The following is a 144,179-nucleotide window of genomic DNA, read 5'->3' on the forward strand; positions in this document are numbered from 1 at the left end:
TGAGCTGTGCCTCTCTGCCTTAGGATGCAGCCTGTTTTTCTCTCTCTCAGTTTTTGGGTTCGTGTATTATTGTTCTGAATTCTCAGAAGTAAAGTAGTGTTATGTTGCAACCTTCCAGCAAGAGAATTTGTTTTTTTTATTTTACTACTCTGTTTGTATGCCATGAAACATAATGATATGTAAATATTTAGTACCATAAACAGCAATTTTTTGTGTAGGGAGACCTGAGGAAAGTCCTTCACTTGTTTATAAATTGTCTGTTTTATGGTTCTAAAGGAACAAAAAACATTCTAACCATGGCATTGTATTGGTCCCTTACTAGATGGAAATGATAAAATTGTCGATAATAATAGAGAAGAGGCAGAAGTGTTCAATAAATAATTCTATTTTGTATTTGGGAAGAAGACAGAAAATATATTCATATCATAAGATGATAATGAAACACATTCCTTTCCAACAATAACTCAGGAAGATGTTAAACAGCATCTACTAAAGTTAGACATTTTTAAATCACCAGGTCTGGATAATTTGCATCTGAGCATTTTAAAAGCACTGGCAGTGGAGCTAGCTGGACTGTTAATGTTGATTTTTCAATAAGTCTTGGAATTTGACACACATTAGATTAAAAAGACTGGATTAAAATCTGGCTAATTGACAGGTCTCAAAATGTAATTCTAAATGGAGAATCATCAAGTGGTGTGGTTTTAGTGCGGTCCTGCAGGGATTGATTCTTAGCCCTACTCTAGTTAACATTTTTGTCAATGACCTGGAAGAAACCATAAAATTGTTACTGATAATTTTACAGATAAGCTTACAAAGAGAAGGTTAAAGGGTTACTTGATCACAGTCTATGTGGATATCTACACAGCATTTTGAAGCCCATGGGAGTGAAACTTCCAGCCCAGGTTGACAAACTCGGGTTAGCAGGGCTCACACTGGTGCTCTAAAAATAGCTGTGAAGACAGCACTTTGAAGTTGTGGTTTGGGCTGGAGTTGGGCTCTGAAGTCCATCCCACTCCTTAGGCTTTAGAGCCTGAGCTGTAGCCTGAGCCACAACTTTCAAGTGCTGTCTATACAGCTATTTTTAGAGTGCTAATGCGAGCCCCCCTAGCTCAAATCTGTTGATCCAGCCTGGGAGGCTCACTCCCATTGGCTCCAAAATACTGAGTAGGCATATCCTATAAGAGCCTACATGGGGAATAAAACTTTGATTGTGGGCTCTTCAATTTAGCAGACACAGCTATAACAAGATACAATGACTGAAAGGTGAATCTAGACAAATTCAGACTGGAAATAAGATGTACATTTTTAACAGTGAGAGTCTTAGCCACTGGAACAACCTACGCAGGATGGTGGTGGATTCTCCATCACTGTACATTTTCAAATAACTTTGGATGTTTTTCTAAAAGAGACGACTACTTCAAACAGAAGTTGATTCAGAGAAGTCCTATGGCCTCTGTTATGCAGGAGGTCAGACTAGATGATCGCAATTGTCCCTTCTGGCATTTTCTGTGAATCTATGAATGAATAACTCGTTTGCCTGTGCACAGAATGTATTTTTCCTTTTTGAATGGTTTGCTGTCTCACATGCCAGACTTTCTAATATAAGCTCTGATTTAACCTGCAAAAGTGTACACTTTCCTTGTACCATATTTTCTTGTACACATAGGGCATTTGCATATGAAAACACGGTAAAATCCTGGCCCTGATACCAATGGGGATACAGAATATTTACATGGGCAAGTGTTTATATAGTCACATGAAAAATTTGCATATATGTTTGTGTCAAGCATCTGAGATTTGAAATTTTGGCCCTTAAGGATATGGTTTCGGAGTGATCTATACAACTTATTCTTCCCACCTCAGTTTATCAATAATACTAGACATTCTGAAGGAACACATTTCCTCAATAATTTCAAATGAGAGAGATTCAGCTTTGGAAATGGCCAGCCAAGTTGCATCAGATTAATTAAGCTTTTTCTTCTCAGGGTGGTCTGCATTGTGTGGGGAATTGGGGGGGAGGAGGTCTGTGGGAGTTAGAGAAGGGAAGTCAGAGCCCTACCACTATCACTTTAAAGGCCACAGATCTTTTCTAATGCATCAAGTCCTCAGAGAGTAAGAATGCACGTATGTATTTGTCAGAACATATGATGTGACAGTAGCTACATAAATAAAATTATGGCTTATTGTTTTGCACTTACATATGTTCTGTTCATAATACAAATAGTCACTACAAAGTAAACCATCCATGCAATTAAATTTCAAATGACTTTATAATCTCTAGTTGTAAGATGCTAGATTTTATATATATATTTCGGGAAAATTTAGATCCATAAAATAAATACACTGTACCATGTACCATCTCAATAATATAAATAAATTCTTCAGAAACAAACATAAACAAATAAAACTATTCTCCCAAAATAGCGACTAGTACATAAAATGTCAGCTGATATGAAATAAATAGTCTTCTTCAGAGACAGAACTATTGCCGGACTGCTGCCATGTATTCCATAATGAAAACATTGTGTTCTGAAATTTTATGCCATTACACGAGACTGCTGGAAATAATTCAGTTAATTTATGTAGCAATTCACCTTTTGCGTGATAGTTATTTAATTACATGCCCGTTTCCACAAGTTTAAGATTAATGAATAGAACCAAGTCTACTCTTCTAAAGCAAGTCATTGGACATACACCTCTAACGCGATATAACGCTGTCCTTGGAAGCCAAAAAATCTTACCGCGTTATAGGTGAAACCGAGTTATATCGAACTTGCTTTGATCCGCCGGAGTGCGCAGCCCCGCCCTCCTGGAGTGCTGCTTTACCGTGTTATATCCGAATTCATGTTATATCGGGCCGTGTTATATCGGGGTAGTGGTGTATTTACTTGCATTCAGGTTTTGATTTATTTTAAAGTACAAGAAAATGGCAATAATAAGTAATATTGCCATTTTGTTGAGAAATCTAAATTTTGTGAAATTAGGCTATGAATTTTTTTTTTTAGTTTTCTGAAACTTCTGCTTATTGTAAATTTAAAGTAATTGCATTTAGAACCCAATCCAGCTCCTACAGAAGTGAATGGAAAAGCTCCTATTGACTTCAGGGGGAGTTGGATTGTACCTTAGGCCTGGACTACACTACAGATAGGTGAACATAGGTTGCCTTGTGTTGACCTACTTGCCTTTTTGGCTATGCTCAAATTTGTCACCGGCTAACATAATGGCTTAGTTACAGCAAAGTTGTAAAACCACCTCCTGGAATGGTGTGAAGCCATGGCTGAGCTACTGAGGTCAATGCAGTGCAAGTGTAGACACTGTATGACCTATGTGGACCCTAACAGTCCTTCAGCAGTTGTCCCACAATGCCCCATTCCCTGCAACAGTGACTGCTCAGGTCACAATTGGAAACTAAACTGCCTTGGGGTCATGGAGACTGGAAGTCTCTCCCCATGTTAAAACTTCCTGTGTGTTTTTGAAGTTCCTTTTACATATTGCCCACTTGCACATCTAGCAATTCTCCCTTGCTGTGTTGCAACTGCCCAACCAACCATGCCAGCTACATGCATTAGATATGCTCCGGCCTGGAGTAGACATGAATTATTGGATCTCCTGGGACTGTGGGGAGAAGAGGTTGTGCAAGCACAGCTATAGACCAGCTGGAGAAACATGGACATCTATGAAAACATTGAACGGGAAATGCAGGCAAAGGGGTATGATAAGGATCATTTGGCAGCAGACATGCAAAACCCGTGGAAAAAAATGCAGAAATTGAGTTTGGTTTTGGCCTAATTGGCTTGTGAGTTGCTTGTTGGCTAGTTTTTGGCTTGTAGCTTGTTGCTTGTATTTACGGCGTGAAAGTTGGCAACTGTGATCAGCAGTAGTGCCACATCAAACTAAGGAACTTTGTTAGGCATAAGGCAAGGTCAGGGAGGTCAAAAAACTATCTGGTGCTGAGCCACAGACCTGCCGCTTTTACAACTGCCTGCCATACTTGATGGAGACCCCACCAACACCTTGCAGATCACCGTGGATACCTTGGAGGAGCTCAAGACAGACACTCCTGCAGTGAGCAGGGAGGATATTGGGAGGGCGGGGTACACTAGCCATGCCACGAGCCAGGACCTGTTTGAGACTCCACCACAGTGTAGCCAGTTCCACCAGCCGAACATGGACCAGCCCATTGACAGGGAAGGAAACTCGGGTGAGTGTGTGCATGCAATTTTTCTTACAATGTTCAACTTTAAAGATGCCCCAGCCCATCCCCAAGTTAACAAGACACAGGTATTAACTTGTCATTATTTTACTCATGAGAGAAGACGTAGTGGTACAAAAACAGAGGTTGCATGTGCCTTTCGTTCCCCTGTTGGGTTAGGTGGGAATGGGGCATGCTGAGCAGTTTGTTTATGTACATAGGGATATCCCTTGTATCCTCCTAAGGGATCTTAATAAAACTTTAGTGAAGATACTCTGCAGTCTTCTTCCAACAGTTTCTAGGGTTGGCTGCCTTATGTTTTCCTCCATGTAGGACACTTTCCTATGTCACTCCATGATGAGTTCAGCAGGTACCATTGTAGTAAACAGGCTAGCAGCATATGGGCCTGGGCAGCTTCAGGATGCCAATAGCAGCTCTCTTTGCTTTTGTTACCCTCGGGAGTGAGTTATCAGCCAAAAGCACCACTTGGAAAACAGTGCCAATATTCATTGCCCTCTACTGGTATGTGTGAACTAGGGACCGAAATCGTATTGCTTCATGAAACTGAAATTCCTTCCCATGTCTTATTAAACATTTTTATGGGAAGGGAGTTTTGAAACTTGTCTTTCCATTTCCACTGTGACTGGAACGATACAATGATACATCTATCTGTTTTTATCAGCTACTGCTGTTGTGGCCTTAGGGGGTGCCCCTTCCACACCCGCAGAATGTCTAACCCAGAGGAGGAGGAGAAAGAAGATCACTAGGGAGGACATGTTCAGTGAGATTCTACAAGCTACTGCTGCGGCAGAGCATGAACAAAGGGCCTGAAGGCATGGAGAAGGAAAGAGTAGACAGGAGAAAGACCCAAGAGTCCCAGCGGGAAAAGAAGAGGGAGATGCACCAGGACATAATGGGTCTTCTCAAGGAGCAAACCAAATGCTCCAGACGCTGGTTGACCTACAAGTCTAAAAATCCCAGACTTCCTACCTTTGCAGTCTTTGGAGAACTCTATGGTAACAGCTCCCCACATCTCCCAGCATACCACATGACCTCCCTACTCCTACCATTCCATGTTTGTCTATGTGTGAAAAATACAAACTGGGGTGAAAACACAAAAACTGAGAGAGACAGAGGCAAAATGCAAGAAAGCCAAGTGTATGACCCTAGAAAACACCAGAGAGAGAGAGTGTATTTGGGGCCTGGGGTTGACTAAAGAGGATTGGGGCGATAAGCTAAAATAATATTCTTTTGTTTCTGGTTCCTCCTGTGTTCAGAGAAGCAGAGACTTGTACATTCCTTGTAAATAAACAAAATTGCATCAAAGAAAATAGCAGACTCGATCATTAATTTCTACCCCCAACTGGAATATCCCCAGGGCCCCCAAATTTTGACAAGCGACTGACATCGAAAAGGGGCAACTAAATGACAGTCAGGGGTCCCATGTCAAGAAGTGGATTTTCCTTTTAATTTCAGAAGGTTGTACAGGAATCTTATAAAGAAATTACTTGTGGCACTCAGTCAATGGATCCACTGTCATGAAGCTCTTGGCATTTAGAATTATTTTTCAATTACTACTGTGACTGTATTTCAAAGTTGACTGCATAAAATCGATTACAAAGGGAACAGAATATGAAGGGGAGAACAACTGCAATGGGAAATCTAAGTAATATTTGTTAGTTGATTGAAAAATTTTATGTTATATAAAACAGGCAAAACTGTGCTATCCTCCAGCACAACTACACATATTACAGCTCAAAAGATAATTGCAGGAACATTAGTAACCTCATGTAGTTGATGTCTCTTGGTAAAGATTACAGACCTCTCTGGCTTCAAGATTAGGCTAGATAAGTTTATGGAGGGAATGGTTTGATGGGATAACGTGATTTTAGTCAATTAGGCAATAGCGTGCCATCGCTGGTAAAATGAGGGTCCGGCTGGAGAATCTTGCCTGTATGCTCGGGGTTCTACTGATCGCCATATTTGGGGTCGGGAAGGAATTTTCCTCCAGGGTAGATTGGCAGAGGCCCTGGAGGTTTTTCGCCTTCCTCCGCAGCATAGGGCAGGGGTCGCAAGCTGGAGGATTCTCTGCGACTTGAAGTCTTTAAATCACGATCTGGAGACTTCAACAGCTGAGTTAAGGGAAAGTGGGTGGGTCAGCTTTTGTGGCCTGCATCATGCGGGAGGTCAGACTAGATGACCATAATGGTCCCTTCTGACCTTAAAGTCTATGAGTCTATGTAATGTTTCAAAGTAGCAGCCGTGTTAGTCTGCAAAAAGAACAGGAGTACTTGTGGCACCTTAGAGACTAACAAATTTATTTCAGCATAGGCTTTCGTGGGCTACAGCTCACTTCTTCAGATGCATAGAGTGAAACACACAGACAGAAGATATTTATACATACAGAGAACATGAAAAGGTGGAAGTACGCATACCAATTGTAAGAGGCCAATCAATTGAGATGAGCTATCAGTAGCAGCAGAAGAAAAAACTTTGAAGTGATAATCGAGATGACCCATAGAAGGTGTGAGGAGAACTTAACATGGGGGAAAAAAAATTCAATTAGTGTAATGACCCAACCATTCCCAGTCTCTGTTTAGACCTAAGTTAATTGTGTCTAATTTGCATATTAATTCGAGTTCAGCAGTCTCTCTTTGGAGTCTGTTTTTGAAGTTTTTTTGTTGCAAAACTGACACCTTCAAGTCTGTCACTGAGTGATTAGAGAGGTTGAAGTGTTCTCCCACTGGTTTTTGAATGTTATGATTCCTGATGTCAGATTTGTGTCCATTTATTCTTTTGTGTAGAGACTGTCCAGTTTGGCCAGTGTACATGGCAGAGGGGCATTGCTGGCACATGATGGCATATATCACGTTGGTAGATGTGCAGGGAACGAGCCCCTGATGGTGTGGCTGATGTGGTTAGGTCCTATGATGGTGTCACTTGAATAGATATGTGGACAGAGCTGGCATCGTGCTTTGTTGCAAGGATAGGTTCCTGGGTTAGTGTTTTTGTTGTATGGTGTGCGGTTGCTGGTGAGTATTTGCTTAAGGTTGGGAGGCTGTCTGTAAGTGAGGACTGGTCTGTCTCCCAAGATCTGTGAGAGTGAGGGATCATCTTTCAGGATAGGTTGTAGATCTTTGATGATGCGCTGGAGAGGTTTCAGTTGGGGGCTGAAGGTGGCGGCTAGTGGCGTTCTGTTATTCTCTTTGTTGGGCCTGTCCTGTAGTAGGTGGCTTCTGGGTACTCTTCTGGCTCTGTCAATCTGTTTTTTCACTTCAGCAGGTGGGTATTGTAGTTTTAAGAATGCTTGATAGAGATCTTGTAGGTGTCTGAGGGATTGGAGATGTAATGGCAGTGAAGAAAGATTTAACACCTCATTTTGCACTCCCTTTGAAGTCAATGGGAGATCAATGTATGTAAACCTTGCAAGATCCAGGTCCCAGTGCAGAAGAGCATTTAAGCACATACTTAATTTTAAGCATGTGTTGAAATTATTTGCTTAATCTGGAACAGTACTTTATCTCAGAAAAAGAAATTTACGTTAGAATATGTTACAATTGTTACAATCCTAATAGAGCTCTCCTTGTGGATGTTCACCACATTACTATATTAGACCCAAACCTTGGATTCTGCCTGACTTTAGGCTGGCTAAATTGGGACAGAGTCCAGTCACTGTCATAAACTCTGTAGTTCTAGACACACTCTTGGCATGCAGATCCTCTAGCACTCCTTTCTCAGATACGGTACTCTGCAGGCCAACAGCACTGGTCCTGTAATTAATATTGCCTTCCCAAGCCTTCTCAGTAGCGATTGCATGCTCCTCAGAGTTCCACTGAAACCATGGACTCTCTGGATTTCTGTTTCATCCTTCAGAGAGTATGTGACAGTTAAACTAAGAGAGAGACAGCTATCACAAAACAATTCCTAAACACTTTACTCATAGACAAAGCACAAGAGATATACAGATCTGTGGGAAAATAACCAATACCTGCATGGAAATTCCTGCTTCCAGTGTCCTCAAAACTCCAGAACCCTTTGTGTTTTGGTCCTTTTTTTTTTCAGGGTCCCAGGATCCTCCTCTCTTCCTTCTCTTACCCAGTGTTGCCTTCTTGTTTGAGACAGTGAGAGAGAGCCCCTGCTAAAACCAAAACTTGCCCTTTTATAAAATTCTATGCCCCTCTGTGAGGTGACCTTCCAGAGCAGCTTCAAGGCTCTCTTCAGGTGAGATGTTGCTTGTTGACAGCCCACCTGAAATCCAGATTGGGAAAACTTGTTCTAAGGTGCTTCGATTTGAATGGAAGATCATCCAGATTAAGAAATCTTGATGCTCACCATTGTTAACCTACAGCTAGTGGGCACACAGAGTTTCTGTTAAAGAACTCCTGGTTATCTCTTGGGGTCCATTGATTATGTGAGAATGTCAGCTTTCATGTAAATAGAAAGTTGCTGAGAAAATCTTGAAAATGGGAACACTAAAGGCTCAGAAACCAGAAGGCAAATATAAAGTATGCCAACTTTATTATTTTTAAAATTTTATTATTTTAAAGCCAGTCATGTTATTTTGGGGCCTGATTCTTGATTTTTTTAATACTTGAGGTTGACAATACAGTATGTAGCGAAGTCTTTAGACCTACGCCTTGTGAGGCTGCAACATTATCGTTTTACTTAAATAACAATGACTTAAGGAAAAAATGTGATCTTTTCTGTATGTAATTTAAAAGGAATAGTTTGGCTTTAAGACACTGTTTTTAAAAAAATCAGGCCAATCAAAAATGAGTGGTTTGGACCTTGACCACTAAGAGACCAACCCTGCAAAGTGCTGAGTGTCTGCTGTAACATGCTGAATGTCCTCAACTCACAATCAGGGCCGGCTCTGGCTTTTTTGCCGCCCCAGGCAAAAAAGCCTCCGGCCACCTCTCCCCCCCCCCCCTGTGGGGGGGGGGGCGCCCGGAGCCCCCGGGGGAGGGGGGCGAGCCCCCGCGGGGGCTCCTCTCTCCCCCCGGCCGCCGGAGGGAGGGCGCCAGGCGGGAGGGTGGCGAGTCCCGGCCGGGGCTCGCCTCTCCCCCTCGGCGGCCAGAGCGCCGGGGGCAGGGCGGCGAGCCCAGCCGTGGCCCCGCTCTCCCCGGGGGCCGGAGCGCCGCGCCGCCCCCCTCCAGGTGCCGCCCCAAGCACAAGCTTGGTGGGCTGGTGCCTGGAGCCGGCCCTGCTCACAATGAAGTTAGTAAAGTGAAAGGAAGCCACTGTCAGTTAAAATTTTGGGTGCTCCACACCTTACAGAGTTGAACCCTTAGTTGCTAAGGTTGACCCTAAAGACCTACCAGCAGTATGTTGGGGGGTGTCCATTCCCACCTGCAAAAGTCCACAATTGTGTTTGCAAATGCATGCACCTTGTATATTGCAGGGGCTCTGTTAGAGGCCCATTAAAAACCTGGACCTCAATATCATAAAATCTCTCTCTCTTTCTCTCTCTCTCTCTCTCTCTCTCTCTTATATATGTGTGTGTAAAAATATATGAAAATGAGACGGTACATTGAAAAATAACAATGAAAGAAGACAGAGACTGTACCCAGTTTGTAGTCTGGAAGGCAAACTTCTACAAGCTGTAGTCCTTATTTAAAGTTGTCCTGCACTGCAGCTGTTTTGTTCTTTGTTCACCCAGGAATTGAGCATAACAAGCTGCAGTGGTCCTAGGTTGCGAGGGGACACAATTCTTCTCCATGCAAGCACCTTTTGCAGCCAGCTGACATCCGTGGATATAAGCTGGACAGGGGCTACTGATTTAGGGGTCATTGCTCTAGCAGAAGCTTCTTTAAGGTAAAACACTTAAAACTGCTCCCCTTCTCCACCTGCTTGCTTTACAGCAATAGGTATACATTCCTCCTGTGGATCTGTTTATCTGTGCAAAGTAATGAAAAAGATCAATTGTATTCATTGGGCGTGATTCACTTCTGTGCCAAAGCTCTGCTCAGTGTGGAGGAATTGAAGGGGGCCAGGAGTTGGGTTCCAGCTCTGGCTCCCTGGTTCCCGGGTCAAGCCACAACCTTGGTGGAGTTAGTTTCTTCCTAGCAGCTCTAACTTGTGCTACTGATGCAGGTGTAACAAAAACAGAGCTCTGTCATGGACCCCTCCCTGCCTGGCTCCAAAAAGTCCCTGACTGCTCCCTGCATTGGGGGCGAGGGAGGAGACAGTAGGCACAGGGGCTGGAACCAACACACTTGTATAATTTGGGAGTTCCTCTCAGATGGAATTTTTCTGCTGGACAGATGCAGCCAGTTTCCAGCCCCTTTATGTCTCCTAAGCATCAGAAGGGCAACAGGACAAATAAAATCGTGGTGTAACTTCTTTGAAGCTGATGGAGTTAAACTAGGGATGATTTTTTTAAATATAGAGAAATAACTGTTATTTTACATTTCAGCCTCCAGGGCCTTTCTGCTAATGGATGCCAGCTGACAGATGATGCTATAAATGCCTTGGTTGAAAAGCATGGGAAAAGGTAATTCATATTCACACAATGATCCTGCACTGAGATATTAGCATTTTGTGGTGGGTATGCTATTATTCTTTGGTTTGTTAATGTCTAACAGTTGTTTCTCTTCTGGCAACCTACTTTTAATAAAGGTGCAACACACAGGAGTGCTAGTAAAGAGACTGGTCCTAGTCACTTGACATGGGTCAGAGTTAAGAATGGTTATTTCCCTTGTATCCATTCACTACAGTGGCTCACCTACCTTCCTTGCACTTCCTGCTATGCTCATCCTGAAAAACTAAAATGCTACCTTAACTCTGACCATATTTATATGGTATATGTTCAAACCACCTGAACACAATGCACCAACATATAACCAATCACAACATATGTAAAAATACCTGAACATGTAACCAATAATCTTACTTTTAGTTTAGTTAGACTTAAGACTGCTTGGGTATTTTCTTTTTTCAAGATAAGGGTGGAAATTTATGGGCTGTAACGAATGTAAGGGAGGTAACTAGGGTTGAGATGGGGAACTGATGAATGGAGCATGGAAGAGAGACTGAACGACGGAATTGTTTCTTTGTGTGCTTTATAGAATTTGTGTTGGTTTATACAAGGTCTAACAACCTTAACTCAAAGCTAACAAAGTTTTGTTGTGTGAAAATATGTATTGGGCAGCATGCTCAAGCCCTCTGATGGCAGTAGATCAAAAGGAGATAAGAGGAGATTTCATAGTAAGCTTTAAGTAAGCATGGGAGTGAACATGAAGTATGTAGGAGGTAGCATGTTATTTTGTGAAGGAGTGAGATGTAATGGGATACTTCTGTAAATAATTTTCTGAATGCAGACTCTGCTAAAAATTTGTAATTAAAAATAAAGGTTAGGAATAGATAATAAATCTGTTGGGAACCCATTGCAGCTAATGAAAAATCATTTTTTTTATATTGCCTTTTTCAGCAATAGGGTATAATAAGACATGCGCCACTAAGCGATAAAAGCAAATCTTGGCTGTGTAGTAGCGAAGCAATAAATCAAAAAGATCACATGCATGAATTGTGATCTTTTTTCCCTACCCAGACAAAGAGGTTCTTTGAGACAGACTTGCTCGATTGTCAATGGACGTCCTTCTAAAACATGGAATCATAAAACATGAAAATCTAGTTTTATTGTGTTTCTGACATTCTATTTGTTATTGCTAACAAGCATGACTCAGAGGATGAATAAACCCAGCCAGCTGAGACCTATGTTTTTGTTTACAATCTGTGGATAGTTCTAATTCCTCAGATGTTTTGCTCAGGGAAGAAATGAAAATATCATGGTGAATGAAGTCAACAGAGATGTTTATGTAGGTTTCTGCTGAATTGTGTTGGTGCTGATTTTTAGACAGAAACTTGATTTGACTAATCAGGAGGCAGACAACCTAATAACCCAGGCAGCCACTCAGATTTTTTGGGGTAAAGTCTAAGGGCTCAGTCCTCAACTGTGACAAGTGAGTTTACAGTATGTGCAGTTTGATGAAGGGAAGAGGGGAAAGGTAGCCCCCTGGTCACTTTCTTCTCCCCGAACCTGGGCACTCAAATTGCCCTGGCATAACTTAGAGCAGTCTCAGTGCTGCTTTAAGGTATGCCACCTGTAACACTGGTCTACAATTTTTGAGAAGTTGTCTGCTTCAGAGATAAAATGTGCTATTTATTATGTATTTTGATGTGCTGAATTCAAATATGACAATTAAAACAACTGATTGGCTACTGTTTCTAAGATATTTAAGTTTTTACATTTTATGTCTATGTATATTGTGTAGATAGTAGAGTTTTAATCATAAATTGTAAACCTAGGTCTTTTCATGTGTTTATGGTTGCTTTACATGATAATATTTCACCTGTCCTGTTTATGTAACACTTTAAAAATCAGCAAAAGGGTTATATAAATAAAATTTATTATGAAACAAAAGGCAAAAAACTATTATGTACATAGTTTAGTCCTATTCAGTGTCTACTCGGCGCTTCTTGGCTTGTCTCTTGTATTCATTAAATGGAGCATCTCTTGTCACTGTCCAGCAATAGTCTGCAAGCATTGATGGGCTCCATTTGCCCTGATAGCGTTTCTCCATTGTTGCAATGTCCTGGTGAAATCGCTCGCCGTGCTCGTTGCTCACTGCTCCGCAGTTCGGTGGAAAAAAATCTAGATGAGAGTGTAAAAAATGTATCTTTAGTGACATGTTGCAACCAAGGCTTTTGTATGCCTTGAGGAGGTTTTCCACCAACAACCTGTAGTTGTCTGCCTTGTTGTTTCCGAGAAAATTTATTGCCACTAACTGTAAGGCTTTCCATGCCGTCTTTTCCTTGCCACGCAGTGCATGGTCAGATGCATCATCTCGAAGAAGTTCACGAATCTGAGGACCAACAAAGACACCTTCCTTTATCTTAGCTTCACTTAACCTTGGAAATTTTCCACGGAGGTACTTGAAAGCTGCTTGTGTTTTGTCAATGGCCTTGACAAAGTTCTTCATCAGACCCAGCTTGATGTGTAAGGGTGGTAACAAAATCTTCCTTGATTCAACAAGTGGTGGATGCTGAACACTTTTCCTCCCAGGCTCCAATGACTGTCGGAGTGGCCAATCTTTCTTGATGGAGTGGGAATCTCTTGCACGACTATCCCATTCGCAGAGAAAACAGCAGTACTTTGTGTATCCAGTCTGCAGACCAAGCAAGAGAGCAACAACCTTCAAATCGCCACAAAGCTGCCACTGATGTTGGTCATAGTTTATGCACCTCAAAAGTTGTTTCATGTTGTCCTAGGTTTCCTTCATATGGACTGCATGACCAACTGGAATTGATGGCAAAACATTGCAATTATGCAGTAAAACAGCTTTAAGACTCGTCTTCGATGAATCAATGAACAGTCTCCACTCATCTGGATCGTGAACGATGTTGAGGGCTGCCATCACACCATCGATGTTGTTGCAGGCTACAAGATCACCTTCCATGAAGAAGAATGGGACAAGATCCTTTTGACGGTCACGGAACATGGAAACCCTAACATCACCTGCCAGGAGATTCCACTGCTGTAGTCTGGAGCCCAACAGCTCTGCCTTACTCTTGGGTAGTTCCAAATCCCTGACAAGGTCATTCAGTTCACCTTGTGTTATGAGGTGTGGTTCAGAGGAGGAGGATGGGAGAAAATGTGGGTCCTGTGACATTGATGGTTCAGGACAGAAGTTTCCTCCTCTTCCTCTTCCTCGTCTGACTCAAGTGAGAATGATTCTGGTGCATCAGGAACCGGCAGTCCTTCTCCGTGGGGTACTGGGCGTATAGCTGATGGAATGTTTGGATAATGCACAGTCCACTTTTTCTTCTTTGACACACCTTTCCCAACTGGAGGCACCATGCAGAAGTAACAATTGCTGGTATGATCTGTTGGCTCTCTCCAAATCATTGGCACTGCAAAAGGCATAGATTTCCTTTTCCTGTTCAACCACTGGCGAAGATTTGTTGCACAAGTGTTGCAGCATATGTGTGGGGCCCACCTCTTGTCCTGATCTCCAATTTTGCAGCCAAAATAAAGGTGATGGGCTTTCTTAACCATAGTGGTTATACTGCGCTTTTGTGATGCAAAAGTCACTTCACCACAAACATAGCAGAAGTTATCTGCACTGTTCACACAAGTACGAGGCATCTCTGCTCACTTTGGCTAAACAGAAATGTGTCCCTTTGCAAAATCAAACACTGACAAATAAGAGAGCACGACACTGTATGATTTCTAGAGCTGATATAGGGCAATTTGTTCAGCAGAGTGATGTAAGCTTCGTTATGATTGCATCATCCATGACTTCTAGGAATAACATGATGCAATTCATAGCATGTGTGACGCAATACCAGCTTCAGATTGCATCATTCATTGTTTTGCCTAAAAAGCAAGTACTGTCCAAACCCAGTCATAGATTTATTCATAGATCCAGTCAAAGATGTATTTTAGTCATTTCTGGTTTAAATTGAGATCCCTTCCCTTTATAACTCACTTATCCTCCGCCGTTCCCAAGTCAAGGGTCGTATATACTGACCCAATAGCATATCTTGAAAACTAGAGCCAATCAACAATTTTAAGCATCATTTTCGTTCTCAGTAACCCAGAATTAGTAAAGTTTGACTACATTTATTTCAGAAGCATTTTGGCTGTAGAGCAGTGTAATCAGCAACTGCAGTAGCTGAAAATCGGATGGATTGCTTTTTTGCAAAGCTGCTGGATCCAGGGCCTGAGACTGAGTCCTAGCTCTTTAGAGTCTGAATTTGCATAAAAAAATTAAATGGCAAGTCAAGTGGATATTGTTTTTCATCTAAGGGCTAGGTTAAACTTCAGTCCTAAATTTAGGGCATTGGGTAGCAGCACCGTTTCCAGGAGAAACGCCTTGAAGAAATTGTGATTCAGTGGCTCCCTAGACTCCTCTCTTGCACTTGCAGGCAGGGAGTAATTTACTTCACTTCTTTTTGAGGTGCAGCATACTCGCTCCCTCATGCAACAATGACTAGAATGTGGGCATAGAGCCATGGCTCCTCCACTTGCTGCCCACTTGTTTGCAGGGAATTTTGGGTCACAGCCTCTACTATCCCCTCACACTTGAAATGGCAACCTGAGAGAGTACTATGTATGCATGCATGCAGGATGAGGGAGGAGCCTTACTCCACTCTTTAGCTGCATAGGAAAAAGACACAATCAAGCTTTTCTCAGTTATAGAATTGACGCATGTCTGACCAGCAGGAGAGAAGCTGTGGAAATAAAGGCCAAACTTTTCAAATGTAGCTTCCTAAATCTGAGCATGTTGAGGCACCTGAATTATTGACCTGAGTTTCAGAAATATTGAGTGCACAGTCTCATTGAAATTAGTGGGAACTGAGGGTACTCAGTGCCCCTGAAAGTCAGGCCACTTACAGTATTTAGGACTCTAAATGTGAGCTTAGAAGCCTGGTTCTAAGCACCTATGTTTTAATTTTTGACCCAAAGAATTCAGATGGAGTTGAAAATTTTTAGGGAGAAGGTTTGTCATGGACATCTCCCAAAGACATACCCTGTTTACTAGAGAGGAAATAGTCAATGAGCAACATAAAACAGGATAGATTAATTTACTTTACTATTTATGGACATTATAAAGAAACAAAAACAATGTGTAGTAGGATATATGGATAAACCAAAACCAGGTAATCAGCCCTAGTCTTAACCCTAACACCCACTGCAGATAAAGGAGAAGAAATTCCCTTCATTCTCCCAATAATCAAACATAAGTGATTGAGCAGTTTTGGAATGGTTTTAGAGATTAGTCAGCAGCCTCTAAATCAGGGTTTTTTCCAGCCTGCTTTCTTGCATTTAAGTCCATATAGGAGCATGGGAATACACTGAGCTCCAGTCTCCCTTCTTTAGAGTTCATTCTCTCATCTGAAGGTAAATCTCAAGCCCACCTCCAAGTATCCATTTTAGAACTTCTCCACTCATGCTGGTTCACCAAGTCACTATCTTCTCTGCATTCAAGTCCTGCCTAAAGACTCAGATATTCAGTGACACTCACAACACGTGAATATGTTCTTTATGAATAGGTCATAAAGAAGGAGCAAGGCTAGTGTACTTGTGCCTGGTTTGTTGACCCCAGTTAGGCTTAAAAGATGGCACCTGGCCCTGGGGGGGGGGGGGGACCTGGGTGAGTCAGGCCTGAGAGTCAGTCAGAAAAGGGACAGAGTGAGCGCATGAAGACATGGGGCTCTCAATGCCTATTCCCATGGAATAGGGAGATGGGCCAGAAGGCCTGGGTATTGGAAGCAGGACAGCAGGATGTTCTCTGGGAGAGCCTGCCAGAATCCCTTGGGAGGGGAGGCAGTGGAAAACTGCTGGGGAAAAAGAGTCTCCAGGGAGAATCTCAGGGTGGTGGTGCTAAGTGAACAGAGCATGGAAGATTCCTGCAAGAAGCCCTGAAGGAGGAAGGACTGAGAAGTGAAGGGGAGAATCCCCTGGGAGCTGTAGCCCAGGGTGAGCTAATTTTTATTTTGTTTTGTTAATTTTGCCCATGTTGGAAGAATATAACTGCCTGAAAATAGACTCTGGAGTGGCAATGTGTCCTTTGGGAACTGGGGAGAAGATCAGCCTTATTACAGTATAATAAGTCAAAACTGATCCTTCCTCCAAGCACCCCATAATATCCCATCTTTTCTGTGTGTGTCTTTCAAATAGTCAGTTCTTATTGACAAGGACTGTTTTCATTTTGTGTGTGGTTCACTGCTGAGCACACTTCTAGCAGTATTATTACTATGGAACAGTATAAGGGGGGTAACTATAAGGTGGCCTATACGTCAAGCCTTTGGCATGTTCATTAATCAAAAGAAATCAGAATACATGAAGAGAGTATTCTGAAGTTAATTAAGCAAATGCTTAACTTTCAGCATGTATATAGTCCCACTAAAGTCAAGTTTAGCTCTAAAACTACTGTATAGTTTGGCTATAATGAGTGTAGCTCTGCAATTCTTTACCATTGAGCTTGCTTGCAAAAGAAATCACATCATGAAATCGATGTTAGTTTAGATAGCTTCACGTATGCAGGAACCAGTTGACACAGATCTGCTGGTATTGGGGTTTTTTTGTGGATCCTCGTAAATCTCATTAAATTTAAGGTTGCAGAGTGGCAGCCGTGTTAGTCTGTATCCGCAAAAAGAACAGGAGTACTTGTGGGACCTTAGAGACTAACATATTTATTTGAGCATAAGCTTTCGTGGGCTACAACCCATTTCATCAGTAGCCCACGAAAGCTTATGCTCAAATAAATTTGTTAGTCTCTAAGGTGCCACAGGTACTCCTGTTCTTTTTATTAAATTTAAGGAAATTATATAAAAGCATACCAAGAAAAGAGAAATCTAGAGCACTGTGCAGATACAAAATTTGTATCTGCATCCAATCCATGATCCGCAAACATGGTGCGTGGATATAAAGCAGATATCTACAGATTTGCAGGGCTCTAGAGGTATCTTCTATTGCACAAGATCCTTAGCTCACAAAAGATGATTTCTTAAAAGTTTATGGCAATTTGCACTCAGAGTAGAGACTTTTCCTAGGTTAACTAATTGCCAGCAATGGTCACATTGCATCAGTTTTCAGCAATTTGAAGCCCAGTGTTAACTGGGCATGTGAGAATACAGTCTATGTCTTATTAATTAGTAAGGATGACCTAAATGATACTCTGAAGAAATAGCATTGGATGAGAGATAATGCCAGTGCTGCTTCTATTTTCAGTAAATACTGTTTTTTTCATTATTCACAAATTGTATTACATGTTGCATGTCTTCAGAGAGATGACTTCAAAAAGTGCTTTCTTTGAGAACAAAAGATGGTGGTGATTGTCTGCCACGTTGGCAACAGAGGAGATCTTCAACATGCTCTGCAAAGTATATGAGCATGAATTAGAATTATGGAAACACAAAAAACTTTGCCCATCTATTTGATTTCCTTCAATGAATAAATTATGCAGTCTCAACGCTAGCAGGAAGCCTAAATGTTGTCTGTTATTTTAATCTGTCTGACTGCATTCATACTTAGAATGACATATAAAATACCTCTAAGCAATAAATTGTTAAGCCTTCATGTACCCTTTCTTTCTTGGTATCTCACATCCTGTCGATTAGACTAAAACAGCACATATTAAAACACAGGACACAAGCGCAATCAGTGGGAGTTGTGTATAATGGCCATATCCTTAGCGAGTGTGGATTGAAGTCAATGGAACTATGCTGATTTACACTGATGAGGCTCTGGCTCTACAGACTATTTCTGAGGGAAGAACTGAGCTCATGGTGTGTAGAATTTTGGGTTTTTTTAAAGAAATAGGTGTAATCCAGCTGCTAAGGGACACTTTTTTATGTAGTTTCAAAAGCCTCTAGCCCACCTGTTGGTGGAGATGCTAATGGCAAATATTTGTAATAAGAGTAAACATATAATCCCAATAATAGTCTCTTCAGACTTGCAGAGTGACAGCAGTATCTTTAATAACAGTTTTAAGAGGATCCTTGGCCTACAGTTTTGCACCTAAAATCCACATTAGGCACTTACAAAAAGTGGTCTGATCTTTAGAGTTCTGCATGTCTCATTGATTTCACAGGAGAAACTGGATTTCACAGTCATAGCAGGAGTTATCTCACTGAGTTTTTGTCTACAGCATTCTGGGTGCAGTGCCTGTACATCTAAGGCTGGCTGTCTTAGACACTGCGAACAGGTGGTTGCCTAGGGCAACAGAATGTTTAGTTATAAGCCAGCCAGGATCTATATCCTGTAATTAAAGTTTCTTTACAATCCCTCCTACTCACACCCTCTACTGCTTCACCACCCTCTAAAGAACACGCAATAAATCCTCCTCTCAGTGTTAACCCTATCTTATCCAAACCACACACATTTGTATTTTAATACTGATCGGAGACATGTCAGTCTCTTTGGACATTTAGAACTGATGGAACAGGTTGTATAACATACAGTGAGAGGAGGGGGAATTTTCTCTGGTGCAAAGCTGGATGAACCTATAGGGTCAGGATCAGAGGCAGAGAAAGACTAAGAAACCCCTCCCCCTCAAAAAAATCGTGACAGGAAAAAACAAAAATGAGGATTAATGTAGTACAAAAGGAACCTCAAAAATACATTTCAAAAGTACCAGAGAGAAGGAAAGATGCTGAATGAAAATGAAAGTAGGAACAAAAATAAAGTGGAAAAAAAGAATACTGCGGGAAAAAGAATAGTGATCAAGTGAGGAGCTAAATTCCTTAATGACTTGAGAAGCTCAATATCTCACAAGGTGCTCAGCATTTTACACTATCCCAGACCCATACTGAGAGAATCCAGCTATGACTTTATTGTGTGAATGAACCTATACAGTCTGAAACGCCTGATCCAGCCTACATGGCCTCTGTGGGTTTTATAAGAATGACTGCATGCTGCAGTTTCTTTAAGAATGAAATATGCACCATGCTGTCATATTTTTGGAGCCTGCTTTTTAGGGAGGCTGTGCACCCACAGCTCCCATTAATGAAGACCACATATAATTGTTTCCATAAGACCCAAGCCCCATTCAGTATGCAGAGAATGTACCAGGTTGTCTAGTGAATGAAGTAGTTTTCTGTAGGATCTCTGTGCAGTTGCAGAAGTTGGAAGGTGCACACCTTCCGTGGTTGCTGGGAGATGGCAGGCCTAGGCCCGCCTAAAGCTAAAGGCCCACCTACTCACATGAGGGAGAGAAGCGTAGGCCACAAGTAAATACTAAAGAAAATAAATGAAAAAGCAGGGGTGTGAGTGATGGTTAAAGATTAGAAATCAGGAATCCAGAATGGGACACCGAGCAGTGACCCCCCTCCCCCAACAGCGCCCACTACTCAAAGGTGTATAAGGAGTCAGTGGACAACACCCAGAGGAACTCCGTCCAGAGATGTGAGTGGACAAGGGGCTGGAAATAGGCCTCGCAGAGCAACCCCTCCTGTGCAGCCGCCTCCTTTTGGTGTGATGGATGGCCATGTTGGCCAGCACCAGGAGGAGGTGTGCCAACTCTGTGGGGCAGTGAATAGGATGTGCTAGGATAAACAAGTGAGGGGGGAAGTTCAGGTGGAATTTCAGGAAGAGGTTCTGGAAGAGTCAGAAGAAGGGCCGCAACCTGATGCACTCTACACAGATGTGTGGCAGGGTCTCCTCATACCACAAAAAGAAGAGGTGCGGGGGAATTCGTGAACTACGCCAGGTACACACCCGTGCTTAAAGATCCATGGAGGAGCCACCACCTAATATTCCTGGTGAGCTGTGGAACCAGAGTGGAGTACAGACTGGCCCACAAGGGTTCCTCACCTTCCTTATAGAATAATAGAAATATAGGACTGGAAGGGACCTCAGTAGGTCACCTAGTCCAGTCCCTTGCACTGAGACAGGGCTAAGTATTATCTAGACAATCCCTGACAGGTGTTTGTCTAACCTGTTCTTAAAAACTTCCAATGATGGAGATTCCCCAACCTCCTTAGGTAATTTGTTCCAGTGCTTAACTACCTTTACAGTTAGGAAGTTTTTCCTAATGTCTAACCTTAATCTCTCTTGCTGCAATTTAAGCCCATTACTACTTCTCCTGTATCAGTGGTTAAGGAGAACAATTTATCTCCTTCCTCTTTATAACAATTTTTTTATGTACTTGAAGACTGTTATCATGTCCCCCCTTAGTCTTTTCTTCTCCAGACTAAACAAACCCATTTTTTTCAATCTTTCCCTTATAGGTCATGTTTTCTAGACCTTTAATCATTTTTGTTGCTCTCCTTTGGACTTTCTTTAAAACTTTCCTGACGTGTTGTGCCCAGAAATGGACACACTGCTCCAGTTGAGTCCTTATCAGATGGCAACAGGTATCGCCACTTGGTGTCGGGGATGGACATGAGGGTGAGGGAGTGGATAGTGTGACACACAAGGGTGTACCGATGGTCTTTGGGTGCAGTTCGGAGGCAGACTGGCATGGATGTCATGCAGCCGGCTCAAGTGGCATGCTGGGGGTGGCTGGGGAGGCCCATGGGGCAGGGCCCTGATGACAAGTTCCAGAGGGCTCAAGGAAAGCAAGAGAAGCAGAAGGCAAGGCTGCCCTCACCTCCTAGAGCACAGAACAGAGAACATACAGGGTGGGCAACTCCATGCACTGGCTGAGTGCCTCAGGGCCCATCCAGTTTCTCTGAGCATAACCCAGGAGGTCTCTGACTCTGGTGGTACCACCAAGGGGGGGCTCCACCTCCTGCCCACCTCCTGTGAGAAGAGAAAGGATGGTCTTGTGGGTAAAACAGTTGAATGCTGCTCTGGAGAATTGGATTCTATCCCTGCCTCTGCCACAGAGTTCCTATGTGATGCTAGAATATTCACTTGAACCAAACTTTTCACAGTTGGCCACATTTTTGGGTGCTCAATTTGAGACACCCGGAACCTGATTTACAGTGGGAGCTTGGCATCTCTGGCACTAAGGCAACATGGTCTAGGGAGCAAAAGGTTAGGAGTCAGGAGGTGCTGAGGTCTAATGCTTGCCCTGCTCTGCCACTGATTCACTTTGTGGTTTTTGGGAAACCACTATATCTTTGTCTCAGTTTCCCTGTCTGTAAAATGGGGATGATAGTGTTCTCTTGTCTCCCAGGGAGTTGCAGAGATAAATTTATTAACATTTGTGAAGCACTAGAATTCTACAGTGATGAGCAATATAGAAAGCCCTAGGAGAAATCTAATAATTCTGTACTCAATGCAGCATTTGGATAGTGCACAGTGAATAAGGTAAGGGCCACATATTGAGTAATGAGGATAAAAAGAGATATTAAATAGCTGCCTTATTCCCTGAGAGCCATCCATCCTGTACACTGAACTCCTCCACAAGAGCAGAACTCTTGTGGAAGAAATAGTAAAGACTGTACCATAATGCATATACACAAAGGGGCCAAATTAAGATCTCCCGGGCAGCCTGAATACTGGCATCTCCTAACTTTTGAATGTTTGACTTTGCTAAATAAATAATTCTTTTGACATAGATTTTTATATATAATCATTAACATATTACCAAATATATATTATACTGCCACATATATTTTAAATATTTTTCTTGCTCAACTCACCCCAGTAGGCATGCACAATTGCTCACAAGGCCAATTGTGTAATATCTTTTTTCTTTTCTAAACAACTTCCTCCTGCTTGCTAAACAATTTTGTGCCACTACAAGCTGAGGACTGGGACAACAATGTGACTTCCATGGTTCTGAATTGTATTGTCGCAAACACTAGTTTGTGGCCTCAGTTCAATGAATCCAGGAGGAAGGGGTGGAGGTCAAGTATATAAGAAACGATAGGGGACAGATTCAATACTGCATCCACCTTCTGCAAGGTGCAACAGAGCAGGGATCTGTTGGAAACTGCTTACAAGTCCCTGATTCTTTGCCCCCGCCCCAATCCTGATACAGTTTAGAACAGCCATGGGGCTGTTTAAACTTGTGGCACTTGATATGACCTCCAAAGGACCCTGTACCAGTAGTGAGTAGCTGGAGAAGAAATTTTTATGTTCTGGCCATTTGCTGTCCTGGCTCCCAACATGCCCTTGCTGCTCCTGATGTGCATATTGGGAGCCAGGACAGGGAATGGCCAGAACACTCCTTAATAATTGATTAAACAAAGACTGTGAATGGCTATCCAACTACAGAAGCAGTTTCTCCTCCCTTGGTGTTTACACCTCAACTGCTAGCAGAGCACCTCACCCTCCCTGATTGAACTAACCTCGTTATCTCCATACTGATTTATACCTGCCTCTGGAAATTTCCATTACTTGCATCTGAAGAAGTGAGGTTCTTACCCACGAAAGCTTATGCTCCCAATACTTCTGTTAGTCTTAAAGGTGCCACAGGACCCTCTGTTGCTCTCTGCATAATGTCTGTTTTCTCCAGTTGTTCGGAATGATCTCATACCACGTATGTTTGTGTTCTTAGCCATTCAACTCATCTCTGTTCTATTAAGAGGAACATTGATTATCTGTCGCACTGTAGCTACCATAGACAAAGCATTTTGATGAAAGAGGCTCTTCTGTTGTTTATTTCTTTTTATTAGGTAGGACTGAATGTTCAGTGCACTTCATTTTAGTGGCTCCACATATGAATGAAGATAGTACTGTGGGAATTGCTGTAGCACTGCTTGTCTAATTTGTATTGATTAACTCAGTGCTGTCATCCAAATGGGGCTTTAGCATTTTGCTTCTTTGCACTTGAATAATGTGTGCTGGGGTGGAAAAAGATTTTTTTCTTTAAATGAAAGGCCCTATCTAATGCAATTTTCAATGTACTAATTTCTTATATTTAATACTTTAAAAAGAAGAATTTGTTTCCTTAAGATAATTAAAGTGGTTCCTCTCCATCCTTTAAAAAAATGTTTGCCTTGAATGTTGGTACTTATCTTTCATGATACAGTGTTTATTGCAGTTAATGGATGAAAAATAACCCTAGTTTATTTGGTTAACTTTTGTTGAGTTGTACCCTTGATCCAAATTTGCATTGGATTCCAGAAGTCTAGTTCTGATCTCACCTACACTGGTGTACTGGAGTAACTGACTTCAGAGGTGTTTACTTCTGATTTACACTGATTTAAGTGAGAGCAGAAACAGACCCCAGTCTTCTTTCCCTTTTCATTGATCTGAATCTCTTGGTAGCATTTGTCATAGATGCTTTTCTTCAGGTGCCTAATCAGTCTGTAATTAGGGGTTGTTTAGAAGGTTTTTGTAATAATTATAATTTCTTGATAACATTTTTTTCATTTATACATTTTCAGAGTACAGATGAGCAACATGTCCCTCTGGTGCTTCTGTTTACACATAATATGATTTGTAGGCTACTTATTCCCTTTTGTAATCTTTAACTATATGTAATAGAATAACAAAAAAGAGTGAATTTAAATACCAGCATATAGAATAATGATGATTGCAAAATAACCTGTTTATAATATATAAACACACGGTAACATTTATAAACCTGGCAGGAACAATATGTAATATTGATAATAGAAAAAACAGAATGTGAACCTTCTGAAATTTACTACAGCAGAAAATAAATTATTTTTCCACTACTTTCAAAGAGTGAAATGTGTCTCAAGTAATTTGGTCTTCCCAGTAATTAGCCCCTTGTAAGACATTCCCTCTTGAATTTCTCATTGAATGATTTGGCTCTGCAGGAATCTCCACTCCTTCTCTTATCTAGCGACCTCACTGAGCTGCAGACCTCAGCTGTTTCCTGCCTCTACTCGGACAGTTCCTACCTAGTTCTTAGTGAAGAATCAAATACAAAATAGAGGTGGACTGAGGAAATGATGTTCTGGATTAGATTTAGGCTAGGAGTTTGGGTTGAAATTTGCATCAACCAAAATCTTGCCATCTTTATTTCTGAGATTATGGCCGAGAATGATGAAAATCTCATAACATAGTTGTTCTCATGACATTTTCATCATTGTGGGCTCAATAACCAGAGAAGTAGGTTCAGATCAAGGGATTCACATTCAGTTCCTTATCTAGGTTTGGATTTGAGGTTCCTGTTTTGCTTGTCTCTACCGAAATTATACCAGAACTGTATTATGGGGAGTTATCTCAACAGTCCCTCTATGTCATTGGTTGAAATGTCTGAGGGCTGGAGTTCCCTGGTTGATGCCATCATCAACAATAAGAAAGTGAAAGGCACTTGTGTTTAACGGTGCTTGACAAAGTAGGGATCTCTCTTAATTAGCTTTCGCTAATTAGCAGGCTCCTATCCTTGCTGGGATCAGCCACAAGAGGGAGAGATGATCACCTGTGTTATGCCTGTGTATTACACTACTTTGTTGAATGGATGCTATGTGCTCAGATGGAGTTAAAAAAGTCAGAGTGAATGCTATAGGCTTACGTGTTGAAAGTGAGTTACTTTTAGGGTAATATACGATTATCTGAATTATTTTCAATCTGTTGCTAAATTTTATAGGGGAAAATGAACATTGTTATTGTTTGTTTTTAAGTATTTTATCAGTGATTTTATTTATCAATTTATGTGATAGCCATTTCCAATTGTTTCTTAAAGTTATCAAATATAAGGGGACTTGATTCCGATCTCACTTTTACACAGGTCTAATTCCAATTACTTCAATAGCGCTATCCAATATTTACACAGGAATGATATCAGAATCAGGCCCACTATGTTTAGGAGAAGGAAAACTGAAACATCTTACAAGAAAGTTTATGCAAAGCTGTGGTTTTTGTATGTGTTGCACTGTTGATATTGGACGAACTTTTTCAGTAATCTCATCTGTCTTCTCCCAGTCTCAGTAAACTAGAAATATTTGGCTGCCATGCTCTTACTACCAAGTGCCTGGGTTCCATGGCTAGAGAGTGTCCAAATCTGCGGACGCTGAACATTGGCAGAGTCCCCAAGGTTACTGATGTCTGCTTGGTGAAGATAGTGAATTGTCTGAAAAAGCTAACTACACTCAATATAACTGGGCTCAATGTGGTAAGAACACTTTGATTTCTCACTGTTTTCTCATTGGTTTTAAATCGACTAGAAGCAGATTGATTGATGTATATGGTATTTGTATCAATAAATGCACACTGGTATGTCTGAAATTCTCTGTTCTTTTCCAGACAAAGTGAAGTAATTGAAGGAAAACAGCATTTTTATATAAATGTTATGATCATTTCACCTAGTTGTGAGATATGCAAATAGCCAATTACTTTGGTTAAAAAATGTTATCAAATATAATACAAATTCAAAATTAGTTAAACAGTAAGAGAGACAGTAGCCTCTAACACTTGTCCCCTGTACAAAGCCTGAGTAGTTGGGCTTTGCACAGGTTACTTACATGGAGTTTAGAAGGGACAGATGCTCCCTCTAGTAGTGCCCCAGAGGTCTCCCTATGTCCCGGCCTGGAATAAACAATCATAGAAGGGAACACTGCACTTGCTAAAACTCATGTCTGTTTTCAAAATACCCACAGCAACTACTAAAGGCTACAGCAGTGTCTGCACTTACAGTGCCCCTCCTCTCCCATGTTTAGGGGTCATGGCGATTGGCTCTGTGTAGCTGATATTATCCACTGTCCCCAATTTCCTCTCTGTGTTTCTCTGTGGCACACAGTGGGTGCCTGCTGCTGTTTGGCTTTACATGACTACACAAAATTGAGCAGGATTTGACTCAGGTTTTTTCTTAATAACAGAGCTAACTATTGGGAAAGTGTCCAACGTCTCCTACATTCCTATGCTAAGAACCATAACACTTCATTTGTCACAAGGCATGTCAGTAGGATCACACTGGTGCTGAGGAAAGGCACTAAAATGGGCAACTCTTATTGAGAGTCTACAGAACCATTCCAGATCAATACATGTAGAGATTTTTAAACAATGACCAGGATGGTGAAAAGATGGAGGAAGGACAGAGTTCAGTAATCAGCTGTTAAATTCAAGTGCAGTAAAGTGCAGAAAACCAAAATTAGAAAAATCATAAAGAAAATAAAGCAAGCTGAAATTAGAGTTGGAAAAACTTCCATTAAGAAATGTGGTCTCTGGCCATGTAGAACACCCAATTCCTTTATTTGCTACTTGGATCCCCAAGTAAATACAGGATTTAACAACATCCTGCATAAGTGGACCAAAGCTGCTGTAGTGCTGAGATCCAAGACTTTCTGTATCTTCTCATTCAGCATTGGAGGATTTAGGTCATTCACATTGACAGAGCCCTTCAGTCTCACTTGGAACCTTTTGGCTTGGAAAGAAATGCTCTTTGAGCAGAGACTGTAATTTGCTATATGTATATACAGTGCCTAGCTGCCCTAAGGGAACCCGGTCAGACTGAGGCCACTAAGTGCTACCGCAATACAAATGACGAATAAATTACTACTACTACTAAATGAACCTCCCCTAATCTTGTAAAGTTATCACACCACGTGTTTCATAGATGTACGTGGTGAAATGGGTCCAGCTGTGTGATGGAGAACCCATGAGTCTGTACATATTTTCATTATTATTATTCTTTCTGTTGTTTTTCTATTAAATTCCTTTGTGTTCTATGAGGGCCCTGCCCACGGGAGTTTCCAGTCTCCCTTCTTCCATATGGGTGAGAGAGAGCAGTAAGAGCCAGCCAGATTCTAGGGACAGGAGTTGGCTATTGGGTCCTCCAGGCCTAGGGTCCCATTCACCCTTGAAATTTAGACTAAAATGGGCATCTTCTGATTGGCTGTTGTTTATTTGTTGCTCGGCCATGTCTCTGTTCTAAGTAGGTTTGGTGGAAGAAGGGCAGTTTACTGTATTTACTAGGAGCAAGGAAGAGAGTGGGCCAGGTTAGGGCACGAAGAAAATGTGAAAAGTGAAGGAAGCAGTTGGTGATCATGTCAATATATAGGATCACCAGACAGCTGTAACAGACAAAGGTTGTGAGAAGGAGATACATTATACAGGCACATCATCTATATAAACTCAAACCATATATATAATGGAACTAACATGATGTGTGCTTAACATCAGACTCAAACACTGTGCCTGTATTATTGTATCCTCTTTTGACATGCAAGTTCTTCAAGGAGCAGAGACTATGTCTTCCTAAGTGTCTGCAGTGCCTAGCACATTTTGGAGAATAATGTAAATAATAATGTTTGATAACATGACTGAAAGAATGAATTTTATTTCTTTAGCTACCACCGAATATCTCTGTGGGCTTTTGACAGACAATTGCTCATATCTGAAATAATTTTTTGCATTTCTTTTCCCTTTGTGTGATGCGTTCTAGGTAAGAGACCGTGTTGTCCACTTTATTGTGACACAGTGTCCTAAACTGGAGTATCTGGTTCTCAGCTCCTGCTCCCAAGTGACTGATATAAGCCTAGTGGAAGTTAGCACCTACCTACAAACAATCAGGTACAAGTTTGAAAATTAAAAGGAAACTTTTTGCAAATGAATTACCATTCGAAAGTTTAAAGCATTTCTATAATTCAAAAAGGATGATTTTGGGTTTGATATTCCAGCTAACAGCAGCTTTGTTTGGTTTACTCACAGAAAGTATTGCAATGGTGCTGTGTGAGCCACAGTGTAATTGCCCTGGATCCACAGTGCAGCTCCCATTGGATGTTACAGGTGTGGATCAAAGCAAAGATGTGGCCTTTTGAGTGTAGATCGCTTAATAAAAACCTATTATTTCTACATACACACATTATGTGATTTTGATTTACAGAAGGATGTTGTCACTTGCTTTTCAAATGTATAAAACTCATGAGTCAGAGTAAGAGTAACCTCTCATACTAAAAAGAGAGAACACTTTTCTGCGGTAACCAATCATAGTGCTGTAGTACTACTATGGCAAGATATGCAGCATTTGAACCAATACTGTAGAATTCTGGAATACTTTACTATAAGAGAAACAATGTATGCGAATGTGGAAATGCTAGTAAGTTATTCGGTTAATTTGAAATGTATCTTAATTATATCGTATCTCTGAATACTCACCTTGTTCTAATACTTCACTAAAGAATTTAAATAAATGAATACAAGTGCAAACCTAGGTAAGGATTTTACAGAATTGATTTAGGGTCTGATTGAGTGAATGTGATATCAGTAAATGAATTACTGTGGATTGCAGAATTAGACCTTCCATCCCTGGAGTGAAATCTTGACTTCAGTCAGGCCAGGATCTCACTTCTCATCTCTTTAATCTTCTGAGTGGCTCAGGCGTAGGCCAGGTCCATGAAAGAGATGAAACAATGGAAGTGGCTTCTATCCATCTATCTTGGGTATCTCTATTCTGCTCACTGATGAAGTATCTAAGCACTGCTTCTGCAGACCTATTGACCGTGCTGTTCAATAGGTTGGCTGAACACACACAAATCACTGATAAATGTGGACATCAAATATGAAAGGAAATGTTACTTTTATATTGATCCCTTATAACACTAGCATCTTTTGGGCTGTTGGCCAAATGAAATAATAGGAAATGTAGATACTACTTATGTCTGTAGTCTCCAAATGGTTAATGACAGTTGATTGAACTACAAGGAGAATATATTCCTACAATCATTTTACAAATAACAAGATTTCATGGTACTATTTGATATAGTGATTTGGTATTAAATTAATTCTGACATAGCATATATATTCTAATACAAGACACGCCTTGGTAATTATTCCACAGTTTTAGCTCCTAATTGGTCAATTAGTAGCCTAAAATCCCATACAGCTGAGACACAGTTGAAAGCTTCCCCAGTTTTATTATGCATCCTTGGTGAGATATTTCATAAATGAATACGCACCATCAGGTTTTGGTCTTATGGTATAAGATTGACATTCATGAGCCATCTAGGCGTGAGGCTCACACACAAGCCGAGTGGTTCTTGCACTTAGAATGCAAATGCGGCAACACGCTTATAGCTCATTAGATATAACTCTCAGTGACACCTAATTCATTTCATATTCTAGAAATCATTACATTTGTGTTTCTAAAAGTGTTTATATATAAAAAAAGGTTGAGGGTAGGGAGAGGGGATTACATTAGTACGTGATGCTTTTTTGAATCCAGAGGAAAACTGCCATGATGGAATAAAGAAAACCTTTTAGGTAATAACACTTTTATTTTAATTTGAACTTCCTGGGAGTAAAAGAAATGAAATATTAGTGAATTTAGAAAGGGCAGTTTTTTGAATAATCAAGCTGTTTTTTTTGTTATGCTTTCTGGAGTTACCTGTATATTAAAAATAGTATAAATGGGTAAAGCTCTATAAATCATCCCTGAAAATGAAACTCGTTCACCACTTTACACCATTGTGCCAATGTTAGACATTCCTTGGTAGTAATCTGTTCTGAAACCTACAGGTATCTTGATGTTAGTGGCTGTAAAAGGGTGACTGACGTAGGAATTCAAGCTTTGGCAGGGAGCTGCCGCCAGCTTTATTACCTTGATCTGAGCTCTACAGGAACAAGCAAGAGGGGGTAAGATATAACTTCAGCAGTTATCACCTAATACTCGGTATTCTCTCTCTTTTTTTTCCTGTCATTTTCTTCTGTGTAACAACCTCATTTTGCTTCTTTTGTAGGATTTGCAATATTCAGAATGATGATTCATTAATCATCAAAACAAACATGAGTTACTCGTATAGTACTTCTGTAAAGAATATATAACTGGGCATCACTAAAATAGTGACATATGCTAATCACACTTTGTAATTATCACAGTGTTTGTTATATTCTTCACTCTAAGTGCAGGGAATACCACAAATCCATGTGTGAGATAAATACTACATCATGGTGCTGCAAACATTAAGATTGAAATGACATTTGCTGTGCAGAGATGTACAGGCATTCAAATATTTTATGCCCATCATTACTTATGTTGGTAACAAAGTATCCTCACTATTAATTAAGTACTACAGATGAATAGGGAACATTTTAAAATGTATTGGTTAAAGTGATTGCCTTGATTAAATTGATAGCCACATTAAAACCCCAGATGCTTCATAATATCTTGCTGAAATTCTTCATATATCAAATGGTTTTAGGCTGAATCAAAATATTTTTATATTCATTTATGTGTATATATTTATATATGTTTTTATATTCTTTTTATAGGGCAGATAAAGGTCTGTATATACAAATTGCTCACGTGCAAACCCACATCAGAGATTCCTTTCTAGATACATACATTTGGTGGTCACTCTTAGAAATATGTTTTCTCTGTTTGTACATATGTGTCAGATGTATAGGAGGAAGAGTGACATGCTTGTGTGTATGTTTGTGTGTGCTGGTATGTTGTTCCAGAATCTTCTATTTGCAAAGACTTCGGTCAATGTGAGAGATTTTCTCATTGAGTGTGTGGCAGTCTGTGAAAGGGTGAAAATATGCCACTCCAGCAGAGAGGAAAGGGTTAATAAGTTTCCTTGAGAAGGAGAAATACCTGCCACACTTCAGACAAACTGTTACTTTTGGCAAGAGTGGCTGGCAGTGATGTCTTTTTAAGGATCTAGGCTGTTTAAAAGAAAAAGTTTGGGCCCTGGCAGGAGCACTTGCTCCTGGGAAAGAACACACTGCGCCTGGACCCTGTCCTGTAGGATTCACATGAAGGGCAAGCGACTCTGAACATAGGGATGGTAGATTTGGTTTTGGTATGAATTCTGTAGCAGACTTTTCACACAATGCAGCGACACCACTGTAAAAGTCTTGTGGTAGTCAGACACACTGAAGTATAGCCTCTTGAAATACAGATGGCGTAAGTCCCATATTTATTTTCTTATTGCTGGGATCTATCTGGATATTGATAGGAGAATAAACTCCTTAGTGCAGGGGTTCTCAAACTGGGGGTCAGGACCCCTCCGGGGGTTGCGAGATTATTACATAGATTATTATATGTGAGTACGCGATAGTATCCTGTTGAGGAGAGAAAATCAGAACAGAGCTAAATGGTACTACATTATACAGTTGCCTTGTGCATAGAACCCTGACTTAGGCATAACCAACAGTTAATTACAGATGGCTAGAACAAACTAGATATTAATTGTAACCTGTGACCCACTTAGATTTGTATTTGTTTCTTCTAACTTGAAATTTAACCTCTTCTTTGCTGCCTTACCTATGTAGTACATCAGTCAAAAAATATCTCCAGTGTTACTGCATGTGTTGCGTATATCCTCTTTTGAAATACTGATATTCCAGTGGAACTAGGGCACTTCAACATAAGTCTGCTCCTTTTTTACTGCTGTTGATTAAACACCAAAGCAAAACGAGACATTTGATTATTATTGCAGCCATTCATTACAAGTACCCTCCCATTTTAATTTCTTGTGAAGCTTTGAAATTCTTTGCTGCTCCCTTCTCTGGTTTTCAATGTCATCACTTTAGGGACAGTTAAATATTGTTTCAGGGAGTAGTGTGTGAGGAGAAGGAGAGATGTTATTACAGACAGAGGACATATTTTTTTTATAAAGGAGCAAAAAAACACATGCAAACATGTTCTTGCTTCAACATAGCTGTATGTGCAACTGCAAGTGGAACTTGAGTGTGCTTGTTCGCACTCTTTAAACATTTGTCACAGAGTGTCAAGGATTTCATTATTGTGTTAGAGTAGGCGATTTCATTTTCCTAAGCTGTCAATAGCTGAAGAATTTCTCTCTGTACTATAAATTGCTAATGTTAATCTATTTTGACATTGTTAAAAGGCAGAACACATTTTAATAAGAGAGTGTGTCATTCCCAACTGTACAGAACCCTCTCCCCTCCTATTCACAATCACAACTTCCTTGTGGCAACTACAGCAACTGCTTACATGGAAAGTATTAGGAAATTGATTATGTATGTTTAGTTTATTTTAATGTAATGTTGCAGCTAGAAACAAGGAGGGGAGAAAGAATCATATGACCAATCCCTTCTTCACAGACTAGTCTATGAGCCATTGTTTGGGAATCCCCAGGTTAGAGGACCTGGATGCCATAGGGGAGTGGCAACTCTAGGCTCTTTGGGCTCTTAATGAAATGAATTTGGCCATTGGCTGTGTGCCTATCTCACTTCGTGTAACTTATAGTCTAAGAAATTTCCTGATTTGAATCCACCACCTTTGGGTTTTTTCCTTTCTTTTGTTCTTTATTTTAAACTACATTGTTTTAAATTCAGTGAGAAATTTTCAGTATATGGGGAAATCTGCAAAAACTGAATAACCTATGACCTCTAAGCTCCATTTAAAAAAGATAATGTTAAAAATTCAAGTTATACTCTAAGCCCAAATGTCTTAATCTTTATTCTTCTTCCGATTTAATCCAGCTATCTCTGAGGGTACCTCTAGACTTTGAACTGGAGGTGTAAATTCCAACTCAAGGAGGCATACCCATACAAGCTCTGATCGTGCTAGCGGTAAAAATAGAGTGTAGCCCTGACAGCATGAGGGGCTAACGGCCCCAAGTATGTGCTTTGCATCTCATACGTACTTGGGATGTCTAGCTCCTCCTGTTGCTTAGGCTGTGGGGGCTATGAGAGCTAGTGCAGGTGTGTCATCTCAAATTGGAAGTTACACCTCCAGTTCGAAGTCTAGACATATCCTGAGAAAAGAGGGGCATAGAAAAAATGTCACTGAAAAAGTATGAAGCCCCCTAATTCTGGTAGAAAGGAGATGCCCCCAACAGGATGAACAAGTATGTTAAAAAATATCTGTATATATAGTCTATAGGTTTGTCAGGAATTGGATCTCTGATCCATTCCCTCATACACAGTTGCAGAGGGAAGTTTTTCTAATGCTTGTTAAATCTACTGCACAGCCATGCATAGGGTTTTGAAAATGCCAGAGAATTGGGTGTTGTAGGATATGGACCTTTCAGCTCCCCTCTTCAACTTTCTCTGTCTTTGTACTGCCTAAAACAACAGGGCTTTTTTTGATTTTTTTATTAATGGGTTCTGCTATATACAAACCCTTTCGGCTAACTAGTTGTCCCTGCCAAGGCAGCCCATGTTGTAAGATTTTCCAGTTTTGTGTTATGAGGTGGGAAGTCATGGCATATTGATTCTCTTGATTCTAGACCTGAGGGTGCAAATCATCAAATCTATCTTAAATAATAAGGGAGGAGACTGGGCCCAACATCCATTGACAGAATTTCCCTTCCCAGAGCATAACTGGGTTACCAGAGACCAAGGGCAGAGACCAGGCTGTTGGGAGCCATGTAGGGTGACCAGACAGCAAGTGTGAAAAATTGGGACGGGGTGGAGGGTAATAGGAGCCTATATAAGAAAAAGACCCAAAAAATCGGGACTGTCCCTATAAAATCGGGACATCTGGTTACCCTAGAGCCATGAATCAGCAAAGGCACAGAGCCTCAACAGGGGTGATCCACAGGGTTAACTGTGTGGGTCATATGTCTCATTACACAAGGAGGAAGAGGAGGAACAAACCCAGCCTCCCTGATAGAATGATATGGGGGAATCTTCATGAGGGGATCCCTGTGGATTTTTCCTTCCCTCAGCCCATTCCCATATGCTTTACCATAGGAAAAGGATCTGGTCCAATAGTGATACATAACAGTACAGTTTACTTGCATAGCACATTTTAAACAAGACTTTTTTCCCAATCAACTTTTTGTGGTTACATTTATTTTCTCCAGCTAGCTTTCCATGTTTCCATTACACATCTTTGTGTTATTCTGTGACTAGAAAACCCAGGAAAAATAATTTAAATGAAGTGTGTCTATGTGTGTCTGTGTGTGATGGGGGAGTTACATTTTTTTAACAACTGAGAATATATAACTTATACATGAATACTAAGTTTGTATGATTCGATTATAAAAATTCCTGGTTTTGTTTATACATTTACAGTGAAACAAGGAGCCACATGCGACTCATTATGGCCATGTTTTCTGTATTATAGACATAGACTTTCATATGATTGTAACAAATCAGGTCTATTTTTTAATTAGAGAATTATCTACATTTAAAAAGAAGATGGCCTCACTGATGTGCGTCAGAGGCTACAAAGCTCCATGATAACAGAAATGCTGCCAGCAGGTGTAATGTGGGTGCTCTCTTTTCATCACATCTCCATCTTTTCAGAGGTTAAAAGCCTTCTAATTAAAACACAGAGAGGAGAATAGGCTAAAGAATTGAAGAGTGTTTTAAGTACATTTTCAATTTCCAGTCCTGAATCAATGTGCATTAAGATTTTGCATTGTGTTTTCTAGGTATCTATAGTAACATCTCCATTTTGTTGGCTTTTATGTTTCTTTAATACAGTTCAGTTCTACAAGAATATCTAGTTTGTTTCTGTCCATTTATATACGACTCTGGTATTTTAGGTGAAATGTCCAATTGATTCAGATTTTAGTATTCTTTCTTCTGTGATCCAAGAGGATTACAGTGCCTTTGTCCTTGTTGCCGGCCTTTTAGTAATTATATGTAGCTTGCTACTGTGGTATAAATTATAGCAATAATTTTGATGCAACTTCATAGCACTGGGTTCGCTCCACTGTCCGTTGTCCTCCTCTACTGTCCATTGACTCGGAGGAAGAGCTCAACACCTAGTAGGGTCAGACCCAAAGAGTACATGTCAGTTAGTTATACCTCATCAATCAGTTATATGGATGGAACATTCCCAACCCTTTAATTACTAACAGAGTTTGTTTTATCATATTAGTCTGTGCTATTTTAATATTCATAGAATCATAGAAGATTAGGGTTGGAAGGGACCTCAGGAGGTCATTGAATGAGGACGAAAGAAAACATTAGTTATTTATAAATAGGTTTAAGTTGCTGTTCCAATTCCAATATTTTATCATACAGTGAAACCTGTTTTAAGCAACCATTCAAGATTTAAAAAACAAAACACATTTGCTTGATAGTAGTCTCCTAATATAGGTGGCATGGAATTGTACTGTCTGTGGACTAGCTTTTGACATAACAATCTGCCCTGACTGAGTCAGAGGGGGCATGTAGCTGCACTGTCTAGCAGTAGACCAGGGACAATCTTCCCAAGACTTTCTAAGTCACAGTTCATTCCCTGGTTTCCACCTTGTTTCAGAGGGAAGTATTCTGTGCTGTCTTTTTACCAGGCATCATCCTCCACACAAGCTCAGCTGTACTTGCTGGTGCATAAATGAAGAGGCTGAGTCAACACTCCGCTTTTTCCCTATCTATGCCAGCCCACTCATGTAGTGTTAGTAGTGGGCCTGCAGAGGCTGTTCTCTTCCTATGCTGTGACCAGCGCCTTTACTCTTCTGCACAAATGCAAAGGACAGATGATCTTGCCTTTGCTTAGTGATATTTAGAGTGGTCTCTTACGACAGGAAGTTGACTATGAAGAGTGCGATTTTGCATAGAACAAATTGTCAACATCACAAGTCAAAATATACAATGTAAACATCCTTAAATCAAACTCTAATAAGTTATAAAGCAGCATTTTTTTTACTTTGTCTATCACTTGATAGTAATTTTGATTATTGATGGAAATATTTTTCATTGGTTTGTTAGTATAAGGTGAAATCTTACCAATCTTACCAACGTTTACCGATTAAAAAAACTATTTCTTTCAAACCTAAATGTATAGTATGCAAGATTTTAATCTTCTCATGCTTACATTTGGAAAATAATGAACAAATTGATGTCATAAATTAACAAGTTGCTCATAACTCCAGCAGAAATGCCTGCTTTTAGACTAATTAGTGTGGAATCTAATGGACTATTTTTTGTCTCCTAAGAGGAAAATATCCTTTTACTCAAGATCTGGAAATTAGCTGGTTATAGATGGTTCAGCCTACAGCTACTCACCTTGTAATGATGCCTTCAGGAGCAGTTGGTCCAGTGAATCACTGAACACATCCTATTTCTATTAATAAACTGCTTCATATGTGCTATTGTATTTTATTAGCTTAACGTGAAGTTTAGTCTCTGGGGGTGGAATCCTGGCCCCATTGAAGTCAATGGCAAAACTGCCAATGATTTCTCTGGGCTAGGATTTTACCCTGTGCTTCCATTAGTCATACGCACTGGCCAATCTCAGTTACCAAATGCTGCTGAGTGTAGAGATGCTAAGAGCACCCAAAACTTTTATTCTTCTGTGTGCAGAGAGGTTTCAGTCTGTTTTAGTGAGAGTTTTGGAAGGAAGAATGAGTTCTTGATCTTCATCCAGGGATCAGTATATTTATACACCTCTAGAATGCATAACAGCTCTTCACCAGGAATGTGTCATTTAACAATCCTTTTTCAGCATTGCGTGTCTATATAGATCAAATGGCACCCATCTGTATCAGCAAGGATACCTGAAGCCCAATGTGGAGGATGGCAGTGTTTGTGCAGCCAGCCTTCTCCAAGGGCTCATCCAACGGCGGGCAACATTAATTTGCAATTGGAATCTGATGGTGGATACTGCTAAGGGATTTGTTATTTGTATAGCCCTAGCGCCTAGAGGCCACAGTCAGGACCTGGGGACCAGATGTGCTATGCACTGTACAAACACATGCAATGAAAAATGGTATGTGCCCTGAAGATGTTGCAGTGTAAGACCCCATCCTGCATTGAAAACCATGTGGGTGCAGGGAGGTTTGGGGCCCAAATATTAGATGAGACACGGCAGATAGATAGAGCAAACTGACTGGGGGAGCACAAGGTAAAAGTGAGACAATTATGACTAGTATAATACAAAGCAGACTCCATCTGTGTGTATCCCAAGTACCTAGTAAACCCCCTCTTCCTTGATCACTGCAGCCCACTTTTCGGGTTACAGTGGCCAGCTGCAGGTCCCCTGGCAGAGCAGGGTTCAGGACATCTTTCAGAAAATGAGTGAATCATGAGTAAAATTTTAAACTCATAAATGACTGCACTTTACAATTTGAAATGTTCATGTTGGCTGATGCTCACAGAAGTCTCTCTATGCTTTTATTTAAAAAAAAAAAGACGTACAACTAAGTTGTTTAAACTAGGAGTATGGAGTAGTATCCTTTGCTAATACTGAGAGCTATAATCAGAAGTTTGGCTTCAAGGAAGTTAGAACTCTGTCAACTTCCCTGACAGAGCTTTTAAGCTCCACCAGCTTTATAGGTATGGATTTTTTCCCTTTTTCTTCCTTTTATTTTTCTAAACGAGGGAAAATAAAATATAAATCTGAATGTATGTTTTTATATTTCTATATGCAATATATACTTATATTTTTCTAGCAGTGAACCACAATCACTCACATTTTTCTGAGATAATGTATTTATAGGTCTCTGTGTGGAGAACAAAAAGAGGTGTTTTTCAAGAGCCTGCGCAGAACTTGGAGTTAATCTCTTTTTTATTCTTGGGCTTAAGGGTCTGCTTTTTGGCCAGCTTCTGCCATATCAGTTTGGAATGTGTGAAGCTCAGTTTCTGCAAGGATATCACTCTGGAGGCAGTTAAAAAACTCTGCAAAAACTGTAAAAGGTAAGAGCTTCGGCTTTACACAGATAAAAAACTCAGCTATCCTGATATACGAAGCTATTCTATCAGACACAGACTTTGATCCTGATAAATTAATGGGGAATCTATAGCCAACAGTAAATTGTTTATATATGTTTTCCATTCATAATAGGTGCTGTTAAGGTATCTGTATTCAAATGTTTTACATGCCCTTTTAAATAGCTTTTAAAAACTGCAGAGGCTGATGCAACTCTCAATGACTTTTCATACAGTACTTCAGGTGTCTACTTCCACTTACAGTGTTTTTAACACTGATAAGAGAAATCTGATCTGCAGAACATAAGCCTGTATTGTATTTTTTAAATCGATATTGTTACATCTGAAAACACTCAGAATAGGTGCAAGTGACCCAGCTTTCTGACTGTAGATATGAGCTGATAGAATTAACCATGGAAATACAGAATGAAGTGATACCAATCTTTAGTTCACTGGTTAAAGAAAGCTAGCAAGCAAGCTTTGATGTTGTGTTTATAGTGTATAATGAAAATATCACACCTGGAGAGGTGAAACCGAGTCACTTTAGAATTTTACTATATCTTTAAAGTGGCGCTGTAGTTGTAAGTACTTCTGTATTAAACATCTGTACCTTTCTTGAGTTACTAACCATGATCAAAATATGATCCCGATCCTGCAGTGAGATATATGCAGGTAGGCACTTGTGCCTGCAGGGATCTCAGGCTCCACATGGCCTCTGAACTGTGCCAAATCCTGGGAGCTGAGGAATGCTGGCCAATCAGCACACCTCTCTCCCAGCTGGCCAGTGGGTTTCAGAGAGTCCCAGGGAGAGGAGTTACCTATTGTCCCTTGGCAAATGCCTCCCTGCCTTGCTATTAGGACTGTCCCCCTTTCAGCACCTGCCCCATCAATATCCCCCACCTGTTGATGTGGGTGGGTGACACTTTGATTAAGGAATATTTGATGTAAGAGGTATGAGAAGGGACAAGTTGATTTTCAGATGCTGTGGTGAGTTTGCAGAGCTGGCAGTTACAAAACCTGGGCTTGAAAACTCAGTTGCGTTGCTGTGGAAGCCATAGAGAACAGAATAAATGTGTCTCCATGAAGTCATATTTACAGTCACTTTTCTTACTAAAAACAAAGTTTAAAAGAAAAGGTTTATATTAAAAACAAAAAACGAACTCAGCTCTGTGATTGGTTCACAGTGTATTGTTTATTTAACAAATGTAGCTGCTTTTATTTTTGGATCGTCTGCAAAGAACTTTCATAAATTTATTATTATTCAGAATTATTTGCTAAGTCGTCATTGCAAATAATAATTGGTTTGTAGTGTGTATAGAAACGAGACGGTTGTGAGTTTTTGAAATTTGAGCTATCTTAGGTTTGATTGGACATATAAGGTCACCTGTTCTGTTTCAGTTCTGTGACTGGATGAGTAATTACGATGGCCAGTCTATATTACAAAAATAACTGGACAAGCAGAGCTGGCTATAACTTGTTAAATGTCATGTAGTTACAAGACAACAGAGGTTACAATATGAACATATCCAAAAGCCTTAGCCCAGTTTTGCAACCCTGTTAAAACTGTGTTAGGCTCTGCTCCTGTCTGTTAAAATTCTAACTGTATAGTAACCAAGTCAATGGACAACTGTTATATTTGGGTCTTGGAACTCAGTTGTTTTTGTAGAATAGGATCATAGTTCCATTCCAACTACTCCTGTGTACAGAGTCTAAATTTGCTTTCTGTGTATATTCTCCAGTACTCACTTAAAATTCATTGTTTAAACAAACCTCATTATCAGTAAGTTCTTTGCTAGTATATTTGTGGTAACAGGATGTGTGCAAAGTCTAAGCAAATATATGTAAATATTTGAACAAATATGTGTTAAAAATAGTTGTTTTTTAAGTGTTCTCCAGTTCTAGAACATTATGCTCAACAGAGATATCTGCCAGGTTAATGTAAAAACTTTAGAAGGAATATTTACTTCATTCATGAAATGGGGGTCACAAGAACACCAGCTTTATTTCATAGTTAGTATTGGAGGGGAGTATAGGAAAAGCCTAGTAGTAAGAAATCCACTGCATTTTGATGTAAAACCTGTCTGTTAAAAAGAAATGGCACCCCCAACAGAGTTCACATTTTTATTTTTTCTATCCAATCCTTTATCATTGACATACATTCTTTATTCTACCATTTATAAAATGTTTATAGTGTAAAAATATAAAAGGCTTTTATGGGCCTTGATGGGAAAGGAGGATCTCTTAAAATGGTTAGAAATACTGAAGAAAGATTTTCCAGCTCACTTGTTAAAGAACTATGTGAACATCTCACTCCTTAATTTAAGAGCCATGTGTATGAGGTTCTATATTACATTCCAGAAGAATTAGTGTAGTTTTACAGCTTTGTAAATCTTATCTGGTTTGTCTCACTTTGCTGTTCTGAGTCATGTAACCTTTAATCTTCTTTGGTGTAAAAGAACAGATGAACCTCCTTTAACACTTCCTCATTGAGGAGATTCTTGAGAGATACCATAATTGCATTCCTGTTCTTTTTCTTTTCTGCCCATATTGTTGTACCAACATTGTTTCCTTGTAAACACCGGCAAATAATTATTTGGTGTTTTGAAGGGAACTTTTTCTGTCATGAATTGAGAGTGCCAAAGAGTTGTTTAGGCCTAGAGTACTCAAGTTGCTCGTATTCTCCATTTTGCAGCATTTAGATGTAAGCAGGCATATGGCCACAGTAGAAATTATTAAGGTGCATTTTAATATAGAACAAAAGTACTGTGCTTTTTTCAGTATAGAATATGTTCAGTGTAAAAAAAAAAAAAAGAATTTTACCTAGATCCTTATTGTGCTCTTATGTTAAGGTACAATGAGTTTCAAACTCTGTATACAGAAGCAGTTTCAAATGCAGCTCTTAATCATTCTGATTACATAGGTATGTTACGTAGAAATTACATAGGTATGTTAGTTCAGTATAGTAACTCCTCGCTTAACGTTGTAGTTATGTTCCTGAAAAATGAGACTTTAAGCGAAACAATGTTAAGTGAATCCAATTTCCCCAAAAGAATTAATGTAAATCGGGGGGAGTGGGGGTAAGGTTCCAGGGAAATTTTTTTCACCAGACAAAAGACTATAAAATAAATAAATAAATAAATGAATATGTGTGTGTGTGTGTGTATATATATATATATACACACACAGAGTATAAGTTTTAAACAAACAATTTCATACTGTACACAGCAATGATGATTGTGAAGCTTGGTTGAGATGGTGAAGTCAGAGGGTAGGATATTTCCCATTTTACTGCTAAATGATGAACAAGCACTTGGCTGAGCCCTCAAGGGTTAACACGTTGTTAATGTAGCCTCACACTCTACAAGGCAGCACAGATGGAGGGAGTGGAGACAGCATGGCAGAGACACACACTGTGTGTGTGTGTGTGTGTGTGTGTGTGTGTGTGTGTGTGTGTGTGTGTGTGTGTGTGTGTGAGAGAGAGAGAGAGAGAGAGAGAGATGTGCATTGCCCCTTTAAGTACACTGACCGCACTCTAAATACATTGCCCTTTTAAGCAAGTTGAGACAGCAGCTGCTGCTAGCATGCTCTCTTCATCCTGAGCCCTGTCGTGTCCCCCCACTGCTCTATGGAGATGGGGTAAGGGGGTGGCAGGAGCAGTGGGGAGGGGAACACCCTGATATTAGCCCCCCTCTCCCACCCACCCCCCCGCCTCCCCCGCACGGCAAGCATGAGGCTCCTGGGAGCAGCTCCAAGGCAGAGGGCAGGAGCAGCACATGGCAGTGGGGGGAGGGACAGCTGAGCTGCTGGCAGTTGATAGCCTGCTGGACGGCTGCTGCACAGGGAACTTAGGGGAGCGGGGAGCTGATGGGGGGCTGCCGGTCCACCCTGGTTCCAAGCCCCCACCAGCTAGCTCCAACGGGCTGCTCTTTCTGCAAGCAGTGGACAAAGCAGGTGGCTGCCAAACAACGTTATAAGGGAGCATTGCGCAACTTTAAATGAGCATGTTCTCTAATTGATAAGCAACGTAACAACGAAACAACGTTAACCGGGACGACTTTAAGTGAGGAGTTACTGTACAACACAATACAGCTGGTTTTTGTTCCAGTGTGGTTTTGAAGTCATAAGGAAGAAGTGTTTGCTGTGAACGGAGAAGGAAGTGCACTAAAGGACAAACTTAAGTTATTTTCCCATGTACTTTATGCAGTCATTCTGTTGTAGTTCTTTTGCTGAGTTTGGAGGAGATTCATGCTTCAGATTGGAGAGGAGAATTTTGGTTTAATTTAGGTTTCATTTTTGCCTGTGGAGGAGGAAATAGTAGGTGATAAGTCAATGGGCAATGTCCTCCTATTTTCAGTTTTCTCTCCACACATCAGAACTCTCTCTTGAGAGGCAATCCAATGACAGCCACAGTATGGAGAGGTCTTGGCAGAATGAATTCTAGATCTGTGTTTTCCAGGAGCCAGTGAGGCCAGATGACAGTAGAAAGACAAAGGATCTCTCTGCAAAAGCCTCTGTTTCCTGCAGATCTTTCTGAATACTGCAAGTTTGAGGGTGAAAGCTACAGCTATACCCAAATAAAAAAAAAAACATAGTAAGAGGGCCAAAAAAGTGCCACCAGGGCTAAACAACAAGGTAAGAGAAGTAGTTAGAGGCATAAAACCATCCTTTAAAAAGTGGAAGTTAAATCGTATTGAGGAAAATAGAAAGGACCATAAACACTGGCAAGTGAAGTGTAAAAATATATTTAGAAAGGCCAGAAAAGAATTTGAAGAACTGCTAGCCAAAGACTCAAAAAGTAACAGCAAAATTTTTTTAAGTACATCAGAAGCAGGAAGCCTACTAAACAACCAGTGGGGCCACTGATCAAGATGCTAAAGGAGCACTCAAGGAAGATAAGGCCATTGTGGAGAAACTAAATGAATTCTTTGCATCAGTCTTTACGGCTGAGGATATTAGGGGGATTCCCAAACCTGAGCCATTCTTTTTAGGTGACAAATCTGAGGAACTGTCCCAGATTGAGGTGTCATTACAGGAGGTTTTGGAACAAAATGATAAATTAAACAGCAATAAGTCACCAGGACCAGATGATATTCACCCAAGAGTTCCGAAGGAATTCAAATGTGAAATTGCGGAACTACTAACTGTGGTATGTAACCTATCATTTAAATCAGCTACTGTACTAGATGATGACTGGGGGATAGCTAAGGTGATGCCAATTTTTAAAAAAGCTCCAGAGGTGATCCCGGTAATTACAAGCCAGTAAGCCTGACTTCAGTACCGGGCAAATTGGTTTTAACTAAAGAACAGAATGATCAGAAATATAGATGAACACGATTTGTTGGGGAAGAGTCAGTGGTTTTTGTAAAGGGAAATCATGCTTTACCAATCTACTAGAATTCCTTGAGGAGGTCAAAAAGCATGTGGACAAGGGTGATCCAGTGGATATAGCATACTTCGATTTTCAGAAAGGCTTTGACAAGGTCCCTCACCGAAGGCTCTTAAGCGAAGTGAGCTGTTTTGGGATAAGAAGGAAGGTCCTCTCATGGATCCGTAACTGGTTAAAAGATAGGAAACAGAGGGTAGGAATAAATATTCAGTTTTCAGAATGGAGAGAGGTAAATAGTGGTGTTGCCCAGGGGTCTGAACTCGGACCACTGCTGTTCAACGTATTCATAAATGATCTGGAAAAAGAGGTCGAGTGAGGTGGCAAAATTTGCAGATGATACAAAACTACTCAAGATAGTTAAGTCCAAAGCAGACTGCAAAAAGTTACAACGGGATCTCACTAGACTGGGTGACTGGTTAACAAATTGGCAGATTAAATTAAATGTTGATAAATACAAAGTAATGTACATTGGAAAACATAATCTCAATTATACATATATATAATGATGGGGAGTCTAAATTAGCTGTTACAACTCAAGAAAGAGATCTTGGAGTCATTGTGGATAGTTCTCTGAAAATATCTAGTCAATATGCAGCAGCAGTCAAAAAAGCTAACAATGTTGGGAATCATTAGGAAAGGGAATGATAATAAGACAGAAAATATCATATTGCCTCTATATAAGTCTATGGTACACCCAGATCTTGAATACTGCATGCAGATCTGGTCACCTCATCTCAAAAAGATATATTGGCACTGGAAAAGGTACAGAAAAGTGCAACAAAAATGATTAAGGGCATGGAACAGCTTCCATATAAGGAGATATTAATAAGACTGGGACTTTTCAGCTTGGAAAAGAGACGACTAAGGTGGGATATGATAGAGGTCTATAAAATCATGACTGGTGTGGAGAAAGTAAATAAGGAAGTGTTATTTACTCCTCATAATACAAGAACTAGGGGTCACAAAATGAAATTAATAGGCAGCAGGTTTAAAACAAACAAAAGGAAGTATTTCTTCACACAATGCACAATCAACCTGTGAAACTCTTCGCCAGAGGATGTTGTGAAGGCCAAGACTATAACAGGGTTCAAAAAGAGCTAGATAAGTTCATGGAGGATAGGTCCATCAATAGCTATTAGCCAGGATAGGCAGGGATGCAAAACCATTCTCTGAAGTATCCCTAGCTTCTGTTTGCTAGAAGCTGGGAAGGGTGGCAGGGGATGGATCACTTGATGATTACCTCTTCTGTTCATTCCTTCTGAAGCATCTGGCATTGGCCACTGTCGGAAGACAGGATACTGAGCTAGATGGACCATTTGTCTGACCCAGTATAGCCGTTCTTATGTTCTTCAATGGGGTAAGGGCACACACTTGTTACTGATGGAAGAATTAAAAGGAAATGCCCCATGTGGAAGCTCAGAATTTCCAAACCCCTTCACAGGGTATTTCTTTTAACTGAGAATCTTTGTCATTCTGGGACAAATTCTTCTCTCACACCATTGTAAATGCAGAAAAGTGAGTATAATTTGTATCCTTTATATCTAAAAAGCATTTAATAAAATAACTCTCAGTACTTTCCTGTTCTTTTTTATTAATTCTCTCTAAATTTTGGAGGGTTATTTAACTGGTCAGTTATCTGGGGTAAAATTTTCAAAAGCACTGAGTGTCTAAGGATCATAAACGCTATTGAAAAGAAGTCAGATTTAGGCTCCTCGGTTACTTAGGCACTTTTGAAAATTTTACTCTTTTCTTTGGTTAAAGGAGCACTGTGATATATATGGTACCCAGTATGTTAATACACAAAACATTTGCTTTTTTCATATTCATAGATTATAAAGACGGATGGGACTGCTGTGATCATCTAGTCAGACCTCATGTATAACACAGGCCATAGGACATCCTGGAATTAATTCCTGTGGGAACTAGAGCATGTCTTTTAGAAAACATTCAATCTTGATTTTTTTTGCCAATAATAACTCCTTACATTATTAAAAATGAAAATAATTACACCTAATTTACTTTGATCATTATAGGTCCCACTCTGCCCTCAGTTACCTAGGGAGATGCACTTGTGTAACTGAAGGCAGAATTGGGGCCTTGATGTTTACTTTTTGCATTTTATATAGCTTGGAAGATAAACCCAGACTGGTCAATTTCTTTTTCTGATTCTCATATACTGCAAATTGTGTTTGTTTAGGTTTCTAATAGTGCATGGGAGAGGGAGAATTATTCTGTTTAAAACGTTGTTTAAAATATAAAAATGTTACTGAATAAATATATTAAAATAAAATTCTGAAAATTTTATTGAGAGCCTTTTAATATCAGGGCTTGCAACCCTGTCCTCTCACCCACTTTTTACATTAACAAAAAGTCATGTAAATGTTGGGAATAAACTACTTGACAGCATCCCCTTAATATATCCTTCTCCAGTCACCTCCTGACAGTGGAATATTTTTGGTAGAGTGGCATGAGGAAGACTACACGGGCCTCCCTAATTAGGACCACGAACTTCTATTGGTTATTCCAGAGGCTCACAAACTACCTGATTGATCAGATAGTCAAGGGGCTTTAAAAGGGATCAGCACAGTGTCAGGGACTCATTCTGCTTTTGCTGCCAAGTACTCTTTTACCATCTGTGTTTAATTCTGTTCTTAATGGTCTGCTTTCTCTCTTTCAGGTTGAAGTTGCTTCATCTCTATGGCTGCCGCATCACTCCTGATCTGGAGTCCATTAAAGAAATCAATAAAACCGTGCAAGTGTATCACGACCTCTGTTTCCCACCTGCTAACATTTAGTTGAATGAGGAACTCTGCCTATTGCTACGGACCGTGGCTTGTAAATATGACAGTGCATCAGCAAAGAGATGCTATATCAGTTAGTCTTGTACATATTTTTAATTGTAATCTCAGCACAGGATTGGGAACCATGAATTCCTGAACTGTAATCCTGACACTGACTCCGTTTCTAGTTTTGCCCAAGTCACTTGCCTTCCTCGCAGGGGTGTCGTGAAGATAATGGATGTGATACATTTTTAAGATGAGAAATACAATTCACATGCTAAATATTACTAAATGTATTATCCTTGCTATTTGATTGGAAAGAATAAAAATGTGGGTCAAAATCAGCAATGATGTCAATGGTGGTCAGCAGGTGTAAGCTCCGGTGTAAGAAAATGTTTGCAGTTGGCAAAGGAGTGTAACTTGCAGTGGCTGTGCACACTGAATGATATACACCACTTGGTATTCTGTGGGGAACAACTTTCAAATCTTCTGTAAGCAGCTGCAAATCCCATTGAAGTCACTAGAAAAAAGAAGGGAAAAGGGAAGAAGGCCACCAAAATGGGGACAACAGCATAGGCTGAAGACCTCCCTCCAAAACTACTGTATACCACAAATCACACACCTCCATCTTAACTTTGCATTCCTAAGGATGCCAAGCTTTCATCATCTCCTTTACCAAACACATCTCTCCCAGCACACCAAACTTCCGTACTAATAGTAGTGAGAGGGGGTAGTGTGGTAAAGAGATATGTATGTCGAAGAGAATTGTGAGGAGGGGCAGAGTTAAGGTTGTGGTATTTTTTCTGTGTGCCTGTGCATGGGGGAGTACAGGGTATGTACTGCTGCTCAACTTTTAACTTCTTTGTTTTTCTGGAGTTGTGATGGCTATGTTATGTGTGCACAAACATTTAGTTGTTTCACAACAATATTTTTTGTGCACGTATTACTGTTTCCAATCTGCTTGGTGCTTTGCAAACAAATGGCACAGCTCTGGCCCAAAGAGCTTAAACTGTCAGAAGACAAAACAAACAGGGAACAACAAACAGGTAATATGGCCATTTAGTGACTGGTCACATGCTGATAATACAAAGTTTTAATGGCAGAATATATATTTACACACACAAAACTACATTAAAAGAACATTATTAAGATTGCAAAGCTAAGTACTCAAAAGTTAGGAAATGCCAGAATTAAGGTTGCCTGTGCAATTAATAATTATCACAGTTCCTGGCTGCTCTGAGCCATGCTGGGTCCAGCACCTGAAAGGAGATCAGGGAGATTATCTCTCCTGTGCTGTAAATGACCCTGCTGCTGTGGCCAGGCAGTGGGGAGGAGAAAGCTGCCTGATTCGAAGGTAGAGAGCACAAAAGTTGGATCAGTGGTGGGGGAAAGGAACAAGGGGCCTGGAACAGAGCTGGCAGTGAGGTGGAGAGGGAAACGGACTGGATGCTGGGGTAGTGGGGGAGGCTAAGACTTCAATCTGGGAGACTGGAACTGGCTAGGCAAAGAGACTGGGTCTGGGAGCTGGGGGAAGACTGGGACTGGCAACCTTAATGCATGCCACTGAGAAGAGAATTTAGCCCCAGGAACTCTGTTTAAATAAGTCTCTTCTCCTCTTTCCCATTCCTGTTAGGCAATGTAATATGACACCAGATAATATCACAACTGTCGCCAAAATTAGTGGGATCCTCGTTTCTCCTTATAATGTAAATGATTAACTTATTTGATATGTAGTGGCAAAACGCACAATTTAACATTTCAGAATGATACTGTTTTATACTGTGTCCAATATAGCACCAGTAAAACTGATTTTATGTCATATACACTTCAGGTTCTATTCAAACAGAATATTTTAGGTTGTGATATTATGTTAGGTACTCTGTATTCACACACAGGCTCACACAGCATGATTTCATACCCTGCTACTGTCTTATTCAACCATAAATTTTCTGGTGCTGAAACTGGTTTTGAAGTGTGGTTGGAGTTATCTTTTGTAGTCGGGTGAAAGTAAGCCAGTATGAGCTGGTACAGAGTACCGGTAAAAAGTGGCCGCCGGTACTGGCCTGTACGCAGCCGATGTTAAAGCGCTGCCACAGCAACGGACCCTGCTTTAATGTCACTGCCCCTTTTGCCCCCCCCCCCCCCAGGCCGCTGACAGAGGCAAAAGGAGCAGCTGCCTCGGGGCCGGTGATTTAAAGGGCCCCGGGCTCCTGATGATGATGCTACCGCAGCAGCGACCAGAGCCCTGGGTGGTGCAGGCCAGTGAGGCCTACAGCCCCACCCCTTCTGCCTGAGGCCCCGCCCCTTCTGGGGGTCAGAGCCAGCCCCCATACTGCTAAGTGTTGAATGTTACTTTCACCTGTTTGTAGTGAGACAGAAAGGGATTGAAAATTATATCTCTGCTATTTCTAAGATGGTTGTAACCTTGGTATCTACCTATTGAATTGATATGACTGCTTCTTTCTGTCTCCTGGGTAAAAACTACAATTAGAGGGCCATAGAAGTGATATTTTGTTTTTGAATATTAAATTAGGCTAGAGCTGGACTTAAGCAGCACATCCTTCTAACAATAGGTGCATAATTTCAGAACAAAGCTTTGTTTTGCCATTTCCTGCTGGGAATCCTGCCCTCAACACCCACTGTTAGGGCTCATAAAATGAATCATCTTTTGTTTTGTTGTATCTGTGTCAGTTTGTCTGAATGGCATGTTTGAACCCTCTCATTAGAAACATGGGTGCCAAGCAGGATAGGTTGAAATTGGCTGATTGTATAATACTGTAGGTACCATCTGTTTTGGAGGATATACCTCTTCCATGACAGTGCTAAATGACAGCATACTTCATCTTGTTGCTTGAGCTTAATCGGCCAAATTAAAACTTCTGTAGCAGTGGAGGAAAGAAAGGCACAGAAGACCATATTCTGCCCTCAAGTAATAACCACTGACTACAGAGTGGGTTGCATTCATATAAGTAAAGGCAGAATTTGGAGAAAATGTAACAGTTACATATGGCTCTTACAAATACTGCTTTTATAGGGCCTGCTCCAAAGCCTCCTGAAGCCAGTAGAAAGACTTCCATTGACTTCACAGGGCTTTGGATCAGACACACTGCGGAGCGAGGTGGGAATGTCTTGTATTGCTCTTTATTACTTGTATCATCTTAGATGTTCAGGGTGCTTTACAAAACAAAGAAAGTTGGAAGCCCTAGACTAAAAGGTTTAAAACCTAAGGAAGATGAGAACAGGAAAAGGCAACATATGGAAGGGTTGAGAAGAACAAGGTGTAAAATCAGGACTAATAAAGGACCAAAGTAATGTCCAGCTATACTCTATGTGATGGCATATCCATGGTAGACCATGCCTCCAGAGACATGCAACCAAGAAAGAGTGAATCTGACCATGCCTGAGATACAAGATTACCAAGAAGTATAATCTAGTGAACAGCATGTGGCAACAAAGGCAAACAAGATAGGGTATACATGTTGATTATGATTTTGAGATATCACTGCCTGGTGAGGCACAACCCACAAATAAAAGTACTTCAGCTCAATAGGTTGTGAACATCAAAAGCCAATGCCTAGAAACTCCTGTTATCAAAGGGCTGGCACGCATAAGCAAGATAAATTTGTTTCATTTTGATGAGGGAACAACTGAAGTCTGCCTTAAAGCTCTCCTCTGTTAGTATGAGTGCTCTTTCTTTATATGGTCTGTTTATTCATCAGGTCAATACTTAGTGGGCCACCTTTCATATAAGAGCATGGAGGAAGCAGGATTTCTTTTTTTCTAGTTAGGAAGATTTTGCTGGAGTACAAAGGGTTACATTTTAGGCCATATCTATACTACGTGGACTACAGCAGCATAGCTATGCTGGCTTGACCCTGTGTAGACACAGAGAGAGAAAAAACACATAACTTGTTCCTTCAACCCACTTTTGAGGTCATGTCAGCTGCTTCTGGAGAGACTGAAGTTGGTATTGTGAATCCTTTATAGAGCATAATACTACAGCATAATCAGTCAACCTAAATAGTGTTTTGGATCACTCTAGAGTGGCTTCCTAAATGAGATTTATGGTAGAGCACAAATTCTGACAGACCCCATAGTTACAGATAATTCCAAGAACATAGCACTTCCTGTGCTACAGAGTGAACGTTTTAGTTAAGAACTGTAGCAACACCACCTCCCTAAGGGATGGCAGCTAGGTTGACAGAAGCATTCATCTGTTGACCTAACTGCATCTACACCAGGGGTTAGGATTTTTCACACCACTGAGCACTATGTCGATCCAAGTTTTAAGTGTAGACTGGGCCTTAGCCTCAGTGAAGTTAATGGAGTTTACACTTCAGTGAGATTGGCCAGTTCTGGTCTACATTAAACAAGATGATTGGGGAAAAAAATTTGGTTCCTGGATCTGTTAGTCTCTTCAGAAGCCAGGCTGTGGAACAACAATATTTTATATTACAACAGGGTCCCCATAAACTTTCACTTATGTCATTTTCTGTTGATTTGACATTTTAATAGGATCCTCTTACATTCGTATCATTTGCCATTGTATCTGGATCACAATACACTGGACTAGGACATTCTTAATTAACATATTCTAAAGGCAACTATTTATTAATACAGGAAGCACTTTTAATAAGAAACAGACTCCCATTGACTTCAATGGGCTTTGGACCAGTCCTTAATGCCCTTTTTCCTTCTTCAAATACAGAATCTTAAAAACGGATGGGGAAATTTCAGTTACCTGGAAAGTTTCTGCTGGAGCAGAGAAGAGGAATGTGGTAGGGGGACTAATCAGAGAATGAATAACCAACTTCTAAATGGTGTCATCTTACTAACAGCCTAAAGAGAATCCCAGATTCAATTGAACCACTGGACATAAAATAGGCAATTCCTGTGGCCTGAACACTTAGCAAGGAAACATTTCTAACAGACCGTTTAATGTTTTCTCCAAAGCAAATATAATGCAAACATATGCAAAAAGGGTCCACTCTTAAAAGCTTCCTAGATAGCTTCCATAACTAACTGAGTATCTTTACCCCACTCTTTGCATTACTTCCTGCGGGGATTTCCTCCAGCAAATAGAAGGGAGCGCCGCAGTTACGCAGGTAACCGCATCATTTGCCTAAGGTGAACCTGGCAAGTTTGTCAGGGGGAGCGCTGCTGACAGCGATGCCCACGGGCAGCCAAACGCTACGCCTTGCATAACAGCACGTTCCTGGGCTCCGCCCGCCGACTTCCAGGGCTCCTGCCTCGCTGGAGAGGTGCGCGGGCTCCTCCGCCCAGTGAGCGCCTGGGGCGGCCAGGCGCGTCTCAGGCCGGGGGCGGCTCTGGTGGCAGGGAAAGTTGTGCGGCCGGTCGGTTCGCTGAGCTCAGCGCCGGACAGGAGCGGAGCCCGCAGCCCGGCCCGGAGTGGGCGGCAGGAGGGCGCTTTCCGGGCCGCTGGCGATGGAGCTCGAGGAGGGGGACGAGCTGGCCCGGCTCCGCTCCCTCTTCGTGGCCTGCGACGTGCGGGGCTCCGGGCGCATCGAGCGGGCGGAGTTCGGCTCGCTGTGCGCCGAGCTGCGGGTGCGGCCGGCCGAGGCCGAGGCGATCTTCCGGCGGCTGGACACGGACCGCGACGGGGCCATCACCTTCCAGGAGTTCGCCCGGGGCTTCCGCGGGGCCGGCCAGCGGCCGCTGGAGCAGGACGAGGAGGAGGCGTGGGGCGCGGCGGGGCCGAACCAGCCCTGGCGGGATTTCGAGCTGCGGCTCGGGAGCGAGGCCAGATACATCCCCAGGTAAGAGCCGCGCTGGCGGCGGGGCTGCTTCCCCCGGCGGCCGCAGGCACCTGCGGAGAGAGCGGCCCGGGTGTGTGGCAGCAGTTAACCCACCCCTGTCTCAGCGCCTGCCCGCCCCACCCGGCACCAGCACGGGGAGGGGAGACACTGCCTGCTTTAGGGGGACCCTCCGTGCGCACAAGGCAGCCTTAACGCTGGTTGCATCGCGGTAGGGTCAGCTGTGCCAGGCGCTGCACAAAGTGATGGCCCTTGGCTCAAGGACCGCACGACAAGAGACAGGGAGTGGGGGTGTCACAAGGGAACAGTAGGGCTCAGGATGAAAAGCCGCAGTCACAGTACAGCTGGTAACTTCTGGCCTGGAAAGCACAGCAGTGCCTGTTGGAGAGTGTGGTCCCAGCTGCAAAATCAGGGTAATAATAGTTTGTGTGAAATAGGGGAAAGTCGCTTTTCATTTCATTCCCTCTCAATCTGCTTCTTTCCCCCACCCCCTTTTATGCTAGTTTTATATGAGAATTCGTTCTTTGGGTTTTCCATGCTGGTGAAACCATCCCAAAGTCCATCCTGGTTAGCCAGAGTAGGCACCTGTGCATGTTGTGAGCTCAAGAGACATCACCTAATTGATGGGTCCCTGAGAATTAATGGAAGCATAGCTTAAAGAGGATGTAGGTTTAATGCTTGCGCGAAAGGGTGAGGAGTTCTGCATTGTTTTGGTGGGGCAGGACATGATCTTGTACACACTCTTCTGTAGGTAAGGTAAAATTTGCCTGTGGTGTAGAGGACTGCAAGGACTTATGACCACTTAGGCTATCCAGAGGGCACGGCACCTGCTTGGACTCAGAGGGAGATGAGCCTCCCATGGGCCACACAGAGGGAGGGATCCCAGTTGGTTACGAAGAGGCTGTGCATAGTGTGTTCTGGACAGAGGCCAGTTACATAGGTGCTTTGTCTCCAAACCTATGTGTGGGAGAGGCTTGGCATACCAGCACTCCCTTTTCCAATCTACGGGCTTGATCCAAAGCTCATTGAAGTCAATAGCAGCTTTAGATCAGGCCCTGTATTCTGGAGGTGCAGATGCTTATGGACTGCATTTCATCTCTCCACTCCTGCATAGTTCGAGTTGTGAATATCCTCTCCCTCAGCTGCTGAGTACCCACACATTATTTGAACAAGAGACAAATGATTCAGTACCAAACAAAGCAACAGATGTAAAAGAAAATCACATTAATGGGACAGTACCCACTTGAAATCTTGACATTTATGAGTTAAAAGTAGGTTCAGGTGCTACTTTGCCCCTGGGTCTCCCTGCCAGTTTTTGTGGTCCTTACTATCACATTTTTGAGTTTTTAAAATGCTTTCCCTCTCCTCCGCTACTGTGAAAGACCCAAACAGGGAAAGGACTGACTGTGCAAGTGAAACAGACTATATGCAAAGTATTGTGAAATGCACAACTTAAACAAATGAGGGGGAAAATTCCCCTCTAATCTCTTTCAGGTATAGTAATCTGATGTTACCTGTCATTAGAGTAGAAGATAAAAAAATATCTCTTCTGTCTGAAAGTTTAAATTGACTGAGTCCCCTTGAATAAGCCCGGAGGCTGTAATTAACTCATTCTGGACCATACTTCCTGTGCTGCGGTCTCAACTCAGACTTCACTACATCGCAAGAATTCTCCCACTTCTCTCTTTATGCTCTGAGCCTTCTGCGATGGCCCCGATTCTGCTCCCACTGAAGTCAATGAGAATATGTTCAGTCCCATAATGGGGAAAGTTGGCTGGCCGCAGCCTGCTTCGCAATGAAAACTGTTAAAAAATACTTCCATAATTGTAAAGTTGTTTCCGTTTTGAAGGGTTCAAAATGGATCCATTGTCTATTTTTTATGATTTTTTTTATTATTTTTAGCAGAAATTTTAATTAAAATTGATACATTCTATAAAATCAGAAAATTTTGACGTTGACAGTTTTGGGTTGTGTTTTTTTGTTTGTTTGTTTGTTTTTTTAAGATTTGTTAAAAGAACATTTTTTGGTTAAATACTTTTTATGCAAAACATTTTGACCAGCCATCCTCAGAGTAAAGCTTCATGTTAGACAGGAAAGGTAACAACCTGGCTTGCTTGTTAAGGTCACAGTCCTGCAAACGCATATGCACAGGCTTAACTTTACTCACAAGCAATCTAATTTAAATCAGACAAATTTTATGTAAAAAGCTAAGCACTGTATAAGCATTCCTAGACCAGGGCTGTAGTTGGAAACGTTGAGAAAGAAACAAGGAAGAGATTTTGCAGAAGAACAAATAGGCAAAACCTCTGGTGCAAGTGAACCTATTCAAAATAGTTGAAAATGTCAGCATGTTTCCAGACCATCAAGTTTTTCATTGTTAAAAGTTTAGTCCAGATCATACCTTAATCTATTTTCTTGAAACAATTGTAAATGGCTCAGGACTTAATATTAAAGAAATGAAAAAAAAATCAAGTCAGACATGATGAATCTCAACTCACTGGGCTATAATTTTAAATCAAGATGGCCAACTATTTAACTTGATTTAAAGGTCTGTATATTAATAAAATAGAATAATCTATAGTGTTTTGATAAACATCTAAATGTTATCCCTTAATTAAAGTTTAACTGCTACTATTTAAGGCTCTGATTCTGCAAAAACCTATGCAAGTGCTTTGAAATATTTGAAATATGTGACTCGTCCAATGTAATTCAGTGGGATTACTTGTGTATAAAATTAAATACGTATGTAAGTCTTTGTAGGAATGAGGCCAAAAAGTGTTTTTTTAAATCTATACTATCCCCCCCAAAAGCATTCAAGAGATGTAGTCCTAATATTTTGGATAATTAAGAGTAAAAGCTGTTTTTTACCTGCCAAAACCTTTGTTCAAAGTCTTTGTCTTGTAGCCACACTTTCAGAAGTGTTCATTTAGGCGTCAGTGTTGCATGCCAGTGTGCTTTGATGGACCCTTGTGTTCATGCAGAGACCCTGACTTCAATAGGGCTCTGTGCGTTCACAAGGGTCCATCCATGTGGCTCATCTTGTAGGCTTGGAGCCTAATTTTGTGTGTCAGTTTTGGGCATCCTGTTTAAGAAAACTTATGCATATTGTGGACAAAGAGGACAACGACATCACTGCTAGCTCAGCGGAATTTTTCATAAGCAATGGACAACATTGCAGCAGAAGATGAATGGGCCGACTGCCAGAAAGCAAATCAGTAATTTAATAATTTTCATTTGGACACTGGTGCACAAGCTAGTGAGTTGTCAGAAACAGTGGTGTTAGCACTAAAAGAAAAGCCGGGGGGCGGGGGGGGTTTGAAGGTAAATGCTAAAACAGTAATGAGTTTATCCCACTAAAGGAGAATATTAACTAGATATATGGGTAAATAACAAACTGGAAAGATAAAATTTGTAGTAGTGCCAGGGAAAAGAACATCTGCCATTGGGTTAAAAGTGTCAAACTCTTAGTCTCATCAAGAGGTGCACTCTTTGGTGGGGCAGAGAACCAAAACAAATGATGAGAGTTTGAGGACATCTTCCAGGGGATAGGGAGGCTCTCAAATGAGTACAGAGTATAGCTGAAAGAGCCTAATTGCCCCACTATTCACACACCTAGGAAAGTTCCCTTTGGCCTAAAGCAGAGAGACACAGGCTTATTGCTCTGGTAATCAGCATGAGAAGAACCAAAAGAGTGGGTGCACTTGTTAATCACTGACGGGGGAAAAAAAGATGGACTCCTTCACTTATTTATAGACCTAAAAAATGATAGAAATATGTAAAAAGAGAATATTTTCCACTACCTGTCAGGGGAGAAATTTTGAGGGATATGGCTGATGCCAGATATTTTTCTATGCTGGATGTGTCGTAGAGTGGTACCTATCTCTAGAAAACATTGTACACATCTGTGCACATTCAAAACACCTTTGGGAGACACTGTTTCCACAGACTGCCATTTGGATTGTGTTTTGTTCCCGAGGTGTTACACTGGATAATATAACAAATGTTTCAGGATATTAGAGGATACTAAGATTTACAAAGGTAAAGTTCTGATCTGGAGAAAAACAGTAGAAGAGTATGACTAGAGGCTCTGGGCAGCTCAAGAACGAGCAAGTGCAGCTGGGCTAAAGTTAAATAAACAAAAATTCTTTGTAACAGAAATAACATACCTAGAAGAGCAGCTAACGCAGCAACGTGTCCTGGTTGAGGTCATCACCAACATGCCCGTCTCAACAGACGAGAGGGGTACAAAGATTCCTTGAAATGGTGGACTACGTAGGGAAACTTGTGCCAAATCTAGCTGCTCAAACCAGCAACCTGAGAGCACTATTGTGCAAAGATGTCCAGTGTACATAGGCTGCCAGTCTTAATAAAGGGTTTGAAAAACTGAAGAAGATAGTTAAAGAGGCCCTAGTCTGGAGGTACTATCACAGTAAGTGTAAAACTGAGATGTCCATAGATCCCTCTAAGGAGGGTATTGGCAACAGTATGGTCAAAACTGGAGACGAGTGGTTTATGCGCCACGGGCGCTAACAAAAAACTGAGTATCAGTATCCTCCGATAAAGGAGGCGGCTATGGCCAGTCCATCCGTGTAAAAAGATTCATATTTTTATTTATGGGAGACCAATGTTAGCTGAAATGACCATAAACCAATTATTACCATTGCCATAAATTGCTTGGTAAATATTCCCCAAAAATATAAAGGTTATTTTTTCAGTTGCAAATCGAATAGAAACCTGGGAGTGATTTGGTAGTTGCAGACATGCTTTCTAGAATATTTGTCTAGGGGAGCAAATTCCAGAGCTAGATTTTGTGCATGTCAGTTTGGTAAAATAACCTTTCTGGTCTCAGACAAAATGTGGACTGTGATTGCCAGAGCAACAGATCAGGATGAGAAGCTGCAGAAAGTGAATAAGGCTATTTCTATTGGGTAGTCAGAACAGCATGTTCCCAGCTTCTATGACCAATTAAGAGGGAAGCTCTCAGTCCTAGATGGCATTTTCTTTGAAGATATCAGGATGAAGATCCCTAAATTGTAATAGAAAAATATGTTAAAAAGGATAAAAGATGCTCATGTGGGGATCGAAAACTCTAAGAGGAGAGCTAGAAACATTTTATATTGGCCTCGAAAGAACAGCGACATTAAGGAAGCTGCCATGGCTTGTTTCATGTGCCAGAAGTACAAGCTAAGTCAAGCAAAAGAGCCCATTTTGGTGACATAGGAAAGATTTTCTGCTTGGAGCAGAGTAGGCATAGATTTGTTTACGATGATGGAGGGGGGAACTATGCATTTATTATAGACTGTTATTCTCACATCCCTGAGATAGCTTTACTAGAAGATACTACAACTAAACAGGTGATTGTGCATATCAAATCTGTTTTTGCTAGCCATGGTATACCTGATGTGGGTATACCCACATGTGGTTACATCTGACACTGGGCTGCAGTTCAGTGGATATGAGTTTAAGAAGTTTGCAGTGAAGTTTGGGTTTAGGAATGTAACCTCTAGTCCCCATTACCCCAATCAAATGGGTTGGTTGAAAATGATGTTAAAATAAGGAAGTGTCTGTTGAAAAATGCTGCAGTCATTGGTAGTGGTCTGTAATTTAACAATACCTAAGTACAGATCTTTACCTTTACATTATAGAATGCACCAATGAAACATAGTTTATTACCTGTAGGCATTTTATTTAATAGAAAACCGAGAACTAGAATGCCTGTAATGAAAAAGCTGATCTCAGAGGAACTGGAGATTTGCAGAAATATAAAGAGACAGATAAAGCTATACAAAAAACTCAATATGTTCTGGGAGCTATCACTACTTCATGAATACGGCACAGTGAATGTCTCTGATGGAAATGAATGGTTGCAAACAGCAATGTTTTAGGAGGGTGTCACTCCAAATGGACATATACTGAGGAGGAAACAGACATTTTCCCCAGCTTTGAGAAAAGAAAGGGATGAGGGGCACTGTGTTTGCTGTCTTGCCTGAGAAGGTCTCAGTTTGGTAACAGCCACAACCGATCCAGACAACTGAGCCCCAGGATATAATACTGCCAGAAAAAATAGACTCACTGCCTCCTGACAACAGTAGTACTTATGTTCAAAGGAAACCTGCAAGTCCAAGTGACAGTTGAAGTCTCCTCAGAGATTGATAGAACACTGTTAGTAAATTTAATTAGGTTGGTTATAAGTGTTTGGAATTGTGTGTTATGTAAACATTTAAATTATGGTATTCTTAAGTTTTGGCTGGCAGAGGAAGGAAGATTGATATTGGTAACTGTACCTTTAAGTGGTTTAACTTCCCAGACAGGTAGTCTGAGGGGAGGGAACTGCAGAAGCCCACAGTATGTAATGCAGAGGCAGCTGGGAACTGGCATCACTCAATAAAAAGGATCTCTTTGATGCACTTTGGGCCTACCATGATTACTGATGTAGGAGTCGTTCAGTAGGAGATCAAAAAATATGACTTGTGCGCCATGGTGCTTTGTGAAAGCATTCATCTTCTTTCACTAACAAACCTATCCCAGTGTCTTGGTTACTGTGTTTGCAGCAGCAATTTGAATGCTGTCCCATTGTTTGTCTAAGAGGGTAGTAGGAGGGAATGGGAATAGCTTTATTTGGTATAAGTGATGTGGTCTGATTATGAGAGTTGGAATTCTCAGACATCAAATTACCAACTGAAAGACATTCAAAATGAAATGGTGGTGATTTAAGTGCATGTGTACTCGTATCAAATGAATAATTCTGTATTATTTCTTCATGCAAACCAGTCCGCTTCCTTTTTAGGTTTCTAAATAACTTTGAACCTCTATAATGTATAATCCTTGGCTTCATTTGTTAGGCATGTATCAATTCAAGTTCAGGGCATCCTTTGTTTTATTTTATTTTTCCTTTCTGTTTGCAGTCTTCAAGCACTGGAAGCCGAGCTATGCTGTTAAATTTCTCCATGCTGGTCCCAGATCTGGCACATGTTTTAGCATGTTTATCTTTGCTCCTCTGGGTAGTCCCATTGAAATCAATAGGATTACTTATATGAGCAAAGTTATGCAGATACTTAAGTGTTTGAAGGATATGGGCCTTGGACAAAAAAATGTAAAGCTTGAGATGACTTTATATTATTATATTGTTTTACATTTAACTGTTTATAAATCCACATTTCCTAAACTTTTCCTAAAGGAAAAGTTAAACAGGATGGCTGAAATGCTTCTGAATTCAAAACTGGAAAAAAATCTTAAAATGGCAAACTTCTCACCATACTAATTACAGAACTGTTTTTAAGGTATGCAGTTTACTAGTATCCGAAATTTTACATAATAGTCTGTTGTTCTCAAAATGGCATTTTGTGTCCCAGCACATGCATTTTTCTTTATTTCTCTGATATAGTATTTCCCTGAGATATATTTGTACTGAGAACCACAAGTAAAATAATTTAAAACAAGCAAACAAACAAACCCTGGCCAGCTCAGATGTGTAATTAGTTAAAATATGAACCATCAATAGAGACGCTAACTTGACTATGCCCAGATTCTGACCTCAGTTATACAGGTAAGCTGGAATAATTCAGCATTTGGTCCTTCAAGGTGTTGAGTACGTGGTAGTGGGCCCCAATCCAGAAAAGCATTTGAGCATGTGCTTATTAAGTGCCTTGCTGGATTGCTCATAAAAATGGAGGAGTAAGCCTTAGAAGATCAGAGTAACAGGACAGAAATGGGACCAGTTTCCCTGTAAGATAGAAAGGACAACCTTTCTCTACTTCCTCGTATTGCCATTGGGAGTTGCACTTGCATCAAAGGGGACAATTGGCCTTTATTCTACAAACAAGAAAATTTCACCATATGATACAAATAGAATAAAACTATTAAAAAAATCTGAATCTTGGATTAGAAATTTCTCTTGTGCTTCAATAATAATGAATGCCTGGGTCTTAGGCAGTGCTTTTCATCCATAGATCGCAGAGTACTTTACAAAGGAGATCAGTATCATTATCTCCATTTTACAGATGAGGACACTTAGGCACAGAAAGGGACATGACTGGCCCAAGAACACCCAGCAAAATAATGGCAGAGCCGGGGATTGAGCCCAGTTCTCCTGTCCCAGTCCAGCGTCCTATCCACTAGGCCATGCTGCTTAGCTATTAACATTTAAATTATACTAAGGTTTGTAATGCATCGGTATGGCTAAGGCCCTTCATTTTCAGTTTTTATTTTGTTTAAAATGTTCCAGGAATTTATCAGTGTTCATTACAAAAATTAATAAAATGGTAAAAATCGTGCAAAAATTAACTCAGTAGTTTTCTGGGTAAATATCAGGGTTAATATTGTGGGAACAGGAGGACAGAAAAAAGCAACAAATAGAGAAAAGTAAGAGTATTGAAACTAAAAGCAGTTTAATGCTGTGGCTTTTTTTATGAACTGTACATTAACAGTATGTACACATGTTTGTGTATCTTCCACTATTTGCCTCACTTTAACAGACAGGTAGACTAATTTATTATTAACATAAACATAGAATCATAGAATATCAGGGTTGGAAGGGACCTCAGGAGATCATCTAATCCAACCCCCTGCTCAAAGCAGGACCAATCCCCAGACAGATTTTCGGCCCAGATCCCTAAATGGCCCCCTCAGAGGATTGAACTCACAACCCTAGGTTTAGAAGGCCAATGCTCAAAACACTGAGCTATCCCTCCCTCCTCAGGAACAGTCAACATGAATTCACCAAGGGCAAGTCATGCCTGACCAACCTGGTTGCCTTCTATGATGAGATAACTGGCTCTGTGGATATGGGTAAAGTGGTGGACATGAGATATCTTGACGGTATCAAAAACTTTGCTAAAGTCTCCCACAGTATTCTTGCCAGCAAGTTAAAAAGTATGGATTGGATTAATGGACTATAAGGTGGATAGAAAGATGGCTAGATTGTTGGGCTCAATGGGTAGTGATCAATGGCTCGATGTCTAGTTGGCATCAAGCGTAGTGTCCCAGGGGTCGGTCCTGAGGCTGGTTTTGTTCAACATCTTTATTAATGATCTGGATGATGGGATTAATTGCATCCTCAGCAAGTTCGCAGAGGACACTAAACTGGGGGGGGGGGAGGTAGACAAATTGGAGGATTGAGCCAAAAGAAATCCGATGAAGTTCAACAAGGACCAGTGCAGAGTCCTGTACTTAGGATGGAAGAATCCCATGAACCGCTACATGTCTACCTAATGTAATTTTATTGGATTTTCTTAACATAATCAGTATTTTCATGTACATGAGTGGTCCAAAATTCGGGTGAAAACCAGTAAAAAACTGAATAATAGCTTTTGTAAAACCCAGGAATTTTTCAGTAAAAAGTAGTAAGAACTGAAAATGAAGGGCCTTAACTATGGCATATTCACTTTCTTTAATCAAAACTAGTGTTTTTAACAGAGTTCCAGTCATGCTGTCTTTATGTAGGGTTAATGCAAAAGATACCAAAATCAATCAATTTTGCAGAAAGCCATAATGCAGGAGCAAAAGTATTATATAGGTTTTTAAAATAATTTTCGAGAGTTGAATACTGACTTTAGTAGAGACAATACACAATTCCTGTGGTATCAGAAATTCCAGCTAGTTAACATTATCTGTGTACTTACTTCTGACTTTCTAATAGTGCCTTATGGGTTTTGTCTTGATTAGAATAAAAGGTGTGTTGTTAGAAGGTTAGCTAGCATACTCATACTAGCACATTCTAACACTCTAGCATAGACAAGCCCATGTAGACTATTAACACATGCCAGCTGGCCAAGATGAAGCCTACTTAGAAAATCTGTCTAATGATACACCTTTAAATCTTTGTCATGAGAAACCGTATCACACCAGCTAAAGGAGAAATCCTTGCTGAACAGCTGTGGTCTCCACCAGTTTAAAATGATAAGTTATGTTGTTAACTGCTGCCTTATCAAACTGTTGATAAGGTGTAAGGAAAGTTTCTGGTATCTCCAATATTATATAGGAGTTCAGCAGGGCTGATCACATGTAAAATTACATGTGTAAGTAATTTCAAGATTGGGGTTTAAGACCTGCTTCAAACAGCTTAAGGTTAATTACCATGTGGTATTAATATTTTCCAGATTGTATCATATTTTGCGGTGTTCTCAGGATGATTATGGCTCAGATTCAGTGCCCGCAAATCAAAGAGATTTCAATAAGCAAGGCTCAGGAATTATTTCAGTAAACGTAACACTAAAAGGCATAAAATAAGCCTTAATTCATTTCAGTATTAATGATCCATCTCCCAATCAAATCGGCATTCAGTATAGTAGTAGATGTTAGATATACAGTATCTGTGGGCAGGTACTCTGTTTCTATGTACTGTATAGTGCATATTTTGAAACTAGCTTAATTTTTTAGACAACTGTTATGGGATGTGTCTTGCCTGTCTGCAGTTTGATTTATTGATTGTCCAATTAATTTAATTTAGCTTGCTGTCAGGATGCCTTCAAAGCATGTGTTATAGTTGCCTCTATTATCTTTTGAAGTTAGATGGGAGAAGTAAATTTATCTTTTTTTCCTCCAAAGAAAGATTTTCTTTCCACAAATTTCCGGGGGTGAGTTTAGTCAGTTTCCTACGTGAGGCATTCACTGTGAGCCGAAGTGTTGTTTGCCAGTTAGCCTTTATACTCAGTGAGCAATTGTGCTAGTAGCACAAAAAGTAGAAAGTGTTTCCAGACTAGTAACCTAGTATAATGCAACACATCTGATTTTAACTGAATCTTTTTTTGTTGTTGCTTTCTTTTCATTCAAGACATAACCATTCTTCCTTTATATTAAATCAAATGCAATGAGTAATTAAGCACAAAAAGACAGTGATTTCGTTTTATATGCAGTGAGCTATCTATTGAAGCATATTTGCATGAGCCTTAGAAGTTCTCCTTTATTGAGAACTGAGGCACACATCAGATTATACAACTAAAAGCTATTTGACTTTATCTGAGTATTCAGTTACCCTCACACTTATTGAAATTTCAATTGCCAACATTAAAAGACAACAGCAGGGTATTTTTAAGTCTGTATAAAAAGGACAGCAGCTTTTTCCTCCCTGAAATTAGAATAAGGAATGATCCAACGCCCACTGACACCTCAAGAGAAAACTCGTGCTTGCAAATCATGTAACCATCAAATGTGCCAGCAGTTATTGATGTCTGCAAATGGTGGACTATGGATAGTGACTTCTTTTGGATTTTGTCTCCTTTTATGCCCCAGACAGGGATTTCATGCCCCAGCAAGAAGTTGGTGGGGTGAGGGGAGGAGAGGAATAGGGGTAGGGAAGAGAGAGCTTTTCAGGGCCAGCTCCTGAATCCCACTACCTGGAAAAATTTGATTTCTTTCCCCACCCATCTTACAGGACTCTGAGCTTCAGTCTGAAATATACCCAAGTAAATATAAACTAAAAATGATGTGAGGAAGTGTATGCAGGGCCGGCACAACCCATTAGGGGACCTAGGCGGTTGCCTAGGGCGCTGCAATTTGGGGGGCGGCGACCGTGGCGGTATTTCCACGGCGGGACTTTCCGCCGCCCTAGGCGGCGGAAAACCTGGCGGTGCTCCTCAGTGTATGCTACATAAGTAGAAAGGTCATTAAATGTAAGGTTATAAATATTCTCTCTCTGAAAATCCCACCATTTTCCCATGCTTTTCACTACAAAGCTCCACTTCTGTTATTTATTCCTTTCTTTGTGCCTTACTTCATTTTACTTCCTATGTGTGATTGTAGGCTCCCATCTCTTCAGGACAAGAATTTAATTTTATTTCATTTCTATAAAGTTGGAGCTATGTGAATGTTAATTTTGTTCATAATAGCTCTTCTGTGGAACTATGCAAGTAACTGATTTTCCATAAAATATCAGTAGATCTTTAAAATTTAATAAACTCAGCATAACATTGGCATGGACAAAGCTACCAAATCTGCAAAATAATGTACAAAATAATCATGACTGAAAAATGTGTATCAGTGTCTACTGCATAAAAAGCTGCATTTCAGGATGATAACACTCAAGAAAGGAGCGATGGCTAAAAGAGGGCAAAACCTTCCACAGTGCACTCATTCAAAGCACTTGAGACAGATAAACAGGTACTGTCTAGACCTTCCAATTTGTTCCCAAAGCTTCAATCACTAGCGCTATTATGAGACAACTGTGTTCCTGAAAAACATTCTGGTCCTGATTCTGACTGCACTAATACCAATGTAAATCAGGAATAACTCCACTGAAATAAATTGTTACACAGATGTAAAACTGAAAGATAAAGTTAGGAGGCATGAGATCAGAATCAGGCCTGTAGCATATTAATATGAAAACGAGTACTCCAAGCATCCTAACTGGCTTCAGAATTCCAAAGTCCATAAGGATTAAAAGTTTCTAGGCCCTTTTTATACAGGTTTTGCAAATGCACTTGACAATTGTGCATAAACACAATTTAAACTTGTTTGTGGCTGAACTGGGTTCCAAGATGCCTTGATTTGTCAGTGTGCATGGAGGCATGCCGCAGAGTCATGTTTAAAAAAAAAAAAAAAAAAGAGCTCTACCTTAGGTCATCTCTACCTGGCCTCGCTCTAATGCGCTTTAGCTCCATTCATGGTGGCTAGCCAAACTACGGTAGAGCCTGCTTTCCCTACAACTGCATAAAATGGAGATGGGTTTGAGCTGATACGGATCTGAAATTTGGAGTGTTTGGATCTGGAGTTTTCAGGCCAATCTCTGTCTTAAACACTGTTGTAAATACCTGTCCAGTCATGATCTTAAGATGAAGCAAGGTATATTCAGGGCAGGTATACATCAATACCCAGAATGCTTTTCTATTCTACATTTATTGCAAAGCTCTACTTTGGGAACATACCTTTTGGGAATAGCTGGCAGATTGCACAACAGGGATTCAGTCCCTAGTGACAATGAATACCAATAATTTCTTTCACATTATTTTTAAAACATCTATCCCATGCAATAATATTTATGTACATCTCCGGGTGTACACATTTTTAAGAGTTAAAAGCTTGGCACTTGGAAGTGAAGGAGGCCAAAAAAACCATTGAACAGTCTTAAAGAATTCAAACTGGGTTAATTTTTAAATTGAAAGTTCTGAATTTTCTAACATTGAAATACAAACTTTTTAGTCTCCCTCTGTATCCCATCAAAACAATCTGAGATTCAAATATTAGATATTCACAATGCACTGCTCAGGAATAAGCTGCAGACCACAACTTATTTTCATAGTTTATTCAGCAAACAATTTTGAATAACTAGTACATTTTTGAAAAGTAATCTCTCCATAAAGAGTTGGAAAAAATGGACAGCATGAATCAGTTAAATTATTCAGTACAATGACTCTGTCCTGCTGTAATTATGCCAGTAAAGTGTCCCAAACTATGTGAAAGCAGAACAGTGGTTGAAAAAATATGCAAATAAGCAATTCAGAAAAATTATTTTTATAACCATCAAACACTCACTGCACAAGGCCACATCCTTCTAAAATTCTGTGAATTTATAAAGTATTACAGTGAGCTTGCAAGTTAATGTTACAAAATTCAGATACTTGAGGTGATTAAGTCAATGGCACTACTGATAATTTGTGAAAATGTATTCCATCTTGCTCAAGATGCCAGTGGTCAAATGGAATTATAGCAAATTTGTTACAAAGTTTTAATTTCTTCTGTGTTTTTCTGTTGCTGCTGTGGGCTGTTGAGTCATGTTTTTAATTAAGATTTTATGCAAAGCTGTCACTGACGTGCTCAGGTAAGTGCCATCAACATCCCCTAGCTGTCAGTTTCAGTTTTAAAAAATAAAACTCCCAGTGGCTATTGCAGCTTCTGTTGGGTGTTGCACTACTGTGGTTGTGTGGGTTTTGCTTTACCTCTTAGACCTAACTGGCTCTGCATAAAAATATGCCACTAGGGTGTTCTGAATCTAGCTCTGACTGCTGTAATTGGGCCAGTGAGGAACAATGAACATAAAGAGGTTTTTGGATCACATAGCTAGCCTAAAGTACTATAACAGCTACTTATGTTTCTGACATCAACATCTTAATACAAAGCTTACCCACATCTGTGCGCAGTCAGACACGGTACTGAAGCATTGCTTTCAACCTTCGTTCTTTGTGTTTGTTCATTTGTTTAATCTTTGATGTCAGAAAATAGAACACTGAGAGAGGAGTGGCAGTGACACTCTTGGAACAGGAACAAAAATGTAAAATTGTAAAAATACAGAACAAAGCTTCACCACTGGCGCAAGGAGTTTGTTGTAGGGAGAGACCAGTGTACTTGATTAATTTTCAGTTTGTCAGCATGAGGCATTGTAGCTGCATATGTTGTACTGTAAGCAAGAACCTATTGGTCAGTGCACTAAAGATGCTTTAGTAGTAATATTTTACGAGTACAGTGCTTTCTGCCCCAAAGGATCTTTCCAACCACAAAGCACACTTTAGATTTACACATATAGCTCCACTAGGATGGTGGGAATCAGTCAAGCAGTACTGTACAACACTGGAGTGAGGAGGGCCTGAGCATTGTTTTGCCAAGGACTTTTTTTTTTTTTTCTTGCGAAGAACACAACACAACCCCCCTACTCTTGTGAAAGGGTTGATGATACGGTCTCTTCTGTCCAAACAGAGCTGACAGAACCTGTATGTGCAATACAGATGTGTGAGCATACAGATGTATGTGCAATACCTCAAAAAAAACTCCACAAACATTTTCTCAAATAAAAAAATTTAATAAATTTTGGCTATGTTTGTGTTTGCTTTCTGTGAATACTATAACAAAGAGTTTTATTGGCAGGAACGTTCATGGAAGCAGCAAATTTAGAACAGATATAAAATATTTGCGAAATGCAAATTTTGAACTCAGATGTATGTGCACACCAAAAACCTGATTCTAAAAAGTTGTGCTCATCAATCTGAGGAGGCAGAAACATGCTGTGATATATGTACAGGGCCAACACCAACTCAGCAAGCAGGTGCTTGGGGCGGCCAACGGAGGGGGGCGGCACGTCCGGCTCTTTGGCGGCAATTCGGCAGCAGGTCCCTCTCGGAGCGAAGGACCTGCTGCTGAATTGCCGCCAAAGAATGAAGCGGCAGTGGTAGAGCTGCTGCCGAAGTGCCGCAGATCACTATCGTGGCTTTTTTTTTTTTTTTGCTGCTTGGGGCGGCAAAAACCCTGAAGCCGGCCCTGTCTATGTATCCTGTCAAAACTAACCAATGCAATTAGTTTTGAATATCAAATGCTCTCAATAAACTGATCACAAATCATCTATGGACCAAGAATTTTTCATTTTTTGGGGGGTGAATAATACCTACTAATGAATAAGAGCAGCCATACTGAGTCAGACCAAGGGTTCATCTAGCCCAGTATCCTATCTTCCATCAGTGGCCAATGCCAGGTGCCCCAGAGGGAATGAACAGAACATGTCATTATCAAGTGATCCATCCCCTGTCGCCCATTCCCATGTGTCTTATTGATATGTGTCGTCTTGACAATTAACAAAAAGAAAAACTCATTGAATAATGTAGTCACTACAAATTTTTTGCTCAGCTTTAGATTTTACATTCACATCCCAAAGACCCAAGAGTGCTGATCCAAATAATGTTGAATGTATCTACCTTAGAGGGATGAAGGATTCATTTGACTATGGTGGATTTTGATATACAAAGAACACATTTTCTTTTATTTAGGGCCCAATCCTGACTTAAATAAGTAGTCCTTATTCATCTGAGTAGTATTGTTGAGTTAAAAGTGACCGCTAATAATACTACAATAATTAATTAATACCTACTTTGTAAATGTTGGCAGGATCTGGCCCTCAATTTGTTTTTGCCGGGCAAAATCTAAACCATTCTAAACTCTTTGTTTTGCCTAAGGAAATCTTTAGTAAAAGGCGAAAGATTTATACGATCTGAAGAGAAACCAGAGTATATACTACACGATATGAACCGTAGCATCTCAACTTTGTCTTGCCCTTGTAATACTGAGAACAAAGTAATGAGGATGGAATTTCAGCCTTTGAATTTCTTTGTTTTCCCTCATTTAAAAATTAATTAAGCATGGTGATAGTTTGTATTTAATGTCAGTGGTGTTTTAACTTTTATATTAGTGTCAAATGAAAATGCCCTTATCTGTATTTTAAATGTGGGTTATTGACCAAACTGTGTAAATATGCGTTAAGGGAGTTTTTTAATTACTGGTTATTCATGCATAGTCATGACTGGATAAACCTGGTTAGTACCATGATCATTATGAATCATGATATTACTTTAAAAATATGTTATGAAACATGCAACTGTGCATATATGGCAGAGAATCGTCAAAGATTATTACAAGTGTTGAAATTTTAACTTACAGAAATACCTAATATACCTAAAGTACTAGCCTGTATAAAAGAAATGATTTCTGAGAACGATAGTTTAGGTGCGCAAAAATGCCATGAGCATCAGTAAATCTGCATTTCGTTGTGCTCTTGGTACATTGCCATATATTCAACTTGTACATCAAAGTTTCAGCCTATAGATTTTTACAGTCTCCTGGAAGTTCTGCAGTTGTTTAAAATGGTATGTGAGCTGTAGCAGCAGTTATGGTACAGTTGTAATAGCATAATGCATACTGCTGGTGGGAAATCATATGGAGACACTGTGAGAAGGTATGTTGATAACCTACACCATGGATTTACAGTATGAGGTGCTTAAAGTAGATAAAGTACTAGCTACAGAAAACATGAATCCTCATTCTATAAAAAAAGTGTCCAAGGAGATGCAAACCTTTTAAGTTATATTTTAAATAATGCTGCATTTGTAAGAGATTCTTCATGACTGGATAACTGCAAGTATAATTTCATTATTGGAAAAGAGTCAAGTGTATAATCTTGGGGAAAATCTTAGAAACTTTTCATTTAAAAATTTCAAACTTTTCTGTAAAAAGGAAAAGAGAAAATTTACACATGGTATATTAGATATGGTGCTGGAGTAGGACTCAGAAAACTTTGGTTTCATTCTATTTTCTGCCACTGACCCACTGGATGACCTTGGGCAAAACACATCACCTTCCCATACCTCAGTTTCCCTTCCCATTTTCTCTGTCTGTTTAGGTTGTAAACTCTTCAGGGCAGGATCCATCTCTGTGTGTACAGTGCCTCACATCATCTGGCTCTGATCTTCGTTGGGGCCTCTAGGTCCTACCATAATAATATTTCCAGTACGGTAATCAGATTTATAATCCAAGTAACAGAAGTATCTAGCATGTAATAAAATACATTACACAACTATAGTTCCTGATGATAAGGTCAGAGAGTTCAATGAGTTCATTGTATTCTTCAGTAGTAACCTCTGTAATATTGTCCTCTTTTCTTAAGCTGTTGCGTGTTTTGTTGCTATTTTGCCAAGAGCAAACACAAAAATTGTTTGATTAGACAGTCAGGAATTTTTGTATTATAATTTATGAAGGGAGTCTGCATTAAAAAAATGAGCATGTTGTTCTGCACAATGGCAGAGTTTTTATAAGTGGTGTTTTTTCTTGTAAAAGTTTTCAGCGACTGTATATATACACACACACACACAATTTTTTGCTTTCCTTAAACATCTACTATTTTTCACATGAGAATGGTATATAGGAATGGCATCTTAGAAAGATTACCTTTTTATTTTTTGTCAAATAGAGCAGACAAAGTTCCAAGAATAAAATGATTGGAATTAAAATAATTTTGTTTTATACCAGTGATTTTTTTACTCAGTGTTCCTTGACAATTTACTTCCTGGTTAAATAAAAAATGTTGGTCACTATCTATAAAGCTGTAAATGGTCTGGGCCCCAGATATCTCAGAATTCACCTTATGCATCACTATGACAAATGAAATTACTGATTCTGATTTACTAATGTGTTATTCATTGAGTCATCTCTGTCTTGTTTTCTCCAAGAAAATATACCCAACTCCTTAATCTTCCATTATAACTTAGGTGCTTGAGATGGTGTCTCTTTTACACTATGCAGCAGCCTCCAACAGGAATAATCTCCTTATATAGTATGATTAGCAGTAGTGCACTCAGTGGGCCTGATTTACCACTCTGATACTCCAGTTTTACCCTGCACTTTACACAACTAACATAAGTAATATGAAATGATTTAAGTAATACTTCGAAAAGGTTTTTCTGGGAGAAGTATAGTGCAGTAAAGAGACTGGAAGGGGCAGATGCTGTGCGGAATGTTTCAAATCTGTATTTGCCTTGTTAAATTTTAAAATCTGAGACACGGGTTGTTTTCATTTTGAATAAATTTTGGAAGCCTAATGTAGTGTTTTTGTGTAAGGAAATATGCTTCATTGTTTTTGTTTGTTTGTTTGTTTGTTTGTTTCCAGGCAAGAGCAGGCCAGTGTTCTGTATGCGAACATCAGCTTAGTGGAACCAAGATTAATTCAGCCTTATGAACATGTTATTAAGAACTTCATCCAAGAGATCAAACTTCAAAGCATAGAGATGGAAAGCTTGGCCATATCTGTAAAAAGGTACAGGGGATAGTTCTGAATGTCAAACGTGTGCAGTTATGCAGTTGTGAACTTCACCACTTATGCCTGTAGTACAGTGTTGGTTAAAGTTACCTGGTATTAATGGCAAAACATGTTGAACAGAATATTTTCATTTTTAGGCTATTAAACTGACAAGTTGAAAGAATCACAGGGTTTTGGGGTTTTTTATACAAACCAGATAATTTGCAAATTGCAAATGATTCTGTATGTAATTACTTACACTTTGGATAAATTCTGGGACCAGTCTTGGATCCAAAGGCAGGCTAAGATCCCAGATTTTAATAACTAAAAAAAATTTGGTGTTTCTTTTTTTGGTTGTAACTGTAACTTTGAATAGACATGACTGTCATTTGCTTTTACAAATATTATTTTTGTATCTCCAGCTTCAAAGAGAGTATTTAGGTAGTATGTTTGGGTACTGTACAGGCAGTCCTCGACTTTATGACATTCGATTTAGGATGAACAACACTTACGTTTCTGAATTGACACCCTGATTCGACTTACGACAATTGGTTTTGACGTTACGACACTCGGTCCCGCAATGGAGCGGATTGCGGTTCAGAGTTATGATGTTTTGACTTACGATACACTTTTCAGGAACCAATTGTTTCGTAAGTCCGAGGACTGCCTGTATCTTAATGTTTGTAACTATATCGTATTGGCATATTTTTATACTACATATTAAAATTCCTGTATGTCAGGGAAGCTAAAAATGATTCTGTTCTAAAAAGTGACTGTGCAAATGTTATCATGATGTTCCCAGTTCATTGTGTCTCAGTGAATCCAGACTAAATTTGCTCAGTTTACAAGTCAGAAACTTTTAATTTCCAGTCCTGCAAACTCAGCCTTGGCTTTGAGAGTCAAGCTGATTTTTTTCCTTCTTGTACATCATCTCCAGTAATCTCATAGAAACTTAGGACTGGAAGGGACCTTGAGAGATCATCTAGTCCACTTCCCTGCACTCATGGCAGGGCTAAATATTATCTAGCCCATACCTGACAGGCGTTTCTCTAACCTGCTCTTAAAAATCTCCAGGGATGGGGATTCTAAAACCTCCCTGGGCAATTTATTCCAGTCAGAGCCGTCTCTTGGTAGGGCGAATCAGGGTGACCGCTCTGGGCCCCACACTTTGGGGGGCCCTGCAGGCCAGTGCTATTGGCTGACGCTGTCAGTCCCGGAAGACATAGGCATGGGAACTAGTAGTGGGTGCTGCACACCCCTGGCTGCTGCCCCCACCCCACGCCTGGGGTTCTCCCCCCACACCCGGAGTCCCGGCTGCCCAGCTGCCGATGCAGAGCGGGGCCCCCAAGCCGATAGGGGCTGCTTTGTTCCAGGCCCCGCACCCCCTAGGGATGGCCCGATTCCAATGCTTATGTAACATCGACAGACCCCGGTCATCAGCAGGCAGGATCGAACCTGGGACATCTGAAGTTTAGTGCATGAGCCTCTACTGCATGAGCTAAAAGCCACATGGCTGTTAGCTAAGGCTGTAGCAAATTCATTAATCTCTAAGTGGTCTTGGTGCCACTACATGGGATAGAACACTACACCCAGGAGGTGTGTGGGTTACAATTATCCACCCTGACAGGAATTTTTCCTAATGTCCAACTTAAACCACCCTTGCTGCAATTTAAGCCCCTTGCTTCTTGTCCTAGCCTCAAAGGTTAAGGAGAACAATTTTTCTCCCTCTTCCTTGTAACAATCTTTTATGTACTTGGAAAACTGTGATCATGTTCCTTCTCAGTCGTCTCTTCTCCAGACTAAAACAAACCCATTTTTTTCAATCTTCCCTCATACGTTATGTTTTCTAGACCTTTAATCATTTTTGTTGCTCTTCTCTGGACTTGCTCCGGTAAAGGCTCCAATAAAGGTGCTACATCAAGTTTACATATCAGTCCAAATGTGTGTATGAATGGTGATCATCTTCAAATGACTTCCTTGGCTAGGTAATCTCAGATTGTCAGTGGGATGGCACAGCAGTAAATGAAGGCAGAATTTTGTCCCGCCACTGAACCTTAAACTTTAAATTAAATTTATGTATTTTGGACAATGTGTGAGAAGGAATTGAATAAGCCATATCAGGACTGGAATGATAATAGTAGTTAAACAAGTAAAAATATAGCTTTTCCAGTAAAGTAAGTCAATATGACTAAATGTATATAGGGCCTAGATCTATTGAGAAGATGGTGTATTTCTTACATAGTCATTTTTCAGAGGAGAATTTCACTTTAAAGGTTTATTTTAAAGGGAAAAATATGAAACCAACTTTCTCTAAACAGAGCATAAACATCATAGCCTTTTGTCAGTACTGCAGTATCTATCTTTCAGCCACTAATAAAACTGTGACATAATTGCCTCTCATGCTTGGCCCATGTTTCAACATTTGCATGTGTATGTTTGAACTGGATAGGATGTATTTTTTCTCAAATTTTCTTTGAAGTCAATGGAGGACTCATTAGAGTATATTCATGTTTAAATCTTAGAGCTCAGGATAAAGCAGCAATACAGCTCAGTGAAATGGAGGAGGAGATGGATCAGCGGATCCAGGCTGCAGAACACAAAGTCAAGAAGGAAGTGAGTATTAGATATTCCCAGCATTTCATAATTATCAGGTTACTCCTGCCCCTATTGAAGTCAATATTGACTTTAAAGGTGCAGGCTTCAGGCCCCAATTACAGAATATTTCTCATGTTGATTTACAAATGTCTAAAAGTTTATGGTATCACATTTTCCAAATCATCTTATAGGGAAGTACTATCGTTTGTTTTTGATGCCTGTGGTCAAGGTCTACAGGTGTAACTGAGCAATATTTCCACTGAAGTCATTTGCTTGAATGTGGGCTGTAGAGAATTTAGCACAGACTTAAGGTTACCAAATGCCTGAGTATCATAGAAATGTAGCTCTGCAAGGGACCCCAAAATGTCATCTCGTCCAGCCCCCTGTGCTGAATTAAATTATCCTTCCTTATCCTTTTCTTTTAAAAGCATACATTTGATGCTAATGAGGAATGTAATTCTTAAGGAATGATTTGCACCGTGAATGTTCTAAAAGCCATCCATTTCCCCTGCAGAAGTAGGGGGGTTGTATCTCCATTTAACAAAAATACTTGGACAAAACTCCCATTGAGTTTAAGGAAGGATTGAAGGCTAAATGATTCTCTGGACTTCCATAGGCCTCAGGGCCGGTGCTACCATTAAGGCGAACTAGGCGGTTGCCTAGGGTGCCAAGATTTGGGGGCGCCAAAAAGCGGTGCCCCCAATTTCCCCCCCACAGCAGCTCCCCACCCCCCCAGCTCGGGGAGCCGTGTGGCAGCTCCCCACCCCAGCTCACCTCTGCTCCAACTCCTCCCTGAGCATGCCGCCCCCGCTCTAATTCTCCTCCCCTCCCAGGCCTGTGGTGCCAAACAGCTGATTGGCTGGGAGGCGGAAGAAGTGGAGCAGCAATGGCATGCTTGGGGAGGGGGTGTAGCAGAGGTGAGCTGGGGTAGGGAGCTGCTGCACGGCTCCCCGGGCCCGGGGGGTGGGGAGCCGCCACTGGTGGGGGTGCCTCAGGGCGGGGGGGGGGGGGGTGCTGCCGGGGGGGGGGGGGGGGGGGGGGCGCGCAAGGTAAAGTTTCGCCTAGGGTGCGAAACTTCCTTGCACCAGCCCTGATAGGCCTGATCCAAAGCGCACTGAAGTCAATGGAAAGACTCCCATTGACTTCAGTGGGCTTTGAATTTGGCCCAGGAAGAGGATAAAACCTCCCAAAGGACATTTTTCCATTTTCCTCACAGAACAGATTGGCTGCTTATGTGTAAGTAACAAATTGCAAGACACAGTGCTCCTATGTTGTTGGGTGGGGAGTGGAAGGGATTGACCACTGAAGGGGACATAGAATGGAAGGATGACATCACCCCGGGGAAAGGGTCTAATCAGTAGTACCGGTGCCCTAAATTTTTCTGTCTTTACAGAGTTATGTACTGATTATTGTTTGAACTGTTTAATCTGCTTAGACTTTCCTTCCCCAGTTCATGCACAATTATTTTTTGAGAGATTCCCAGAAGAGGGAGAGAAATCCTGTCCCTATTGTAGTTAATGGGAATTTTGCCATTGTCTTCAGATATTTTAGGTTTCACCCATTATCTTAATCCAGTTGCAACCTTGATGGACTGTTGGAAGAATCCTTTTCTCTTTATTATTTATGAGAATATATATTAGAACCCTAAATGAACTATGTAATAAAAGGTAGAAAATACAATAAACTACATACTCCTCTTTGTCTATATAACATAATGTTATGTTAAACCACTATTACATTCAAATGTAAACCTACTTCAGTATATAATATGCCTAAGAACAAAAATAAAGTTAAGATGGTCTAACACCTGCACAATAAATACATCAAATAGTTTTTATTGTTTATTATTTATTTATTTATTGTTTAATTTTTGTAGCCTACACAATATACTAGGACCAGTCTGCATACTGGAAGACACTGCCCCTTTCACCAAAAGGGAGCACATTATTATAATAAACTGCCAAACACTCATTACCACTTATATCATTAATGGTTATTTGATTGGTTAGTAGGTGAGACGGTAAATGGTATTCGGATAAATATGCTTATGTCATTGTCCTGTAGTATGTTTACAGTAAATACTCATTTTGTAATATAATAATCAGTGATTTATCTATCAGTTTCCTAGAGGCGATAGAACACACATGATGACATCAAGGTCTCAGGTGTGAATTCAGTAAAATGGTGTGTTATAATATGTTTGGCAAATGACAATGTAAATCACAGGAAAATAAGTGGAGGATGGGCACAACTATATATCCTGCTGGGAAATTATGGAACATTTACATGTAGGAAACAAATACATTACTTCTGGAAGAATTTCCTCTCTGCACACACAAATAAATCGCAATAATAAATAAATAAAATGTAACACTCTCAACAACCATTATGTGATCAACAGATGAACAGGAAACATGTATCAAAGGTCAGGCACAACAAGCCATTGCAATTGTGCACTTGTCCTGTCTGCTATATATTTCCGAATGTAGATTGTAATCTTTATCCTAATACAAATCAGTCTGTACCACGGGCTAAAGAGTTCTAACAAATATGAATGGATGGACTAAAAATCGGATAAATGACAGTTTTTTAGGACCACTGGGGTGAAATCCTGGCAACATCAAAGTTAATTGCAAAGCTCCTCAATGGATATGTCTACACTGCAATTAAAAACTTGCAGCTGGCCCAAACTGTTAAACAGCTAAGGAGCTGTTTAACAGTGGTGCAGACATTTGGACTTAGGGATCCTGCAAGGGGGGAGGGTCCAAGAGCTTGGGCTCCTGCCTGAGCCCAAATGTCTACACTGCAATTAAAGAACCCCTTAGCCTGAGTCCCACAAGCCTGAGTCAGCTGACACAGGCCAGTTGTGGCTGTTTAATTGCAGTGTAGGCATACACAATGGAGCCAGGATTTTACCCTTGATACCTAAGTACCAATATCAAGGATGGGCTGTAACTTATTTCTCCTATCATTCTTTAAATTACGTTTCTTTTACATGTTTCTTTCAGTTCAAAGCTTGACATATTTTTCAAAAAGTAAAACGCCCCGAGAGCAAATGTAACTTGCCGAGATATTTATTTTATGGGATTGTTCTAAGCCATAAATCTTAATGGCTGCAGTGAGCACACTATTGTTTCAGACAGTGTGCTGACTCACACCAGTGTGACACCTTCCTCCATATGATATCTGTATTTTGAGTGTTCCCTGCCTTCATGTTTTCACCAGGCAGGCAAACAATTACTGTGCAAGTCATACTTTAGGAATCTGTACAGGTGTCAACAGAAGGAAAATCCTGCACTAGCTGGACAAGTGATTACCTATGTTGCTATAATTAAAACACACGCATACCAAAGGCTCTTTTATGAAAAGAATTGCACCCTGAGTAAAGTTTCGGTCTTTTTCTTTCCACAAATAAAATCTGGCAGCTCTCCCAAAATCTTCATTTGCCAATGCTGATTGTTGTGACACCTTCTGGTTTGTAGTGCTCAAGTCAGAGAGGAGGCCTGCAGTGAGTTTAACACTCCCATCTACAGCTCTAGAAGCCTGTGTAAACCTTATTGATTTAAACAAACAAAACCCCAGTAATCCACTTGGACCAATGTTCAAACTAAAAACCTTCCTGAGTCCCCTACAAATTAAGATACTGTCACCATCCTTTCTCATACTCATACCTCCCCTTTCCTCCTCTCCAAAATGGGATAATAACAGTATTGCTTTAGTTGTATCTAGAGACACTTGGGATAGATGCATTTTTATAACTATATAAAAATTATATCCGAATATAATACAACAATGCTATACTACTACATTATGTACTGAAGTGTGCATTTGTAGTAGAAGGCTGATTTGAAAAGCATAATCTCTTCCCAGAATATATGATAGTAAAAAAAAAACAAAAAAAAAACCAGGTGAACTCTCCTTTTCAGTTTCATTGTGGACACTGGCAACATTGAAACAAGGAAGTATGACATGAATTACAAAGAACTGTCACACAAATTTATCTTGGGAACCAGCGTGTGATATTTTCTGAGGGGAGAAGGGGGGAGAAAGATTATTTACTCTGGGACCATATGTGTCTTCTGTGCAAATCACACACTTGTCTAAAATCCAGCTGAGTCCACAAAACTGGGTTACGTTTGAATTAAGTAACATTGGTGAACTGACCTGAAGTTTTACTCCAATCTGCTAAACATTTCTCTTCTACAATTCAATGCCCATTTTAGTCAATTGAAAGACACCTATTGACTTTGAGTGTTGGATAAGACCTGTAATGGAAAGCCAAAGATATGTACTTCAAGTTAAAAGGAAATTGTTTGGCTTTACAATAATGAAATGTTTAATACCTTGGTAATACCTTGGTGACCGAGATTTTAAAGAAAATGTTTAAACCTGTGTTTTGACTGTTAATAAAATACCAAATGTTACAGGAGAAGCGGAAAGCTGAAGAGGCACTAAATGTTCTCAAGCGTCAGTATGAGAATGAAGTTGGTGAACTTCAGGTGACAATAAAAAAACTTAAAAAGGTGGGTAGCTTGGACTTGTGCCCAGAATTCTGTGAATGATATAAGAGGGCCTGACCTGGGGAGATGCTAAGTGTTTCTTCCGAGGTAGCTAATGGGAGCTAAGGGTGCTCTGCCTTTTGCTGTAAAATTTTTCCAGATAATGTGCATCATTAAATGGCAATTTAAAAATAGTTTTTAAAATTGTGTTGACTAAAATACCCATTGCCGTTGTCCTTGAATCCATTCAGTATAGTTTACTGAAATACTTTGCCAAAGGACCTAACTGCTAACCAAATGATTGCTTATGATTATCAAGAAACTGGCATTTTGATTACTCAGTAGCAGTCTGGAATTTTATACATTGGAAAGAATCCAAGTTATCATTTATAATTATTTGTAATTGACAGAATCATAAAGGGGTGAAAAGGATCTATTATCATATGTCGTCATATCCATCCTCTTGGCAATGCAGGACTGTTCTTTGCACTATTAGGTTTATCTCTACTATTAATATTCCTATCTCTACGATTAACATTCGTAATACTGTAGAGAACCCCAAATCTGAACTCCCAGTGCAGGGACCAGAATCTGAATTTTGCAGTTGATACGTACATCTGTGATGGGATAAACCAGAACCCCAGAACTGAATGCTCGCCTTGAATATTTGAAATTCAGATTTAGGTTTTTGTGGCTGGCCCTTGCTATAGCTATTAGTAATATTGTATGTGTCTTTCAGCAATATGAATCCTGGATGTGAATTGCACTCCATTTTCCTCTTTATTATCATTAAATCACACTTACAATTCCACTGATACTAATAGAAGTTTCCTATGAAAATGCTGTAGTTCTCTTATTTTTTACTCTGGAGAGAATTGGGGCTAAATGGGCTGGGTAGATATGCACAGCTCCGCTGAAATCAGGGGAACTACCAGTCTTATTACCAGCAGAGGATCAGACCCTTGGTTGGTTTCTTATGTTGCAAAATGACTGTTAACATTTCTAGCAATACTAAATTCTGTAGAACATACTTTGAGAAATTTTCAAAATATTTTTTCTAAAAATGAAATGATATAAACTAGATAATTTGGAGGTGGAAATTTCTTATGTGTACACCTGGAGAACTCATATATTGTTAAAGACCTTTCATAGCTTGAAAATGCACATAGGTGTCTTTCAATATAGCCCTTGATCCAAATGACTTTCATTGACTTAAGTGGGCTTTGGATCAGTCAAGAATGTGTTTTTAAAATTTGCACATTTTATTTGCTCTTTCAGCTGGAAGAACAGTCAAAGAACATAAATCACAGAGAAGATTTGGCTGAATTAAAAAAAAGAATACACGAATTGTCATTGGTAAGAGCTGATTATAATTTACATACAGAAGATGTAGATTCAACCTACGCTTTGTACTTTCTTCAATACCGATTTGTTTTCCCACTTCAGAACTGGAATTAGAATTATGAGGCTAAGAGATGGCTCTCTTTTTGTGTGTGTGTGTAAAACTATTTAAGGTGGTGCGATTGCTTATTCTTGGATAAAGAAGAAATAATTCTGTTTAAGTAGATATGAATTCTATATATACCATTTATGGTGTCATTTTTGTGTATGAGAAACTGCAAAATCTGAACTTAAATTGAGTTTTTGAGTGTTAGAACTATGGCTCCATTATGGCTCATGGTATGGAGAGCATCTTCACTCAGATATCATTTATATCTATGGAATGTGCTTAACTTTAAGCATGTGAGTAGTCCCATTGGGTTAGTTAATTAACATTTCTAAAGTTAAGTGTGTATTTAAGTGCTTTTGCCTACATCAGAGATTTTGAGTGTCAGTCTTAAAGGTTTACCTTTGTAAATTAGCTTTTCATAACTGGTACTTTTAACAGTTATATTCTTAACTCTATTGAGATTTTTATATTACTGTTTTTGATTTGATTTTGATGTTCTTTTATATTTTAGTATTACAGCACTTCATTATTTTGTGACGGCAGCTCTGTTGCATAAACTTCATTTTCTGTTTTTCTTTAGGAAAATCAGAAACTTAAAAAAGATCTTTTAGAAGCACAGACAAGTATAGCTTTTCTTCAGAGTGAATTAGATACTTTGAAAAGTGATTATGCAGATCAAAGTTTGAGCTCAGAAAGGTAAGATACTTCACATGATAAAATTTTTATTTGGGGGGAAAATAAGTTGGTTTGTGTATATATTATATATCTAGTCATTAACAATTATTTTAATAGATCATAATTGGCAAGTATGTAGGTTAAAACTGGTATATTGCCACATATCTACTGTTTACTTAGTTGGCTATAATGGCTCTGATAAAGCAAATTTTGGGCCTGATCTGGAATCCCTTATTCATGCAAGTAGGTTCACTGACTTCACTGGGACTTCAGTAGCGAGTAAGAACTACAGGGTTGGGCCCTTTCTTTATAACTCCATTTCAGTGAAATACCCTTGTCTGTCATGGTAAATAAGGCCATGGAAGTCTTCCAAATCCAGGGTGAACCTGTGAAAACAAAAGTTACTCTGACTATTTTGAGACCTTTCACAAGAAATAAAAGTTAGGGCTAAATTATGCCTCTCATGAGGCTGAGCAGCATTGGAGATGGAAGGAGTCATAATTGCCCCAGTGATGGTGCTAGAGGCGTTATGCCTTTGAAAGGCACAGTGGCTAGTGGGTGATGAGCATGTCTTGCTACACCTATCCAGTAGGTTTAGCCAGGATAGGTACAGAAAAGAAAGATCCATAAACCCATTAGCACGTCACTCAGAGATTTACCTATTGGACCATCAACACCAGTTCCTGTATTCCTAAACACCTGCAGCTAAATTATGGCTGGCTGCTGGTGGGAGACTAGGGACTCCCTTCTGTCCCTCACCTGCTACAGCATGTTTAAAATGGAGCAGTAGTAATTTAAGCCCCAATCATTCCAATGGCTGTGCTGTGGCACACTCTTATATGTGATCAAAGCCCCATCGAAGGCAGTGCGGCTCTTCCTGGGAGCATGAATGTACCCACATGCTGTCAATTGTAGGATTGGTCCTTTAACCTTTAGAGTACATCGGAGTCAAATTGGCATTAATTTCTTGTGCTAAATCCCCCTATAAAATATTTGTTGAATTCAAAGTATTTTGTACACACAGCAGGAATAGAGACAATTTTTAATCTTTGGGGAAGCTAGAGTTACAAAATTATAAAATAATAGCTGTTGGCTATTGCTTAAATGAGCAGTTTGGTATCATGACTAAATTTGTCCACTTTTAATAAACTGAGATAAATGAACTTCTGTTCCAAACACAGTGTTTCCATTATTAATGAAATCCCTGGGTTGTGAGGGGAATCAGGAGGGGGCTGGCAAAAGCCATCCAAGTCCCCGGCTGTCTATGTCCAGGCACGCTGGCCAGTTTTGAAACTTCTGTACCTCCTGGAATTTCCTCGTGGATGGAACCCTGACTGTTCACAAGGTGCTGGCTTCTTGTTTCCACCTACTGAATTACATTTAGAACAAGCTAATGATACATTAAAAACTTTAGTAATACTGGTTTTTTCACATCAGTAATTATCACAGTTGTCAAAGTTGACCACCATTGGGATAGGAGGCAGTCCATGTGATTGTGAATTGGATGGGAAGCATTTGCAAAACAATCTCTTTTTTAAGACATGATGAATGTTTGAGAACTCCTGGGCTGTTATCAAATTGCTAAAATATTTTAAAAACAAATTTCTTTTTTAATATAAACAAACAAAACAATCAAAACCTGGTGTAACTTAAACATTCAAACCAATTTCTCCCCCCCCTTCCCCCCGTATAAATTTGCAGCCCTCTAAAAATATTTATTTTAGGTTTCTAATTAACTCATTCAAAATCTGTTACAGTTGAATTTTGTTTTCTGCAAGAGTTAACACTCTAGACAATGGAGCAGTGTATGTAGAGAAGTATAACTTTATATTTTGCAGAGACCTGGAAATGGTCCGAGAATACACTGAAGACAGAGAGAGCCTGGAAAGACAAATTGAAATACTTCAGTAAGTTTTTAATAATTCACTGTTCTTTATTTACAAACTTTATTCTGAAGTGTGCACAGCTAAACATGTTTCTCTAGTTGTAGGGATATCTTGATAGAATTGGAGAAGAAAATATTATTAAGGGGAAATGGTTTTTTTAGCTGCAATTTAAACTGTTTCTGTTGTAGTAGACTTCACTTTACTACCTGGACTATTTAAGAATAGCTTTAGTGTCACATGCAGCAACCTGGGAACACAATGTAAAAATACTATCTGAATTTTGTATCCCTATATAATCTTGTCCTTTCACAAAAGATGAAAGTATATTCTGTCTCAACTCTTCAAAAATTAAGTTGTAATGGCTCAGATATGTTTGGACTGGTACTGATTGACTACTTCATTCTTATTTTACCACAAAATAACTGCACACATTATTACCTTTATATATAGTACTAGAATGATTTCTGACAGCCTATCCCTGATGTCTCTATTTATGCATGCTACAGTTCTGTCTGCATTTTTTTCTTTAATGCTGTTGAGCAGAGGGATACTGGACCATATCATGCCACTGATTTATAAGCGGAGCTCCCTATTGACTTAAGGGAGCCAAAAATATTAAAGATTTATCCACCACAACTGCCAGCTTCTTCAGTTCAATATTTGGTAGTGTGTGAGACTGCTGAGTCTTGAATACTTTGTGGGATTTTTGTTCTTAGCTTAATTGCCTTTCATTTCTTTATAATAAGCTGAATAAGATCCTTGTATATCCGTGTTATTCTAAATATTATCACTTGGCTCCTTTTTTATTGACTTTGCCTCTCCAGTAACTCCCTCTTTTATCATTATCTTTAAACCATCAACAATGTGTCCAGTGCTGTATGGCGCACACATACCACTGCCTTAAAGGATCACCCAATCTAAATAGTTTTATATCCTCAGCAAGTTTCCTCATCATACTCATGAGTTTTCTTCCAAGTAATTGAACCAAATCTCTCCTTAAAGTTATCCCAGTGGCACTCAGGCACTTTCACCTGTTCATCCCAAATCATTATCATTCACAAGCAGTTTCTGGCTTTGAGATCCAAATAACTCGGCTGAAGTCGCTCATCTCCTGTGTTCTACTTATTGACCTTGCAGAATTCTTTTAAGGATTACATAGATTATGTCCACTCCTCCTACCACCAAATATTTTCAGTTACTCAATTTTTTGAAAAGTATAACATTTATGATCTTCCTTTTGTGAATTCAAGATAACATTCTTTATATGTCACTTTCTAACTTTCAGGTATGCCCCTATTTAATGATCTTGACTTTGCAACCTTAGGCCCTGATTCCAGAAACATACATGTGCTCAACTTTACTACCACGAGTAGTCACATTATTTTAATGTAGGTTTTTTTAGAATGTAATATATACAATATATAATATTTTAATGATTCCATAGTGGACCAAATCATTGGGCTTCTCCTGAATTCCTCCCACGATAAGACTTTGTACATCAAAGGCAAGCTATATGTTTGCATACAAAGATAAACAAAATAGTCAAAAGAGAAAAAATACAATGAAGTGTGCTGTAAAGATTGCTAAGCAGTCAAACTCCCAGCTGGAGGACTAAAATAACCTATTCTGTTTTGTACATTGTCCAGCCATGTTGGAAGAAAGACGCGAGGCAATGGATATGGTATAATTCGGCCACAAATTTATTCATCTAAAATAATTGGGAGTTCCTAACATTAAATTCTACAGTGCAGGTCATAATTCTTTCCTTAATCATTTCCACATAATCCCCAACCTAGTCCCAGCCATCTTCTTGCTGAGACCCTGCACTCTACCCTTGTATGAGGGTTAAGGAGGCTAGGAAAAGGAGAGGGTTGTTTCCCCTCTGTACCAGATGTAGGAGCCCCAAACCCTCCTTTCTCAGCTCCCTTAAGGGATGCTTCCTTCTAAATCCCCTTCCAGTTCATTTGATCTGATAACTGTATCCCTTTCATAATGAGTACCTACAGTGGACATCCGCCACACAGAGGTGCCAGCAGTTAGCTTGGCTGCCTCCCTCTACCCCCTCTCGGTTCTCAGATATTTACCAATTCCTTCCTTAATATTGGACAAAAATATATCCACTCCCCAGTGTACCGCTAAGTCCTTTCCCTCTAAAGAAAGAGAGGCACCTACACTAAACAAATCTGTACTGCTTTGATTGGGCAAATTCCGTTCTTTCCACACTCTTGTAGAAGTATGACTCTCCTTGCTGTTCCTTAATTGGTTTGTTGACACATTGTGAGTCAGGGTGTCAAGTCCTTCCCCCCCATTGCAGATCAACGGGAAGGGCAGTGCCCCTCTTGACCTGGTCCAGTGACCTCCTGCTCTTTCATACTCTGTCCAGGTAAACTTTCCCCTCTTCCTCCACTTCCACTACATATTACAGTGAGAGCCCTTAAAGTGGTAATAACTCCTTGTCTTCTGGCCAGCTGACTAAGGACCCCGTCTACAGTTGCAGTGAGCCCAGTCGTAGTTCACAGTTTACTTGAGAGTAAACATCCGCAGTTGTTCATCGGAAAATGCTCACAACATTACACTTTGAGTACAATAACAGCTCTGGGCCACACTTCTCAGTAGAGTTCATTTAAGAAAAAAAGAACCTTTCTAATTCCATCACAACTGCTGGATTTGACAAGATGTAACCTGTAATGTAAAAATCTAATAATCCTTTTTTTACTTAACCTATTATAGAAGTTTTGCAAGAAAACTTTAATTTTGTGACCTGTTTCATCTTAGATCAGCTAACAGAAAACTACATGACAGCAATGATGGTTTAAGGAGTGCACTAGAAAACAGTTTAAGCAAATGCAACAGATCACTGGTATGTAATATAAAATTATAAGTTATATTAATATATTTTATATAATGGGCCATATTCTGCTGTCTCTTACACCAGGGTAAGCTGAGAAAACTCCATTGACTTCAGTAGAGTCATTCTGGGTTTACACTCATGTAACTGAGAGCAGATTTTGGTGCAGTGTTACTACATTCTGAAGTTGTCTGTTGTCTCTATGTGTGTACATAATTCCTAGTAAATATTGGGGTTATACACATGCATATCAAGAGATGAAAAGATCCTTTCCTTCATCCTGAAATGAATATATTTACATTGGAACCCTCAAATACTGAAGACACACTTTTGCACAAAACAATTTAAGTCTCAGCAGAGATTCACTGTAATCTGAATTGCAATCTGCCATTTAAATACATTGACAGAGTTCAGGACTTTCATTATATTTAACGGACACACGAGTTTCACTGTAACTTGGTTCACTTTCAATGGGTTCCACTGCCCCACCTCTAAGAGGCCACTCACTTCCTGTGCTCTGGATTCTCCCTGTTCGCTGTAATTTGAAGGAAGGTATGTCTACACTTCAAGCTGCAAGGTGTAAATTCCAGCTTAAGGAGACATAGCCATGTGAGCTCTGATTGAACCAGTGTGCTAAAAATAGAGTGTAGCTGTGGCAGTGTGAGGAGTTAGCTTCCTCAATTATGTACCTGTCCAAGATGCTAGGGATGTGCTTGAGGTGGCTAGCCTCTCACGCTGCTTGTGCCACTGCAGCTACTCTATTTTTAACATGCTAGCTCTGATCAAGCTACTGTGGGCATGTCTCCTCGAGCTGGGAATTGCACCTCCAGCTCAAAGTGTAAACAAACCCTGAGAGAAGCCTGGTTTGATAAGGACACGGAAACAGCAAGACATAGTACGGTTAAATGTAGTGGCTACAATTTTATTCATTTAAAACTCTTACATAGCTGGAGTAGCTCCCGCCAAACTACCCTGCGGGGGTTTTCTCATGGAAATGTCAACTGGCCCCAATAGTCCCAATGGACTACAAACTTGAGGATGATTGTGAAGGCCAGGCCCCCTCTATACCCTCAGGCCTGCCAAGAGACCTTGATCAGAAGCTAGAGTCCCAAAGATCTCCCCATCTCCACGTTGGAGGCAGGCGAGATAAGTTGAGAGGAGGTACATGATGAAATATAGAGGCAACTCCCTCACCATGCGCTGAGGAGATATGCCTAAGCAGTCCACTGAGCTACAGGGACCTCCTCTGGACTCCTAACCCACCAACTGCACTGGTACCATCCAATATTGCAACAGTTGTAACGTAACCCTCTCCCTCCCCTCAATCAAACATTCTGATGCTGGGTGAAAAAACCATCCAGCAGTTGGCCAGTTTTGCCATATAGGAAAAATCCCTTCCAGACCCTAAAACTGGTTGTCAGCCAAGCCCCTGGCATTACCAGAGATCCAGCAACTAGATGGGTTGGGAAGGGTGAGGCTGAAACAGGAAGCCCACAATGGCTACCCTGCCTAGGCAGCAAACTGTATTAACCCTCCTCCCCCACGAAATGGGATCCAGCATCATTCCCACCACCCAGGAAGAGCAGTGGTGGGTGGGCCAGGCTCCCTGAGTCCAGGCTCAAATGTACCATGTGACCCTCCTCCCTCTCCCCCATACACCCTGCAGCACAAGGAAGAGAAAAGCAACCCTTACATGCTGAAAGCAAAGGGGAAAGGGTGAGAGAGGAAAAGAGAGGGGGTATGTGGAACAGTCTCAGCTGCTCCCACCTGGGAACTCCACTCTCTCCCTCCAGCCCACTGCTTATAGCCCCATCACAGCTGCACCCTGGCTGGAAAGGTGAGCACATTTTAGTAAAATAGATATTGAGACTTTAAAATTTGGTATGATGTCTTCCAGCAGCCTGAATATCTATGACCTGAGGGTATTTGAATCACACTGGTGATTTCACTCTCTCCATCTTGACCACCTACATAATTCTAACTGGTGGCTATTCCAAAGTGAGAAACAAATCTTAGGTCATTCCCCAAAATACCTCATTTCCAAAAAACTGTATTATAGTTCATGGAATGAGGTCACTTACTCAAATGACACTGTTATACCACTTCACTCTCTCAGAAATCCCATTGCTGCTTGGTGGTTGATAACTCCAGAAGTTGGGGTCCATAATGTCATCCTAACATTACATATTTGAATGTAACATGTTGGACATGTATACATGTTGACATCCAGTCCTGTTTTAAAGGATAAGGAAAAGAAAAAGTTGGATTTACATCATAACATACAGCAGCGTTAGCTGTGATGGTTGTAATCCCACGTGTACGATAAGATACTTATAGACCTTTCTACACATGTCTATTACAGCGTCTAACAAACATCTCCCCGGGGAATACAATTACTAGAAGCAGCCCCAAATGTAATGGTGGCCAGTCTCCTCAAAATCCACGATATGACAGGTAGGCCTGGTACATTTTTACTTAAATTATAGCATAACGATGGACCATTATACATGTCTTAAGACAGCCAAATACTTAGTACAAAATGACAGAGTTAAACAGCCTGTTCTATTTTTTTCTCAATTCCAACTCAAGAAATTCAAGCAGAATTCAATTTGTGTCCTCTCAGCAGGACCAAGCCTTACAAAACATGATTCTAATACAGACCATTCTTAAATGGTCCCTTCAGTACTTAAAAGAGAAAGCTCTGGTTTTTCAAGATCTTTAACCTGTATAGCTGGTGTCCCCTGTGTAATACCTTCTATCAGTGTATGAGGGCCTGATTCTTCAAGGGGTTAAACATCCTCATCTCTCAATGAAATCCCAGTTAAATGAGTATGCGCAGTATTTTTTCTCAGCACTTTGCAGAATAGAGTGTATAGAGAGCATAAGACCATTTAATTAATTTTCAGCTTCAGAAATTCTTGGGGTAACTATTAAATGGTCAAAGCAACTAACTGACTGCTTTGTTTTATTGGATATAAGTTCTAGATCCCAAACCCATTGAAGTCAATGGAAAAATGGGCTTTGGATCAGGCTCTAAGTGCAATAGGTCATACCATTTTACTGGCTTGACACATTCTCTTTAGAGTTAGCTACAACTGCAGTGAAAAATGTGTTTTCTGTCTTAAATGACAGATTTTTGTCTTTTTTTTTTTTTTTTTTTGGTATTACTTCAGACTGCATATAGATCTATATTAGGGCCTTTATATGGTTAACATATATATTTTGGCAGTGGGTTGACAATCCTTTGTAAACATTAAATTGGCTTTCACTTTACACTAATGATATCCAAATATATCATTAATTGAATACTATTATTGAATCTGCTGTCTCCATGTTGGAGACTTGTTTGCAGGCTATAAAATTCTGATTGCAACAAACTATCTTTCTGCTGAATGCAGATAAAATAGATTCCCTCTTGTTAGATCCTCTGTATATTTTGAAAGGAGATTTCCCTTACTAAGTTGCACATTAAAAGAAGTAATTTTCTGAAGTTAAGGAAGGAAGGAAGAAGTCTATTTAGCAGGCCTTAGGGCTATCCTTCTGTGAGAGCGTTTAAAAAACACCAACCTGCTATTCTGTGCAATCTAGTGTATTCCAATCTGAAGTTAAAAAATTGACTTCTTCAGAAGTACATGTGCCAGAGGTAAAACTCATTCCTGGCAGGTATGGCTTACCAATATTTAGAGAGAGATGAAGTTCTGCTCCCAAAATGTCTGTCCATTTTCAACACTTTGTATCAGACAAGAAACATCAAATCAGTGTTCAGAAATCTGGGTGCTGGTTTGGATTCTAACCTTGCCTTTAAGACATTTTTAGTAGTAAATATATTTTTATTTTCTCTGGTCATATAACCTCTCTTATATTAAGTTGCCTTAAGCACGTATGGAATTCCCAACACTGATTATGTGCTTTAGTGATTTTGAAAATTGACTAATGTAGTCCTTTGTTTGAGGTTATGCTTAATGCTCTTAACTTTGCTACAATATGCACCCTTTGTTCTCATATATCAGTGACTTTCTATAGGCTATATGCATGAATACAAATAGTATTACAGTACTACTGTGGTATTCCAAAACCAAGATCATGAGTATTTGAATGAGAACTCATTACCTTGGGAGCATGGAAATAGACAGTTCTGAAGTTGTTGCAACAGAAAATGGTCCCTGTAATGCTGACCAGTAATTGATAGAAATTATATGGGAGTAGGCAACCCTATGAATCCCAAAGAATAGAAACTACAGCCCCACAGAAGGCTGTACCTCCATGCTGCACACTCGTGCTCAGATCACTTGGCAACAAAACTCTACAAGAAACAATGCTGCCATTGGCTATATTAGCTGCAACTGTGATCTCCACTCCTATAAGATAAAGTTCACTCCACTACTTGCAGGCATTTTCCACCCCACTTTACTTTTATTTGCTCCTGTCCCTGCTTGCTGCAGGTAGGGGCTGGAGACCATAATACCTTTTTTTGAAGGCTTCCCTCCCTCCATTTCTCTTTCTTTTCCTTTCCCCTTTTTATACAAATTAACTTAAAAAGGAAAGACCGTGAGTTACTTTTACTTCAAGCATTACTGCCATTTGAGTATCCTACTGTATGTCATGGCACCCAAAGCAAAACAAAGATAGCCTTGGAAAAGAAAAGGAGAATCAAAGGGGAACATTGTCTTGGAAAGGAGGGGAGAGTCAAGCCCATGCTTACGAGAAACCAATTGTTTCTGGCTGTTATGCCAAAGATTATTTATAGGACATCTAAAACTGGAACTAACACATTTCTGCGCTGCTTCTTCAACTGTTGCTGCGCTTGTGATTTCTGCTGCCTCCTTTTTCATATTCACAGATATTTGCAGGACAATAAATTATGAGTAAAACCTGGCTACATCCATTTATATTCAGAGACCATTTTCCAGGTCCTGGGATGGACTAATATCTCTACTGCCCTGTTTTTAATATGTTCATGGTACAATGTTCTATTTTTTTAACAACCATTTCCTTTTGGATTAAGAATAAGAATGCCAGACTGTGAATAAATACATCATCCTCACCATGGCATGTTAGATGAACTGTTTGGGTGCTCACTGCTAAGGATCTAAATTAAGGAATTCATTTATTGGAGATTAAAAAAATAGAGATTCTTCTTTCAGTAAAGGGCAATAACATGTGTACCTGAAATGTCTTATTTTGTTGGGGAATCAGATCCTGTAAAAAGCATATTTCCCCCCTAACCCCTGCTTTTGTCACCAGATCATCTCGTTCTTCCTATGTGGATGAAGATGAGTGTTTAGCCCTTTGTGACCCTCTGCAAAGGATAAACTGTGATGCTGATAGCTTGTCTGAAAGCTGCTTTGACAGTGGTTTGTCTACCTTGAGAGACTCAAATGAATATGATTCAGAAGTGGAATGGAGACATCCAAGAAGTTTTCAAAGGCCACACTGTATGCAGGACAGTTCTGGTGGTGATGCTTCTGATACAGATGTAAGCTCCAGTCTTATTGCATTGCTAAGAGACACCTTTGTTGGGAGGCAAAATTAGCTCCCTGTTTGTGAAGTGAAGTCTATCTTTTTCACATAAGTCAGGGAACCTAAATTGTCTTTACCTGGGTCATAAGCATTAAAACAGAATTAATAGGATACTTTTGTGGGATGCTTAAGGGAACACTCTGTGGTTTAAAAACCGTCCCATTTTAACTGATTTTATAGACCCATTAATGAAGCTATAACTTTTCATAAGTTTGTAAAAGTGAATTTAATATTTGTGAAAGTTGATAAATTGTTAGCTCTGAAGATTAAAGTCCTTCTCTTATCAACTGAAGAGATATAATCGAGGTAGTACATCACCCACAGCCTGCCAATGTGCCTTGGCAGTGATGTGAAAAGAGAATAATAATAATAATTAATAGTATTTATTAACACTTACAACATTTTACATGCAGAGATCTCAAAAAACTTCACAATGTAGGAAAGCATTGTTGTCTTCTTTTGACTAAAGAGGAAGCTGCAATGGAGATAGATGTAGGACTTACTGTGAGGCAGTGACAGAGCTGGGTATAGAATACTGGCCTCCTGACTCCTAAGTTGCTCAGTCTCCCTGACTCTTCAGTCCCTGATCTTTGTGTTGAGAATGCTACTAAGGGTACCAATTAATGTCAACTGCGGTGACTTTGTTTAATTAAGGAGCTGGTGGTTCAAACTTATTGAAGTATTTCTTTCATAACTTTTGAAGTAATTTTTCTCACTGTTTATTGTAATCCTTTTGAATCTGAAAATTTCCTTGCTGAAATCTTTTATTCCTATTACATCCGGAAACCAGCTTGATGTTGTAGGGTTGTTTATGAGTACTAGGCATTTGGCACTGATTGTTCTTGAGAACACTAGAGTAGAGAAGGATATTTGTTTTGGGGAGGAAATCCAAGATACGTAACACTTCAAAGCACTATTTTTTTCTGAATTGAGATATTACAAAAATAGTAACATTTACTGGCAATTGCAGGTTCCAGAGATCAGGGATGAAGAGGCTTATAGCCCTGACAACAGCAGTACAGCAGAAGACTGGAAATCCTCCCAACCAGTCAGTCGAAGCAGCTCTAGTGCTTCAACAAGGAGGTGTCTCCCTGCCCTCTCTCCACAGGTAACCAGTCCAGAGCACTTTTAGAATCATAGAATATCAGGGTTGGAAGGGACCTCAGGAGGTCATCTAGTTCAACCCTAGGACCAATCCCCAGTCAGATTTTTACTCCAGTTCCCTAAATGGCCTCCTCAAGGATTGAACTCACAACCCTGGGTTTAGCAGGCCAATGCTCAAACCACTGAGCTATCCCTCCCCCGCTTAACTGTACATACTTAACTATACTGCAATTTTTTTCTCATTTTTAATATGGATTTGGTGGGCTCTTTTTGCTTTTAGACAGACACAGTAGACAGTAACCTGAAATACCCTAATTCAGAGAAGGCTTACAAGATCGTTCTTGCTGGAGATGCAGCAGTAGGGAAATCCAGTTTCCTTATGAGACTTTGCAAGAATGAATTTCGAGGAAACACCAGCGCAACTCTGGGTAAGGATTTGAGATCTAAAGCATATGGGTGCCTAAATGTGTATTAGGTTGGGGAAACTAAATGGTCATGTTTATCTTTATAAAACATGGAGCATGTTCCTGAACATCCTCTGCACAAAGACACCCATTAAAATCAGTGTGGAGGGGCTGCAGTATCAGGATCCTTGAACCTACATTAAAAAAATATCCTCTTTCAGTTGTCCATTATCTTCTCTTTCCTGCTATGATTGCCACCCCCCAGCACACCCCTTGTGGCCCCTCATGGCCCTGCAGTTGCAGTGCACTCAGGGCCCCTGGGATTCTTTCAGCAAATTAGGTTGGTTCAAAACCATGTATCCTCTTCCTGGGGTCTGATTTATTAAGACTTTCTACAAAGTGTAACTCACTTTGTTAATTTCCCCAGTTTATGCCCACTCTGGATCCATATAAGAGTCTCTTGCTCCTCTTCAGGTGGTCTCCCAGCTCCCTTTCTGGAACTGGGGTTGAACTTTAAATTGTCACTTCCTGTCCCTCAAGTCAGGAGTCTCCAGCTTCCCACCTATAGTGGGGTTGTAATTTAGGCAATTACAGGTCTCTCTGCTCAAGACAGGAACCCCCAGCTCTCCTCCCATAGCAGGGTGTACTTCAAGAAGTCATTCTGTCTCTCCTTAAAGTAGGATCCCCAGCCTTCTAGATAATTCAGAAGTTATTAACTCTCTCGTTAAGCCAGGAGTCCCTCATCTGGACTCATTTAGGTCACCAGTGGAGCCTCAGCCAGATTCTCCTCCAACTGACCCTTTTCCTCTAATTAGTCCTTTAATCCTCATGCTAGGAGGGTTCAGCAGGCAAACTTTCTCCTTCTGGTGTCATCCTTGCTATTGGGGAGGCAGCGCATACGCTAGTCCCCTTCTCCCAGCTCATCTCCAATTGGTCAGGTCAGAATGGAGCCTTGCCACACCCACTCTGCAGTAACTTACTTTCTCCAAACAATACTTATACTCGGAACTGCTTCCTCTCTACCAGTACCTCTTATTATCTAGGTCTTTACATATATCAAACCCTCCCAGAATCCTCAACGGGCTTGCGAGTGGACAGGCAGAAGGGGGACACTTAAGGATCCCAACCCTTATCTCTGTCCTTTTTCATATCATTTTCTCTTCATCCTTTCTTCTTCAAAGTGTTCTTGAAGCCTGGAATAGCTCTAATTCAAATGCAATTGGAAGGATTTTAAAAGCTTGGAGGTCTCAACATTCCAATCTATATTATCACATCCATGAACTACTGTAGTTATATTAAGTTCAAAGCTTGACTTTTTTATCTGCCCATCAAATCACTTGTGTGTTTATTTGTTGTGATTTGAGGGGTTTTTTTTGTTTGTTTGCTCCTTGTTTGGAATAAGATCTACTATACAAAATATTTTCTGTCCTTCTGTAAAAGGCTTTTATAATATAACATATGTGGAGCTTTTTGTTTGTTATGATGTGAAATTTGCATCAGTAAATGCATGAGAGGATGTTTTAATTTCCCCCCCCCCAAAACCAATTGATTATGCACCATAATACACTGGGGGATTACTGCGTTTTTTTGGGGTGCTTTAACTCTTGAGCTCTTTCTCACAATGTACTAAATGACTTGTAATTTGAAATGGCTGTTACAGCCTATTATTTGAAATATATCACACTGTTATTCATTTGTAATTATGTTGATAATAGTATTAATGTAGTTCTTAAATCAAAGCCAATATTATGTTCACTGACTAGTTTTGTACACTTTATATTTCTTTTTAAGGAGTTGATTTTCAAATGAAAAGGCTTGTTGTTGATGGAGAACCTACAGTGCTCCAGCTATGGGACACAGCAGGACAGGAGAGGTTAGTAATGCTCAACAGATTACTAGGATGTAGATGTGAATTGACTTGTTTCTTAGTGAAGAATTTGTATCCGCATCTGACTTTTTTCCTAGTTGTAAGAAAAATAGTAACAGTTTCTTGTCCACATTATTTCTCCTATTTTTACTTTTCAGTCCCTTCCTTACTTTTGCTATTACAGACCTTTACCTCTGTAAGGGCTCAGTCTTAGGAGGTGTTCAATGACCTAAATTCCTATTCGGGTTCTTGACCTTGATTCCCATTGAGCACAGCCAATTGTCTCTTCTGTGGTATCCAAAGTCTTTTTAAGAGAAACATGATAAACTTGCATAAATTGCTGAATTCTCATAAATGGATCTGTAAACTATCTGTGTAGTTTTATAAACTCCATAAAATCCCATGAGATCCTGGACTGCAGAGAGCCAATACACTTTAGCTAACACAATTGTGTGTATATTAAGGTGCCTGATCTAATTCCACTGAAGTCAGTTATAATCTTTCCATTCACTTCGGTAGAATTTGTATTGGGCATGCTGTCTGTTTTTGCATTGAGTGAAGTCGGTGTATTAGGTGGAATAGGAAGTTAAAAGGTATATTTGGCCCACTCGTTTTTCATCATTATGTGAAGAATCTCAAATGTGCAATGTAATGCCTTGTCAGTAATCTTAGTTTTGGAGCAGGCCACAGTACGTTTACAGAAAAGAAAGCCCTCTATAATTGAGGGACTCATCTCTGTTGTAAATCCATTGGTTTCATATTCCACACTCATTTTATTGACTTCAGAAATGTTATACTAGAAATGAATTTGGCCCACTGTGTTTATGAACTTTGCCTCTCAGACAGGAACCTAAACATGCTACCATATCATCGAAAGTGTGAAGAAGGTGTCCTACATGTACATTGCTGTTTCCTGCAAAGTGTTGTCTGACTGCGGTATAGGATACTGCAGGTTTTAATGGAGTGTTTATAGAAGTGCATAAATAATTTGGAGAAATCTTTATATGAATTCAGTAATACATGCAAGTTTGTCACATTTTTCTTAAGAAGGCTGTGGGGGAGACAAATGTATTTAACAGACTAAGCTAATACAATAATGATTCATTATTAATGATAGTAATATTAAATCTGTGTTTAAAATGTTTCAAACATCATTTTTTTCTAAAAGATTTCGAAGTATTGCCAAGTCATATTTCAGAAGAGCAGATGGCGTGTTACTGTTGTATGATGTGACATGTGAAAAGAGTTTTCTTAATGTACGAGAATGGGTGGATATGATTGAGGTAAGAACTTAACTGTGTGAAATTTGCAAAGTACACTTACTATGTAGTCATTTTAATATTTTTTTTATTAGGAAATGGGCATTTCCTTTGGGAGAACTGTGGTATGGGTCAGAACCATGGAGTTCTTTTAGGGATACTTGTTTTATTTGTTTTTAAATCTACATTAAGGTGGTTATGTTGCAGAATTGGCCAACATGCAGTTTCCACTAGTAGTGCAAGTTAAATGCACTGCTGTCAGGATACAAGAGATTAAACTAAATCCTGACACAAGCTTCTAGGCTCTCATTAAAGTTGATGAAATGTGGTGTTTGGTATCACAAAATACCATGTAATCAACCATTTCATATTGTTCCCCCCCATCTTGTCTGAATATCTCACTTCCCTTTGATCTGAAAATGCAATACTCACCCATTTCAAATACTTTATGGGAACAAGCTCAATTTTCTTTGTGGCCTCTGCCACAGTACAGTGTTTCTTCCTGTACAAGCACCATCTTTCCTATAATCCATAGCAGCGTTTTCCCCTCTAGCTTTATCTTATTATTACCCTTTTGTGTTACCTGAATACTAATTTGCACTTAATAAAAAGGGCTTCCCTCCTTTGCCCAAAGGTGTTTAATAGAAAGGAAGGTGATTAGAATAAAATTTCATTTGCCTCTTAGAAAGAATGCTTTTTTTACCATGGAAATTGAATTAGCCCCTGTTTCTAGGAGTAATTGTGTCATATAAAATAACATAAGAATGGACATAATGTGTCAGACCAATTGCCTATGTAGCCCAGAGTCCTGTCTTCTGACAATTGCCAGTACCTGATGCTTCAGAGGCAATGAACAGAACAGGGCAATTTCTAGTGATCCATCCCATCGTGCAGTCCCAGCTTCTGGAAGTTGGAGATTTAGAGACACTTGGAGCATGGGGTTACATTCCTGACCATCTTGGCTAATAGCCATTGATGAACCTGTCCTCTATGTACTTATCTATTTTTTGAACCCAGTAAAACGTTTGGCCTTCACAACATCCCATAGCAATGAGTTCCACAGGTAGATGCTGAACTATGTGAAGAAATATTTCCTTATTTCTTTCTATGTTTGTTTTAAATCCACTGCCAATTAATTTTATCAGGTGACCCCTAGTTCTGATGTTATGTGAAGGGGTAAATAACACTTCCTTATTTATTTTTTCCACACCATCCATAATTTTATAGACCTCTATCATATCCCCCACTTAGTCTTATCTTTTCTAAACTGAACAGTCCCAGTCTTTTTAATCTCTCCTCGGATGGAAGCTGTTTTATATTCCTAATCATTTTTGTTGCCCTTATCTATACCTTTTCCAGTTCTAATGTGTCTGTGTTGAGCCATAATGTGCAGAGTGTTAATTTCCATAAGAGTTATCTAGCAAACACAATTCTTGTTGGAAATGCATTCACTCCTGGCAGGTTCACTATTAAGATGGCTATTTTATATGTTGTTTTATCTGCAAAGTGTTCAACATGACTGGTGTTCAACATATTTTAACTATCATTTCTTGCATTAATATTGCATTGTTTTTAGATGTTTTGGTGGTGAAGTAATTAATATGATGTGTGCTCCAATAACCTGCTGATATATTTGACCTTTTTTGTATTCAGAATTTTCCAAAGGTAAATAAACAATATATTTATTACAGGATGCAACTCACGAGAATATTCCAATCATGATGGTGGGTAACAAGGCAGATCTTCGCCAAACAGTTTCAGAACAAGGACAAAAATGTGTACCAATCAACTATGGAGAAAAATTGGCTATGGTAAGACCTATATCTAATTGTTTCAAATTTAACTCCTCTTAAAAACTTTAAGATGAGGTCTGGATAATTCACAAAAATAATTGTGAGGCAAAGAGTCTTTTACCTTATAGTCACCAAGATGGAATTTGGCCTTGGATGGGTAATGCATACTTGATGAGGTTGAACAATGTCACCAAATAATGGTTATTTTCTAGTCTCTATGAATGAGTTAACTGTCTCAGTCCAGAGTTGTCATCACAAATTGGCACATTGTTGACGTTCTCAGAAAAGTGGTCAAGAAATTCATGAGTCTGAATAGGGTGACCAGATAGCAAGTGTGAAAAATCAGGATGGGGGTGGGGGGCAATAGGTGCCTACATAAGACAAAGCCTTGAATATCGGGACTGACCCTGTAAAAATCAGGACATCTAGTTACCTTAAGTATGAGACTGATCCTGCCCACTCAGCATGAGTTCATGTCTACTACAGGTGTGAGGCGCATTACTGAGAGGATGTGAGGAAACTAGCTTCTGCTTCTCTTGTACCCATAGATGTTCTGAAGTTGAAGTATTTTGGTTTCTAAAGCCCAGATTCTCAAAGGTTTTAGCTGCCTACCTCCCCTTAAAATAAGTAGAATGTGGGCATCTAAATACCTTTAAGGATCTGGGCCTAAGTAATTCTGCACAGCTCTCTAGCCATGACTGCACCAGTTTTGGCATGATTTGTTGCATAGGAAAACATAAGCAAGATTCCGGGAACTTGTACAGTGGATCTGCACATCCTGGTTGCTGTGGAGCTGTGCTTTATCGGATTCCTCACACCACTGGGGGCAGGGTTTTTTGGCTAGCCAGCAGTGGAGCAAGAGTTTGCTCCGTTGGTAGATCTGTGACAGTGCAGAAGCAGTGGCCATTCTCTGTGCAAAGGTGTGTGGGCCGAGAGCTGTGGATGCTAATGTAGCTAGTACTAGTTAAATACCAAGGTGTCAGGGGTTCTGGAAATATGATAGGTAGAATGTAAGCTCCAGTAACAGCTTCAAAGCTTCTGTTGCTGGTTTGCAGCCTCGCAGACAAGATTATTAAGGCCGGACCTTGGGACCAGCCCAGGATTTGTTCCTGAATCAGTTACATATCTTAAAAGCTCTTAAGTTTAAAAAGGTATAAAACTGAAAATAACTGACTGGTACTTATTTCTGTAGTATTAAAACTAACATCTACAAAGAATTAAAAGGACCAAAAAATCCTGTTCACTTTAATTTGTTAAATCTGCTCTTCAGTAGTTCTTAAATTTTCCGAGGAAATCATTTGGAGTAAACATTTAGACCTAATTGTACAATCGACAGTGTAGCTGATCCTTTTCTTTTCTTCTCGCAGACTTATAATGCACTATTTTGTGAAACAAGTGCTAAAGATGGAGCTAATATTGTAGAAGCAGTTCTTCATCTTGCTCGGTATGTAGTCATGTTTCTAATATCAAATATTAACTTTGTTGGTTAATATCTATTATATTTACTTTATAAATAAATGTAAAACAGGATTCATTCTTAAGGTTTTACATGGCATATATTTTATTTTATTTATAGAGTTCATTTTGATCTTAGTTGATCCTAGTACAACAATTTTCAGTGTTAAATATCTATATTCTAAACACATTTCAATTATGTGTATATGTGTATAAATATATCTCTGTAGAATATAGATATTTAACATTGAAAATTGTTGTACTAGGATCAACTAAGATCAAAACAGGACTCTATAAATAAAATATATGTGCCTTGTAAATGCTTTAAAAATAAACATAAAACAGGATTCATAATTGAATAAGTGAATCAAATAAACGACTTTAAAGAATCTACACCACAAACACTGAAACAATATTAACATATTTACAGACAAAATTATGTTAAAGTAGAACTCAAATATGGATCCCATTCTTTTAAAAATGTCTCTGGTTGATAAATTATACTTTCTAATGAGATACATACATGCATTTATTCTTTTAATCTTTTCATACACTGAAGACACATTTGGTTTTGTATCATTATATATGATTTTGCTACAGACAATTTTAATCACGTACATTTTCCTTGATGTCTACTAAATGTAACTTTTTTCTAAACTATTTAAAATGCAGACATCTGGATTAAATAAAACAATCCCATCTAGCAAAGCTTAAACGTACTTGATAAATTCTGACCAAAACATTGCAATTTTCCTACAGTTTCCAAACTAGTATTAATTATGATTACCGGTGTGTATATATAATTTTTAAAGGATCAGCAATATGCATTACATTTAATACATGGAGCTCTAAACTGGAGTCAATTGCTCATCATATTTATTTGTTTTTACTCTGTAGCTTGATATGAGAATCAAATCTTTTGACTTGAAAGGTCAATATTTGGCTATTCCATGCTACAGTATTTTTAACAGTAATAGCTTGAATAAAAAATTGGATTATTGGAAAGAAGTAATGCTGTCTGTTCAGTCTGAAAATGGAAAAATACCTATACTTCCAGTGAGAACAGGTGTAGCAGAAGTATAGTCATTCATTTATATTCAAATGTCAATACAAAGTTAATTGTTAACTTGTATGACTCATTTCCAGGCACCTGACTATGAATGCAACAGAGCATTGTGCTGTTAGAAATTTCTACAGCACAGTTACATAATGTTAAATCACAGGTGAAAAAACATGTTAAAGGCAACATTTGATTACAATAGTTCAATGATTATAATAGTTCAATTTTGTGAAGGGACAAACTGCTCTTCCCATCTTGCCTATCCCCTTTTCAATACCTTGAATATATGATTTGAACCAGTCTGTTCACTGGCTAAGTGAAAGTTCCTTTCTGAGGGATCTGTTAATATTTGGTATATTTGAGAGCAATGACAGATGCACCAGACGCTGTCCAACAGTTTGGTCTGAGATGGATGGTTATACTCAGGGATTAATATTTCTCATTTCCTGGAAGTAACAACTCTAACTTAACATTTCAATGGGAAAGTTAGACCTCCAGACCCATGTTACTTGTATTTAGGGTTTGATTCTGCCACTGTTACTCATTTTAAGTAGTACCATATTAATGTCAGTAACTGATTTCAGTGGAACTGCTCGGTCTGAGAATTGAGACTTTACAAGACACGTTAATAATACTGGTACAAAATTGAAAATCACGTACAGATAAACCAATTACAAGCATCTTTGTAACGAAGTGGCTAATGATATGCACTATTTCTCAGAATAGATTTATAATTGTATAATAGTTTCTTACTTTAGTATATAAATATCTAGGGCCCTTTGCTTTCCTCTTCTGTGATATGAGGAGGGGAACAAATAAAAGAAAAATGGGCTAAAAAGGAATGGAAAACATAACTAATTGTCTAGACCTCAAATTGAAGTTATATAATTAATAGTTTTCACATAACAACTATACTTATTTCCTTCTGCTAATTTTGCACTTTGGCAGAGCACTTTGTATAGAATTATTGCTGCCATTCCAAAGCAGAAACTATATAGAATTTCACTCAGTCCCAATCCTTTCATTGATTTCATAAACTAAAAATATTTATCCTATTAGACAGTTTGTGAATTTACGTTATAAAGCAGTGGCTGACAGTGGGCAGTGCATTCCTTTTTATTGCTCTGTGTAACATATTTTGAGTAGTATCAGAGGGGTAGCCGTGTTAGTCTGGATCTGTAAAAAGCAACAAAGAGTCCTGTGGCACCTTATAGACTAACAGATGTATTGGAGCATAAGCTTTCGTGGGTGAATACCCACTTCGTCAGACGCATGTAATGGAAATTTCCAGAGGCAGGTATAAATATGCAGGCAAGAATCAGTCTAGAGATAACGAGGTTAGTTCAATCAGGGAGGATGAGGCCCTCTTGTAGCAGTTGAGGTGTGAACACCAAGGGAGGAGAAACTGCTTTTAGCCAACTACAAAAGCAGTTTGTAAATTTCCATTACATGCGTCTGACGAAGTGGGTATTCACCCACGAAAGCTTATGCTCCAATACATCTGTTAGTCTATAAGGTGCCACAGGACTCTTTGTTGATATTTTGAGTAGAAATACCAAGATACAGCTTGGTGAATGTAATTTATTTCATTGCTGTCTTACAGTGAAGTGCGAAAAAGAAGTGACAATGAAGACACAAGGTCCGTAACCAACCTGGCTGAGCCAACTGTCAAAAAATCAATGCTAATGAAGAACTGCTGTAATATATAAATAACAAATTCCCTTTCTGCCCTAAATAATTTTACTTTTGTATTTTTATCACTTTTAAAAATGAAGGATTTACATAATGTTTTCTCCTTACTATGGATTTATATGTATATAGTAGTTGCAAAACTTGAGAAATTCAGTTCCTACTGTCTGCTGCTCTGCACTGGTGCACTTGCCTTGCCTCACAGGCTGTGGTTTGATCTCACTTATATCAGTGTATGTCAATAAAATCAAAGAAATTACATTGGTTTTAAAATGGTCTGAGATCAGAATCAAGGCTTCTACTTTTGCCGGGAATTTATGAAAGTCAGTACATACAGTACTGTATTTTCATTTCATTCATCTAGATATTTCCTTATAAAGTGAAAGAGGTTTCACAAACTGAAGACACTATAATAATTTATTTTAAACCCAGGATATTCAGAGCCCAGGGGAAATTCCATCGTTACTTCATCTAATTTTGCCTAGGACAGCAAATGCAGTTCAAGTGATGGACTCTAATAGTACAGAAGAGTCTGTAGTAATCTGTTTTCTTAGTGAATCTTTAGGCCTTAAATCACCTGTTAGCAGCTGTACATGCACAAGACTCCATATTAAATTTTTATTAAAGGAATCAGTCCGCATGACCATGAGCCACTTTCCAAAAATTGGGCAATACTGTTCTCATTAAGGTAAGGCCGAGGACTCTCAACTCCACGTGAAGTCAGTGGGAGCTGCAGATGCTCAATCTCTCTGAAAATTAAAGACATTGGTTTTATTGAGTTTTCTAAAAATCCCATAGTTTAGTACATATTTTAAACTCAAAGCCTAAAATCATTAATGTAAAAATGACACTATTATAGTATAATTATTAAAATAGGAGTACAAAAAAGCATCACACCCTAGTGACTTTGTTTAGTCTTTTGTTCCCTTACTTAGGGCCAGTCCTGCAAATATTGAAGCATGTGAGTGACATGTTGCCTGCAGGTAGTCCCATTAAAACCTATTCATGTTTATAGGTATTTGCAGGATCAGGAGCTTGGGGCCCAGTCCTCCTCCTGTTAAAGTAAATGGCACAGCTCCCACTGACTCCAATGGGAATATTATTAGGACCCTTAATAGCTGAGCAAACTATTTCAGCCTTTTTTTGTGTATATTAAAAACAGGTCTCAAGCTGCAACCAGTCTGCCTAGTGTCAGACTTAGGTGAAGTTTTAGGGTCTGACCTCAAACCCGTGAAAAAGTGGATACTAGCTGTAGCAACATTAGATATTTTCTGAGCCACTGCATTTTAACAGAGTTTAGCCTGTGACTGATATTATTAATTTTTATAAAATATGGACTTCCCTAGAGTAGGGTAGTTTATCACCTGGGTTTTTTTAAAAAATGCCTTTTCAGGTAAACAGATCTGTATTTTTAGGTATCCTTTTAAAGCTATGTTTTCTCAGAGATTTTGTCCTCAAGTGACTAATCCTGAGCATTTTCCAGCAAGGCAGAGACTATAATGCCAAATAAAATTGGCACCTCCATTATTTCCATATATTTTGGCCTCATAAAAGAAAATGTATTTGGGACCGGATCATGCCCCACAATATCCATGAGCTGAGGGGAACCTTTGCACACAGATCTACCTTATCCCACATGGGAGGGGTAAGGAGTATCCTACTTCTGCAACACCATCCTACCCCACCTGGCAGAAACCTCTCTGTGGGTCTTGGGTCTGTGCTGGGGGAGGTGACAGATGCTGGGAGAAGAGTGAGGAAGCTAGGCATATGGCCATGGAATATAAGCAGAAAAGATAATGCAGCCATTTTTCTACAGGGGCAGCCATGGCCAGGGGGAGCTTGGCTTTGCTGTCAAGGAGAAGAGATCAATGCGGATCACTGGGAATCCAGGATTTCTTCAGTGAGGGATGAGGGTTAATCCTCCCCCCTTCCAAAGTAGTGAGTTGAGCGGAGCTCCACAAGGGTATCCTGGAGATTTCCTCCTCCAGAGCCCAATCCTGTGGGTTTTATCAAGAGGGAACATAATCCAACTTTTGGCTTCTAAAAGCCTACGCTGACAATATATAGGCTTTCAAATCATTAATCTGTTTGAAATTGACCTTCCCAGTAAGAAAGCTAGATTCATATTAACTCTTTATTTCAATTCAAGTTATTGCTCATTCAGTGTTGATAACTTCTGCTCACTCTTACTGCCACTCCAGAAATTTTCCCAATAATAGCTGTCTTTCCTGTTTAAAAAAATAGGCAAGAGAGAAGTCAGAACAATCACAGGTTACCTTTCATTTCATGGACAATGAAGGAGAAATAGAAGCTATCCTTGAAAATTCTGCAGGAACATTTTAAAGTAATGAAACTGTGTCATGCTAGTATTCAAAAGAGAAGTCCCATCAGCAGTGAAGCTGTCTTTATCTATATTAAATAGTTACAATTTACTATTAAGGGCCCAATCCTGTGAAGCCTTTTCCACACATCATCTGTGGGAAATAATATGGATCCACATGATTGTAACTCAACCTGAGCTGAGGCTCCTTTCTGTATGTTGGGCCCGATTTTGGAAGATGCTGAGCTTGAAAGCTGAAGGTGTTCAGCACAACCCTGGATGGGACACTTTGTGTGCACCCAAGAATGCTATTGACCTCAGTGAGAGATTTAGATGTACAGAAATATAAGACAGGACCTCAGAGCTAGGAATCTAAGGCTGGCAGATGGTTAATATTTTCTCCCCAAAGATAGCAGGAACAGACCAAGTCACATCGAACTTTTGAATTTATTAGCTTTTCTTATTAGTATGACTCACCATCTTAATATTATTTAAATGTAGTTTCTATATTTTATTGATTCTTTATTGAGACATCTAAAATTCCAATGTGTTACTGATTTAATAACCTGGGGTTGTACAATTAAGTACAGAATATACAGTATTTTGGTAGTTTTAAAGTAGGACATTACATACCCAATAGATGGACATTTTCTTCTTGGCGTTTGTAGATCTGGGTCCTGTAAACAGGCATTTGTGGGATGTACTCTTTTTAAAAAAACAGGTTCGAACTCCATATGGAAAGTAGTTTGTGTGCATGTGCAGTAAATGCTTTCCCAAATTTATTTAATATGATATGCCCTAATCCTGGAAAGAAAACCATGCGAGTGGAGTCCTGTGCCTGTACAGAGTACAGCTAAAGTCAGTAATGTCAGTAGCCTGACCACCTAGTTCTCTCTGTGGGACTGGTGTCTTGGGCAATTCTTGTTGATTTTAATGACCAGATGTGTGTGTCTAGGGATTTTGCCAAAATTTATAAATTGAATCTATTTTTTTTAAACAATGTGACTTTTGTTTTGCATTTGTGTGAGCTATAGCTAAGCAAACCCACCTTGAAACAATTGTTTTAAAAATAAAAAAAGTGTAATGGTCAAAATAGTATCAGCCAGGTTTCATCCTGGAATGTGTTTTATGGTCAACTTTTATAAATTCTTAGAAAAAGGGCTTTGAAATGAAAATCCGGTGTCACTGGGCCAAATTCTGTTCTCATTATAGGCAATGGAGTTGCAGAGAGTGTAGCTCTGGACAGAATTTTGCTCACTAGCCATAGCAGTGTGAAGAGCTCTTGTCATAGTTACATTTTATAAGCCCCTTTTGCAATTAGATTCACAAGAGCAGTTTTTTTAAGCCCTGATGGGATCCTGCTGACTCAGTGAGTGTCCACACAGGCATAAGGATCTGTGCTACTGTAACCAATTGTAGGATTTGGGCCTAAATATATATATACTGATTATAATATCTGCACAATTTATTAGAAACACATGCATTCAGGCTCTGCCCCGCGATATGATGCATACTCAGAGACTGCTCCTATACAGAGCTCCATTGACTTCAGTGGGGGCTGTGCACAGGCGTAGAAGTCTGCTCCCATGAATCACTTTGCAGGATCAAGGCCTTATTTAGAAATCCTGCAATGATCGCCCCTACCAAGTCTGACGATTGGCATAATATGAGATGGCATTCATGGTAAAATAAGAGGGCTTGGAATGAAATTATTAATTTTAGAAGCTAAAATATCTACCTTTAAAAAAAAAATAACAAAGCTAGTGTTTATATAAAGTCCTTCTTTTGTTTTGCTTTGAAAAGTTGTCTTGCCTACTGCCTAAAACATATGGCAGCAAACAGCAGATTTATGTTCTGGCATGTCTGCACTATTGTGTATTTGTGTTCCTCTATGATTTTGTTCAGTACTTAAAGCTGTTCATTTATTGCACAAAAGTTGTTTTGTTAGTTAGTGGTGATGTTATCTTAATAACTATTTATTTTTAAAGGAACGTCTTTTCATGTTTTTTTCCAACAGAATCTGTAAATAAGATTTTTTTATGCACTTGACACACAAGTATTATTTTCGTCCTTCATTGTCTTTGCCTTTTTAATGGTCACACGTTAAACATATTTTGAGGCAATAATTTTTGTGGGATGCTTTTAAACATCCAGGTGATCAAATGATTTTTTCTAGGGGTCTCTCATCTATTTAGCACTATTTAATTGCTTATTAAAATTTGCTGTATTATTTCCCTTACTCAAGAGTGTAGTTATGATCTAACTGCTTGAAACCATATTTAAAACATATCTTCTCTCATATTCACTGAACAATTCTTTCTTATTTTAGCAAATACTGTTGATCATAGAGCACACTTTATCCCAAAAGATCCCAAAGCACATTAGAAAACTAATGTGGCAATCCTGCAAGGAGCATCATGTGGACAGGCCCCTGAACCTATGCAGAGAACTCCATCAGTGGAGTTCTGTGCCAGCATAGAGGTCTGTTCACAAGGAGATCCTTTTACAAAGCTTTTTGAGAGGCTGGGGCTATGCAGCCTATATATTCTGAAGTTTATCTACCTCTGGGGTTAAACTTGGTTCCTGTTTAACACTCGTAACAATACTATACATTGTAGTACAGGAAGTGAAGAATACCAACGCTGACAGATATCAGATGGATGTTGTGGTAGGCACAATGTATTTATCCCCATTGGAATTTGATGAGGACAACAGGGTTAATTATTCTGACAAAAAAACAACTCATGGTATTTGTGATCATCACTAGTGATTAAGATCTCATTTTACATTTCTCCTGCAATTTCAATGTCCCCTACCACCATGTCCCAAGGTGTTGATACAATAGATGATAGTTTCCTCTAACTACTAATCTATCAACATTACTTCCTGCAGCACGAGGTATTTGAGTAAAGATATCCCATTCAAGCACGGACAGGCATAATGCTGCTTGGCTTAGATCTGACATCGTAGCCTGAAGGTTTTTTTGTTTTGTTTCATTATTACCTGGCATTTCTTTTCTTTTCTTTTTTTTAAACCTAAACCACTTGTATTTTAGGTTCAGTTTGTGCCACAGAAAGTGGTAAAGAGTGCTCTGTTACTCACATTTTCAGCCCTTAGAGAGAGAGAGAGCATTAACTTCCCACTAGTTGCATATATGTGAAGTTAGTAGTTAAATGATCGGCTAACAAATAACATTTGCATAAACCCATGCTGTGCAAACTTCTAAGTGAATATAAAGTTAAGTATTTAAAATAGAGATTTATTTTCATACTTGTATAGTGAGCAGATTCAGTGAATTTTAGTTTTATGTGCCAAGTTTAATTACAGACTATATGTTAAAGTGTGCAATAAAATAAACAGGCCCTATAGAGTGAAACAATTGTCTTGAAACTTTGATTTATTCTGTTTACAAATATGGCAGCAAGAACTGTGGTGTTTGTGCTAGTTGTTTCTCCTCAAAACTACAGATCATTCCAACCATGGAATGTAATTTTCTACATATGTTTAAAAAGAACCATGTGTTGTCTATTGCATATTGCTGTACAATAAAGTGTGCTTTAATCGCTATTCAATAGGGTTTATTTTTTCCCAATTTGCCACTAAACTGCACCCATAAATATTTTGTTCAATGAAATACAACACAAGTGAGTAACTATTTCCCCAAAGCTAACTGAATGGCAGACTTTGGACAGCCGTGAACTAACAGTTAGTATACCAACTAGAGCTGGATGAAATTTTTCAGATTAATATTTTATTCACCTAAAAATGCAATTTGGTTGACCCCAAACTATTCCTGAATTTGCTGAATACTTTCAGCTACAACATTTCTTCCAGGCTAGATCCACGAGGGGACTTAAGCACCATTTACAAAATAGAAGAGCTCCTGTCACCTCCTTATGTCCAGTAACATTTAAGGCACTTACCTAGGATGTGGGAGAAACAGATTTAAATCCCTGCTCTGCAGCAGAAACTTGAACTTGGATCTTCCACAACCAAGGAGAGTACCCTAACCACCAGGCCATTGGGTACTCTGAGGAGGGCTCTCAATCTCGCCTGTTGAAGCTGTTCCACTTTTTATGACCTACTTTAATATTCACTGGGCCAGAATGAGATTGTTGGGGCTAGAGCACTCACCTAGGTTCTAGATCCTTCTCCAATAAATATTTTATAGAGTGGAACAGCTTCAACAGGAGAGAAGGAGGGACTAGTGCACCAGCATTTTGAATAGCCCAGTAGATAGGGTACATACCTAAACTGTAGAAGATTGAAGTTCCACTCCTTGCTCTGAATCAGGCAGAGTTCCTGCTCTACCACAGACTTCCTTGGGCTGACCAGTCTCTCTCTCTCCTTCAGTTCCCATCTGTGACATGGGCTTAACAACGCTTCCCTGCTAATGGGGTGATGTGATAATGAGGGTCAGGGCATGTAAGTACATCAGAGGGATAGAATAGTCTGCTAATTTTGCCTTGGAAGTTGTGATCAATGGAGCTTGTAGGAAGTTTTCATCACAATGATCTTCTGATGGAAAATTCTTTTTCTACAAAATCAGTTTTCTGTGGAAAAATTTCCGTTGTCCATCAGGAAACTGCTGTGGTGTCCCTGTTCCTTGGCAGACTGCCTGGCAGGTCTCAGGGGGATATATTTACACTGCAGTTAAACACTCCCCAGCTGGCCCATGCAGTTGACCTGGGCTGGTGGGCACAGGCTAAGGGGCTGTTGAACTGAACTGTAGGCTTTCAGGCTTAGCTCTAGCTCCCTGTGAGGTGGGAGGGTGCCAGCACTTGGGCTGCAGCCTGAACCCGAACAGCTACACCACAATTATACAGCCCCTCAGTCCAAGCTCCATAAGCCTGAGTTAGCTGCCCGGGCCAGTTGTGGGAGTCTAATTGCGGTGTAGACATACCTTAGGAGCCCAAACTTCCAGGCTTCGTGGCTCCCGGCCTTGTGGTCTCCCAGGTTTCTGGGTCACTCAGGGAGCCCGGAACCATTTCAAAAAGATTTAAATGAAACATTTGAAATTCCACTTCAGTTGCAAATGTTTAAATTTTGTTGCAGAACACTTTAAAAAAAAATAAATGTAGGACTTTCCCCCAGAATGGGAATGCCAGTTTCTGTCCTGCTCGAGTGGGCACAAAAGACCTCTCCTGATTGGCTTCCTGCTATAGTTTTAAAGAAAAAAAAATACACATCCTCACGGTGTGACTCTGCCACTTTCCTTAGATGACTTGACCTCAGTATTTATAGTAATGTAGGCATTGCACATCGTAAACCTAGGTAATTATTATTTATAGCTCCACACATGCACACTTTTCAGAACAAAGACAGATGGAGTACTACCTAGGCTAGTTGACACTCTAAGCCTTGATCCTGCAGCTGTGTGTCAGTAGCATTACACCCGTGTTTAGTCCTGCTGAGTTCAATGCAGTGCACACATACCTAAAGTAAAGTTATCACATGCTTAAATGTTTGCAAGATTGGGGTCTAAATTAAGAGAACTGTAAGATTAGGCAATGCCGCAGGGAGGTGGTAGGAAATAGCATAAGAGGAAGACAGTGATTGTGTGTGACCAGGTTCTATTGTTATACTTTGTATAATAACTTGGAATATTAACATGGATTGATTATTCACTAGCTGCTAAGTGTTGGATTTTCAGGATGTATTCTCCTTAAAGCAAAACTTATGGCAGCCTACTACAAATCTTTTCGGTTTTTAAATTTTCACTCACTTTCACTTGGTGAACTACCTTCAGCTTGCTCTGAATTGTGTTTATATGCTTGAGAACACCTACAGCTATGCTGAGCACTACCTATGCTTACCCCTTGTAGGCTGGTGTTACAAACTGTCTTCAGCTTTGCTCTGCTATTCCCTGACTCAGTTGGGATGGGCGAGAGAGCGGAGTAACATTGACTGGCAATACACAGCCGCCTTTTTTCCTAGGCTTAGAGCCAAATTCTGCCCCAGGATACAATGTACAATGCAATGACTGGGAATTTAAGCAAGAGAGGCTTAAATTGGTTCTCTCACTTACACTAACATTCATCCACATTCTGTTCTCATGTAAACAATGGGAACAATATGCTTAGGCTTATAACTGAAGGAGGCAATTGGGCGACAGGGAGCAGAGGCAGAGGAATAACTATTTAATCAAGGAGTAAATTAATCTTATTCTCCCTACTTCCAGAACACAAGGTGAAAAGTTAAAACATCAGATTTAATATTTCCTTTAATATCCATCTTTACTTTTAGACAGCTTTCTCTCCCATTCCTACAATCCATTCCGCCTGGGGCTTTAAAACTGTAAGAACTATAGAATGGAAAATTGTTTTGCAACCCTTTGCAACATAAATGTTTAGTTTCTGTTCCTCTTAGGATAATTTAAAGTGGCTTAAACACCATTTTGGGGATGATACTTTTTAACCCAGTTAATATTTAATAGCCAATACATTCATTGTGCAGTAGGAGCAAGTGTTACTGTCCTAAATAAGGGACTATATCATGTTATTGATTTTATGGGGTATGCTGGTTCATAATCTATTAGTTATATGAAAAAAGCCCCCGAGAGAGTATGGGATGTAATTATCCTTATCCCACAAACTGCTAAATTGTGCTGGAAACATGAGATGCAAGGCTCAAAAACAAACAACAGAAACCCCAAAATGAAATAGTGTTACAGTCTATAGACTCTTTGAACATCTGCACAAATACAGACCTCCCAGCTTCATTCACCTGAAAGGCTCTCAATGTAGCATTTTTGTATATTTTATATTGGTCTAATTGCCCCTTATGATAATCCTGCAGGTCTCCTGAAGGGTCCCTTTTAGCTGGCTTACATTTTAAACAAAGGCAGAAGTCACTATTGTAAAGAAAAAAGAAGCAAGCAGATCTATTCCTGACACCATCACTGGATGAACGTGGACAAATCAATAAACCTTTGAGTCTCACTTTTCCCTTCTGTAAAACAGAGATAGCAATAGCTATTGCCTTTAAGAAAGTGCTTTGAGATTCTAAGATGAAAATCCCTCTATAGGTGGAAAGTTTTACTATGTATCTGCCTATAGCCCTTTAGAAACAATAGCAGACCCAACTGGGCATGTGCAGCAGGAAATGTTAACTTGCCCTTTAAAAATAGGAATACCCAATCAGCCTCTCTCCTTTTACACTTGGCTGCCTCTGGGTGCAGTTACCCACCAGCTTTGCTATTTTTTCCTCAAAAGGTAATGGCTTCCTTGTAAATGAGGGTCTCTCTCTTAAAAATAATAATAATAAAAAAGAAAGTATTATTTTGGTAAAGAGGAGCAAGGTAGACTGTTTGCTTCCCCTCCCCCCCCAACATATTCTAATAAGGAAGAGCAGCAGGAATATTTCAGTTAAAAGAAAAATCAAAGCTGCTAAGTTGTATGGTTGTAACAATGCCTATGGCATCCCCTCTGCTGCTAGCAGCCCTGCTCCCCAGTTGACTTCCCAACAGACCAACATCTGCTACCTTTTGGTAAGTAGATTCTATTTCCTTGTGTAGCCTTTGTGGGACCTTTTGATTCTGTCACACAGGTGTATCTCCCTAGGGATCCTTATTGGAGTTGCCAGATAGAAAGTTAAGAGCTGTTTGGGAGGAACTGGCCATCTAATCTAAAACTCTTTAAATTGAGCAGCTGGTAGAGGCTGGGATTGGGTTTGACATCTATTTTAATTAAAGACATGCACTCAGTTTCAATATACTGTCCAGCCCAATCTAAAACAAACTACAATATACTGATAAATGAAACAAATTAAAATTCCAGATTTTGAACATGGTCCCCATCAATGTCAGATTTCAAAAAATGTATTTGACAATTTTTCTTTCTTAAAAATAGAATAATTACAATATACAGTACAACATAAAAATGTGTACTTAGCCTTCTACCCACCACTATCTAGATTTGATACCACTCGTGCATGTATGTTCTCTGTCCATATTATAGAGCTGAAACTCACAATTTTATCATTATTTTTGTGATCAAGATGTTCCTGCAAGGCACTATCATCCATCTCCACAAATCAATTTCTTATGAATCTCAGAGACTTCCCTCTTCTCAGAATTAGGCTTTTGGTCTAAGCAAGAGCAATAGTGATCCCATGTTTTAAAACATACCTGCATGGCTTTCGCATTCTGTGATGGTGCATTAGCATGACATACTAATGCCTCTCATTTTTACAAGAAATGTTACATCAGTGTTTATAAATTAACAAACATCCACATTATCCAGTCTCATAGCTGGGTGGGAGACATACTTTCATGAAGAATCTCTGGACTCGTGATGTCAAGGCTGCCTGCGGCAGATCAGGCCTGCCATGGAAAGGATGGTTACAAATCACTTTAACTGTACTGTATGGTGCCTTCTCAAAACCAAATCTCTCAAAGCAGAGGGTCCCATGTTTACAACTGCTTGCATAGGGGATGCATAATAAATAAATTAAATAATGGCGAACTTGAAACATTTGTATTTGAAGTAGTAGATGCTTTCAGAAATGTTACTGCTCATGCTTATTTTCAATTTTAGCCAAAAACAAAGCCTGTGTTCTGACCCTAATAAGATCATTAATGGTAAAGTCATCCCTAGTCAGAGTCCTATACTGGAGAGGGCCTAAATTTAAATTAACTGAAGCCTAAATGTAATCCTTGCCAGATGTGTAACCCTTTTCACTCTCATCCTAATCCATTGTGGAACCAAAAAGAGTACTGAGAAATCTGTCCAAGACAGCTCTTGTTAGGCAACCTCTAGTTCTGAGAGGCTGCAGTAAAGATACTCAGTAGGCTGTTGCTCCTCCTTTATTAGCAAGCCCTCTCTGTTAAGCAACCATTGCCAAGTCTCTTGAGTGCTTGTTTAAGAGATGTCAGTTTAACGGAGGGGAGTGTGTTCCTCCCAGCACCAGGAAACCATTCAGAGACATCCCGAGGCCAGAGGACTAGATCGGTGGGGGGGGGGATAATAAACACTAATTGATTTCTTTTAAAAAATACAGGGAGATAGTAACTTTTCCATAGCAGTTTTCAGAAAGAGTAGGAGTATTCTTGTCAACTTTTTCTCTCAGTAATAACCAGTTCTGAGTCCAAAGCCGTAGGAAAGATCTTGCTGAACACATGATGGCTACCACATTTGCCCACAGAGCATTAGTAGGATTTTACTGTAAAATGCTTTGGGCTACCTTGAATATAAAAGCCGCTATAAAAAAATTCTCATTCTATTCCATAATTACTTGGGAATGTGAATCACCATTTGAGTACAGAAATGCCTCAAGATGATCCTCTTCAAAGGTTGGCATAGCTGATTTAAGCTGCAAGGTGGTCCTAAGGAATAAATAGTGTCTTCCTAAAGACTTCATGGATCATTTGAGCACTACAGTTCTTTCAGAATAAATGTGCTCCTTAAAGAGGAACATGAATAATTTGAACAGTGAAGTGCTTTGATGGGCATGAAATCTGTACCCCTTAAAGGGGGAATGCACATGGATCATTTGGTGTGTGTGTGTGTGTAACAGTGAGAGTGACATTTTTCTGCCTCTTAAAAATGATACAAGTCTTTCTTTAGTGTATTTACAAGTGACTATTGGGGTGGACTATTGGGGTTTCTGCAGCATGTCTATACTGGCTCCCCAGAGAGCATGTTGACAAATACAGCTTTGAAATAGTTCTGTATGAAGTATTACATTTTCAGTGTACGGAACGAATAGATGGTGTTGAGTGTAAAACATTTTTGGAGATTAGCTTTGGAGAGTATTTTGCTGAAAGTAATGTGGTTCAATTATTTTATTTTTCCAAAACATATCTCTGAAGGTGGGGATGCTCTAAGACCCCCAATCCAGCAAAGCAGTTAAGCATGTGTGTAATTCTAAAAATGTATTTCCACTGACTTCAGTGGAACTATTCATATGCACAGTTACACATGGATTTAAGCAGTTTGCTATCCTGGGGCTGTCTCTTAAATGACAACAGTAATTATTCTGCTAAGGTATACCAATTTTATTAAATAAGGAACTGCTCTTCCTCACTATTAAAAAAAAAAAAATAGGTGAGGCCCTCCAAAATGCCAGGCTTGTCTTAAAAATTAACAGATTTAAATGAATACATGTCTATTATTTTAAATTTGCCTTCTGTTTGTTTGCTTGTTTTTTGAGCCTGTAAGGGGAAGCTGCCTTTCTCCAAACAGTGAGAATTTCAGGATCAAAATTCAATCTAAAATGCACATGCAAAAGTGCAGGCCTCCCTGCTGGCTGCTTAAAGGGGACCTTCCCTTACCTAATCTTAACCTCTCCTCCCCGTTACTGTGGAATTGAGGGGTATGTTACCCCAGAGTTTGATCAAGCTAATTGTGTGCATTCAGCCACCACAAATTAATAAAATAGAACACCACATAGTTAAGGGTTAATTTGGACAAGCAGGGCTTTTGGAGGCAAGGTCAAATACTAGCTGCAGGCTTGCACTTTCAGTTAATCAGAATGAGAGGAGGGGAGAAAAGACTCAACAAATTATGAGATTGAAAGAAAATAAATGGATGGAGACCTTGAGTTTGGGCACCTTTGATATAGAAGCTTATTATGGCCAAGATTGTTAGGATTGTTTTGTTGATAAGTAGTTGATTGAAGTTAGAGGTGATGACCCAGTAGGAATCACTATGAGCTATGTGTTTTGTAAATAATAGTTATAAAAAGGCTAGCTAATAGAGCAGTTCTCTGAAGCTATCCTGAGAGACTTTTTCCTGACACCATAATCCCCAGTGGGGAAGCAACTGGCCATTGCTGATCTGCTGCTAATTACGCAATACTATCTCAGATTTTAGATAATTATTTGGGATGTTCTAAATCTATTGCTTATGTTCATGTGTGCTTAAATCTAATAAATAGTATTTTTAGATAAGAGCATGCTTCCTTATATCACTCTTTCATCAGTCAGACATGCGGTGATCCCATGTATTTATTTCTGACACCATCTGGAGTGATCATTGCTAGCCTGTCTCCTCTACTGCCCATCTCTCTCCTCCTTCACTCACATTTTTCCATAGTTTCCTATCCCCAGCCCACCTGCCCTCACATTTTTCCTGTTTTCCCCTTCACAGTAATGTTCCCTTTGCTGCCACCTATTCCCTTGCGCCTCTCAATTTTCTCTCATTCCTCTTCAGTGTGCTCCCTGCACCTCCATCAGCCATATCTCCTTTTCTTCTTCAAGGGGAAATCACTTCCCACATACTCCTGTCTCCTCATGGTTTTCTCTCCAACCCATTAAACATAGCGTCCAGGAGGTGGCCATTTTGCCTGCCTGAGTTGGCTGTCTGGCTTCAGTCTAATTGAAAATAGTGGGAGGTGGTAGCCATCATTACTACTTTTTCTCTTTAGATAGGAGTGAGCAGAAAAGAGAAATACACACACCCCTATCAGTTCCTGTATGTGCCTTAGGGCTGAAGCACGTTGATAGTATTTGAGTGATTACAGTAGAGCCTAGTGTCCCTGATCAAGGCCCCATTGTGCCAAATGCAGCACAGACATGAAAAGTCACTAAAGGCAGAGGAAGAAAGAAGCTCTTTATCTTCACTTTTGTAAAAGCATTGACACAAAGGGTCCTTGCACATCCTGACTCTTTGGTTTTAGCTATGCCCCTGGATGCACCATACTGCCCAGGCTGCACCTGGGTCCACCTATTGCTGGAGACACAAGATATGAAAGGTTGCCTATGGGCAGAAGATTGTTTTTCCTTTGGACAGGTCTCGGCACTATGCTCACGTGTAAAAACTGTAAGGTGTGTTTTTTTTTTTTTAGAGAGAGTGATTGTACCTAAGAAGTTTATCCTAGCAGAGAACACTATGATAACTTGGTACTTTGCTTAAATGATCATGCATTGGAGACATCTCCAGTTCAATGAAATAAAGATTGAAGAATTAGCAGTAATTTAAAGGGGAAAACCCTCTAACCCTTGAAGAATATTTGTTAAACACCTTAAAAAAACTAGAAAGCTAGTATCTATCTACATTAGCAGTGCTTGTACTGTTGTTGTCATGGTATTGCAAATTCCTAATATAGATGCCCCATACTGATGTAAAGCAGGGCTCACACTGGTGTGGTTTCCTATGGTAATTAACCAGATTAAATTACAATCTAAACTAGATTTGATGCAGCAGTGTGTCTGCATTAGGGTTTTTCATCAAAGTAAGTACATTAATGTAGTAAATTTGTAAACTTTTTTCCATTATTAACAGATCCTAAGTAAAATGTTAAATTTAAGTAAATAAATGAATCTTAAAAACACCCCTCTTTTCCCCTCAGAAACAGTGGAAAGTATGGAAAGGTAGAGGGTAAGATCACTCAAACAGCTTAATATATAGACTGTGGGAACTTTTTTTATATGTAGTTTTTTTTTTTTTTTTTAAGAAACCCTGTGGCTGGATCATGGTTTTTCATTAAAAATTCTGCATATATTTTTTTAAATCTTTTAGTCTCTGTATCAGGTACATCATTAGGTATTAAATGTCACTACATGTTCAGCACTTATTTATCTTTTATCATCCAAAATATCAGGCCCAATTGGACTCCCATTGAAACCAGTGGGAATGCTGCAGATAGAGAATTTTCAGGTTTAAGGCAATAGTCTTGCATTTAACAAATATATAGAAACCTTTTATTAACATATTTGATACTGAGGGCCTTATCAATGCCTCCCATGCTGCAAACACACGCACATAACTGGATTTGCATGATCAGAGTGTAACCATTATTTCCTCTTCTTTGTAAATTATGGCCATTAATTGTCTTATAATTTCCATTAATACAAATATAGTAGTTACCAATTTATCCTGTCATTTTTTTGCCCTTTGTAAAATTCTATAAATTACATATTTTAATGATTTGATTTTTTTCTCACTTGAGTTTCACAAATCTATACATATCTAACCAGTACTATAGCACTTGTGAATTTTTTTTATTTTTACAATCAAATCAAACCTCAGACCATATGGAGTTGTTCAGCCTTATGTAGCAATCAATTCCAAATGATTTTCTATCACTGCAATTCAGGCTGCAAATCAAATCTAACCTTGCAGCCTTTGTAATGGAAATAACGCTGCAGAGAGAATGATAGTTAGATATCTCTGAGGAGCTGCTGGTTTTTTTTGTTTTTTTTTTTAAATCTATAGACTATATTACAGGTTCGCTGGAATAGAGTCAATATATAGTCACAACATAAAGTAGTGATAATTTCTGTTAAGTTTGCATACTGAAGCATTCATCCTTTATTTATTCAAACCCATCATTTAAGAAACTTCATTCAGATTTTAGGCTTAGAAATTTTTGCAGTAGTCTAACCATACACAATTGGTCATTGGAATCTGGGTGAAAAACCTTTAAGAGCAAATACGGGATATAATTACTGTACTAATTCTCTGTAGCCACTAGAGGACAGCAACGTCCTAGATAACACATTTTTTTTCTAACTATTTTAGTACCTCAGGTTAGATTGGCATGCAGAAAAAATAATCATTAAAAATATATGCAATCAAAAAAAGTAGGTTATTATAGCGGCACGTTCATGCTGCGCTAGTTAAAATTCTGTCAGCATTTCCACTGTAAACCCTCTTTTTTTGAAGGGTTTATCACTCAGCTGTGAAAATTTGCTCTAGGCAAAACCTGACATACAAGATCTCAACCCTGGAGCAGATTTCTTTTTGCCATATTTTATTTCAGTTGGTTTGGCTCCTTTTAAGTTACAGTGTGGGAAGTAGTAGATATTTTTGTGGTTGCAGATGCTTAGCTGTTGTCCTAAAATGCAAAAATGTCTGGGTTGGGTTTTTTGATGCTTATGAAAATGAATTACTACAGGTCAGTTGCCCCTAATGAGACACAGTTCAATGTGGTATTTGGAGGAAAGGTTAGAAAAATGGTCTCTAACTCTTCTTTGACTGAATTATACTATACATATATATTGGATAGCATTGTGATTACACTCCACATTTTTGTATTTTGGAGTGGCTTATGGTAAAGAGAGATTACTCCTTTAAAGGGTCCTTTTACAAGCAGATAATAATAGGTTGAATTTGTTAAGGTCAAGTGAATAAATAAAGTCTGGAAGGAAAAAAAAAGTCCTTAAACAACACTGGTTCTTGTCTAAATTAGATTTTGGTTGTGTTATGACTTGAGTTCTTTGACTGACAATTAATTTAAGCTAATTAACACAATTGTAAATGCCAGTCTTATCACATCCCCAGATGTTTGTTGGTACTTTTGCCCATTTGATCCATGCTGCAAATGTTTGTTCTTTGTCCCACTGATCAGCCTAGCGTAATGGAAAAAAACAAAAACCACTTGCAGCGGGGAACAAATGTGCTCCACAATAGCTTTTATAAACCGGTTAAGTATCTCTAGTAAACTTCCAATCCATTAACTCTAGGTAAAAAAAGTCTAATATAGATATAGCACTGGGCTTGTTAACTTCGCTCATACTCAAGTGTTGCCCCTAAGCCAGCTCCTATTCACACCTACAGTCATCTTGCCTGATTGTGGTGGTGCTTTACACCAGACTAGCTAGCCCATTCTGAGATATAGGCTAAAGCCTGAGTAAGACTTTCACTTGGGCTGGTAACCCTCTTCCCCCTCCCCCATGTATTGTGGATGTAGGCTAAGCCACCTGAGTGCTGATAGTCCTCCACTGCCTTCCCACAATTCCCCCATAGGCCCAGGAGGGACAAGTTTTACCACGATTGGGAAAGAATCATACAGCAGCTCAGCTTTACTGCAGTGCTATGGCTCATGGGATATGACCCCAGAAGCCCTAGTGACGTGGACAGGTGAGTGCAGCACCAGTGTGGGTCTGGGCCCAGGCCCAGCTTTGTAGGCATTGTTGTGCTCAGCGTTGCAAGGTCCAGGTGACTTGGATGACTAAGTCCTATTTTCTAAAGTAACTTAGTCTCCTAAGGGTGGGATCCATGAAGGTACTTTAGTCCCATTTTTAGGCACCACTGTGATCCACAAAATTTCTGCTTGGCTACTACCTACTTCTGTAGGTGCCTAAACTCACATGATGCCTAAGTTACTTCCTCTGGGTATGTGCACTGCAGCCTCACTTATCTCCACCCTAAGCCCCAGAGCGATTCATAAACTGGGAAAGATAGGCATGTGGGGACCCGATCCAGTAGGCATTCTCTAAAGTTGCCTATTGGATTGGGCCCATCATGTGAGTTCACACAAAACAATGGGAAGCCTGGGGGGGGGGGCAGTGGAGGGGGGAAAGCTTCCTTATAAGCTTTAGCCTAAATCAGGGGTTCTCAAACTTTTTTGCTGGCAGTGGCATTGTCTTCAGAGCTGGGCACCCAGATAGCAGTAACCACTCTCATGACCTCCCTACAATAGTCTTGCGACCCCTCTTTTGGGTCAGGACCTCCCGTGTGAGAAACACTGGCCTAGATACTCATCTGGGATGTGGGAGAGCCCCAGTTTAAGTCCCCACTGCTCTTGAGAGGAAGTAGGAATTTGAACTGGGATTGGCTACACCTCAGGTAAGAGCCCTAACTACTAGAGTATGATGTGGGGCTTCCTCAGTCTCTCCTATTGAAGGTATTGCACTTTAATTAAATAATTGAAAAATTAAATATTAATTGGATCAGTGAAAGAGTTATAATCAATCTACAGCCTAGTGGTTGGGTGGCTCACCTGAGAGGTGGCCATTTCCGGTTTAGATCCCCCCCCTCCTTCAGGAGGAGGGGTAACTTGAACTGGGACTCTCCCACATCGTGGGTGAGTGCCCTGCCCACTAGGCCAAAGGTTATAAGGGAAGTCCTTCTCCTCAGTGGCCCCCCGGCCCTTTAGTTTCAGGCCCTACATGCTACTTAGGTGTTTAACCACCTATCTTCCCCCAGTTTGTGGATTGTAAGCAGAGCAAGGCACCTCCCTGCAGCCTGGACTTATGTGCCTGTTTCCATGAGAGGGGCAGGGTTTACAACACACCTTCTGGTTGGCCGCTCCCTGCCTAGTGTGTTGGCTTTGTGGATTGCAGTGTAAGGCACCTATCCCTCCAGGTACCTAATTCAGAATTTGTGAATTACAGTATTGCTTCCTGTGATTTTCTAGGCACCTAAAAATTGGGTGCTCTGACTCTGAGACACACCACCTAAGTCCATTTGAGGATCTGGGCCTACGTGTCTAAGTTACTTTGGAAAATGGGACTTAGCTGTCTAAGTTACTTAGGCCTTGCAATGCTGAGTGAATTAATGCCTAAAAAACTTTAAAAACCTGGGCTCCAGTAACTCAAGTGTGGCTTTGCAACATAGCTGCTCACACCTGAGCTAGGCTAACCTGGTGTTCAGATCTGGATGCTGATCACCTGGGTTAACTCTTCAGGTGAGCTGGGCAGTGAAGAGTAGTTATATGTTGCAGAGTATCTTTGAGATCTTAAAATTTGGTTTAGTTCCATTTTGGAACAAAACTGAAACATCTCAAAGTTTTCCACAAAATTGAATTACTGTTCTGTCCAGGTTGACTGGGAGTCCCGGCTCTGATACAGTCACCTGGCAGGATGCTGAGGAACTAGGAACCCAGGGGTATGTTCACACTGAAGCTGGAAGCAAGTCTCCCAGGTGGGGTAGACAGACTTGTTTTAGTGGGGTTCATGCTAACATGCTAAAATTATGTGTGTGGATGTTTGTGGTACTGGCAGACAGGGCCGGTGCTACCATTAAGGCAAACTAGGCGGTTGCCTAGGGCGCCAAGATTTGGGGGTGCCAAAAAGCAGTGCCCCCAATTTTTTTTTATAGCATTCCTGGGCTGGGCTGCCGGCAGCACGCTGACACGTGTGGCTCAGACTCCCTCTCCCAGCGCAGCAGCCGCTCCACTTCTCCCGCCTCCCAGGCTTGCGGCACCAAACAGCTGATTGGCGCCGCAAGCCTGGGAGGGGAGGAGAATTAGAGCAGAGGTGGCGTCCTCGGGGAGGAGGCGGAGCAGAGGTGAGCTGGGGTGGGGAGCTGCCACACGGCTCCCGGTGGGGGAGCTGCCACGGGGATCTGCCGCAGGGCTGTGAGGGGGCGCAAGGTGGAAGTTTCGCCTAGGACGTGAAACTTCCTTGCACAGGCCCTGCTGGCAGAGGAGCGGGCTGACCACCTGAGCTGGACCCAAGGGGTGGGTGGGAGCTTGGGTGGCAAGCTCAAACCTCTACTGGTACTGCAGTGTCTGCACTACTGTTTGAATGTGCTAGCATGAGTCTGTCTACCCAGGCTGGCTGGTTCACTCCCAGCTGCAGTGTAGATGTACTCTGGGAAGTCTGGCTGCTGAGGAGTTGTGAACTCAGAAGCCAGGGCTACTGAAGTGTGGGCTTGGGAAAACCAGCAAATCTGCCTGGTTTCTGGTGGAATTTCATCAGAAGTGATATTGTCCCATGGAAGGTTTAGAATTCTATAAGTTGAAAAATTCTAAGGAAAAACTATTTTGAAAAGCTTTTTCTGACAAGCTCTACTGGGCAGAGAAGATATTTCCAGTGTGTCCTGGAATAAAAGTTTGTGGAGTGGTTAGACCAGCAGTTACAGGCATATTAGCTAATTTGAGTTAATTGGCAATCAATTGTGTTGTAACTTGAGTCAATCAAAAACTCCAGCTTAGGCAGACCAACATCCTGTAACTGTCTGACAGATTGATAGTCCATACATGTAAAATATATACAACAGTGACCTACTGTACCAGGCTATGTGGTGCATACTAATACCCTGAAATAAAAAAAGCAACTGTTAATTGCTTTGGATAAAATGCAGGTGCTGGAAACTCCAGTTTATCGACTAGCGAAGCTGAACCGAAAATACTTGGTTATATAATGTCCAGTAATTATTCATTTTCCAGATTGCTTTGTAGGCCATTGGATATGTAATTCACCTTCAGGTAACAGTGATTTTATTGGTAGAATGAGTCAGGAACTATTATTTCCCCTTTGTTTGACCAGATAAAAAACACTGTTTTCTACAAGCATTCAGGTGCACCTACACAATAGTTAACTATCTTTAACTCTTGGGTTGCTTGTGATTGTCTCAGACATCAGAACAGCAGAATTGGTTTTAATCAAATAGCCAATAAACTGGAATTTCCAGCACCTGCATTTTATCAAAAGCAATTAACCATTGCTTTTAATATTTCAGGGTATTAGTATGCACTGCATAGCCTGGTATGTATTAAGAGCTCTTTTCTGGCAAATGGCTTCTTCCTATTTATAGTTTTTCACCAAAATGAGTTGCTTAGCAGGCTTCAGAAAGCCATGTTCCTATGATTGTTTTTGTGTTGCTTCAGTAACTCTAGAGCATTTATCCATGTAATAGCATGGTCTTCTGCTTCACTGCTTATATAGTCCTTATGCTTCAATAACTTTGTGTGATAAGATTCAGATGAAATGCTGCTTAGTATATTTTATGTATTTAAATGAATATTTATAGCAAACAAGGAAAGCAAACATTTTTAAAAAACAATCCATTTGACTTAAAAGGTTAATTAGGCTTTAACATATATATTATTATATGACTATGAACAACTTGTTTACAATACATGTAAATGCTGTAATTTATTGTGCTGTATTTGAAATGTGAATTATTGGCAAAATTGGTACAAATGCAGAGATTTTTATCTTCTAGTGTGCCTAAAAACATCCTAAGTAGGACAGTTCCAGGACCTGATCCTGCAAGCCAAGCCAGGAAGGCAGATCTCTGTGTCACTGCAACAGAGCTTCCTCATGTGAGGACCATGGGGGCAAGGATTAGAGGATGCTGGAGGTACAGAGGTCTATCTGTGCCTGGATAAGCTCATGGGATCAGGACCACAGTATTCTCTAATCATTGCCCCCTCCAAAATTATTCAGGCTCAACTGAATTGGCTTATAGAAGAGGCTCTGCTGGCAAGCGAATAAAATGCCATTAGGTAAAAGTTTAATTCACTAGCTGAATATAATTTAAGATTGTGTTTCTCAGTTAACCCAATACTTACGCAACACTGAATTAATTCAAATTACGTTAGTGACTGCCTTACTTTTACTTCCCATTTGCGTACAGCAAATTAGACCAATAAATTAGGGACATTTTGGACCAAGGAGGGAGCAAATTTCAAGGCTGAGAGGTATCCCAGAGAAAGTTGTCTCCACAGTCATCTCTGTATTCTGTCACCTGGTTGAATGCCTCAAAAAATTGTAGCATAAGCATTAAGCCATTTGGGCCACCAGAATAGTGATCTTGGTATTGTACCTAGTAGAATGGCTTAGCTAGTTGTCAGACCATCTGATGTATGCTTTCCCCTCTTTATTGCTCTCACCTTGAGAGGCCAGGAAGATTAAAAAGGGACTAAATCAGTGTATTCCTCATGGGTCATTGCTGACATCACAAATCCTGGCTTCTAGTCTTGACTTTGGGAGAGCAGTGTGGTCTTGTGTTTACAGAAAGAATAGCTAAGCACATAGATTTGTCAACTTTTTTTCTGAAAGGCAACATGGTTGTGTATAAGATTTGGGTCTACCATATTAGAGACCTGTGTTCTATTTCTGCTGTGCCAGCACTGACATTGTGAAGTGTATACAATTCTCACCAGTCAGTGGAGGAAGACAAGTCTCTAGTCTCCAACCCAGTGTACCTTCCACTAGGCCAAAGGGTATTTTGGCAGGCAAGGTGGCTGGCTAGTTGAGACCTCTCAGTGAGGTTTGGGAACATTCTAAGGCTGGATTATTCAGAGAATTAAGGGACCAGTCTTGAACTTGTGTAAATGATGATTTTCAGAAGCTGAGCCAAAACCTACCTTACTGACCTAGAGACTATTTGGCAGCCAAATGCCAAATCATATAGGTGGTAGAACTCGTTAAAAATATTCTGAGTTTAAAATATATATAGTCCCCTGACCTCTCTGGGAGCAGGCTGAACTGTTTGTGCTGAAAGATTTAAAATTGTACAGGCAGAGATCAAGCATGAAACTTGTAGTCTTAACTATTAAAATTTGGCAAAGTTATAAGCATCAGAAAGCAGGATTATAATGAGAAGTGTTAGGTAATCTTAATTATCAGTGAAGCACATACTGAGGCAACCTTAAATAAGGTTCTGTGTGGGTATGTTGTTGGGTGTGTGTGTGTGTGTGTGTGTGTGTGTGTGTGTATATATATATACAAATATATTTTTATTAAATCCATACCTTATATACATTTAAAAAATCAGTTATGTAATCATTTATGTTTAGTCATACTGTATGTTAATATTCAATAGACACTATAAAATATAAATCTAAAGGAAGCATTTGATAGTGTTGCATGACATTTTATACAGTACTCAATTAATTCAAATTTATCTTGGATGTAGGGACTGTTAATGGGACTGACTGATTAATCAAAGGGGGATTATGATGATCAACAATGTATTGAATTGGGGGAGAGGTCTAGTCAATGCAACAGGGACTGGTGTAAAGTCTCAGCATATCATTAATGACCTGGTTGGAATAGATCGTTCATACTAAAATAGGGGGAGTTGTGACTATCAGGGACGATCGAATCTTTTTTTTTTCTGCCCATACTTCTCATCTCCCCAGATTTGTATAGTATTTCTCAAAGTCCAAAATGTGACACACAAAAAATCCAAGGTAGAGAAAAATATGGGCATTCCATGAGAGGGATGTATATATTAGTAAGCACTAATACTGAAAGAGACCTCGAGTAAATAGTGGAGGGAAAATTAAGCATCAGCTAACAAGTTTGGACTGACTGCACAGATGTATCATCAGAGCATGGAGCGAGAATGCAATGGTCCCTCTCTGTACTCCCCTGTACTGACTTATGTGAGGGAAGATTGAAACTACTAAATATATATAGCTTGGTTGGATATTGCTGAAAAGTATAGTTATGGGTGGAGATATGTTACTCTACAAATATTTGAAGGGTAAGAATGAGGAGGAGATGGAATAAAAGAGCTAACAGGGCTAACAAGGTACAGTATTTCAGTTGCTACTTACATAAAAGGCTCCCATTCTTTCCCACCCCGACAACCAAGTATATACAGAAGATCCTTTAGGCTATAATGATCAGACCTTGAAACAAAACATTTGTCTTTTGCTGAAAAAATATGGTTACATGAGTTAATCTGAATGACTCTTTCATAGCCTCACTTTACACAATATTTTAAAAAATTATATTTAGGTAGATATGTAACTCCTTTGCTGGACCCACGATCAAATCTTGTTTGGTCATCAAGATATCAGTGTTCAAAAACATAGTGCAGTATTTTTGTGAAATGTGTAGAACATCTCACTTGTTTTGACTGACGGATCTCTCAAATTGCAAAGCCTAATGTGCATCTGTTTTTTTTTGTTTTGGTTTGGTTTTTCCCCCCCCACCATGGGGTGGAAGACTTTTGTATCTGAGCTGGCTCTTATTTCAGCCAATATTAGGAAAGGAGGATGAAAACTGAAAGTGTCCTTAGATTGCCATGTCCCTTTTGAGGAGCTGTTTGCCTTGGCACGTCTCTGTTGGGGCAGCTGGAAGAACAATTATGTATTGCAGCTGAGAGAATCCTTTATTTCCACTGCTTATCTCAGATCTGGTGGCTGAGCTCAGAGGATTTAGCACTCTGGCTCCAATTTAAGCATTGTTCTTTCTGAACATTAAGGTATGATAACTTTCATCAGAAGTATCATACCTTAAACTCATAGGAATGTCGTTTTCAACATTCAGCAGTTCTGGGTCTGTCTTAAATGACAAAAAGCAAAAAATAAAGAAAAAATATTTAGACTTGCTGAAGAAAAGGATTTACTTTATTCTTTTCATGGTCTAGCAACATTCAATAGTTTTACGATCATCAACAGAATCCATGCTGAGTCAGCTCATTGGAGCAGAAACTCCATGCTCATGGAGAACCTACCTCAAACCTGCAAGATAGGAGAATAAAAGGAAAAGATGCCCCCAAGTTGCTGTTTTGCCTGTTTTTGGCAGATTGTCATATTACACATCAAGTATAGATTAACTGCAGCCATATCCTATATCTTTATCATTAAAAATGATACCCAGTGTGATGGGTTGGGTCACAGAAACCCCTTTGGGACTGCCACCTGATGAGCTGGGACTACCTCTGAGCCCATTTTCCCTGCCAGCTTGGGACTTCAGTACCTTGCCTTGTTTGAGTCAGACATGCTCGCCTGCTGCAACACAGATCCAAGTCTGAACCACGTCCCCCACAAGCTGCAGGCTAAACTGAAAACAGCTTAAGAAGTGATCCTTTCTCTAGCACTCAGATACCCACTTCCCAATGGGGTCCAAACCCCAAATAAATCTATTTTACCCTGTATTAAGCTTATACAGTGTAAACTCATAAATTGTTCGCCCTCTACAGGGCCGGTGCAAGGAAGTTTCGCGCCCTAGGCGAAACTTCCACCTTGTGCGCCCCCCCCAGCCCTGCAGCAGCTCCCCGCCCCCCTCCCGCCCTGAGGCCCCCCCCCGTGGCAGCTCCCTCCCGGGAGCTGTGCGGCAGCTCCCCACCCCAGCTCACCTCTGCTCTGCCTCCTCCCCGAGCACGCCACCCCCGCTCTAATTCTCCTCCCCTCCCAGGCTTGCGGCGCCAAACAGCTGATTGGCGCCGCAAGCCTGGGAGGCGGGAGAAGTGGAGCGGCTGCTGCACTGGGAGAGGGAGTCTGAGCCGCACGTGTCAACGCGTTGCCGGCAGCCCAGCCCAGGAACGCTGTAAAAAAAAATTGGGGGCACCGCTTTTTGGCACCCCCAAATCTTGGCGCCCTAGGCAACCGCCTAGTTTGCCTTAATGGTAGCACTGGCCCTGGCCCTCTATAACACTGATAGAAAGATACTTACTCTGGGTTAATTAATAAGTAAAAAGTGATTTTATTAAATACAAAAAGTAGGATTTAAGTGGTTCCAAGTAATAACAGAACAAAGTAAATTACCAAGCAAAATAAAACAAAAACACGCAAGTCTAAGCCTAATACAGTAGGAAGCTAAATGCAGGTAAATCTCACCCTCAGAGATGTTCCAATAAGCTTCTTTGACAGACTAGCCTCCTTCTAATCTGGGTCCAGCAATCACTCACAGCCCTGCAGTTACTGTCCTTTGTTCCAGTTTCTTTCAGGCGTCTCTTTGGGGTGGAGAGACTATCTCTTGAGCCAGCTGAAGACAAAATGGAGGGATTTTCCCAGGCATATATAGTCTCTCTCTTGTGGGTGGAAACCCCTTTCTCCCCCTGTGTAGAATCCAGCTACAAAATGGAGTTTTGGAGTCTCATGGGGAAGTCACATGTCCATGCATGATTCAGTTTTTTACAGGATGTTCCCAGGAAAGCTCAGATGTGAATTGGCGTCTATCAAGGTTCATTGTTAGCAAAGTACTCCCAATTACTTGAATACCTCCTTCATACTATGTTGCCCAAATCTGCCTTAGGTGCGTTCTACAGTAAACACTTTAAATACAAGCATCAAGCCAACACTCATAACTTCAGATATAAAAATGATACTTGCATACAAATGGGATGAATACATGCAGAAGAACATAACCTTTGCAAAAATATGTTACGTGGCATATCTAGCATACAACATGAGTATAAATATGACATAACTGGAATAAGCCTATTTCTATAAAGCACTATGGGGTGCAACGTCACACCCAGATCTCAACATAATAAAAACAAGAACAGTATTTTAGCCATCATTGCACAAATGCACATATTAATGGAGTTATGGTCCTGTGGATCAACTCAGCTCTCAAACAAGTGATCATGAGCTAATTCAGTTCAAACTAAATGGAAGGATAAACAAAAATAGATCTGGGACTAGGGTTTTTGATTTTAAAAGGGCTAACTTTAAAAAGTTAAGGAAATTAGTTAGGGAAATGGATTGGACTGAAGAACTTATGGATCTAAAGGCAGAGGAGGCCTGGAATTACTTCAAGTCAAAGTTGCAGAAACTATCAGAAGCCTGCATCCCAAGAAAGGGGAAAAAATTCATAGGCAGGAGTTGTAGACCAAGCTGGATGAGCAAACATCTCAGAGAGGTGATTAAGAAAAAGCAGAGAGCCTACCAGGAGTGGAAGATGGGAGGGATTAACAAGGAAAGCTACCTTATTGGGGTCAGAACATGTAGGGATAAAGTGAGAAAGGCCAAAAGCCATGTAGAGTTGGAACCTGCAAAGGTCTTAAAACCAATAGTAAAAGGTTCTATAGCCATATAAATAAGAAGAAAACAAAGAAAGAAGAAGTGGGACTGCTAAACACTGAGGATGGAGTGGAGGTTAAGGATAATTTAGGCATGGCCCAATATCTAAACAAATACTTTGCCTCAGTCTTTAATGAGGAGTTTAGGGATAATGGTAGGATGACAAATGGGAATGAGGATATGGAGGTAGATATTACCATGTCCGAGGTAGAAGCCAAACTCTAACAGCTTAATGGGACTAAATTGGGGGGCCCAGGTAATCTTTATCCAAGAATATTAAAGGAACTGGCACACAAAATTGCAAGCCCATTAGCAAGAATTTTAAATGAATCTGTAAACTCAGGGGTTATGCCGTATGACTGGAGAATTGCTAACATAGTTCCTATTTTTAAGAAAGGGGAAAAAAGTGATCCGGGTAACTACAGGCCTGTTAGTTTGACATCTGTAGTATGCAAGGTCTTGGAAAAAATTTTGAAGGAGAAAGAAGTTAAGGACATTGAGGTCAATGGTAATTGGAACAAAATACAACATGGTTTTACAAAACGTAGATCGTGCCAAACCAACCTGATCTCCTTCTTTGAGAAGGTAACAGATTTTTTTAGATAAAGGAAACGCAGTGGATCTAATTTACCTCGATTTCAGTAAGGCATTTGATATGGTTCCACATGGGGAATTATTAGCTAAATTAGAAAAGATGGGGATCAACATGAAAATGGAAAGGTGGATAAGAAACTGGATAAAGGGGAGACTACAATGGGTCACACTGAGAGGTGAACTGTCAGGCTGGAAGGAGGTTACTAGTGGAGTTCCTCAAGGATTGTTTCGGGACCAATCTTATTTAATCTTTTTATTACTGACCTTGGCACAAAAAGTGGGAATGTGCCACTAAAGTTTGTGGATGACACAAAGCTGGGAGGTATTGCCAATACAGAGAAGGACCGGGATATCCTACAGGAAGATCTGGATGACCTTGTAAACTGGAGTAATAGTAATAGGATGAAATTTGATAGTGAAAAGTGCAAGGTCATGCATTTAGGGATTAATAACAAGAATTTTGGTTATAAGCTGGGGACGCATCACTTGGGAGTAACAGAGGAGGAGAAGGATCTCGGAGTATTGGTTGATCACAGGATGACTGTGAGCCACCAATGTGATATGGCTGTGAAAAAAGCTAATGCGGTCTCGGGATGCATCAGGCAAGGTATTTCCAGAAGAGATAAGGAGGTGTTAGTACCGTTATACAAGGCACTGGTGAGACCTCATCTGGAATACTGTGTGCAGTTCTGGTCTCCCATGTTTCAGAAGGATGAATTCAAACTGGAACAGGTACAGAGAAGGGCTACTAAATGATCCGAGGAATGGAAAACCTGTCTTATGAAAGGAGACTCAAAGAGCTTGGCTTGTTTAGCCTAACCAAAAGAAGGCTGAGGGGAGATATGATTGCCCTCTATAAATATATCAGAGGGATAAATACCCAGGAGGGAGAGGAATTATTTAAGCTCAGTACCAATGTGGACACAAGAACAAATGGATATAAACCTGCCATCAGGAAGTTTAGACTTGAAATTAGGCGAAGGTTTATAACCATCAGAGGAGCGAAGTTCTGGAACAGCCTTCCAAGGGGAGCAGCAGTGGCAAAAGACATATCTGGCTTCAAGACTAAGCTTGATAAGTTTATGGAGGGATTGGTATGATGGGATAGCCTAATTCTGGCAATTAATTGATCTTTGACTATTAGCGGTAAATATACCCAATGGCCTGTGATGGGATGTTAGATGGGGTGGGATCTGAGTTACTACAGAGAATTCTTTCCTGGGTGTCTGACTGGTGAGTCTTGCCCACATGCTCAGGGTGTAGCTGATCGCCATATTTGGGGTTTGGAAAGAATTTTCCTCCAGGGCAGATTGGCAGAGGCCCTGGGGTTTTTTGGCCTTCCTCTGCAGCGTGGGGCACTGGTCACTTGCTGGAGGATTCTCTGCACCTTGAAGTCTTTAAAACACGATTTGAGGACTTCAATAGCTCAGACATAGGTTAGGGGTTTGTTACAGGAGTGGGTGGGTGAGATTCTGTGGCCTGCATTGTGCAGGAGGTCAGACTAGACGATCATAATGGTCCCTTCTGACCTTAAAGTCTATGATTCTAAGATTCCATTTCCACTTGTGCAACATCCCCCTTCCAGCTGCAGCAATTAGCTCTGCACTGATTATCTGGTTCCTTCTTATTCCAGCTGCTTCTCTGAGGGCTTGTCTACACTACCGCGGTAGTTCGACGGCTGGCAATCGAACTTCCGGGTTCGATTTATCGCGTCTGGTGTGGACGCGATAATTCGAACCAGGAAGTGCTCGCCGTCGACTGCGGTACTCCACCTCAGCGAGAGGAGTACCGCGGAGTCGACGGGGGAGCCTGCCTGCCGTGTGTGGACCGCGTCTGAACCGCGGTAAATTCGAACTAAGGTATGTCGACTTCAGCTACGTTATTCACGTAGCTGAAGTTGCGTACCTTAGATCGAATTGGGGTGTTAGTGTAGACCTGGCCTGAGAGTCTAGACTCCTTTTTTTTTTTTTAAAGACACTTGTTAAAGCAGCTGACAACAAGGAGCAGGAATTAGCAATAGGTAACTTGCCAGCTATTTGCAGCCTTCCAGCAAATGCTCTGCTAATTGGTCAATAGGCCACAATTTGGGAAACACGTTATTATTATAATGTGTAAAACTACAACACTGAGAACCAATAACCCCCAAATCTTAAAATATGTATATGCAAACCACTTACCCAATTAAAACCTGGGCAATTACTCTATGACAAAAATGTTTGACTCTGTAGTAACTATTGCCCAGTTGTGTAACACAACAGCACAGATGTGAATAACAGCTGTCTTTTCTGACTGATCTGGCTTCTTTGTTTCTTGCAAATTGCTCTTGTACCTGTCTGCACAGAGACATCTCTACCCGACGGTCACTTTGCAAAGATTTTGAAATAACCTCTAGCTCTCTGCGGACTGTCTTATCTTTCTTAATGGCTCAGTTGCTAGCATTATTGTCTGAGTTCTTTTATTTTCAAAGAATCTTTGCAGTACCTTCGGTTCTCTAGTGATACTCTACATTTCGACTTCGTCTTGCATAGCAGTCAAGAAGCTGATGACATGTCCAACTCTGAGTGGTCTTAAAGGCATGGCTGCTGATATGGGTGTGGGGGGGAAACTGCTCAATGCAGTGTAATAAGGAAAATAGATTGCCAACTTGAAATTGATTAATAATAGTAGTTAGCCCTTATAAAGCATTTTTCATGTTCAACGCACTTTACAATCATTAATTAATTAATCCTCAAGACACCCCGCTTTCCTCCCCCAATCTCATTATCTGCTCCCACCATCCACCTTTCCACCCATTATCATCAGCTCCCACCATCCTCTAATTTTCCACTCCGACAATCTATCCTCACTGCTCATTCCGTAAGCTTCATTTAGTGATTATTTATGAGCAGCATGTGACCCTCTCTCCCCCCCAAAATCTAACCATTTTAAACACACACTTATCACAGAGTGAGTCATAAACCTATATAACATGTAATTTACTGCATTTGACTATGCATCAGATTCAAGCAAATTGACCATAAATTTATATGAAACATTTTATATTTGTACAGGGGTTAGCACTACTGATCAATTGAGAGCTTACCAGATATAAATATTCTTATTAAATAAACAAAATACATAAATAGAGAATACTAGCTTCAGCCCTATAAAAAAAAGAAATTAAAAGAACCTCAGAAATTTAAAACTAGCGAGTGTGAAGTCAAGTATTAATAAACCATTGTCAAGTTTACCATTTGCACGTAAATGTAACTTTTAATTATTTGGGACATTACAGCCGAGTAGAATTAACTCAGTTTAAGACGCAATAAAACATGAGTTTCATATGAACATCAGAGGTCCAAATGTTGGGTCATGGGGTTGTGTTATCTTATGTGAAGATGTCCACAGGGACTTTGTGGCAGCTGTGTCCAGGGGAGTCCCTGGTAGCATAGCTCAAATGGACCTGAGGTACAGGATGGCCCTGTAGACCCACTAGGTTTGGAGGCAGGATCCAAGTTTTTTTCTGCTTGGATCATATTCCATGCCCTGAACAGAGATCTCTATCAAATTATCCTTGCAAAGGTTTCGTTCCTTTGCAAGGGTTTGCCTGATTAGGTATCAAAAGTTACTGGACTCCATATCAGCTTCAGGTTTTTTATTTTTTCTGTTGATGTGATAAAAATGAGGAAGTCATCTGTATACAGCTCAATTTTATAGGGCTATCATGATCATTTGTAATTGACTGAATGCTTTTTAAGGACCCATTAGTATTGCTGGTTGGTGTTGATATTCTGAATAACTGACTAAGAATGGTCTTAATTTTTCCAGTGGCTTGACTTGCTATGGAATTGATGTACTTTCATGTGTGGAAGTATTCTGACCAAATCTGTTTGCCATAGCCTTTGCAGTTATCTTGGCTCTTGTATTAAACAGTGAAATGAGTCTATAGGAAGTGTGTAATAGATGCCCTTTCCCAGGTGTCACACTGTCTGGAGTGGCTCACAACTGTGAGTGCTTACCTCTGAGAAGACTGGCAGAAACAGACTGGCGGACACCCCAAGCTGGTGGTGTGTTCTATAATTAGATTTCATCAAGCCAGTAACAAATGTGAACTCAGAGATCACTATACCAGTCTTGCCATGGAGGCACAGACAGTACCCTTAGACTCTTCAGCCTATCTTGCCACCCAGACAGACTGGACTTTGTGATAAAAGGTCACTTAAACCAAAAATCACATCGCATTTAGCTTGCTCCCAGTCCCAAAAGACCAGTCACTTACCCCAGATCAATTGATACTCTAGATCTTACACCAAAGACAATACTGGCAGCCAATTCTATAGTAAACTAACTAATGGTTTATTAGCTAAGAAAAGGAAATAAAAGTTATTGAGAGGTTAAAGCAGGTAAAACATATGCACAGGTGAGTCATAGTGTGTGGCAGTGATGTAATAAACTGCCAATTTCCCAAAGGTCTTTTCAGGGTCACACCGGGTTTAGGTATTGTTTCCCAGGTGCTATAAAATGTGTTTGCATGTAAGTAAATAGATAAGGTGCCAAAAGATGGCTCTTAAGAATATCCTGTGGTGTTCTGGGTTTTGTAGGACGAATAAACTGCACTGTAAATGGCTTCTTAGTGTACCTCTCTACATGCTGCTCTTAATTGGTATAACTGCAATGTGGCATTCAGAGCTGCGTTCCATCGCTTAAACTCATTTTAAGGATTTCCCATGTGTGAATATTAAGTCTTTTAAACATTTTATAATAATCTGTTGTAAAACAGTTAGTAGATTCTGGGGATTTCCCTCCATTTAAAGTCCATAGAGAACTTTAAATTTTTCTGTGTTCTTTCTCTGTTTAGGGTTTCTGTTTGGTAGTCATCCAAATATAGGAGTTTTAGTTTCAACAGCTATTTTGAAATGTTCTCAATTAGTTTTACCTGGTCTGCTCCTGAGTGTGAAGAATTACCCAATTTGGTGCAGCAATTCTGAAACCTTTGCAGAAAATCTTTTGGTTTCAATTAAAAATTCTCCTGCACTGTTTTGAAGATTATATTTATAATTATTAGAATGGCTCTTTTTAAATAGATTTGCTGGAAGAACTCTAGATTTACTGGCATGTCCTAAATATTTGTTTTATAAAGTGGTAATTTTATTTGGACTTTTTGAAATGGTAGAGAATCTAAAGATACTGTAAAAGTTTAAGCTTACATCTTGATTCTTAAGTATCTCTTTCATTTGTACACAACTTACACTTTTCAAATAAAGTATTCATGGAATTCTGACTTTATTACATATTTAAAATGGGCCTCTTCCTAAAATAAACTATTAATTCTGCAGAGTTTCATATGAAAGTATTTCCTGGTTCTAGCTTATGTTAGCTATATGGGCACATGTTCTGCTGATGCCACAGTTCCAATGTTAGTATGTGAGGTTTTATTCTTCAGGGTGTTATCAAATTTTAAAACATTGATACTATGATCAATCCCTGAGATATTTAAATGATAGTCTTTTCCTAAAGGATTATTCCATCGCCAAATATCTACCAGATGTTGTTGGTATATTATTTCTCTTTTATAAGTTCTATCCCCTTTTTCATTATAAATTTAAATGCTTTCTTCGTTTTGTTTTGTTTTTGTTTCTTTGGTTATGTGATCCTGGGTTCTATACAAGGCTCTTCAACATAAACTCTGTGGATGGATGACATTCTAGCCTGGTTTGAATCATTGGTAGTTTTGCCATTGACTTTAGTGGGGCCAGGATTTCACCCCGTGTCTTCAGCAACTATGTGCCTAAGATTTCCAGTACAGTTTTGTTTGACCTTTAGTTAAAGATGCCCTTCTACTGGGTAATTGACCTTGTCAATTTCTTGGTTTTTTGTTTAACAATTTCTCTGTTTTTTGGACACACAAGAGGGTTCTTTGTAGAAGGACCAGATCGTGTTTTCTGTTACATTTTTGGAAACCTAGTGTGATTGTGGATTTACACTTGTGTAAAGGGGAGTACAAATTGACCCATCAATTGTATTGTTCTCTTATAAACTTTTAAATACAAAGAATTTTTCAAATACATTACATTACATGTGCACAGAAGGCAAGAGACTTTCTTTTTAAAATGAAAAGCTAAAAAGCTGAAACAGAAGATAGCCACATGGGAAAAATGGTGCTAGGCTGTACTGTTGTATATCACATCCCTTCTTAATCTGTGCCTTAATCTGTGCACTAATGGATAGTGAGAGCACAGTGCTTCATTCCAAACATACCTTCTGAGATTGAAAATCTCACTTGCTTTACTTTTGTATAGGCAGTGCCAACAGAATGATGGAAAATCCTATTTTAAAAAGTGTACATGTCCAAAGTATGCTTTTAAAAGCCATAAGGCTGCCAAATCAAAATGAACGTTCACCAGGCCACCCAAAGACACTTCTGACCTAGACACTAGCTCTGTGCCAAATTTCAAGTTTGTGCCAAATCTCAAGTTCCTACAGTTCTCACTAAGGCACTGGAACTGTTCAGGAAAAAGGGTGCTTTGTTTGTTTGTTTTAAATTAATGGAAACAGCGTACTGCCTCCCTTAGTCTCTTGATACTCAAAAATGGCTACATTGGTTTTGCTTAAACTTAAAAAAAGTCACCCTCAGGCAGAGACTAAATCTGGAAAAATTCAGCCTGAAAGGTAAAATTTTGACAAAGTTATAAGCATCAGAAAATGCCCTTCAAAATGGAAATGCTTAGACAACCTTACTATGAATGTTGATATGTGTTCCAGCTATAATAAAATCTGGTCAAAGTACTCAAATTAACAAACCTTGACTAAATGATTGACTGTGAAATTCTATGTCAAAAACAACAAACATTGCTGAGAATGATTGCTGAATTTAGCCTGAGAATTTGCAGAACATTACATTTTGACAGTGAAGGACAAAGTCAGCAAAGGTGTAAGCAAGTCCAACTTCATTAACTTTAAGGCAGTTCTACCTGCTTACTCTAACGTTGAATTTAGCATTGATTTCTCACAGATTAGAGACAATTACTTAATTGATCTTTAAGGTCAAATATTTTTTGTTATTCCAGTTGAACTGTATTTACATAAATCTAGATTAAGCCAGCTCTATTATCTTTCCTTTACCTTATTAAGTGTTAGTGTATGAATATTGTTTGTTAGTGATGAGAAATAACTGCCCGGCTTTGCAAATACAGTATATACCGAGTTAATTTTTCTGGTTTTCTTTAATTTATTCTGTAGCCTTTGACTCTTTAACAAACTTCTGGTGCAGTAGTTTATTGGAATAAGTATCCAAACATTTTGTGTCTGTTACAAATACAGGGCTGTTGAGCTTTCCCCTGTAGCAAAAACAGTTTTAATGAAACACAGTACTGTAGAAATTGGCCTTCTGCTCTTACTACTCTGCCAGTGCACCATAGACTTGACCCGTGACATAATAGTTATTCCTGACTTGAACCTCTTGTCAGCAGGGACTGTTCATTGATCAGGACATGCAGGTGAATGAGGACAGAGACAGGGATGGTTTAAGCAGCAGGCCACAGTTTTATTAAACTTAGCCCCCCTCCCTAGTGTTATCTGCTCCATCTCCCTTTACCGACCATTTAAGTGGGTTCAATGCAGGATTTACAGGGTTCCTATCATATAGCCGATAGCTCTCCTCTGCCTACTCTTGTGATTCAGCCCACTCTGCTGAATCCTCTCATCCTTCCCTGGTGAGGAGGACAGAAGGTACCAAAGAGGGACCTTGATCTGTGAATATTTCAGTCCTCCCCATTTCCCATTGGCCTGAGGTCCACCAACAAAATCCCAGGTCTCTCTTATTTCTGGGCACTGGCCCTTTTGTCCTTTTATCTGCACTGGACACAAGTTGTGACAAACTAAACATTCATACACATTCCTGGTATTAAATTTCTAAATCGTATTCCTGTTTAACCTAACCGTGTCTCTATCAGGCCTCAGCCAATTTGGCCCCAAAGGGGGAAACATTCCTTCCTGACCCTAAAACAGGTCACACCCACAGGATCCTAAAAACACAGTTCCTATACTATCTAATTACTGGGACGTAGGCTGGTTTCAGCTAAAATGGGGCAAGAGGCTTGAGCAACGTAGGGCAATTATTAATGATCGTGGGGAGCAAAGAGCCAATCAACTTCCATCTCCCTCTGGCTGGCCAGTGAGTGGCAGAAAGCTCAAGAGAAGGACCCTACCTTTGCATACAGTTCCCTTTCAGTCCGAAGCTGTCCAGTACCATGCTGATCCAATCAAGTCTCCCACCCTTTAAAGTGGGTGAGTGGCTGTGATGGAATGCACCTCTGTATTCACACCATACACACTATTGTAATAATCTTTGTACAAAATATGCCTTGTATGGTATCATTTTGAAAACGGATAACTTGCTGGTTAATAATATCATGGTGGAATGTATGTAGCAACATTATATGTAAAGTTAGGAATTCTCCCTGAATGATGCTGGTGGCACATATTCAAACCCACATAGCCCTGATTAGGCAAAACTGGGCGAGCAGGTCTTAAACAAAGGAATGTGTGTTTACCTCAGTTTACATGTACATTGTAAACAGAGTCCTGAGACAGTGAGGGGGAATGCAGGAGACCAGGAACATCTGCATTTCAGCAAACAGAGGTAAAAATAAACAGAATGTAACTTCTTTCACCATTTGACATCATGTCACCTTCTTTACAGTTTCAATAAACTTTGCTTTGAGGGATAACCTTTAGGAAAATGCATCTCCAAGGGGGGGACTGGACTATAAAAGGGAAGGGCAAAATAACCCAGTTTCTCTTTCCCTATCAATCTCTCTTGAACCTAAGAAGACAAACAAAAGAATCTAGCTCTTTGACTCTGACCTGAAGACTTGTCAGTTGGGATGCATCTGGTAAGAATTTTACTTTGAACCAAGCCTAGTTTGTGAAGTTTTAGTATCAGGAAGCCTTTTATCTTTATTTCTCTTATAACCATTTCAGACTTGAATGACTATACTTGTACTCAAAATCCTATCTTCTTGTGTTAAATAAACTTATTTCATTCTTTAATCAAAACTAATCCACTGTTGTGGTTAAACTGGGCTGTGTGATAACTCCATTTAAAAGGAGCAAGTTGTTGTATATTGTTCCCTTACATGGGCAATGGACCTAGTATAGATGGACAGTCCAGGAGAGGGCTAGACAGTGCAGAACACACTTTTTGGTGGGAAATTTGGGACTGGGAGTATGTTAGGGTCACCCTGCAAGTAGTAACCAAGGCTGCTGGAAGCCACTGTATGGCTGGTGTTTGCTAACAGGCTGCTGGAGTCAGAGCTGCTGGACCAGATGCTTGGGTTATGACATGCATGCTGTTTGTGAGGAGCCTAGGCTGGGAGCCATAGCTGCAAAACATTGTGAGGTACCCTGGGTTGCAGGCCAGGTGGTGACACAGCTCCTCACTGGTCTGAATTGCACCTCATAATGTTATAATGGCATTATGCTAGATTAAGGACTAGTCTGAGACCACCAAACTGATATTTTCTCCAATGATCTAAGTAAGAACATTCACTCCGGTCTTCAGAGGTGAAAGGCAATACTTATCCTTTTTTTAAAAAAAAAATATAGATACAACATTCCGGTTACAAAGCTGTCAGTTATAAGAATTATTTGTAATATAAAGTCAGCTGTACTGCTACCCCAACTCTCTAAACTTTGTCAATTATTGAGCTAAACAGGCAATTTAATATATCACAAGAACAAAATTTTAAGAGAAGTTGCACTGTTTTATTATCTGGCTATTGTCCCAATTACCTGCTACTATTTCTCCTACATGTAGGCTGCCTCTCATCTTGCCTTTTAGTAAACATAAGTGTTCATCATTCCATTTCTGAATCTGCTTATCACCGAAGTACAGTTGTATATTGATGTGTGTTTGTGGGTCACAGAAATATTCATAGTCCAACAGTCATACAATCATGTTCTAGACTCCGTGGACACTGTCGTTGGAGAACTCTTGGCATACTCCAATCAGTGTGGTCTTTTACAATTTATGAAGAACCTTTGTGAATAATTAAGCAGTGTCATTCCTGATTATCTTTGTAATAAAAAGGAAAGCTTAGTAGTATACACACACAGTAATATTTGCTGTTCCTCTAAGATGGTAGAAGACTTAATGGACTGAATAACACTGATCCCAGAGATGAACCATGATATAGGACAGGGATTTCCAAACTTTTTGCTGGCATGGCCCTGTTTTAATGAAGTATTTCCTGCCAGGAAATACTCCTGCCAGCATGGAGTTTGCCATTTTGAAGAGAAAAATGGTGCCCTCCACACACGGTGACCTCAAACGCACCATATGTGTGAGAGCATCCTCCATGCAGCATGACATTTTGCTCCACAAAATGGCATCTTCTTCCCAGTATGTATGTATAGTGTGCGTGGGGTCACACTGTGCAGAGGATGCCATTTTGTAGAGCAAAATGGTGTCATCCATGCGTTGTGACCTTGCAAGCACTGTACATGCGAGGTCACACTGCAGATCAAAATGGCATCTTCTGCACACTAGAGATCACCGCGACCCCATCTGCTGATAGCATGATCCCGTATGGGGTCATGACCCACAGTTTGGGAATCGCTGATATAGGAAAAGATGGAGCTATTTTAGACACTAGAATTGAAGATTATAGAGGAGTCATTTTCCTTGGTGTAAAATACAAATAAGAGTGTGATTTGTGTAAAGTACAGTTGGACTGAGGAAAATGTCTGTACTGAAAGGAACTGATGGATACAAATATAATACAAAATACATAAAGTGATACTGCAGATAATTGTGCTGCTTGGATATAAGTAGTGATCAGCAATATTTCTGATTAAATTAAATGTACTGAAGGAATGTTCATTTGGGCCTTATCACTAAAGAACTGTTTGTTAATTAACATCACTTATTTTGTTTTACTATAAGAGTCCAGGGTTGAATTGGTTTGGGGCCAATCAGCTGTATATCAATAGAAGAAACATGAGTACAGCAGCGTCTTGGTATTATACTACCTTCATAGTCTCTGACTTTAATATTTAGTGTATTATTAAGAAAACTGATAGAAATAATAGCTTTCCTTACTCCTGTTCTGCATTGTTCTTACATAGATTTTAACCGCATTTTCATGTTGTTCATATAGATATCACAGTGAAAGGGATCTTGTAAGTTAAGTACATGTAGTAAGGATAATATTGTCCTAAACTGCTTTTCCTTCCATTGTTCCTTTTTGAAGACCACAAAATATTTTTTTCAATTAATAGTTTCCAGACAAATAAAATAGCTTGTCCTTACCCAAGAATATTTATCATCTAAAGAATTATCAGTAATATATTCAGTGGTCTCGCCCCCCCCCCCCCCCACGATTAACTTAGTATCTTTCTGGGATGTGATTAAATGTTAACATGACAAGGATATTAGTAATATGGTCAGTTGACCTCTGATTCAGCATCCATTAGCATGACGAATAATTTGTGAAAAATCACGAGGCATTTTATTAAACTCATTATTGTTGTAGTTTGCTATGCCTGTACTCACTCCTTATTTCACTAGAATGAATTCCCTTAAAGAGACAAAAACATTACTTTTAACTGGTTAACTCTGCTTGAGTGTGATGTCTATCCCTACACACCTTTGAGAACAGACTTTGATTTTTATTAATTTGTTAACTTGAAATTTAATGAACAGTTTATTCAAATATATATGAGCCTAAGAATTTCGTGAGACCCATTCACCACAACTATTTACTTGAGTATTCAATATTGGTAATTTGTCATGTGTGATTGCTGAACTGAGTCACATGTTATGGTGTCCGTTCCCTCATTTGTTGATTCCCAAACGTACAAAGAGCTCTTGAGATGGCTGTGTGAATTATTCTGATTTGAATACTTGTACAAGTATATATTCACGTGCCTATTCAACCCCTTCTCTTTATGTATTCTTGAACAAAAACCCCTTAGTACACACAGGGATATGAATACAATTGAAGCAAATCTGTGTCTTCTGTTGAGACAAATGATTAATATTTTTTTCTGTGCTGTTATCCTAGATTTCATGTAACTCCCAAAACTCCTCTTCTTTTGAAGCTGGATTCAGCAGTACAATTTGTACACTAAACAATAGTTTCTAGTTCTGTTAAAGAACCACTATTTAATTTATATATACATAACTGATCAGTGAAATATCTATCTTTATAGCTTTTAATATAATTTTAACAACTTAGGTCTGAATAATGAAAGAGTATCTACCATGACAACTTGTTGAATGACTGATGCTACATTTCATAAGGGGACTTGCTGCAAAATGCCAATCAAGAGTTGAGAAATTGTCAAGAATTCTGAATATACATTACAATAGATTATTACCCCTGGATTGTTTCACCAACAGCCAATAGTAGGGACGCTCTGTAAATCTTACACCACAAATTCTTTCCAGAAAAAAATACTAAAATACTCCAACTAGATTCTGTTTGGATACAGCATTTGGTGTCCCTAGAGTCTACATGTGCCTATAATTCCAAACAGAGAATTAAAAAATATGTCAACATTTGATCAAGATGCTTTACTCTGTGACTTCACTAGTTTCAGCTATCTTTATTTTTAATACACAGAAAGACAGATAATTTGTCTATACTGGCAAGTAGGGATGGGCTAGGAGAGCTCTTACAAGCAACAACAAATTCTAGTTATGGCTAGAAATGGAAAACTGGTTGTGGGTAACCCATGTTCTTAAATGGATTTTTTTGTGTATCCTGAGAATAGGGAAAGGTATATATTGGATATTATATATAGCCCTTGCTTACCATGAGATGATTTAGCTAAATAACCAAAAATTTCAATTGGGAAATGCTGCTAGGTGTCTCATGGGAGTTGTAGTTGAGGTGCTTCATGACCTCATTCTCCTCTATGGGTTGGGCTCCCTGTCTGAATTATATCTCCCCATGATGAATCACAGTCTCCCTCTCACTGAGGCACTGTGGGGCATCATGGGAAATGTAGTCCAGCTGGGAAGTCCAACCCAGAGAGAAGAATGGAAGCATGAGGCACCATGGTGGTATATCCAAACTGAAACTTTTCAGTTTTTGGGTGAAAAGTTGAAATGCTCTATGGAAAACAGTCACTTTTTAAAAAAATACTGTTTTTAGTACAAAACTTTTTTCCCTATTGAAAAGCAATCAGTCCAACAACAGAGATCCACTGGCTATGTAGGCCCTCTGGGAGTGAAATTCCATTCACGATCCCAGTTTCTATCATATGGAAGTTCCCTGCGTGAATGCTGTGTATTGCCAAGGTATGGGAAGAAATTTTGGACTTCTGTACAAAGTCTGAGTAAATGAGGTTTGCTTAGGGAATCTGAATGGAGACTGGGGGGAGAGAGAGCTGTGAGGCACCTCACCGCTACCTGCCCTTAACATGAACTAGTCTTGTCTGTGCCTGTTGTGGATCAGCTCCCTGGAATCACCCTCCTCTGGCAGCACTAGTACTGCCCTCCAGACCTCAGCAGATCTTGCTGTCTCTGTACAGATAGTATGCACACACCAACCCCCAAGTTCCTGGAGCATTCCCTGCAGTGTTCAGCACATTGTCCACTGAACTACCAGAATTTCCAGGCTTGCTGCTCCCAAGGAACAGTACACACCAGCTTGTAAGAGTCAATTCAGGAGCAGCACTTTGCTTAACACCACAGCACTTAGATATATCTATAGTGAAAACAAAAATAAGTTTATTATCGAAGAACAGATATTCAAGTGACATTGACTAAGAATATTGGAAACAAAATCATAATATGCTTTTTCGAGACTAAACTTAACTAACAAGTTATCCTCTTGTTTAAAGAAGCTTATCTTACCTAAAGTTCTTACCAGAGTTTTCAACCAAGCCTGGTTGAGATCCCACTTTTGTGAAGCAAATTCACTGTCCACTTAACTCCTAGGTCAGGGATGACAGGGCATCGTCTTTGTCCCCCAAATATTGTAGAAAAAACCCTTGACGTTCTCCTCCCCCATCTTCTTTTTTGCTTCTTTTGTCTCTTTAAATTTTTTCACAATCCTTCACTTGCATTCGGTTCAGACTAGTAGAAGGAGACTCCTTGTGAAACATGCAGTTCTTAAGATACATATAACAGCCAGCTAGATAAATATTTCTTTCTGGACAGCAAACCCGTTTTTCACCTTTGCTTGTGACCAGTCTCTTACACAACACCTGTACATACATTTCACAATGATATAAATGACCGGTGTGACACAGGCTTTCATTTGAGATCCTCATATGATCTTTTTTGGTGAACTAGAATGTACACAGTAGACTCAGGAGATTCCTGTAACCCCTCTCCACCCCCTTGCCAGTTGGATTAGGAGTTTTTTTGGGTCACCCCTCCCCCCCAGGTGTTTGGCCGCATAGCTGCAGCTTCACTATAGCCATATGTCTTCCTTTCTCAGCCTTGTCTTTCCCGGGGAGAACCACATCATAACACTATTGTCTCCCCCCATGCAGCTGCTGAATGTTATTACTGAAGCTAATATATGTGGAAATATTTAAGTATTTGCTCACCTTAATTTTTTTTGCCACCAGTAATATAAAGACGTAGGGTGAAATTCTGACCTCATTAAAATCAATGGCAAAACTGCTATTGAGTTCAGTGTGCCAGGACTTCACCCCTAGTATTTGGATCTGAGGAGATGGGTCAGATTTTTAAAGATATTTGGGCTCCAAAAGATGCAGATGGATGCTTTTGAAAATCCCACAAGGTACCTGAGCACCTAACTCTCATTGTATCTTTACAAGTCTGAATACCTGTACAAATCTGGCCTTAGTAACATTCAACAGAAAGTTGGATACATTTCTAGAAATACATATTGCACTGCAGGGTTCGTGGGTAATAATCTCTAATGCTCTCCAACAAAAGGTAGTTTCCTGAATTAATGTAGCACATCTGGGCACTGTTCCAATGAAAATGTTGGCTAGATGCTGCCCTGGCTGAAAATATTGAGAATTAAATAGCTTCAGGCAGGCACTGCCAGCTAAAAAGAACCCCTTCCCTGCCCGAGTAGCTGTACTGCATGTTTGAATGGCAAAGAGTGTAAACAACAATTGGTCATGGATTTTTAAATGGAAAATGTTACACAAAAGTAGAGGTAAAGATTTTGATGCAGGTAGTCACTAATGAAACAGTAATTCTAGATCTAGTTTTGCACATACCAGGATAGTTTCTGGAGAACAAATTCTAATATGTGCTGGATATTTTGTGTGTGTGTGTGTGTGTGTGTGTGTGTTTTATTGTAAAAGAATTGTAATAGAGCCGTTGTGGGGCCAGGTGGTCTAATGGATAGTGCACTCAGTGTTGCCTCTCAGCGGGAAGGCCCTTCTGTCCAGTTTCTCACCTGAGGATGGGTTTTGCTTCCCCTGGGTTGCCATGTCCTTGCCCTCTTCTTATCGGGGGGAGGGAGGTGACATTGGAATGTGGCTTATGGCTAGCAGGGACACTGGGTAGGGGAGCCAGAGTCCTCCCAGTCCACTGGGCTCCAACCGATGGGCCTATGAGATTCAACAGCACCCTGGAATTCCCTCAGAGTTACCTTCCCTGGGTCACTTCCTACCATCTGTCTCTCCCCTATGGCTCCAGGTCCAATATAAGGTAACAAAAGAAAAAGAAAAGGCAACTAAACCTTCAGCCCCAAATGGGCTCAGCGTGCAGCCCTACTCCCCGCAGGGAGACTTCTTTGATACCCTTGTCTAGGAGTCCTTAGGGTGGGTCTGTGTTCCTCCACAGCCTCCCTCTGGCTGAGCTGGGTTGCTCCATTTCAAGCTTCCTCTCCAGAAGGAGCATACTTTGCAGGTCTGGCGGGGTGGGGCTACCTGGGTCCAATATTGTCCTTTAACCCTTTGGGCCCAGTGTGGGGTTTGTACACCCATCACAAGAATATTGTGCACAAAAACAGCTTTTAACATCCTAGCTTAAGATGGAAAAAGTACTTGTTGAAGAGACTAGGATGACATGACTGAACACCTGGTTGAATAGAAAGTCTTTATTATAGACTAAGGGCCCAAACTAGTAGTTTCTATTCATATGATGAGTACTTCTTGCTCATGTAAGGAGTCTCACAGATGTCAGTGAGGATCTTCCATGAATAAGACGTGTTCAGGGGAGCAAGAGTTGCACCATTAGTTGTCAAACTGTGGTTTTTAACATTTAAAATATTTCTCCTCCTATTGAGGCTGTGTTTGGTCATTCAATGGGAAAGATAATTATGAGCTCTTTATAATGATCTCTGGAATCTTCTCTGCACTTCCTAGTACACAGATGATGTCACAGAATGATATGGTCTGTGACAACCTGGATATCATAACTTGTGTGGGCTACCGTGATACTTCTGGTATCTTTGTTAGGTGATTGATGTCATTACAGAACACACCAATGATCCTGGAAGTGCCAGGAGGATTTCACATGCTTACACTAAACTGTATCTCTTCCTGGTACAAACATTCTTAGCTTGCTGAGTA

General features: G+C 39.8%; 1 protein-coding gene and 1 non-coding gene across 2 annotated transcripts; one reads left to right on the forward strand and one right to left on the reverse strand.

Annotated features, from left to right (window-relative positions):
- The first annotated feature begins 51,695 nt into the window (after positions 1-51,695).
- On the forward strand, positions 51,696-100,632 carry RASEF (RAS and EF-hand domain containing). Its single transcript, XM_024193140.1, has 17 exons — positions 51,696-52,027; positions 70,380-70,526; positions 73,031-73,121; positions 77,531-77,626; positions 78,881-78,958; positions 79,633-79,748; positions 81,566-81,634; positions 84,389-84,473; positions 86,824-86,915; positions 89,706-89,937; positions 90,952-91,089; positions 91,366-91,513; positions 93,281-93,362; positions 94,525-94,639; positions 96,307-96,426; positions 97,776-97,852; positions 100,527-100,632. Exons 1-17 carry the CDS (start codon positions 51,696-51,698, stop codon positions 100,630-100,632), a joined length of 2,124 nt encoding a protein of 707 aa, XP_024048908.1.
- LOC112102101 lies at positions 67,836-67,951 on the reverse strand. The gene has a single exon (XR_002907716.1). It is a non-coding gene; the product is annotated as a U5 spliceosomal RNA (small nuclear RNA).
- Positions 100,633-144,179: the final 43,547 nt, after the last annotated feature.

Source organism: Terrapene carolina, unplaced genomic scaffold, assembly GCF_002925995.2.
Source record: "Terrapene carolina triunguis isolate 2854851 unplaced genomic scaffold, T_m_triunguis-2.0 Scaffold113, whole genome shotgun sequence".
Classification (NCBI taxonomy): domain Eukaryota; kingdom Metazoa; phylum Chordata; order Testudines; family Emydidae; genus Terrapene; species Terrapene triunguis.

Bases quoted from the DNA above. Each gene is read 5' to 3' on its own strand.
- RASEF (XM_024193140.1), top strand. From the start codon at position 51,696: ATGGAGCTCGAGGAGGGGGACGAGCTGGCCCGGCTCCGCTCCCTCTTC. The intron at 89,938-90,951 runs GTAAGCTCCAGT...TGGCAATTGCAG, and splicing joins GTGATGCTTCTGATACAGAT to GTTCCAGAGATCAGGGATGA. The intron at 93,363-94,524 runs GTTAGTAATGCT...TTTTTCTAAAAG, and splicing joins GACACAGCAGGACAGGAGAG to ATTTCGAAGTATTGCCAAGT.